This window comes from Hibiscus syriacus, unplaced genomic scaffold (assembly GCF_006381635.1).
Source record: "Hibiscus syriacus cultivar Baekdansim isolate YM2019G1 unplaced genomic scaffold, ASM638163v2 tig00110469_pilon, whole genome shotgun sequence".
Lineage (NCBI taxonomy): Eukaryota > Viridiplantae > Streptophyta > Magnoliopsida > Malvales > Malvaceae > Hibiscus > Hibiscus syriacus.
Window position 1 is genome coordinate 383,075 of NW_024062751.1, and position 144,179 is coordinate 527,253.

Sequence of the window (144,179 nt, forward strand, 5' to 3'; positions counted from 1 at the left end):
CTTAAATTAAAAACTATTTATAAATATTATAATTTTAAATATGCATGTCTCTACGTGAAATGTAAAAAAAATAAGTTCGAGTAGTTATAAATTCAACTATTTATAATTTCGATTTAAATTGAATAAATTATATTAAATTATTTAATCATTATTAAATAATTATTAGTAATCATTATTAAATTATTAGTATCAAATCAATAAATCATTACTAAATCATTACTATCAAATCATTAAATATTAATAATAAATCTTTATTACTAATCATTACTATCAAATCATTTGTTTTTTGAATACATTGAAATACATATATGATTACTAATGAGGAGGCCTATATCTTGGTAAATTAGGACATTTGTTTTTTGAATGACCTTCACCCCTACATAATCCGCATCTCTTTGGTTGACCTCTCTCTCTAGCATGGAAATCCATATTGGTATGAATACGACTGGACTCAGGTCGACCCTTTGGACTTCTACGAAGCATTGGATTTGGCAGCCATTCGTCACGATCCTTTTTGGGCCAATATGATTCATTTGGGATCTGCCTGAACGCATAGCTGTAGACATTTAATATCATACATAGGTAAAAGCATTCATCAACATAAGTGTATGCGCTTACACTAGCATACATACATGCAGCGACTGCATGAGCACATGGGTATTTCCATGCCTGGAAGCGACCACAATCACACCATTTGGGTCGTAAATCAACTATAAATGCCTGGTTTTCTCCTCCGACGTTACGTCGTATGCATGACACAACAAAAGTATGACAAACTCGGGTCGAAATTATGAACGACCATTGATATTGCCAATAGCTCATTTGCTTCCATTGCTTCCACAACTGTAGGAGCCCAAGTATGACCTCTATTTATTAGACTCTCAATTTCTTTGCCTTTATCAGACCAAACCTTAGCCAACCTAAAGTACGTCTCTTTCACCACACTCGCTATTGGGAGATGACGTGTACCTTTTAGTACTGAATTAATGGCCTCAGTAAGGTTTGTGGTCATATGTCCGTATCGTCGACCTTCATCGTATGCTTGCGACCATTTTTCCCGCGGTATTTTTGAAGCCCACTTCCAAACACGCTGATCATCATAAAATACCTTCAAATTGTCCAATCTCTTATCAAAATTTGGCCGGCGTAGTTCGTATCCTGTTTCATAATATATTGTGTTAAACCTCAATTAAAAAACACATAAAAATTCACAAATATTAAGAATAAAACTTACCCATGCTTACTATATCCTTACGAATGTGTGTGTTATGAAACTGGTCGATACTATTCTTACCAATATGACGGATACAAAACGTCAGATATGCATGTGGAGGTATCCATCGACTTCCTGGTCGTTCAATTGCCGCCAAAATACCTGTTCCTCTATCGGATATCAAGCAAACTCCATCTTCTCGAACGACATATTTACGTAGATGTGTAAAAAAAATCCCAAGCCTCTGTTGTCTCTCCCTCAACAATGGCGAATGCAATTGGGAAGATATTTCGCTCACCATCTTGCGCAACTGCCATCAAGAGTACATGTTTATATTGACCATATAACCACGTACCATCTACTTGAATCATACGTTTGCAAAATGGAAATCCTTCAATACATGACTTAAATGCCCAAAAGAGTCTATGAAATATTTTTTCCCTGGCACAAGTTGGCCTTTTTTGTCAAATGCGGGCATGGTTTGAGACTTCACTATGGTTCCTGGGATAAATCGCTTCATTGCTTGTAGCAAATGTGGTAGCTCATTGTACGATGTATCCCAATCTCCATACGTTAGCTTCATTGCCTTCATCTTCGTAGTCCATACCTTGCCGTATTTTACTTGATATCCAAATTGGCTTCGAATAGATGCAACTAACACTGAACAAGAGATCCTTGGATCCTTTTCAACCATCGCCTTCATGTATTCACATATTACATCGGAGTCCAATAGTCGGTGGTCTTGTTCGATGGAGTTTCACAAACATGTGTGAGGACCATTGTACCTTGTGATGACCCAAGCATCGTGCCTTTGAATTTTCGACACTCTGATTTTCCACTTGCACTCTGGGCCATATTTAACACACTTCATGTATAGGGTTTTCTAGTTGGACTCTGTAACATGGACATCAACATGGCATTTGATGCAATACTCTTTAATCGCCAGCGTAGCTTCATTTTTTCCTCAGAATTGCACCCCAACTGAAAATTCACCAGAATTTTCGAATGATTCAGCAATTTGGTACGAAGGTAAATGTGGCATGTCTGGGAATTCAGGCGCCCTCATCGCATCATAATCTATCTCGTACATGTGAGGAGTAGCTTGATACAGTGTCGGGACATCATCAATGGCCAAGTCAATTGCACCTCCGCCGAAAAAATTATATTCGTCGCCCAAAACGGGTTCTTCCGTTTCTTCATCTTCACTTGAATCATCATGAATTTCTCCCCATCTATTTTCAGTATCAATATCAATAGTCAATTCCGAATGGTGTATGTTTCTCGTCTCATACTCTGCTACTGCAGATGTCCCTCCGACTTCATTTCCACTTTCTAATAGTGACATAAAACTGTTTGGGAACCTGTTTGTCGGATCCTCAAACTCACTATCGAAAGTAATTTCAGATGGATTTCGAGCCACATCTTTTGATGACCCAGGAACATCAAATATGTTACGCGCATCAACAAATAACTCAATAACTGCTATATTGCTTGACTCATGTTGTCCAATCATGGTTCCAATATCATCATCTTCTTCAACTGGTACTGCAGCATATCTGACTGGGTTGGGACATATCATAAACCTGTACATCAAACCATCAACTGCAGCTCGAATTTTTCTTTCTATCTTCTGCTTCATTTCTACAAATGTGATGTCTCTTTTGAACATCATATTTATTGGTTTTTCAGACTGAAAAACAACTCCGACCTCATTTTCCATAATTTGTTCATTATAATGGACAACAGTGAAAAAGTTGCTCATTTTCTCTACAAATAAAAATATATATTAATTTATATTAAACAAATTTGATAAGATAATTTCATAATTCATTAAAATAAATAATATAATATAATATACTATATTAACGATAAACTAATAAACTATTTTTAATTATAATATAACATAGTAAACTAACAAATTAAATAGGCTAAACTCAAGTAAAAATGCAATAATTAACAAGCAATAATTAACTTTTTTTCAATATAGCTTCAACAAACAAACTAATATAAGATTAAACACACTAACAAACTAATTAATTAATTTTTTATAAACCCTAAACTAAGAAACTAATTAGCAAATTTTTCATATAATATAATATATAAATTAAACTAACAAACTAATATAATATAACTTAAACTAACCAACTAATAATTTAAATTAATAAACTTTTACCCGGTCTCTTATTCTCTCTGCTTTTTCTTCCTTTCCTTCTTCTCCCTTTATTTCTTCATATCCGTTCCCCAGACCCAATGACCAATCCATATATAACCCTAAACTGAACCCATAAACCCTAAATTAGTTGCGACAATAATTCATCTATTTTTAATGCTACTATTAAAACGTGCAAATCATGTAGGCATGCATACACGAGAGGAGGAAAATAATGCTCTATATCACACTACTATAATTGCTAAACCGTCCCCATAGACTCTAAATTAAATGTTGTAATAATTCATCCATTTGTTACTTTTATAACGTGCAAATCATGTAGGCCATGCATGAGAGGAGCAAAATAATGCTCCATATCACGTGATTAATATTGCTGATCCTGCAATTTATGTTAAAGTATTGCTGCAAATCCTACAATTTACATTAAAATAATGCTCCAACATGCATATTTAACACAGTGCCACTTGTCACTTGTCTTTAATATAATGCTAAAATAATGCTCCATTATAACTTTATCCATAAGTCTTTAATTTTTTGCAAATCAAGACCATTATTTTCGGTAAAGTTACCATTAGCAATTGATAATGACTTCTTGTTTTAGCTCTAGAAGTCTCTAATTTAAATTTAATTGTTTTAAATTAGATAAGAGGAATCACGGGAGCAGCAACAACGTCAATTAACAGATTCACATAGGAGTTCGCCCCGACTCCATGGAGACATATTTGCTTCACCCCGACTCCATGGCGACCTACTTGCTTCGCTTCGCCTGCATGGCGACCAATACGAGCGCTGTAGCATTCGCATCATTTGAACAATTAATTCTAGGAGAGGATTATCACGTCAAAAAAAAATTCCACTGCATTTTTATGTGAGTTTAGCCGCTTTAAGACAGTCCATTTCTTAATATTAAAAAATAAATAAATATTAATAAAATATTTCTCTAAAAATAATTAAAATAAATTAATATATATAATTTATAAAAATAGGATATTTATTTATTTAAGAATATTAGAAAATGACTTCTAGGTGCTTTAAGACAGCCCATTTCTTAATATTAAAAATAAATAAATATTAAAATATGATTATTTTTCCTAAAAGTAATTTATATAAAATTAAATTTATAAATAGGATTTTTATAAAATAAAAAATAAATAAATAAATATCATTTATTATATATATTTTTATATGGCTACATAATGATAAAATAATAATTAAAGTAATAATTTAAACATAAAAATAAAAATAAAATGCAAATAAATAATAATTAAATAAAATTAAACAATAAGACTAAAATGTAAAATATTTAAATTAGTTAACATAATTCGAATTATAAAAAAATAACTATTAGTAGTATAATTAGCCCTTAATTATTAATAGGTGATTAAAATAAATATTAATTAAATTATGAGGGACTAAATAAGGTATTTAACCTAAAATATATATAATTATACTGGACATGACTGAAATAAAATAAAATTAAATTCGAAGACTAAATTATAATGTTCATAAATTTGATTTAGTGACTAAAATAAATAATTACAAAAATATAAGAATGGCGAAAATGGTTTTACCATGTGTGAAATTACACAGGAACCCCCCCAAAACGGCGTTTGGGGGAGGGTTTTTAAACCCTTTAACCGGCCTTTTAAGGGTCATTTTTACCCATTTTTCTTTTTTGGGTTCTCTCTCGCCTCTCTCTAGACTCTCTCAACGGAGAGAGAGTCGGCCGCCGAAAATAGCCACCGTCGGCCACCGTGAATGGTGGCCGGAACTTGGAAAATAACCTAAATCGAAGCTTAGCTTCTCCTAAAGCCGAAACCGAGAGTTGTTTACCTTAAAAACTCTCCAATCGCCCTAGATCTGAGGTCGTATTTTTGGTGATTCAACTCTCGAAAATGGAGATACTGAAGGTTGTGGTAAGTTCTCTTAATCTCTTTTCTTTTCTTTTGGTTTGTTGTATTGTTGTTGCTATTGTCGTGGTTGTTCTCGTTCTTCCTTATATGGTGGTTGGTTGTTGTCTGCTCATTTCCGTTCTGCTCTCTGTCCATTTTTTTTCTCTCTTCCGCAGGATCGGTGGCCTTTATAGGCCACCATGATACTGCTCTCGGACCGGTCACAAAGGGGGCTCTTTGGTGAGTCACCGGACTATGGTGGTGACTCACTATAGAGCTGTAACGTGGAGGGGTAACTGGCTTCGGGAATCTTCGGAGAAGCATCGGCGTGGCATCATCGGAGTATCGACAACGGCTGGATTTGGCATCTGGCAGAGGCGGCGCCCCGTGGTTTCCCTAGGGTATCATACCCTAGGGTTTTCATCTGGAATCATCTGAGCCATTGGATCAAATCCAGATCCAATGGTGGTAAGAAGAGGCGGTTGGGATGAGAGAAACCCTAGTTGGGTTTTAGGGTTTTTTGGGCCTGTTATGATCGGGATTGTAAATTGGGCTTTGGGATTTAATATTTGGCCTGTAAATAAAATTATTTATTAATAATTATAATAATAAAATAATTATAATAATAATAAAAAAATTAAAAAAATAAAACCGGAATAAAAATTTATTGTCAACAGCTGCCCCTTTTTGAATATAAAGACGAAAAGACAATAAATTTTTGTTCAGTTGACTTTTCTTGATTAAAATGGAAATGTTGAACAAGTTCTTCTTATTATGAATTCTTCTACTGGGGATGATAATTCATCTCCTTTTGTGATGTAATTTAGCAAAAAGTTGAACAAATTATTTTCTTTAGATGAGTTCTTCTCATTATGAACTCCTTCTAGAAATACTAATCTTCAAAATAGGGGTTGTTAATTTGGCTTCATAGGTGATGAATTAAGGCAAGGTTGAACAAATTTTTCTCATTATGAATTTCTTCTCCTTCTTCAGATGAGTTCTTCTCATTACGAACTCTTCTGGAAATGTTGATGATGATCTATCTCTTTCTGTGATAGCGTCGAGCAAAAGGTTGAACAAGTTTTTCTCATTATGAACTTATTCTCCTTCTTCAGATGAGTTCTTCTCATTATGAACACCTCTGGAAATGTTGATGCTGATTTATCTTCTTCTGTGATAAAATCAAGCAAAAATTTGAACAAGTTCTTCTCATTATGAACTTCTTCTCCTTCTTCAGATAAGTTCTTTTCATTATGAACACCTCTGGAAATGTTGATGCTGATTTATCTCCTTCTGTGATAAAATCGAGCAAAAATTTGAACAAGTTCTTCTCATTATGAACTCCTTCTCCTTCTTCAGATAAGTTCTTCTTATTATGAACTTTCTCTGGAAATACTGATCCATCGAGTGATGAATTTGAGCAAAAGGTTGAACATGTTCTTCTCATTATGAACTTCTTCTTCCATCTTCAAATGAGTTCTTCTCATTATGAACTCTTCTGGAAATGTTGATCCATTGAGTGTATGGATTCAAATCTTTGCTAAAATCTTTGAAATTCCTGTCAAATATTCAACATTGATAAATTGAATGAAAATGCTCCTATTTTGCAAATGTCTAAATATGATGCATGAATGTTAAGTTCATCTTTATTTGATTTCAAAGCGGCCAACTCGGTCTTTTTTCACTTAATCAAAATCATTTCAAGCTGATATTCTCTTTTTAGAAGAGACTCTATATCCTCTTTGCTTCATTTGCGTTAAAGTCTCAGAAGAAATGTTTCATTCACAATATTCTTGCTACTATCAGAAATATGGTCTTGTTGCCCCATTTTATCATGGATAACATCGACTTTCTTTGCTTGGACTTGTGTAGAAATCCAATAAATCTTTCTTCTTTGAAAAGAGAATGTATCATCTTTGAAGAGAGAATCTATCATCTTTGAAAAGAGAATCTATTATTTTTAAAGAATGTAGATGTTCGTAGGTAAATTAAGAGAGCAGTATATGTTCTGTTTTAACTCTTGAAACACATCATAAGGAGGATTTATCCTAATTCCTTTCATGTCTCCACATCTAATTGGATCTTGAGCAAAGTTATTTATACCATATCATGTCGATATGCTTAACAACAACCTGTCGTTTAACCTTAGTTGGCTCCACTAGTTTCTTGTTGTTAAAATTTCAGCTTCCCTTCTGTGGAAAGAAATCTTCATCATATCTCACTTCTAACCTTGGGGTTGAAGAAGAAAAACTTCATCTTGGGTCCATAAATTGAAATACCATATGATTGCAACATTGGTTCAGCACCATAATTACTGGTTCTTAAAACACTTGACAACACATTCATCATTTCTTGTGTCTTCACATTCATCATTTCCTGTGACTTCTGCACAGATGTTCGTAAAGCATTTGACAACATATTCATCTTTTCTTGTGGCTTTTGCCCAGATGTTCATAAAACATTTGACAACACATTCATCATTTCTTGTGGCTTCTGCTTAAATGTTCTTAAAACATTCGACAACACATTCATCCTTTCCTGTAACTTCTGCACAGATGTTCGTAAAGCATTTGAAAACACATTCATATTTTCTTGTGGCTTTTTCCCAGATGTTCTTAAAACATTTGACAACACATTCATCCTTTCTTGTGGCTTTTGCTCAGATGTCTGGTCAATGAAGCTCTTTTCAAAGTATTTAAAGCTTTTTGTATGATGTCAGAAGACCACTTGAGAACAAAACTCAATGGGAATATAAGTGAGATGTTGGCATGTTTCATGACCAAAAAAGTTGGTCAAATTCACAAAATATGTTAATGCTGAATTGAATAAGAGATATCAACTGATCTTGATATCATCTTGAGCAAGGCAAGTGTGATACCGATCACGTTTTCTTCCGTAATGAGCATTGTAGGAATTAGAAACCCATAAGCTATAGGATCCATGTATAGAAGGAGGTCATGTAATTCTTGTTGATAAACCAAAAAGATGAAAACTCAGTTCAGTCCTGACTGGCAATGATAACCCCAGTAACAACGGGAATAAGGGTAATATACGTAAGCTGAGCCTCTTTATTCAATATTATCAAGTAAACAAAAACTGATGTGTAAAACAGCTTTATAACCCCAACAGTATGGTTGAAACTAACTGCCAGAAATCTCAAAGAAATATTTCCAATCATCACTGATACACATAATACAAAATTCAAAGCCGAGATTTTGAGGAACTGAACCCTAGATCGAATGGTCTGCCTGGGGATCATCTTTATTCATGCAACTGTGATGTAGCTTAACAAAGAACATGATGTCATGTGACACATGGTTAAGAAGATTGGGTATTTGAAACCATTCTTGTTGAGTAAATATTTGTTCAACATCAGGACCCTAATGTAACTATTTGATTAACGAAGCAATTATGTATAGTCAGCTCGACTGCCACTGCTTCTCCATTTTCATTCTTTATACCTTTCTGTCTCATTGGAAATATTTTCTCAAGTCAATAATGTTTAACACATGATGATGTGGGCCTTCAGCATGCCCAGTATTTGCTGATATGAACGTTCAAAATACATCAATATTTCTGATTCTGATTGAAAATGGGTTTTTAGTATGCCCCCGCATTGGCTAATATAAGCGTTCAAAATGTTTCAATATTCCTGATTATGATTGAAATGGGCTTTCAGTATGCTCCATCATTTGCTTGTTGTTAATCTGAGCCTTCAAAATACCCCACATGGATCTGTTTGAAGTAACCTTTAAAATACCCCAACATTTGCTGATACAGATGTTAAAAGTGTGCTCAACATTACTTCTTGCTGAGATGAGCCTTCAAGAATGCCCAAATATTCATATTACTATGAGCCTTCAAAATACCCCACTATTCTATTTCTGGTTAAAATGGGTTTTCAAGATGTCCCACATGGATCTGTCTGAATTGGGCCTTCAAAATGCCCCCAACCTTCTAAACTGTAAGGCTTACTTTCAATGTTTGTTTGATTTGAATCTCATGATCCCCACGAGGTCCAATTTTGTTAATGCCCCTTGAGGGTACTTGTGGCTTTATTTGTGCCCAAATAATTTGAGGAATTCTCTTCATGTTGTCACAAAATTAAGAAGTAATCGATCAGTCTGACGAAAATGTTTGAGATGGCTCTTCTGAATGAGGTGACCATTTTCTGGATCTGGAGGCGTCTAGTCGGACAGAGTGGTATAAATTGCTTTGTAATTCATTTCAGGTCGACACAGTGAACCTTGTTTTCAGTGAAGGTTATTTCTGGAATATACTTTTCTGTGGGAGAGAAACAAATTTATGTGAACAATAATCTTATTTTGATGCAATAGTAAGACTACATATACAATGGTACAGGCTCTTCAAAATTTTACACCCATGCAACATGTTGATTCTGATAACTACTCATCTGATTATGAAGCGATCTTTCAGGATGATTTCATAGATATTGATAGTTCTTCTGATATCAAGGAAATCCTGAATTCTGATTCTGATGAGGAGAATAAACTGTTATTCTTGACAAAAATGGGGTACTCAGAGGCTGAGGCTTCAATAGCCATGGAGAGATATGGTTCGGATACATCAATTGCATAGTTGACAGATTTTATATGTGTTGCTCAAATGGCTAAGGCTGCTGACGCACTTCTTCCGGTAGAAGATAGGAAACCATTATGTAATGACCCCAATTACAAGAAAAGACGAAACTCGAGCTATGACTTTTGAAAAAGGAAGAAGCAGAGGAAGCTTGAAAAGAAGCTTCTTAATGAAGACGATCATGCAGTTCATCTTCCAAATCCAATGATTAGTTTTGGGGTTCTTACCGAACTAGATTAGATAACTCAAAGAACACTTTCAAAAGATGCTATTGAGACTCTTTATTTCTACTACGAGAATGTGGCACTTGCTCCAGTTGGTGTTTGGACCGAAATGTCACGGTACTTATATGATGTAGAGCCATAATTTGTAGATTCGAAGTATTTTTGTACTGTTGCACGTTAAAGGGGCTATATTCATAATCTGCCAATTGAAAACATATTTCATTTTATTCCGCTTCCTCCACGCACCATACATGATGTTTTTCCATTGACAAAAAACGGGTGACCTTCATGGGATCCAAGAATAAATTTGAACTGTTTAAAAACATGTACACGAAGTGCCAAATTGTTATAAAGGAACCGTAAGGCTCTTGAAGCTTATAACGATGAGCCACCTTCGAATGTTCAGAAGTATGTTCTTGATGAGTGCCGAAAATGGAATCGAGTATGGGTTGGAAGGAATAAAGTTGTTCCACTTGAACCTGATGAGGTGGAAATGCTTCTAGGTTTCCCTAAAAACCATACACGAAGAGGAGGATTTGCTAGAGACATGTTCCCCGGGGTATCAATGTCATGTCTCTTTTCTCTGGGATTGGTGGTACAGAGGTTGTCCTTTACCGGCTCAACATACATTTGAAAGCAAATGTGCAAGAACTAAATGGTGATCAATTAGAGCAATTGATGAGTAGATTTGTCGAATTCGACCTTGTTGTCGGTGGCATTCCGTGTAACAACCTTACCGGAAGAAATAAACATCATCAGGATAAACTAGAAGATTTTTGTTGGTGTATTTTCTTGCAATGACTGCTACAGTGACTGGCTCTTCTGCTGCTTCAAGATAGACACCTACATATCCCACTGTTCTCGAACCATGGAAAGGTTTAGTTGATATGGGCTTTCAGCATATCCCTTTAGAACAAGGTAATCATTCTTAATGAGTTGCTGATAATGTCATAGGAGATTTTTACAAGTTCAATTCTCCATACTTTTTGGCTTCTTGGACCACTTGCTTTCAAGAATGCTTCATCATTCTGACCTGGCTCATTCTTTTTCTTCAATAGAGGTAGAATAGACAACAATTTGCTTCAAGGACCTTCATCATTTGAGACTTTCCTGTTTGAAAATGTTTTTCCTCCTCTCTTTATTAAAGAATGAAAGAATTTTGTAAAATATTACCCCTTTATTTAGGCTCACAATGGAATCAAATCATAAAACATGATTTTAATGAATATCAAATAAATCAACTACAATTTTAAATAAAAAATCATAGTCCTATGGCAAGTGTCAAAATTATTGACTAATTTAAGGTGTATGTTAATTCTGGTAAAGTAAGATCTCTTCAAGTCGGTCCAACATATATGTTTCTTTGAGCTTTCACTATCTTGAAGGAATACTTGTTATGGTCATCTTATAGAGATACTTCTTGGTTCCAGAATTTCAGGAACGTCTTTGGGATGTGTGGTGCTTCATCAAGAGCTTAAGATCGCCTCTTATGTCATTGTTGTACCATTCGATATTCGAGCCACCTTTTCAGGTTTTCAACTCGAATCCTCCTTTGGTTCCAAGATGTTATTTAAAAATTTACATCTTAAACCCCCTTTTATCATTTTTCATATCATGCATTAAAGATTTAAAAAAACTATTTTTGCAAATAAAAATCAATCCTGAGAGGCGGAATGAAATCTGAAGATAATCTCTTTCACATAAAAAATCCATGTATGATTAGAATGGACTTTTCAGGTACATAACATAGGCCAAGGCTCATGGTTACGAAAGAAAGGGATAAAAAGGCCCAAACAAGTGTTTAAGGGTAATTGAACCAATGATCAATTCATTCTGATGCCTTCAATCTTGCCTTGCTTGACTTGGATCTGCTTTGCTGGGGATTTTTCCATAAGATTCATTTATCTGCAACATTTCTTGTGTTTCTGGTTGAATATGAATCTTTGAACTTATTGCATTTGATCAACCTTGTAACTTGAGGCTTAATGAGTCACCCATCTTGATTCAATTTTTCCTTTTTTTAGTATAGGACTTCAATTGCTTGGAGCACCTCTTTTTCCTCTTGCATTTCGAAAATTCTTTCGTTATTCTTGAATGGATTGATCTTCAAGTACTTTGCATTTGATTTACCTTGTAGTTCAAAACTCTCTTCATTTCATGAAGATTTGCCTTCGTAATTGACAATCTTTATTCCTGTGAGCATATATCCTTCTTTTTGCCCCCCTCAATGTGGAGGGTGATACTTGGTTAGGGTTTAATCAGAAGAAAAATATTATAGGCTTAAAAAGGGACAACAAGAGATATATATATACATATATTTGAAAGGATAAATGAAACAATGTTGTTCGTCATCTCATACACAGAATCCTTTGTAAAAGGAGTTATCCCCAGGGGGTTCAAGATTAATCTTTATTTACATGAAAACAATATAATTAATGCATGATATATTTATCTAAATCAATCTTTCTTCTTCTTCTTTGAGTATGCCCCAATCACTCGAAATTATCTTTGATAAGTTGATCCATGATGCCTCATCTCGTCTCTTCTTACAGGAATATTAACGGATAATATGAAAGTTTGGTTCTTTTGAGGTCTTTTGGTTCATGATGGTTTTTTATTTGGAAGGACAAATGTGTGAATTTTGAAGTCGTGTATATAGTGGAGGGCAATGAACCAATCAACTCTACCCGATAAGGTAAACATTTGGATTTGGTGTCTCAAAAACAGGTAGAGACATTATTCTGAGTCTTAGATAAATTTATGGTCAATATTTGATTTTGGTGAAGATAAAGTAATTGGCATTGGATGGGATATGGAAGGTATAATTTTATCACTTGCCAAATATCTATAATTCTTGAAAAAGAATATTTAATCTACTTGATACTAAAAAATTTCAAGATTAAAATTTGATTCCTTGCTCATAACCATAGAAGCAACACAAGTTTATTTATTTCAACAAGACGAAGAAAGGAACAAAAGACAAGTTCAAACAAGATGCTGAAAATAGAAAGTACTACAGTGGTAGATAACACTTCCACTTGTTTATGCATCATTACTTCTCTAATGTTGGGTGTGTACTTGGCCTAGGATTTTCATCTTTATTTGCCCATTTCTTGTGTCAAGACTCCCTTGTCAACGAGCGTCTCTATTTCTTTTAACAGTGACCAACAATTCCCTGTTGAATGCCCAAATACTCCCAAGTGAAAATTACATAAACTATTTTGATCATAGCAATGAGCATAAGGGTTTGGTGACACTTTCACCAATCTTGGTTTAATGCATTGGCCTTTAACCAAATGAGGGTTTAGATATGAGATAGATTCTTGAAACACCTTCAGAGTTTTTCTCGCTCGAGAAATTTTCACTTTCCTTGATCGTTCTGAACGACTAAATGCTCTCCTGTGATCGAGGGGGTTCTGGATGTTTATTTCAGCTACAACTGGGGTAGTATTAACTAGACTCCTTAAGTTGCCCCTTGCCTTACTGGTTTTCAAAAAATCTGATATAGGTATCTGGGGTGTCTTCTGAGTTATATCTACTCCATTCTTTCTTAGACCTATGGGGCAATCTCGAATTATATCTATGGGAGCCGTTTGATTTCTTTTCCCATTTTCTTGTGCCCGATATTCTTCGCAGGATTTGGTCACATTAGTCTCTGTTGAAGCAACGATTTCTGAACATTGAACCTTAACCCCTTTTTTTACCTGGCATTTTTGAGTTGCTTGCTCCAAAGGATCTTGGAAATTTCCCTCAAGGTTACCAGGAACCTTAGCTGAACAATTTGGATTTCCAGTCTGGTTTATCCAAGGAACCTCCTTATAGGTCCAATTCTCATTTGGAGGCCACTGTGGTTGAACAAGTCGTGGAGTAGTTAATCTGGCTGAGAGCATTTTTGGATGCAATTTTTCACTCGAACAGTAGAATGGAGGAAATTGAAAACCCTGCACATTCTTTCTCTTATAAGGTTTGGCACCATGTTTAATTGAATAAGACCCCACTGTATTAACCTCAGCTTCTTTCTCGACGTCAGTATTGTCAGAGCCTCTTATCTTTCCATTCTTTATAGTTATTTCGATCATTTCTCCACTCATGATGATGTCAGAGAAATTATTAGTGGTAACCCCTATCATGTGATTAATATAGGGAAATTTTAATGTACTGATGAACAAAGTAATGAATTCCTTTTCAGTCAATGGTGAATGCACTTGAGAAGCAACGTCCCTCCATCTTTGTGAATATTGTCAAAAGCTTTCATTAAACTTCATATTCATGTTTTGCAATATTGTTCGATTAGGGGCCATATCAGCCATGTGCTTGTATTGACCCAAAAAGCTTGAGCTAAGTCTTTCCAAGAACGTATTTGAGTACGTTTTAGCTGATTATACCATTTGGATGCAGACCTAGATAAACTGTCTTGGAAACAGTGGATCAACAACTTTTCATTCTCTATATAGCCAGTCATAGGACGATAGTATATAGTGATATGATATGAAGGCAATGTGGTCCCATTATACTTCTCAAATTCTGGAACTTTGAACTTTGGTGGGAGAACTAAGTCGGGGACCAAACTTAGCTCTTTCGCGTCAAACCCATAAAATGACTCAACCGTCTCTCTAGTTTTTATCACCTCTTCTACATTTTTCAGTTGTTGGATGAGTTTTTCTTCTCAACTAATTCATTTGGGTCAGAGATATCATTATCAGTAAAAAATTCATCTGGATTCAATCCAGAAGCAGTAGGACAATCAGTGGGGAACGATGCTTCAGCATGTGTGAGTTATTAACAGCGAAGTGAACTGGTGATTGAATTTCCTGGTGTACAGAGGTGTGCTCAGGAATGTGAACAGGTGTAACCTCCAAAGGATTTGTGGGGTTTTCAACAAGACTCTTTCCAGCGGTTTGGTGTTTTCCAATCATTTCTTTCATATTGTTCAGTAGATCGATCTTAGAATTTGTGATATTAGCTTCAATTTGTGCCAACTTGCTCCTCAATTTTTCATTTCTCTCTTTTTGCTCTATCTCAAATTTGGTTAGCCTATCCTCAATTTCTTTAGACATTTTTCTTGTGTCATGCTAGGCATTCTTGCTACAAGGAAGAACCAAGATCACTTCGGTTAAAATCTTTATTTTAATGAATAAATGTTTTAATACATTATGTAAGTTTGAAACTATATATGTGCCTATGCAAAGATGAAAATGCAGAAAATGAAAATGTAAATACAAACATAAAAAAATGAAAAATGCAAATAAAAATAAAAATGCAAAGATGCAAATACATGTATGAAAAGGTGTTACTCAAGAGTGATCATCTTAGAACATATTTCATCGAACACAAAAGTTTTCGTGCATCAAACAAAACTTTTACATGTAGGGGACAACTTTCAGTCCTAATTTTAGCAAAACTTTACATATAGGGAATAACTTTCCTTCCTAACTTCTCTAAAGCCAAGTTAGTTTCCATTCATGCTCAAAAGTTATCGGGGCTACGACTTCTTCCACGCCATTCTCTTTTTCCTTCATCTTTTATGTCAATTCTCGGAGTTGCTCATTTTCCCTTGTAAGAGAACCTTTGTGTTCAAGAAGTTCTTGGACAAGATCTTCATATATGTTGCAGTTCTTTTTCAGTATGGTGACCCCTGTTATCCACTCTTCTGGAGTGTTTCCTATGCCAGCATTTTAAAAGGCTTGACTGATCTTTTGGAAATCTTCATGCATAGTTTCCACTTCTGTGCTCAATTTCTTGTTTTGATCCTTCAAATAACATGCTTGAGCTTCATAAAAACCTCCTCCATTCTACGTGTCCCTACTGATACTCTTATCGTAGATTATTTTTAGTATCAATCTGGCAAGATCTTTGTGTAATACTTTTGGTATTAATATAGCAGGATCTTTGTGTGCATAGCTCCCCTCTATCCTCAGAGTTCCCTCAGGATATCTTTCTTTGGTTGCGTCATATTTTGTTTGATCATAAAACTTTTTGTCCATTTATGAATTCTTTCCAATTTGATGAACAATCTTTCAAGTAAACACCTTTTGGTCATGTCATGATCATGCAATGCAAGCACAAGAAATCAATATAAACAAATAAAAAATGAGAAAAATAAGAAAAAAATAAAATGATTAGTACCAAATAAAAGATTTTACTTATCATGGTATAAATCCTAACATCATGCTTTCTAGTTCTATACTTTGTTTGGAAAAATTAACCTAACTACATGATTTCTAGTTCCATGTTTTGTTTGAAAAAAATTAAATCAAATAAATTAAAAGCTAGAGCTTATTTCTCCTTTGTGTACACCTACATATAGAGGTTCAATACTGTCTTAGATCGGGTGAATTTCTAGGGTTTATTATATACAGGGTTTCGGTTCTAAGAGTAAAGGTACTCGAACTGTCCTTGTTGGTGCTCCCATTGGGCTGCCAAACCCTCAATCCTAGTCCATCACAGACTTAAGCGGATCGAGTTCAATTCGAGGGGACACATTTCTCTATGCCTGACACGGAGAATAAATTCTCACGAAGACATAGAGCATATGAATCCCGAAAGCTACTTGTTAGGTCTGACACGGAGAATAAATTCTCACGAAGACGTCGCTTTCACTCCCACTTAAAAGGGAAAAATCTCAATTATAGAGATTATGTTTATACAATGCAAGTGTTGTGTGTGAGGAGAAATTTGAAAACCTTTGACAAACAATTAAAGAATGAAATTTAATACTTGAAAAATAAAATAAAGAATAATATATATATATATATATATAGTATAAAACTATAAGTATAAAAAATTTTGAAAGAAAAGAATTATAAATTAAATAAATATGAATTTTTAATTTCTAATTGATAGAGACAATTTATAATTGATTTTAAAGCTTAACCGGTCCCCAGCGGAGTCGCCAAGCTGTCGTAGCTGGTTTTTGTTCGGACACGAATTTTTACTTGGCGAGAAAAATAATGTTGATAAAAAATGATTTTGATTAAAAAAAATTTTGGGAGTCGCTATTGACTTTTTGGGAGTCGTAATTTTGTGTCCCCACTATTATTGGAAATTTAAAATTCAAAAATATATTTAATTCGGAATCTTGTTATTTCAAATTTATTAATGTAATTTTAAGAAAATATATTAATATATATATCTTTATTTTTATAAATAAGATATTTATTTACTTAGAAATATCAGAAAATTGCTTCTAGGTGCTTTAAGACAACCCATTTCTTAATATTAAAAAATAAATAAATATTAATAAAACATTTCTCTAAAAATAATTAAAATAAATTAATATATATAATTTATAAAAATATGATATTTATTTATTTAAGAATATTAGAAAAATACTTCTAGGTGCTTTAAGACAGTCCATTTCTTAATATTAAAAAAATTAAATATTAAAATATGATTATTTTCCTAAAAGTAATTTATATAAAATTAAATTTATAAATAGGATTTTTATAAAATAAAAAATAAATAAATATTATTTATTATATATATATATATATATTTATATGGCTACATAATGATAAAATAATAATTAAAGTAATAATTTAAACATAAAAATAAAAATAAAATGCAAATAAATAATAATTAAATAAAATTAAACAATAAGATTAAAATGTAACATATTTAAATTAGTTAACATAATTCGAATTATAAAAAAAAATAACTATTAGTAGTATAATTAGCCCTTAATTATTAATAGGTGATTAAAATAAATATTAATTAAATTATGAGGGACTAAATAAGGCATTTAACCTAAAATATATATAATTATATTGGACATGACTGAAATAAAATAAAATAAAATTCGAAGACTAAATTATAATGTTCATAAACTTGATTTAGTGACTAAAATAAATAATTACAAAAATATAAGGATGGCGGAAATGGTTTTACCATGTGTGAAATTACACAGGAACCCCTCCCCAAAACGGTGTCATTTGGGGGAGGGTTTTTAAACCCTTTAATCGGCCCTTTTAGGGTCATTTTTACCCATTTTTCATTTTTGAGTTCTCTCTCTAAAGAGAGAACCCTCTTGCCTCTCTCTAGACTCTCTCAACGGAGAGAGAGCCGGCCGCCGACAATAGCCACCACCAGCCACCGTGAATGGTGGCCGGAACTTGGAAAATAGCCTAAATCGAAGCTTATCTTCTCCTAAAGCCGAAACCAAGAGTTGTTTACCTTAAAAACTCTCCAATCGCCCTAGATATGAGGTCGTATTTTCGGTGATTCAACTCTCGAAAATGGAGATACCGAAGGTTGTGGTAAGTTCTCTTGATCTCTTTTCTTTTCTTTTGGTTCGTTGTATTGTTGTTGTTGTTTGTCGTGGTTGTTCTCGTTCTTCCTTATGTGGTGGTTGGTTGCTGTCTGCTCGTTTCTGTTCTGCTCTCTGTCCTTTTTTTCTCTCTTTCGCAGGATCGGTGGCCTTTATAGGCCACCACGATACTGCTCTCGGACCGATCACGAAGGGGGCTCTTTGGTGAGTCACCGGACTATGGTGGTGACTAACCATAGAGCTGTAACGTGGAGGGGCAACTGGTTTTGGGAATCTTCGGAAAAGCATCGGTGTGACGTCATCGGAGTGTCGGCAATGGCTGGATGTGGCATCTGGCAGAGGTGGCGCCGCGTGGTTGCCCTAGGTTTTCATATAGAATCATCTGAGCCATTGGATCAAAGCCAAATCCAATGGAGTAAAAAAACGGCTGGGATGAGAGAAACCCTAGTTGGGTTTTAGGGTTTTTTGGGCCTGTTCTGATCGGGCTTGTAAACTGGCCTTTGGGATTTAATATTTGGGCATGTAAATAAAATTATTTAATAATAATAATAATAAAATAATAATAATAATAATAAAAATAAAAATAATAAAACCGGAATAAAAATGTATTGTCTACAAAGGGCTAGTTCGTTCATTTACGTTCGTGAACGTTCGATTATATGTTTGTTTATGTTCGTTCATTTATGTTCGAACATAGGGCAAGTTGAATATGTTACGAAGATTTTTGAAGTTTTTTGGATTTCAAGAAGATTGTTTTGTTGAACAAATTAATTTTAAGACTTTATTATGTTCATATCACTTATTTATGATTTATGTATGTTTTTTGTCGTATTCGAACAAATTAACTCTAAAGTTGCAGGTTATATTAATGAATTTTAAGTTGTTATTCTTGTTGTTTACTTTTTTTTACATTCATTTGTTGTGTTCGAATAAGTTTGTTTTTTGTGTTTGTGTAGTTCGTTTATGTTCATTTATTATGTTCGTTCATTTGTGTTCGTTTATGTTCGTTTATCATTTAAATGAACGAACATGAAAGAACATGAACAAACTATCTTCCTTAATGAACGAACATGATCGTTTATGTTCGTGTTCGTTTATATTCGTTTATTTATTAAATGAACGAACATGAACATCCCTCCATTCATGTGCGTTCGGTTCGTTAACGGGCCTAAATAAAAGTATCATAATCTCTCAACTTCACCGGTCATGGTATGTTTTAGCCCATGCAGATTCAGAGCAGAGAATTGCTAAAGCCCATCAATTTATATTATATAGTATTATATAAAAGATAAAGTGTCAACTGAGAAGATGCCAATTATATATACCCAAGATTTCAATTCAAAAATAATGAACATAACAAGGTTTGTGTCGTAACCGGTTTTCGTCCGGGCACGAAATATTTATTTGGCGGGAAAATTGATGTGAATAAATGGTTTTGAAAATAATTTGGGAGTCGCCATCGGCCTTTTGGATCAGGTAGGTCGAATACCTAAAAATTATTTTCTTTAAAAGAGTTTTAAGAAAACATCAATTAAAAAAATGAACTGATCTGCGTTTATAACCAAAAATTCGTTCTTTTTAATAATAAAAAGGGATTCGTGGTCGGTTACGTTTAGGGAAGGATTAGCACCCCTACAACGCCCAAAATTGGTACTTTTTAATTATAAATTGTCTCTATTATTAAAATTTTAAAAATTCAAAAATATATTTAATTTATAATCCTATTATTTCAAAATTATATAAAAAATATTTATTTATTTAAAAATATCGGAAAAGGACTTCTAGGTGCCTTAAGACAGCTCTTTTCTTTGATATTAATAAATATTATTTTAAATAATAATTTTTTTTATAATATTTAATTTTAAAATACCAGAATAGGACATCCAGTTGTATTAAGACTGTCCTTTTCTTCGATATTGAAAAATAAATATTAAAATAATTTATTTAAAAATAAATTATTATTTATTATATATATTTATGACTACATAATAAAAATATTTAAATATATAAACAAGTAAAAATTAAAACAATAAAAATATAACTAAAACGATATATTTTAAAAGCAGTAAAAATAAATAAAGACATTTAAAATAAATAACTAAATTATAGTAAAATTGAAATTAAAAACCTAATTCATAATTAATCAAAATTATAGGGATTAAACATGCTATTTTCTTATTTAATAATTTAGTGACTAAAATAAACTTATCTAAAATTCGAATATAAGATTAAAATAAATAAAAAATATAAACTAGGGATTAAAATATTATTTATTAAAATTAAGGGATTAAATCTGTTATTTATCCTAAATATATTATTTTAATATAAAGGACTAAAATAAATGAAATTAAAATTTAGAGATCAAATTAAAAGGATTATAAATTTGATTTAGTGACTAAAATGTAAAGTTTACAAGTTCGGAGGACTGCGGAAAGGATTTAACTATTATTAATTACACGAATAGCCCTCCCCAAAACGGCGTCGTTTGGGAAGGGCTATTTAATGCCCAAACCCGGCTGGCCCGAAGGGCCAGCCTTCATTTCATTTTTTTCCTCTCTCAAGCAGAGAGAGAGCTAGAATTCTCTCTGGCCTCTCTCTATATTCCCTCACCGGAGGGAATCCGGCAACCGTCTGCCGCCGTAAATTCCGCCGCCGACCACCGCCTCCGGTGGTCAGAAATTCCCCAAATTCACCTAAAATGTAGATCTATACACCCTAAGACCGAATCCGACCTTTATTTCTCCAAAAAGACTCCTAATCGGAGTAAATCTATGAAAATACCTTCGGTATTTTCTGTTCTCCGGCGATGTTTAATGCTTCCGGTGATGGTCAAGGTTTCTTTGGTAAGCTTCTCTCCCCCTTTTTTTTTGTTGCTGTGTTGTTGTTGACTGGGATCGTTGGTAGTTTTTGTATCTCTCTCTGTTTCTGTTGTTTCCTCGTCTCTGTTATGTTCTCTGTCTTTCCGTTTTCTCTGTCTGTCTCTGTCTCTGTTCGCAGATGGGGTGATGGCTTTATAGCCATCACCGGTGCGGCCATCGGACCGGTCCGAAGAGTGGATTTCGGTGAGTCACCGGACTCCCAGTGGTGACTCACCCCATAGCCATGGCGTGGACGGCTGACGTTGGAGCTTCTGGAGCCTTCGGTTGGGACGTGGCAGCGGTGGAGACGGCGAGAGCAGCTGCGGCGGCTGCGTGGCCCTAGGGTATCATACCCTAGGGTTTGCATCTGGAGGCTCTTGGACCGTTGGATCGTGCCAGATCCAACGGTGGATGGATGATGGCGGCTAGGGTTTAGGGTTACATATTTAGGTTAAATGGTTGGGCCATTGTAATTGGGCCGGTCTATTGGGCTTGTATATATTATTATATTTATTTATATATGTATTTAATATATTTAATAATAATAATAATAATAATAATAATAATAATGATAATAATAATAATAATAATGATAATAATAATAATAATAATAATAATAATAATAATAAAAATAATAATAATAAATCAATATGGGTAAAAAATTAGTATCTTCAGCTGCCCCTCTTTGCTCATTCTTGTGTTAACAGGAATAGGGCAAAGATGAAAAGATAATAAAATTTTTTATCCATTTGGCTTCACTTGATCATAATGGAGATGTTGAATAAATTCTTCTCTTTCTTTCAAATGAGTTCTTCTCATTATGAACTTTCCGCTGGGGATGATGTTAACCTCTTTCTTTCTGTGATAGAGTCATTCAAAAGGTTGAATAAGCTCTTGATGAGTTCTTTTCATTATTAACTTTCTCTAGAAAGGCTGATGCTAATCTATCTCCTTATGTGATAGAATTATGCAAAAAGTTAAACAAGTTCTTCTTATTATGAACTTCTTCTTCCTTCTTCAGATGAGTTCTTCTCATTATGAACTTTCTCTGGAAAAGCTGCTCCATTAAGTGATGGATTTGAGCAAAAGGTTGAACAAATTCTTCTTATTATGAACTTCTTCTTTCTTCTTCAGATGACGAGTTCTTCTCAGTATGAACTCTACCTGGAAATGTCGATCCATCAAATGATGAATTCAAACAAAAAGTTGAACAAGTTCTCCTCATTATGAACTTCTTCTTCCTTCTTCAGATGAGTTCTTCTCATTATGAACTTTCTCTGGAAAAGCTGATCCGTCAAGTAATAGATTTGAGCAAAAGGTTGAACAAATTCTTCTCATTATGATATTCTTCTTCCTTCTTCATATGAGTTCTTCTCATTATGAACTTTCTCTGGAAATGTCAATCCATCAAATGATAGATTTGAATCTTTGCTAAAATCTTTGAAATTCCTGTTAAAATTTCAACAAGAATAAAAATGAATGAAAATGCATCTATTTTTGCAAATGCCTAAATATGATGCATGAATGTTAAGTTGTTTGATTTCAGATTGGTGAATTGAGTATTTCTTCAATTGTAAAAACCCAATAGATCTTTCTTCTTCAAATCAAAAAAATCTATCATCTTTGACAAATGTAGATGTAGATATAATGTCACAAAACCTCTTGAGAATAAAACTCAATAGTATAGGCTCTTGAAAAGCTTGCATTCATACAACATGTTGATTCTGATAACAACTCATCTGATTATGAAGTGACATTTCAAGATGATTTCACAGATATCGATAGTTCTTCTAATACCGAGAAATCTTAAATTCTGATTCTGATGAGGAGAATAAACTGTTATTCTTGACAAAAATAGGATTCTCAGAGGCTGAAGCTTCAATAGCCATGGAGATATGTGGTCCAGATTCATCGATTGCAAATTTTATATGTGCTGCACACATGGCTAATGTTACTGACGCACTTCTTCCGGTAAAAGATGGGAAGCCATTATGCAATGATCCCAATTATAAGAAAAGGCGAAACTTGGGCTATGATTTTTTTGGAAAGGAATAAGCAAAAGAAGCTTGAAAAGAAGCTTCTTAATGAAGACGATCATGCAGTTCATCTTTTAATTCCAATGATTGGTTCTGTAGTTCCTACCAAACCAGATCAGATAACTCAAAGAACACTTCCAGAAGATGCTATTGAGTCTCCTTCATCCTCCAAATTCAATGATTGGTTCTGTCCAACCAGATCAGATAACTCAAAGAACACTTCCACAAGATGTTATGAGCACATTCATCCTCCAAATTAAATGATTGGTTCTGTCCAACCAGATCAAATAACTCAAAGAACACTTCCAGAAGATGCTATGAGCACATTCATCTTCAAATTCAATGATTGGTTCTGTTCAACCAGATCAGATAACTCATAGAACACTTCCAGAAGATGCTATTAGCAAATTCATCTTCTAAATTCAATAATTGGTTTTACCAAACCAGATCAGATAACTCAAAGAACACTTCCAGAAGATGCTATGAGCACATTCCTCTTCCAAATTCAATGATTGGTTTTACCAAACCAGATCAGATAACTCAAAGAACACTTCCAGAAGATGCTATGAGCACATTCATCTTTCCAGGTAATGTTTGGACTGGGATATCACAGTACTTATTAGATGTAAAGCCAGAATTTGTAGATTCGAAGCATTTTCATACTACTACACTGAAAAGGGCTATATTCATAATTCTGCCAATTAAGAACAGATTTTCTCTTTATTCTGCTTCCTCCATGTGCTGATGTTTTTCCATTGACAAAGAAATGATGGCCTTCATGAGATTCAAGAACAAAGTTGAACTGTTTATAAACATGTACAGGAAGTGCCAAATTGATAGAAAGGATCTGTAAGGCTCTTGAAGCTTATGACAATGAATCACATTCGAATGTCCAAAAGTATGTTCTTGATGAGTGCTGAAAATGGAATCTAGTATGGGTTGGAAGGAATAAAGTTGCTCCACTTGGATCTGATGAGGTGGAAATGCTTCTAGGTTTCTCAAAAAATCATCCACAATAATATGTATAGAGACATGTTCCATGGTGGTATCAATGTCATGTCTCTTTTCTCTTGGATCAATTGATGCAGAAGTTGCCTTTTACTGTCTTGGCATACTTTTGAAAGCAAATGTGCAAGAACTGAATGATGATCGATTGGAGCAATTGATGAGTAGATTTGTCGAATTCGACCTTGTTGTCGGTTGTATCTAGCATAACAACCTTATTGTTCATGGCTTTAAGATGGTGATGATTTGTTTACTTTGTATTCCATGTATTTAAAAGTATTAACATAAAGTGATATTCAGAAATCTTTAACTTATTTCAAAATTATGTTAATTCATAGAAGAATAAATTGAATTTTCGAAAATAAATTGAACTTGAATAAATTGAACTTGAAATAAATAGAATTGTATTCAAAGTTATGGCAAGCATAAGAATGATAAAAATTCAAATGTCTCAACAAATTATTAGCATAAGTATTTCTAAATTAATCAAGTTGACACAATTTAGAGAAATGATGTAAGCTTTTGTCTGGAAGATCTCAAACGTTGTCAAAATGCTTGTAGATGTGAAGTTTCTCCCAAACTGTAAAAATCTTAAGAGGGTTCAATTGGCAGATGCCTAATATCAACCTGCATTTGAGCCGCCTTTTCAGGTTTTCAACTCAAATCCTTCCTTTGGTTACAAGATGCCCTTTGCGGGTTTTCACCTTGACCCCCCTTTTTTCTTTTTTCTTTTTTCCTTTTTTTTTTTTTTTTCTTTTTTTTCTTTCTTTTTCTCTTTTTTTTTTCTTCAAGCATAATATTTCTTGATAGAATCTGAGTTTATTGGATTTCTCAGAATTTTTCCATCCATTTCTGCCAAGATCAACGCTCCTCCGGAAAATGCCTTTTTCACAACGTATGGCCCTTCCCAATTAGGCATCCATTTCCCACGGAAATCTTTATGTATAGGTAAAATCTTTTTTAGTACTAGATCACCCTCTTGGAATTCTCTTGGATGTATTTTTTTGTCATGAGACTTCATCATCCGTTTCTGATACATCTGTCCATGGCAAATAGCTTTCAATCTTTTCTCCTCAATAAGGTTCAATTGATCAAATCTAGCTTGGATCCATTCAGATTCATCCAATTTTATTTCTCTCAATATTCGAAGCGATGGAATCTCAACTTCAATTGGTAAGACTGCTTCCATCCCGTAGACTAAAGAAAAAGGCGTTGCCCCAGTAGATGTTCGAACAGTAGTTCGGTATGCATATAGAGCAAAAGGTAACTTCTCGTGCCAATCTTTGTAAGTTTCAGTGGTCTTTGTAATGAATCTCTTGATGTTCTTATTTGCTGCTTCAACTGTCCCATTCATTTTTGGACGATATGCCACTGAGATTGCATGTTTGATCTTAAACTGTGCACAAAGTTCGGTCATCATTTTGTTATTCAGGTTCAGAGCATTATTTGTAATGATCCTTTCTGGTAGACCATATCGGCAAACTATCTCTTTCTTTATGAATTTGCAGACTGTGGATCTCTTAATATTGGCATATGAAGCAGCTTCAACCCATTTGGTAAAATAATCAATTGCCACAAGGATGAAGCAATGTTCATTCGATGCTTTTGGTGTGATTGCTCCAATGACATCTATTCCCCACATAGAAAATGGCCAGGGTGCTGTCATTACATGTAAAGGAGATGGGGGTACATGAATCTTGTCTGCATATATCTGGCATTTATGACATTTCCTTGCATAATCAATGCAATCAGTGTGCATGGTAGCCCAATAGTATCCATATCTCATTATTTTTCTGGCCATGGAAAGACCATTTGCATGTGTTCCACATATTCCACTGTGTACTTCTTCAATGATGCTTCGAGCTTCGCTGGTATTTAAACATCTCAATAGCATTTGATCATTGCTTCTTCTGTACATAATCTCTCCATCAAGAAAATATCCAGCAGCCATTCTTCTCAAAGTTCTTTTATCAATTTCCGATGCATTTGGTGGATAACTTTGATTTTTGATATATTGTAGAATATCATGATACCATGGTTTACCATCTACCTCTTCTTCCACATTATAACAATGTGCAGGAATTTCATAAACTTGCATTTTGATTGGCATCATATCAACTTTCTTAGTTGCTTGAAACATAGCAGCTAATGTGGCTAAAGCATCTGCCATTTGATTTTCTTCTCGAGGGAGATAATTGAAGGTAACTCTCTCAAATTCTTTCACTAATTCGAGGGTAAAATTTCGATATTCCAATAATTTGGGATCTTTTGTTTCCCATTCTCCTCTCAATTGATACACCACTAACGATGAATCTCCATATATTTTGAGACATTTGATTTTTCTTTCTATAGCTGCTTTCAATCCCATGACACAAGCTTCATATTCCGCCATGTTATTGGTGCAAAAGAACTCCAGTCTACTTGTAAAGGGATAATAAACATTTTCGGGAGAAATTAACACTGCCCCGATTCCTCGTCCCAAAGCATTGGATGCTCCATCAAAGTAAAGCTTCCAAGATGCAGATGTGTCATTTGTTCTGACTTCTTCATTCATGGATATACATAACAAATCTTCATCAGGAAAATTGAAGCTCAAAGGCTGATAATCATTTGATACACGACTGGCCAGAAAACCAGCTATTACACTTCCTTTTATTGCTTTTTGGTTGACATATACAATATCAAACTCAGATAATAACATCTGCCATCTAGTCATTCTGCCTGTCAAAGCTGGTGATTCCATTAAGAATTTCAAAGGATCAAGTTTGGATATCAACCAAGTAGTATGGTATAACATATATTGTCTGAGTCTTCGAGTAGTCCACACCAAAGCACAACATAATTTTTGTATTGGTGGATATCGAATTTCACAATCGGTAAATTTCTTGCTCAGATAATAAATAGCTTTTTCTTTTCTTCCAGATTCATCATGCTGTCCTAGTACACATCCCATCAAATTTTCGAAGACCGTCAAGTAGAGAATTAATGGTCTATCAGGCATTGGTGATACTAAAATTGGGGCATTGGATAAATATTTCTTAATAATATCCAAAGTTTCTTGACATTCTTCATTCCAGACTTCAGGATTGTTCTTTCGAAGTAATTTGAACACTGGATCACATTTGTCAGTTAATTGAGAAATGAACCGAGATATATAATTTAATCTTCCCAAAAAGCCTCGAACTTCTTTTTTTGTATTGGGTGGTGGAAGATCTTGAATTGCTTTTACTTTATCTGGATCAATCTCTATTCCTTTTTTGCTGACCACAAATCCCAAAAGTTTTCCAGAAGTTACCCCGAAAGTGCATTTTACGGGGTTGAGCTTTAATTGATACTTCCTCAATCTCTGGAAAAGCTTTCTCAGATTTTGAATATGTTCTTCTTCAGTTCGGGATTTGGCAATCATGTCATCTACATATACTTCAATCTCTTTATGCATCATGTCATGAAACAAAGTTACCATGGCTCTTTGATATGTTGCCCCTGCATTTTTCAATCCAAATGGCATCACTTTATAACAGAATGTGCCCCACATGGTTATAAATGTTGTTTTTTCCATGTCTTCAGGATTCATTTTTATCTGATTATATCCTGAAAATCCATCCATAAATGAAAACCATGCGTGCCCTGCAGTATTGTCCACCAATGTGTCTATGTGGGGTAATGGAAAACTATCTTTCGGACTAGCTCTGTTGAGATCTCTGTAATCCACACACATTCGAACTTTTCCATTTTTCTTTGGTACGGGAACAATGTTGGCTACCCATTCGGGGTATTTAGCTGCCTGGAGGAAACATGCATTGATCTGTTTCATCACTTCCTCTTTGATTTGCAACAACATTTCTGGCCTCATTCGTCTGAGCTTTTGTTGGACCGGTTTATATTCTGGATTGATTGGAAGCTTGTGTATCACTATATCTGTGCTTAAACCAGGCATATCTTGATAAGACCAAGCGAAGATATCTTTGAACTCTTGAAGGAGATTTATCAATTCTTGTTTTATCTGGATTGTCAGAGTAGTACCAATTTTCACCTCTTTTATTTCTTCATCTGTTCCCAAATTCACAGTCTCAATCTCTTCTTTGTGGGGTAGAATTTGTTTGTCTTCTTTTTCTACCAATCTTAATAGTTCAGTAGGAACATCACATTCCAGTTCATCCTCACACCCATTGATTTCTTCCAGACATATAGGTTGCTCTAAATTTATCTCTTGATTAAATTTAGGAATAAACATGCTATTAACACGGTGACACCTGCAAATTTAAGTCGGACATATTTCCGTAAGAATATAGTAAATTTATGAAATAAATGTAAAAATGTAGGAAAATGTAAAGAATGATTGCCATATGAAAATTTTAAAGAAAATTTCTTATATTTAACATAATTTCCTTTACAAGATAACAAAAAGTTTTCATATTTTTGAGCTAAACATAAAGATTAGTTCTGAATATTACTCTGCGTTAATATTAAAAACTATAGGAAGATCTTCAGTGGTCCAATTGTTGAGTGTTTCTCCAGGAAAACATGGGCGAATCGTATCCAAGTATTTGCCAGTCTTGTTGTCATTCATGATCATGTTGATAAATAATCCATTCATAGTTTCTTCAACTATGTCTTGATCTTTCGTCAACTTTTCTTCTTTAAAGGCTTCAACAAGCTGATGTTCTACATTAATTGTTCCCCCTGATCTGAATGTGGTCTTCAATTGTGGGAAAAACATGTGTTCCCAAAGGATTTCTTTCCCTTTCAACCTTGCCTTTCTATCTTCACATCTTCTTTTCATCTCTTTGTTCTTTTGCTGAAAATTGGGCTTAAATCCAAGCCCAAAACGATCTTTCTTCGTCTTTATACTTAGAGGAACTGAAATCCCTTGAAGATTCTTTCCTAACCCTTTCCCAGCTTTAGCTCCGATGCCTAAAGTTTGTTGTACCGTCATCTTGGTGCAATCAGACAATCTGGGATATGGAATTTTGCTTCCTTCTGCAATAAAGGTTACATTTACAAATTCAAGAGCTCGGAAAGAGCATTTAAGAGCATCATCATTGGTGTCGATATATGGAACATCACTTGTTACCGACGTAATGATTTCTTCTTCAGCACCGACGCATATTAGTTGTCCATCAACAACAAATTTCAATTTCTGATGTAATGAAGAAGGAACGGCTCCTGCTGAATGAATCCATGGCCTCCCTAATAGACAATTATATGTAGGGTGGATGTCCATCACCACAAAGTCAATACTGTATACGACTGGTCCAATTAACAACAGTATTTCCATTTTCCCAAGCACCTCTTTTTGAGTAACATCAAATGCTCGCACTACATTCTGATAACTCTTCATGTGTGATTGATCCACAGGCATTCTTTGAAGTGTGACTAGAGGCATCAAGTTGAGAGCGGATCCATTGTCAATCAATACTCCTGGTAACACATGACCATGACAATGTGTTGTGATGTTCAAAGCTTTTACTGACCCCATTCCGCCTTCTGGTATTTCATCATCCGTGAACGTTATATAATTGTCAGCGGCTATATGTCCCACAATTCTGTCAAGTTTATTGAGGGATATATCCTCAGGGATAAATGTTTGATTGAGAATTTTCATCAAAGCATTTCTATGTGATTCTGAATTCATCAATAAATCAAGAATAGAAATTCTCGCTTGTTGTTTGTGTAGTTGTTCAACCACACTATACTCACTATGTTTCAGGAATTTCAAAAATTCTTGAGCTTGTTTTTCTGTCACAGGCTCATTGAATGCTGGAGGGGATTCATCATCAAATACCTTCTGAGGTATTTCCATGGCTTTTCCTTTTGCTTTCACTTGTTCTGAAGCATTGGATGTTTCGGGAGAGTAACATCTCCCACTTCTTGTAAAGAAACCGACTTCACTCACTGCTTCAGACGTTGATGTTGTACTCAAACTCTGTATTTTCTCTTCTGTTTTTTCTAGAGAAACAGATCCTCCTACCATTGAAACATTAGTAGTATAATTCCAAGGTACCCTGCGGGTATCTTTGTATGGAAATGGTAGAGGAGTGGTGATAACTACTTTCGGCTTTATTGGTATAGGAATCACCGTAGATGATTTCACATTAATGATCACATGATCATTTATTCTTTGACTAGGTTTAGAATCCTCTGATGAGCAAATATCATCTTCTTTTTTCCCTGGTTCTTCTTCAAAGAATTCTATTTCTCTGTTGTTCATCAATTTTTGCACCAAATCCCTAAATTCAGGACATAGTTGAATTTTATGCCCTTTCTCCTGATGATATTCACAATAATTCTTGCCTTCATTCTGCTTTGGCCTGAATTGTTGTGGAATTATACCGGTTAAAGAGAGTTGTTGGAATACCCAAACAAACGGAGATTTAATTTCAGAAATGTCAGTTTTTGCTTTCTTTCTGTTCTCTTCCTGAATTGCATTCACGTTTTTATCTCCATGATTTGGCAATGGATGATTTGATGCAGATGGTGTATTGAATTCCAACTTCCCAGTGTTGATCAAATTTTGAACCACCCTTTTGAATGCCAAACAGTTTTCAATAGAATGACCCGTGATTCCTTCATGGTAAACACAGTGTGCCTTTGTATCATACCAAGGAGGGAATGGTGGTTGCATGGGAACCAAAGGATAGGGCCGTATGACATCTGCTTTTAACAGCGAATCATAGATCTCCGCATATGGTACTGGTAAAGGTGTAAAAGACAACCTTTCATTTTCCTTTCGAGATCCTCTGGACTCTGCTCGATTAGTGTTTGTTTCCTCTTTCTTAACCCTTGGCTGGGTTATTGTAACACTTTTCGATGAATCCTTGTTGTAAGAATTTGCATTGTTAATTTCATTCTCTTTTTTCCGGTACATAGGTCTTTTGGAACTAGACCCCTCATTTGATTCAATTTTGCCACTTTTCAAGACATTTTCAATGAGTTCTCCAGAAATGACCAAATCTGCAAAATTTCTGGTTGCATTTCCCATTAGATGATTTAAATAAGGAGCCTTCAATGTATGAACAAATATTACTGTGGCCTCTTTTTCTGACAAAGGTGGTTGAACTTGGGCTGCTGTGTCACGCCATCTCTGAGCATACTGTCTGAACGTTTCGTTATTCTTTTTCTCCAAATTTTGGAGAGTCCATCTATCAGGGACCATGTCTGTTACATGGCGGTATTGCTCTAGGAATGCTTTAGCCAGATCTTTCCAAGATCTAATGTTGGCTTTGGTCAATTGAGTATACCATTTTAAAGCCGGTCCTGTCAAACTATCCTGAAAGCAGTGAATTAACAATTTCTCGTCTTTCACATATCCTGCCATTTTGCGACAAAACATAGTAATGTGGGATGAAGGGCATGTAGTACCATCATATTTATCAAATTCGGGAGCCTTGAACTTGATGGGGAGGATTAGGTCTGGAACCAAACTCAACTCACTAGCGTCAAACCCATAGAATGATTCAGTTATTTCCACAGATTTCATTCGTTCTTCTAAGCTCTTGATCTGTCTGGTCAATTCTTCATTTACTTTTTGTTTCTCATTCAGCTCATTCAAATCTGGGATCAAATGATCAGTATTAAGATCCCCTATTTTCACATCTGATATAAGCGGATTTTTGCTTGAATATGCAGGATCCACTTGTTGATTTTCATGTGATTTGGCTTCTTGTAATGCAGATGTACGAGCATTGATTTGTATAGGTGTAGTACCAGAATGATAAATTGGTTCTGGTGTAAAACCTAGAGGATACATAGGTTCTTGGTCGAAAGATACAGGATTTTCATGCATTTTTCCAATGATAGCCTGCCTTTTAAACATGTCCTCTATTTTCTGCATCATATTGTCTTGTGAATTTGCAATACTGGCTTCAATTTTTTCCAGCTTCATTCTCATTTCTTCTTGTTCTTTATGATGCTGTTCCTCAATACGCTGTATTTTATCCTCCATAATTCTCTTACTAGCTTGTCTAGTACCGTAGTGATGTTGTATTTCTCTTTTGGCCAGAATAACTGCGATTGAAAAATCTTTTAATATTATTATTTTTTTTTCAAAATTTTAATTAATGAATTTTATCTTAAGAATAAAAATTATACATAAAGAAAATCATGAAATGAATAATGAATGTATGCAAAATGCATGTATGCAAAAAGGTATTGATTCCAAAAAAGTTAACTGTCATAGAACAACTTTCATCGGCATACAAAAGTTTCTTTATAATAATTCATAACTACAGATAAGGCATAGCTATCCTATTAAGCTCTATAATTTCTTTCATTAACCATGGCACCTTCTTTCCGCACTTAGAAACTGGATCAACGTGATGCTCAATTATTTCGGCTTCAACAGCTAGTTCTCCAACATATCTAGCAACTTCGCTCATTTGTACCATGGCCTCGAACACCATATTACTTCTTTCAACATAGAAATTAGTTGACTTTTGCCATTGTTCATTCATTCCTTCAAGAGTTTGCTCCAACTCAGTGATTCTGACTTGACAATTGTGCATAATTTTTTCAAGATCTCTAATGCGTCTTCACAGTGAAGCACTTTCCTCATTATTTTCTTTGAGATCATTAGGTCCTAGACGAACCTTTTCTTGAAATAATGACTCTTCAAGTTGCAAAATGTAAGCATTAACTCTGCATTTTTATTTCTAGATTGATCCAGATCTTCTTCAAGTTTTGTTCGTGCTTCTTGCGTTCTTTGATTAAGCTTCTGGATTTGAACATCCTTGTTTCTGCATCTTTGCATCCAATTGCTAGCCACTTCCTGCTCTACCTCAAGTCTGGTGTTGAAATTTTTTCTTTCTAGCTCCCATTTTTCTTTTTCAATATTGGATTCTTCCATCTTTTGGCCTCTGACTTCAAGTTCAGCAATTAGCTGGTTCATTTCAGATTCAAATCCCTTGAACATGATATTTTTCTCACCTTCAAATTTAATAAAGATGTCATTCTTCATCTCTTCTAAATCTTTGGCTCGATCCCTTTCTTTTTGTATTTCATTCATGATCTCGCGGTGTTCAGCCTTGCTTTTTATAATTCGCTCTCTTCTGTCAACTTCAAAATCTTCCATTTTTTGCTTTCCTTTCTCAAGGCTTTTGAGTAGACGGCTATTCTTTCCTTTCAGATCTTTAACTCGACTTTTCTCGATGTTCAACTCTCTAGTCATCTGTACCGTTGATTGGCTTGGTCTTGATGCTTTCCGGGATTTATATAACTCCTGGTAATTTTTCTGTAATGCTCTGAATTCATCATCAACTTTTTCTTTATCTTTTCTCAACATTGCACATTGTGATGAATGAAAGTCAATGTCAACCCCCAACATAGCTTTATCTTGTCTCATTTGCTCTAATTCTTTCGACCAGCCTTCTCTTTCTGCTTCAAACTCAGCTCTCAAGATTTCAATCTCTGACGGAACCACCTTAATGCGATCTTCCATAGAGATATCCTCATTTTGATCTGGTAGAGGAATATTTTCATTTTTCCTGACATATCTCCATTCTTCATAATCAGGAGTTAGCATTTCTTTTGCTGCTTTAGCTCGGATACAAAAAGTTGTTTTCCAAGCTGTAACAGCTTCCATGATATTTCTTTTATAATTTTTGCTGTGGAATGCGAACTCAGATGACTGTAATCCAGCAGTGACAGGTACAAATTGACGACCTTCATACTGTCTTATGACCAGAAGTGGTGCATATCCAATTCCTCCCCATAATCCGAGTAACATTATCCAATTGTAATCTCCACATTTGTAAAAGAATTCCCTTTGGATTTGCCACGGGGCTCGCCAAACAACGTCATTACTTTGCAGATTTCGAAAGGCATTAATCCACATATCTTTCTTAATTTCTTTCGGCCATTCTTGCTCTAGAAATTCTTTTAATGGTGAATAATCCGTATTAAAGCGTCGGTATAAAACCTTTTCTGTCCTCCAGAAATGACTACGAATCCAAACATATAACAACTGAGTACACCCTGAGAATTGTCCACCTCCTAGCTTTCTACAAGCATTTAACGATTTGAAGGTCTCTGCTAGAATTGCAGAAGCAGGATTAATCTTTTTCGGTAGCTGTTCAAACAAATCTACCACTGCAGCTTCAACATATCCCAATACTTTTGGGAAGATGACCATACCATATATACCCAGAGCAAATAAATCGAATCGTACTTTAATATCTGGATGGCTCTGAATAAGTTCTCTAATGTTGGTCCAAGCAATGCCTTCGCTTTCGCCTTTTTGTTTTGTACGGGATGCCACCCATTCTTCTCGTACACCGGCAATCTTTGCTAATTTAACTCGAAAGGGTTGAGTTTTAATTGACTTTGAATAGATTCGATTCTCCAAAGCCCCTTCGATATGTAGCAAAGTTGTGTACTCTTCAATAGTAGGGACCAAGTCCTCTTTATTGAGAGTGAAGCAATTGTACCCCGGATTCCAGAATTGAATTAGGGCTCTGAGTAATTCATCATCAACTTCGACATAGAGCAAATATGGGATGTCTCCGTAAGTCTGATAAAACTGTAATTTTTTGTTTGAATCCCAACTTTCCCAAATGCTTCGCAAATCTTGCATATCATTTCTTTTTAGCGAAACTGGAGCATAACTGGCCAAGTCAGATACATAATCATCCTGCAGGCTGTCTCCTTCTTGTCTTTGTAAGTCCTCAGCCCACTGTCTTACTTCTGAGTTTAGAATTACTTGATTTGAACACTTTTTATCCATAGATGAAGGCTTTCCAATGAGACAATTAACACTAGGATCAATTCCTTTTATCCTGTATGATGCTACGCAAATAGAAAAAATAAAGAACACACAAAAAGAAATGAATTAGTTTATATAATAAAGAAATTTAATAATAACATTTACCTAAATATTTTTATTTAAACATGCTTTTTCTAAATTTAAATAATTTGAATATACATGTAATTTAATCAGTAAAGAAAATAAATATACAAGAAAGTTAGAATTCATTTCTCCTGTGTGTACACCTATTTTGGACAAAATTTCGGCATGACTTCAGATCGGAAGAGTTTCTAGGGTTTTTTATATGCAGGGTTTCAGATCTAAGAATAAAGGTACCCGAATTGTCCTTGTTAGTGCCCCCTTGGGTTGCTAACCCTCAATCCTAGTCCATTACAGACTAAAGTGGATCGAGTTCAATTCGAGGGGATACATTTCTCTATGCCTGACACGGAGAATAAATTCTCACGAAGACATAGAGCATATGAACCCCGAAAGTTACTTGCTAGGTCTGACACGGAGAATAAATTCTCACGAAGACGTCGCTTTCACTCCCACTTAAAAGGGACAACTCAATTATAGAGCTTTATGTTATGCAATGCAAGTGTTGTGTGTGAGGAGAAATGTTCAGACATTTGACAGAAAAATAAATAATGAAATAAAATACTTGCAAATAAAATGAAATATTAATAATATATATAAATACTATAAAAATAATATGTATATAAAAAATTATAAATTAAATATATGAAATTTTAATTTATAATTAATAGAGACAATTTATAATTGATTTTTAAAAGTTTGACCGGTCCCCAGCAGAGTCGCCAAGCTGTCGTAACCGGTTTTCGTCCGGGCACGAAATATTTATTTGGCGGGAAAATTGATGTGAATAAATGGTTTTGAAAATAATTTGGGAGTCGCCATCGGCCTTTTGGATCAGGTAGGTCGAATACCTAAAAATTATTTTCTTTAAAAGAGTTTTAAGAAAACATCAATTAAAAAATGAACTGATCTGCGTTTATAACCAAAAATTCGTTCTTTTTAATAATAAAAAGGGATTCGTGGTCGGTTACGTTTAGGGAAGGATTAGCACCCCTACAACGCCCAAAATTGGTACTTTTTAATTATAAATTGTCTCTATTATTAAAATTTTAAAAATTCAAAAATATATTTAATTTATAATCCTATTATTTCAAAATTATATAAAAAATATTTATTTATTTAAAAATATCGGAAAATGACTTCTAGGTGCCTTAAGACAGCTCTTTTCTTTGATATTAATAAATATTATTTTAAATAATAATTTTTTATAATATTTAATTTTAAAATACCAGAATAGGACATCCAGTTGTATTAAGACTGTCTTTTTCTTCGATTGAAAAATAAATATTAAAATAATTTATTTAAAAATAAATTATTATTTATTATATATATTTGACTACATAATAAAATATTTAAATATATAAACAAGTAAAAATTAAAACAATAAAAATATAACTAAAACGATATATTTTAAAAGCAGTAAAAATAAATAAAGACATTTAAAATAAATAACTAAATTATAGTAAAATTGAAATTAAAAACCTAATTCATAATTAATCAAAATTATAGGGATTAAACATGCTATTTTCTTATTTAATAATTTAGTGACTAAAATAAACTTATCTAAATTCGAATATAAGATTAAAATAAATTAAAATATAAACTAGGGATTAAAATATTATTTATTAAAATTAAGGGATTAAATCTGTTATTTATCCTAAATATATTATTTTAATATAAAGGACTAAAATAAATGAAATTAAAATTTAGAGATCAAATTAAAAGGATTATAAATTCGATTTAGTGACTAAAATGTAAAGTTTACAAGTTCGGAGGACTGCGGAAAGGATTTAACTATTATTAATTACACGAATAGCCCTCCCCAAAACGGCGTCGTTTGGGAAGGGCTATTTAATGCCCAAACCCGGCTGGCCCTTCATTTCTTTTTTTTTCCTCTCTCAAGCAGAGAGAGAGCCAGAATTCTCTCTGGCCTCTCTCTATATTCCCTCACTAGAGGGAATCCGGCAGCCGTCTGCCGCCGTAAATTCCGCCGCCGACCACCGCCTCCGGTGGTCGGAAATTCCCCAAATTCACCTAAAATGTAGATCTATACACCCTAAGACCGAATCCGACCTTTATTTCCCCAAAAGACTCCTAATCGGAGTAAATCTATGAAAATACCTTCGGTATTTTCTGTTCTCCGGTGATGTTTAATGCTTCCGGTGATGGTCAAGGTTTCTTTGGTAAGCTTCTCTCCCCTTTTTTTTTGTTGCTGTGTTGTTGTTGACTGGGATCGTTGGTAGTTTTTGTATCTCTCTCTGTTTCTGTTGTTTCCTCGTCTCTGTTATGTTCTTTGTCTTTCCGTTTTCTCTGTCTGTCTCTTTCTCTGTTCGCAGATGGGGTGATGGCTTTATAGCCATCACCGGTGCGGCCATTGGACCGGTCCGAAGAGTGGATTTCGGTGAGTCACCGGACTCCCAGTGGTGACTCACCCCATAGCCATGGCGTGGACGGCTGACGTTGGAGCTTCTGGAGCCTTCGGTTGGGACGTGGCAGCGGTGGAGACGGCGAGAGCAGCTGCGGCGGCCGCGTGGCCCTAGGGTATCATACCCTAGGGTTTGCATCTGGAGGCTCTTGGACCGTTGGATCATGCCAGATCCAACGGTGGATGGATGATGGCGGCTAGGGTTTAGGGTTACATATTTATGTTAAATGGTTGGGCCATTGTAATTGGGCCGGTCTATTGGGCTTGTATATATTATATTTATTATATATGTATTTAATATATTTAATAATAATAATAATAATAATAATGATAATAATAATAATGATAATAATAATAATAATAATAATAATAAAAATAATAATAATAAATCAATATGGGTAAAAAATTAGTATCTTCAGTTTGCTTTGCCAAAACAAAGCTCTCGAAAATTCCACACCACAATGCTCGTATTCTATTATATATTCTCAACAAAACAATACATTGTTCAATGTCACCCTCGTGAATATCAACCTCTACCATCACCGATCTTCCTAGTGCTCATCGACTGCCGAATTCATTACCCATCAAATCGTTTCATATTTTCTTCCACTCCTTTGTCTACTTCTACTCTCTCCACCTTCAACTTACCCGAAGAACCAACATGGCCGAAGAGAGCTTTGAAGTTCAAAACACCGGGGAACTAGTCCATGCAACGGAGCCAAATGAACGTCATGAAATTGTCGATAGGTCGGTCGACCTTTGATGAAGATGGTGTTGCCGTGAAAATGGAGATGGCTAAGTAAGCTTTTAGGGTATATTCGGGGCTTGAGCATAAGCCTCCGAGACATGAGATTTGGGTTTGGAATGCGTATTAACTGTGCTCTTACTTTGTTCATACGGTTCTTATACCTATCGTGTTTTCTCTAATCATCAGTCAAGTAGTTGATGAACCTACTGAGCCACACCAGAGTGCCAAGTAGAGATGCACAGAAGCCGGATTTCAATCCGATCCAGATCGGATAAAAACCGATCCGGTTTTTTCCCCCAACCCAAAAACCGGATTTTAAAAAAACCGGATCGGATCCTAATCGGTTTGGAGGGCCGGATGGTGTAACCGGTTTCGGTTTGCAAAAAAACCGGTTTTTTTTTAAAAAAACCGGTTTTTAATCCGGTAAAAAAACCGGTCGTTCAATTTTTTCCCAAACCGGTTATACTATCCGGTTTTTAAATATCCGATCCGGTTTAAAAAAAACCGATTTTTCCAAAATCCGGTTTCAGATATTTTTTAGGCAAAATCGGATATTCGAATTTTTTGTGCACCTCTAGTCCCAAGGACCTGACCTGTATGGCCGGTGAAATGAAATTGTAAGTCTTATCTTTCGTATATTTTAAAACATAATACTAAAATTTACCGTTAACTTTTTTATAAAATAATCACTTTAATATTTTTTTATATTTTAAGTATTTTAATATTTTATTTTAGACAAAATATCTCGTAATTAAATGAAAATATTTGTCGACTAATTGTCCATGTTTATTGTTTATATGACATCTCATAAGTAAAAAGTAATAATATGATATGTGTCACATCATCGTTTTGGACATATGACATGTATTATATCATCACTGATGAGTGTTCTAAATTGATATTATTTGCTTGTTAAATCTTTGATCTTATAGATTTATTGTTGTTGATTTTTGTGTTATGCTTATTTTCGTGTAGGATCTTACTTTTCATGGTTAGCAGTAAAAAAGGTGTATTTTGTATTTTTTTTATTTGGTCACGCCTGGAGACATGTGCATGACTTTAGGCATGACACGGTCTGATGTGACAGTTTTTAAAATATCCAGTCAGCAACAGTTTTCTAGAAGATCTAGTTAACGTCTTCTGAAAGGTGGACGTGAGAGATATATTATGAGACTTATTTTTAAATTTTAAAGTTTGAATTTAAAAAGCATTTAGAATTATCTTTAAGATTATTTTTATTTTAATTTCTATGTTTATATCTAGATTTTCAGAGGTTATAAATACCCTTTTGGGGTAAGCCTAAACACACAACTCATATTTCATTCTTCTTCTTATTTTTAGTTTTATAAATTTCTTTCTTTCTTTCTTTTTTTTCTTTTTTTTCTTTTCAATTTTGTTTTAATTTAAATTTTTTTAAAATGCTAAGTATGACTTTTGTCATGCTTAGCTAATTTTCTTATAAGCAGAGAGCTTAAGCGATAACTCAATTTCAACGTGAGAATTGAAAAACACTTAAATAACTTCGGAATATATATCTCAATCTCTGCGCTTATTTTCAAAAATCAAAACAATTTTCAAAATCAATGATTGACTTTGATCAAGATGTTGTTGCGATTAAATGTGTGGGAGGAATGATCAACTTATTGAAAGCACATTCGACTTCCTGGTAACACACTTGGCTAGATTGTCTTGCCAAGAGGAAATTGAGATGGAAATTAGTAGTTATTGAAACAACAGTCCAAGTCGATCTTCACGAACTTAAACGGTTATTGATCTACGACAATTGATGTTGATCAGATCAATTTCCGAAGCCGAAATCAAAGATTGCATTGTGTATTCGGTATACAAATAAGAATCACGAGGATTGCCCTTGTAGACAAAGTAACCGACGTGAATCCCGAAGGGAAAATCTAATTTGATGATCCGAAGGAAATTGAGTCAAAGCGAGGGTTAAGGTTGTTTTTACTATATTCATTTTCAACCTTCAATTTTTATTTTCTTTATTTTTCTTTAAATCATTTTTTATTATTTAATCTTTTTTTACCAAAACCCTATTTTTACTACTTATCGCTTGATATAAGCAATTCAAACAGAAATTTGAAATTTTCTAAGTCCTTGAGGATTGACCCTTACTTCTCTTTATTACGAATTTCCTTTATTTATTAATTGAGAAGAAGAAATTTATTTTGACATCAAAACGACAGTTGTCAATCACTTTAGATATGTGTTATTTATTATGTCATCACTTTGAACATATCTCACGTGTCATATCATTATTTTGAACACATGGCATATGTCATATAAGCACTCTGGACAATGACATATGTCACGCCAATACTTTCAATGCATAAAATTTGTCACGTCGCCAACAACAAACTATTTTCATCCATCAATGAGTATTTTGTCTTAAAACAAAATATTAGGTTAAAGTGTGCTAAACAGATAGAAGCCAAAGTGATTATTTAATTAAATGTTTTTATTTTTCTTTAAATGAATTTACAATTTGAGATACATTATAATTTTGGGTAAATTATACAAATAGTCTCTCAAGAGGAATTATAGGGCGTTACTTTGTTGAATCTTTTGACTATTAAAAGTTATAAAATGTTTTTTTGACTATAGGGCATTGCTTCGAGTCCCTCAAATATTAAAAGTTACAAAATGATCATCTGACTATTCTTATGTTACAAACTCATCTTTGTTCATTAAAAAAAATTAACGTTCGTCTAAGTTTGACGTTAACCTACTAACTTGGATACGATAAAATCTAATCCCATATCCGTTTGAGTTGTATAGTCGTTTGAGATTATATGATCAAATTTTATTATATTCCAGTCACCATGTTAACATGTAGCTTAGAGGGCTATCAATTTTTAACAGAAAAAAGGTGAGTGTATGACATATGAACAATTGGATGACCATTTATAACTTTTAATAGTCGAGAAATTTAACAAAGTAACAATCTATGGTCAAAGAACCATTTTCTTATTTTTAAGTAGGAGACTTAACAAAACGTCACCCTATAATTGAAGGATCATTTGTGTACTTTACCCTATAATTTTATTGTCATGCCACCAAACGAGGCAATTCATGATATTTGCGTTTAATCACAGGTACGATCAACTTACACACCGTTCAATATCAGTTGGCAATTCAAAAGTTTCACCCTTAGAGTCGACTTCAATCTCTTGGGCAATAGGCTTAGTTCTGGCTTCCACGTTACTCCTTTCCATTTCCACCAACCTCGACCATAGCCCGAACCAGCAACTTATCACGGGAGCCGTAACAGCTCTTGGAGCATTCTTTTGTATACCTGCTGGATTCTTCGAAGTCACATGGATTTTCCCCGTATATATTGCTCCAATCGTGTTTTCCATCACCATTGCTACAGCTTCCCACACCCGCCATCATGGTCAAATGGTCCGAGGCTTCACCGGAACCTCCCTTTAAAGACTCAATTGCCAGTTAGATGAGGTTTATCCAGTTGGTTGTCGCTTTGTGTTACATCCGCCGGTTGCTTAGGCTCTGCCGTGATTTTATCTTTCGTGTATTATATGCTCTGAATTCAAGAGATTTTCATCGGCCTGTGGGTGGTCTCCATTTTTAGTGGACTAAAATGGGTAGCTGGAATAGTTTATGTCATTGCCTTGAGGCCTGGGGAAAATGTTACTTTTCCTGTACCAAAATCCCATTTTCTCTCCCCTCTTAAATGTCATAATGGACTTGGAACCCTTATAGTTGTAGGTCTTTCTTCATCCAAATCGATGTGCATTTTCACCGGAGGTGTACTTTACTTGGTCGGTGAACTCTGCCTCAAGCCGATGTTTTTGTTCTATTTCTGGCTCTTTTACTTCATTTTCCCCTCGGTTGCTTTGCCGCTTCTGCAACCGGCTTAGCTTGTTTTAGAAGCAAGTGTTGTGAACATGCATCTACTAGGACTCATTTTATTAGTAATAACTTCAGGAACGGGTTTCCAATTTCGGAACTACAACTGGCAGAGACACCACTTACTGATGTGTTGGGGGAAACCATATTATTTCTCACACCAGCATAGTTTCAAAATTGACCTAAAACGTCAAGATCAAAACTATCAAAATTGCACAGCGAATAAACCCGTCAAACTATTAAATAATGAAACACAATGAAAAATCCCAATAAAAAACAATAATGGAGAGAACACACCAAATTTACGAGATTCAACGAAAATATCATTTACTCATCGGATACCACCAAAGATGATAACTTCACTATCGACAAAATATTACAGCAAATGGAATTCCATAGAATTCTCAAAATATTACAAAGTGGAAGAATGAAGAAAACTGATAGGAGAGAGAACATTTTGGGATGCTTTCTAGTGAAAGTACTTAGGCCTATTTATAGTTGAGCTTCAAGTACCGATCTTGCAAATAACCTAATAGTTTAGGGACCAAAGGATAATTTTCCCCTGTACACAAGTTGACAACTTGCAAATACTTGGTGTCCATCAAAGCCACTTGTCAACTTGTGTAGCAAAATCAAACTTGAATTTTTTAGTGGTAGTAAATTCGAATTCGATTTTTTTTATGGTTGTAAAGTTGAACTTAAATTCATGTCGATTTTGACTAACACTTGGACTTTATTCAACTTGTAGCTTGTAAATATACAAGCCACACATAACAAATCTCTATTGTGGCTTGATATTTCTAAGCATACTCAAATTCTTCAACTCCCCAAATCTAATGAAGCTATCCTTATGCAGTACCTCTAATTGCGCTCACAAGCGTCATACACTTGAAGGTGCACATTTAGGATGTTAATCAAGTCCAAACAATGATTGGATTTGATTACTATTATCACCTTGGTAATCATATATGCAGGATTTTCTACTTTTGCAATCTTCTGAAGTAGAATCTTTCATTCTTCTAATATCTCACGCACAAAGTAATACCTCACGTCGATATGCTTAGTCCTTTAATGGTAGACTTTATTTTTAGCTAAGTGAATAACACTCTTGAATGTCACAATAGAGACTAATGTGACTCTGAATAACCCCCAAGTCATCCATCAACCCGTTAAGCCAAATTACTTCCTTCACAGTCTCTGAAACTGCCATATACTCTACCTTTGTAGTAAACAAAGCCACCATAGACTATAACGTAGATTTCCAACTTGCTGGGGCTTTAGCAAGAGTAAACAAATACTCAGTAGTTGATCGACGCTTATCCAAATCACTAGCATAGTCGAAATCAACATATCCAACCATAAACTGACCAAGTTCTTCATCCTGTGTAAAAATTAAACCAACATCTAGGGTTTGTTGGAGATACCGTAGAATCCATTTCACAATTTGCCAATGTCCTTTTCCAGGATCATGTATGTACCTGCTCACAACTCCAACTGCATGTGAAATGTCAGTACGCGTACACACTATCGCATACATCAAACTCCCAACTGTATTAGCATATGGAACTTTTGCCATATATTCTCGTTCTTCATTAGTTTTAAGAGATAACTGAGAACTAAGTTTAAAATGAGAACCATGTGAGATATTTACATGTTTGCCTTTTCATTCATGCCAAAACATTGTAATACATTTCTCATATACTGCTTCTGAGTCAAACAAAGCTTGCTTCTCTCTATCTTTGCTTATCTCCATACCGAGAATCTTTTTGGCCTCATATATATATTTCATCTCAAACTCTTGATTCAATCGAGCCTTTAATTTGTCTATGTCATTTTGACTCTTCGAATCGATCAACATATAGTTAACATACAAGAGGAGATAAATGAAAAATTCATCTTGTAGCTTTTTCAAATATACACAATGATCGTAATTACTTCTGGTGTACTTATGCCTCCTCATAAAGCTATCAAATCCTTGTACCACTACCTCGAAGATTGCTTCAATCCATATAGCAATTTGTTCAGTTTACAAACCCATTTCTCACAATCATCATCTTCATATCCATCTGGTTGAGTCATGTAGATCTCCTCTTCCAAATCACCATGCAAGAAAGTCGTTTTTACATCAAGTTGAGCTAGCTCAAAATTCAACTATGCTAATAAGGCCAAAAATATTCTAATGGAGGAATGCTTCACAACAGGGGAAAATACTTCATTGTAGTCGATTCCCTCCTTTTGAACATAGCCTTTAGCTACCAACCTTGCCTTGTAGCAAACATCTTTCTTTTTAAGAGATTCGTCTTTCATTGCAAATACCCACTTGCATCCAATTGCTCTTTTACCTTTCAGTAATTGTTCCAGATTCAAAGTGTTGTTCTTTCAGAGAGATTACATTTCTTCATCCATGGAACTTTTCCACTTGTCACTTTTCAAGTTTTGTATTGCTTCTTGGTAAGTGATAGGAATACCATCATCAACAACTAGAAGAACATAGGCCACCATATCAGCAAATCGAGTAAGTCTACGAATTTCTCTCATTGTTCTTGTAATTGCAGGTGGTTCTGATGTCTCCAGTGGTTATTGGGTTTGAACCTCTTCATCTTTTGATTCTTCTATAAGAGTTGAAGAATGAGTTGCATCAACTTCTGGGATCATCGTATACTGAAACTCTGCCTATTTTGGAGTATGCTCCACCTGCTGTGGAGTATTACTTGTTTGAACAACTCCATTTGTTACCTTCTTTACTATGGCAGATTCATCAAATATAACATCTTTGCTACATACTATCTTCTTGGTTTCTACACACTAGAGGTGAAATCTCTTCACTCCATGGGTGATTCCCATAAAGATATTTTTCTTTGCTCTCGGATCGAGCTTTGATTCCTTCACATGATAATCAGTAGTGGATCCAAACACATTTAAGGAATCATAATCAGTAGCAGGTTTTCCAAACCATGCCTCCAACGATGTTTTTCCTCTTATTGTTGATCATGGCAGATGATTGATGAGATAGCCAACATATGTCACATCCTCAGCCGAAAATGTTTTCCCTAACCCAACATTAGATAGCATACATCGAACTTTTTCCAATAATGTTTGATTCATACGCTCTGCCATCCTATTATGTTGTGGTGTATTTCTAACAGTGAAGTGTCGAACAATACCATGCTCTTGGCAAACATCAAAGAATGAATCACTTTTATATTCCCCTCCATTGTCCATCCTAAGTCGTTTGATCTTTCTACCAGTCTGGTTCTCAATCATATTTTTCCATTTAAGGAAAATTTCAAGCACTTCATTTTTGGACTTCATCAGATACACCCAAACTCTTCTGGAAAAATCATATACAAAAGTTACAAAATAATGTTTTCCACCCAAAGACGGTGTCTTGGAAGGACCCCACACATCTGAGTGAATATAATCCAAAATACCTTTTGTATTATGGATTATGGTGCTAAACTTCACTCTCTTATGCTTTCCCAGAACACAATGCTCACAAAAGTTCAATTTGCAAGTATTTGCACCTTTCAACAATCCTTGCTTTGCCAGAATTTGCAAGGATTTCTCTCAAGCATGTCCCAATCGCATGTGCCACAACTGGGTTGTGTCCAAATTATCGCTAACAGAAGCTGCTGCTGCAACTGCTCCAATAATTTTACTACCTTGGTAGTAATACAAATTATTTTTCCTGATGCCCTTCATCATCACAAGTGTGTCAGACGTGACTTTCAAAACTCCATCTTTCATAGTAACAAGTGAACCTTTGGATTTCAAGGCTCCCAACGAGATGAGAGTTTTCTTCAAATTAGGCACATATCAGACATCAATAAGAACTCTAGTTGATTCATCTTGATTCTTCAATCAAATTGAACATATCCCAACAATTTTACAGGCATTGTCGTTGGCCATATAAATAACTCATGTATTTAGTTATACTAAATCAGAGAACCACTCCCGATTAGGGGACATATGATAGGTACAACCCGAATCTAATATCCACTCATCTGAATGGAATGGTGGTGATGAAACAACCAATGATATGTTAGAATCATTGGTGTCATGCTCTACAACACATGCATCTGAAGCAGCTTTTCTTTTCCTCTTTAGCTTCAGACAATCTTTCTTCTAATGGCTTTTCTCATGACAAATAACACATTCATCTTTTTCCAATTTGGACTTCAACTTTGATCTCCCTCTCCTCTTTGGCTTTTTGCTTTTTGAGTGATCTCTTGCCACCATGGCCTCTATTGCTTCGTACTTGTTCTCTTTACTGGTTTTCTTCTTAAGTTCATAACTATACAAAGCAACAGTTACATCTTTAAGGGTAACTTCATCCTTATCATGAAGTAAAATCGACTGAAGGTACTCAAATTCGTCTAGAAGATATGACAATAACATTAAAGCCAAATTTTCATGTTTGAAGGTTTCATCCATGGCCAATAAATCTGCCACTTTTTCATTGAAAGCAATGATGTGTTCATTCATATTGGCGTCTAGTTGATAATAAAATCTGAACAATCTTTTCTTTATGTGGAGACGATTATGAGATCTTTTCTTTATGAATTTTTCCTCCAATACTTTCCACAGCTTACTTGCAGAAGTCTCGTTCTTGTAGCATACTTCTGCTCCCTGGAAAGATAAGATCAAATCGTGTTGTACGTTAAACTATTTATTGTTCCCCATTCTTTCTCCTCCATATCAGTAGACTTTTCTTCCTCAATGACAATGTCTAGACCTTGTTGGAATAAAGAATCTAACACATCGCCTTGCCTCATACTGAAATGATCTGATCTATTGAACAACTCCACTGAGAAGTTTGCATTTAACATCACCCTCCTCATCTGTCTGGATGAAGAGCTTTATGTCTTCACTGATCTGTATTTTGTCATTTTAATGCCAACGAACAATATTCAATAGCATGAACTTGATATTTTTAGCAACAAGACCACCAAGATAACGTCAAACAAAACTCTGATACTAATTATTGGGGAAATCGGGTTATTTTCCATACAAACGTAGTTTTAAAATTGACCTAAAACGTTAAGATCAAAACTACTAAAATTGCACTGTGGATAAACCCGTCAAATTATTTAATATTGAAACACAATGAAAAAAAACCCAATAAAGAACAATAATGGAGAGAACACACCAAATTTACGAGGTTCAACGTAAATATCGTCTACTCCTCGAACACCACCAACGAATGATAACTTCATTATCGACAAACTATTACAGCAAATAGAATTCCACAGAATTTTCAAAATATTACAAAGTGAGAGAATGAAGAAAACAAATAGGAAAGAGAACTTGTAGGGATGATTTTAAGTGAAAGTGCTTATGCCTATTTATAGTTGAGCTTCAAGGACCAACCTTTCAAATAACCTAATAGTTTAGGGACCAAAGGATAATTTTCCCATGTACACAAGTTGACAACTTGTCAACTTGCAAATACTCGGTGTCCATCAAAGCCCACTTATCAACTTATATCAACTTGTCAAATTGTGTAGCACAATCAAACTTGAATTCTTTAGTGGTAGTAAATTCGAATTCGAATTCTTTGATGGTTGTAAAGTTGAACTTAAATTCATGCTAATTTTGACTACTACTTGGACTTTATCCAACTTGTAGCTTGTAAATATACAAGCCACACATAACATGATCTTCGTCGATGTGCAAGGCACGTCGATAGGCGTGTTGCATGCTTTCGGGAGAGTTTTGGCGATGGACTGTTCACCGGTTAGTAAAGAAGGCGCGCGTTTTCAGTTTGGTTTGCGTGGGTGAAAATAGTGGGGGCTTGTTTGAGGTTTGTTGTAGCGTCAGGAGCCGCTGCTGAAGACGTTGGGACTTCTTTCAGAACCGCGTTCTGCACAGTAGCTGTTGCGATAGTTATATCCATTTATGGAAACATTAGCGACGTTGGCGGAGCAGTAGCCGTTGGACATATAGGAGAAGACTTGGATGATAGCAGTAGTATGAGCACGAGCATTAGCGACGTAAATGGCGATGCGAAGAAAGAGCATGCGGATGTAGCTATGGGCGCGAAAACAGCTTAGGAAAAAAGTGCAAGTAGAAGAGACAATAATTGAAGGATTTTCTTTTACGCTCAAATTTTAGTCTATCTTCCGAGTGCTAAAAGTGTCCATGTTGATAAAAGAGACAATAATTGAGCAGTAACTTTTGTTATGTATCTTTGAAAAAAAATGTAATTGTATCAAAATAATAATAATTTTTATTTTTTACATTCACATGTGTTATATTATATGGTTTATATTTATGCACACAACAAAACATACATTGTTAAAACTTTTACAAATAAGGTGCCCGTCTCTGAGCTTGGGCAGGAGGGTACCAGCGCAGGGCCCCTCCAAAATTATAAATTTATATAATAAAAAAATAAATTATAGATTTATTATTTTATTTCTGTTTTTTATAATTTTATTTTTTTTATAAAATTATACTTAACGTTGTATTTTATTTTCTTGTTACTCGATATTAAAAGATTAAAGGTGATGTTGATTATGTATTTTTAAATAATTTTTTTTACTTTTCACTATACATTAGAAGTCATGAAATGATCGTTCGATCATATGATATTGTTTCGTTGAATTTCTAACTCTTAAAATTTACAAAATGATCATTTGACTATTTATATATTTTAAACTTGTCCTTTTGTATGATTATCTTACCTGAATATTTATAGGATTTTATGTGTTCATAGAACAAATCTTCCTCTAATTTAATAAAACGTTTTCATCCATTTAAAAGTTAGCAACAAACTATAATGTAAATAAAATGGCAATAACCATATAAAAATTCGATGGAAACTTAATTTTCGGTTTACGTAATTCATGTAATCCAACACAATCTCATTTACGATTTAAATTATGTTTGCTATTGAATTTGCTTATTTAAGGTTTACATTCGCTTTGAATTTCAACCTTGTTTAGAAGCAGTATAAATTTGATTCTAAATTGTTTAAAAAAAAGTAGATTGTTATAAATTGTTAAAAAAAAAAGTATATTGTTATAAAGCGAGACATTAATACTAACTGAAAAAATACAAAATAAAATATATAAGCAAATAATCGATCGACCGTATCGTGATATTAATTATTACCTTAAAAGCGAATTCATCTCGATATGTGTAACATCTACAATGGACGAATGTCCCCCTCCTGAGGTTAACACAAGTCCCTAAATTTCGTACACCCAAAAGATGTAATATATTTTGATGGTATTGTTATTCCCTTAACTCAAAACATCACTCAGAACATTTACGAAACTCATAAATATTTCTATATTAAATATTTGTTTAAAGATGTCTTAAAATAGTAAGATTTACTACCATTTAAAAGTTAAATAAGGAGGACAAAATATCATTTTTGAATTATAATTTAATACTATTTATTATAAAATTAAATGACATTTTAAGCATTAACAACAACGAATTCATTAGTGTTATACATGGAAACGACATACATGTTTTCGCACAAGAGATGATAAAAAAAAAAACTGCTGCAACTTGAAACCGACCAAAGCACTTAATTAGGCTTTGCAGGCCGCCACCCTCACTACGTACCTGACTCTAATGTTCTCCACCTCAACTAAAAGTCCAACATCTTTTTCTTACCCTACCTACCTACTAGTGAAAATTAGGGTTTTAAAAAACGTTCCGCAACCACGATTTCGTTCGCGATATAGTAATTTTACCGCCGTCCGAATTACCCGTTACACCCGCAATAGCGCTCAATAACGCCCGCGACAGCCGCAATAGTACCCACGACGACCATAATTACGATAAATCCGAAATAACCGAAAACGCGACCGCCACCACAAATTGAAACTCTGGTAAAAACCTTAAGTCTTTCTCTATCTCTTCGTCTTCGTCTTCGTCCTACCTTTTCCTGTTCTATAAATTGAGTGAATCCATCTTCTTTGAATATTGAAAAACATAACCAATTAAGTAGAATGCCGAGTGAAAGGCAGATATGGGTAGTTCCATTCTTTGGGCAAGGCCATCTCTTCCCATGCATGGAACTCTGCAAGCACATCGCCTCTCGCAATTTCAAAACTACTTTCGTAATTTCCTCTAATCTCCCTTCTTCCATACCCTCTTCCTTCCCTGACTATCCTCTCATCGAAGTCGCCCAAATACCCTCACCTCCGCCAACTCCCCCACCAGAGGTCAATCCCAGCCCTCCCCATGGCCATAACCACCACTCAGATTTAGCTCAGGGCATTGCAAGTCTGCTGGAGAATGCCGCCGTACCCGCCTGTGCCGTGCTAGATATTATGATGGATTGGACAGCGGACATTTTCAAGAAGCAAAACATCCCAACAGTTTCAATTTTTCACGTCGGGTGCTTGTTCTGCAGCTTTGGAGCACGCCATGTGGAAGGCTGGCGTGGTGGATATCAAGCCTGGAGATACCCTTTTGCTTCCTGGTTTACCTAAAGAAATGGCTTTGACATGTTCTGATCTTAAACATGGTCCACCTCCTGGACCGCCTCCTGGGGTTGGGGGCATCGGATTTCCACCTCCGCCTCAAGGACCACCACAACCACCACCGCAACCAGGTGGACAACCGCCCTGGATGGATGCTGCCAAGGACTCAGTTGCATTGATGCTCAATAGTTGCTATGATCTTGAGGGTCCATTTCTTGATTATTTAGGCATACAAATGGGCAAACCTGTTTGGGGTGTCGGACCCCTTTTGCCCCAACAGTTGTGGAAAACATCCGACTCATTGCTTCAAGACCGTGAAATTCGAGCCAACAGGCAGTCCAACGTAACCGAAGACGAAGTGATGGAATGATTAGATTCAAAGCCACATGGATCAGTGCTGTACGTGTCTTTTGGTAGTGAAGTTTCTCCCACCAAGCGAGAACTCGAGCAACTGTCTGATGCATTAGAAGCCTCAACCAGGCCATTCGTTTGGGTAATCCAACACGGCCCGAGCCGACCAGGTCCACCACCTGGACCACCTGGAAACCAACCTGGTTCGAGTTACTTCCCACATGGTTTGGACCAAAAGGTTGGTGAAAGAGGACTGGTAATACACGGATGGGCACCTCAGTTGTTAATATTAAGCCATGGATCAACCGGTGGGTTTCTATCACATTGTGGATGGAATTCAACGGTGGAAGCCATCGGACGTGGGGTGCCATTACTGGCATGGCCAATCAGGGGTGACCAGCACAGCAATGCCAAATTGGTGGTGAATCATCTCAAAGTGGGGTGCATGATTTCTGATGATCTTTATCAACAAAACATCAAGGCTGATCATATTGGTAAGGGGATTGAGAAGCTGATGGGAAATGAAGAGCTGAAAAGGCAAGCTTTGATGCTTAGCACTAAATTTCATCAGGGTTTCCCGTCGAGTTCAGCTGTTTCTTTGGACGCTTTTAAGGATCTTTTTGTTAGCTTAAATGCAGATTAAGCACAAGATAGAATAGAATCCATTTTGTGACGCCTCTGTATTTCATCAGCATACTATGGGGTCCAGGATCTTTTTAGCGATGTCACGTGACGTTTTATGAGAATGTCGTATCATTGCTTTGTCGAAAAATATCATTTAAGATGAAAGTTTAGGTACTTAGAATTAAAATGCATATATACTTTAAAGCCTTCTTTATATAATAAAGCATTGATTTCAAATAAAAGTTATTGATTTATATTTTGAGTGAAAATAGTTAAAATAACTTAAAAGTGTATTATTATTTGTGAAAATAATTATATCTCATTCAGACACATCATATTTTAAATGAAGAGGTGGACAACATAAAGTTAAATAAAATTATTGCTTCGATTTATTTGATTATATTTGTATTATTGTCGAAAAATATATTACCCAATTGCTTTCGTTTTCCTTTCATTGAGTATGAGAGATTGAATTTAAACTTTCAATTGAAGTATTTTGAAAATGACATGCGCAATAATAAGAAATTTTAACACGCATTGTGCTTATCAAAATCATGACTGTTAATTCACTTCAGCTTCCAACGAGGTGAAAGAAGAATCAAAACAAAAGCAGGGGAATGATTAAATGGAAACTAAGACTTCAATCACTTTCAAGAACAAGCTGTTTTCTTTTCGAAAATGCTTGATGTAAGACATGACATGGGCTTGCATTTATAACACAGAGACAGACATTTAGAGGCACCTGTTTTTCAATCCCTCTGACAAAACAGTCCTTAACCTTATTAGAATTTGCATCCCTAAAATAAAAGAAACTAACTTTGCCGGGATCTCCCGACTCGAACCCTAAAAATTTAGTAGGGGACTATGATGGATTCTACAAGCTCTTGCAGTGGGGCCAGCTCTTTCTTCTCAATCAGCCCAAATTCCTGCACATCCAAAACAACAATCTCAATTAACCTAACAACTTCCTACTCAACTAAGACTGCATTCTTGCCTCTTAGATACAAAGAACATTTCAATACTTTATCACCTCGCCCATGCCTCAGGTGGTTAGCAGGCAGTGAGGGTCGAGGTTAACATCTTAAACCGATAAACTTGAGCCTCTAGGGTGCTCTCTTCTTATTGAAAAAAAGGGACAAAAGGAAACTATACTTCAACCCATCTATCATTCCACAAATAAAGTCATATTACCTTTTTGTTTGGTCACTATAACGGATTCTTCTGTGAAAACCATGATACATACAAGGCAAGAAACCATGACTTCTACAAATATTAAAACCTATTATGGTGTCTAAGAATCGTCTAGTTGTTCTTGAAGTTGCATTAAGCATCTTCAAGCTATTGGCCTGTAAGGGGGGAAATAATAATAATAGTAATGCAGAAGAAGACTTACACAAGTGAACAGTATGAAATGCTTGAAACATGTGTTCAAATGCGCTTCCTCCTTAAGGCTCACAATTTTCTGGAAGTGAGAGGATAAATGTGGGCGTATACACGGAACAGCCTTTTGAATATTGTCTTCACCACATCTTTGAAGTTTGGAGGAAATGGTGCACCTAGAAATTTTGAAATGTGCAATAACATATATAAAGATACTCAAGATGGATATGATTTGTAATAATTTCATATTACAGAAGTTACTCATCACTATTTTCTGCATAGATAAACAATTATCTTTCTCCAGACGATTAATGTCCGAGTTGGACTTCATTGCCGAGAATTAAAAGGCAAGCACATGATATGAAGGTTTTACCCAGCTTTTGAGGAAATATCGATTCATCATCAAGTTGTGTTTCAATCCACTCCATTAGATATTCAACTTATTTTGGGGCAGAAACCTCAATAGGTTTCTTGATTTGCACACCATCTGCCCATCTATATTCATACCTGTAAAGTTTTGCAAGATATAAAATAATCAGCTCCAGAAAACCCAAGAAATACTCTTCAAAGATTTTAAAAATGAGTACACGAAATTATAAGGCGCACAACAGTAAGCACCGGATTATTAAACTGATTGATCAGACAGTGTAAGGTAAAAGAACTAAACATGAAAACAAAAAAATTAATTATCGGGCAAATTCAAATGATTACAAGGACTTAACTCTTAGAACAATTCTTAACAGATTTTTATTTCTTTCTAATGTCCTTCGAATAATATAAGGAAAATTTCAAATCATTGCAGATAGCTAAGATGAACCGGCAATAATAATGAAAACAATACACCAAATACTAGGACGGATGAAATCAATGGAAACATGATGCATTATGCATAGCTCCCTCTCCTCTGACGAATTAAACAAGACGATGCTATATATTATTATTGAAGTAAGCGTTCTAGAATGAATCTAGAATGAGTCTAGAATGTTTAAGCAATCCGCTGCATGTGTGTGTAGAAGTATAGGGCAGTTAGTTTGTTAGCATTATGTTTCAACAATTTACCAGCTTAGGTAATTGGTTATCACGTGTATATAAACCATGTCTTCATCAATAAAGAATCAAGAAGCTTTCTTAAGATTTCAGTATTGTTTACACAATCTAATATGGTATCATCCGCCTTTTGATCCTGGAGATTGCTCCCCTCATGGGTGATTGTAGCAATATTGCCTTCGACTTCGGGGAAGCTGCTCGCAGCAGCAAGACCTTCACACACAAGAAGATCCACATTCTGCTGGATGAAACGAACTTCTTGTTGTGGAAACAACAAGTATTGCTCACAGTTCGCAGCCACAGGTTGGAGAGGCTGCTCAATGGAGAAGTACTGCCACCACCAGCTCGAATTGTTGATGAATCAGGTGCTAGTGTTGTGAATGAAGACTATGAAAGCTTTATTGCTCAGGACAGTGCTCTTGCGTCCTGGTTACTGTCAACGATCAGTGATCCCTTACTGCCCCAGTTTGTAGGAGCTGAAACAGCAGTTGATGTGTGGCGAATGGTTCAGAAATTATTTGCCAATCGTTCGACTACGAGCGTGATGAGTATGCATTGCAAACTCAGATCCGTCAAGAAAGGTGATGATAGCATGAGATTCTATCTTACAAAGATTAAAGAAGTGTGCGACGCACTTGCAGCGTGTGGGAGTGCGATCTCGGACCTTGAGTATTTGAAACCATTCTTGCTGAGTATATATTTGTTCAACAATATGATCCTGATGTAACTGTCTGATGAACGAAACAATAATGTATAGTCATCTCCACTGTCACTGTTTCACCATTTTCATTCTTCATTCCTTTCTGTCTTATTGGAAATATTTGCTCACGTCGAATGATCTTTAACATATGACGATGTGGGCCTTCAGCATGCCCCAACATTGGCTAATACAAACGTTCAAAATGTGTCAACATTCTTGATTCTGATTGAAAGGGGCTTTCAGCATGCCCCAGCATTAGCTAATACAAACGTTCAAAATGTGTCAACATTCCTGATCATGAATGAAATGGGCTTTCAGCATGCTCCATCATTTGTTTCTTGTTAATCTGAACCTTCAAAATGCCCCACATGGATTTGTTTGAAGTAAACTTTAAAATGCTCCAACATTTGCTGATACAGATGTTAAAAGTATGCTCAACATTACTTCTTGCTGAGATGAGCTTCCAATAATGTCTAAATATTCATAATGACGTGGGCTTTCAGGATGCCCTACATGAAACATTTCTGTCTGAAATGGGCTTTCGAGATGCCCCAATATTCTGCTTCTGATTCACTCTCAATGTCTATTTGATTTGAATATCATGATCCCCACGAGGTCCAATTTTGACAATGCACTGTTATGGGTACTTGTGGCTTTATTCGTTCCCCAATTCTGTTTATCTTGAATACTCTCATTCTGGTGTTACTAAACAACAGTGTTGTCAAGTAACTGGAATTCTCTTCATGTTGTCACAAATTTATGAAGTGCTCAATCATTTTGACAGAAACATCTGAGATATGTGCATCTTCTGAATGAGGTGATTATCTTCTAGATGAAGGGTCTAGTCGAACAGAGTGGTATAAATCATTTGGTAATCCATTCCAGGCTGACACAGTGGTTTATCATCTTTCAGTGAAAGCTATTTCTGAAATATACTTTTTGTGGGAGAGAAACCAATTTATGTAAACAGTAATCTGATGAAATAGCAAAACTACATATACAGTGGTACCGGCTCTTCAAAAATCCGCACCCATGCAACATGTTGATTCTGATAATTACTCATCTGATTATGAAGCGATCTTTCAATATGATTTCACAGATATTGATAGTTCTTCTGATACCGAGGAAATCCTGAATTCTGATTCTAATGAGGAGAATAAATTGTTGGTACTTGACAAAAACGGTGTACTCAGAGGTTAAGGCTTCAATAACCATGGAGAGATGTGGTCTAGATTCATCAATTACATAGTTGACAAATTTTATATTTGTTGCTCAAATGGCTAAGGCTGCTGATGCACTTCTTTCAGTAGAAGATATGAAGCAATTATGTAATGATCTCAATTACAAGAAAAGGTGAAACTCATGTTGTGATTTTTGGAAAAGGAATAAGCAGAGGAAGCTTGAAAAGAAGCTTCTTAATGAAGACGATCATGCAGTTCATCTTTTAACTCTAATGATTGATTTTGGGGTTCTTACTGAACCAAATCAGATAACTCAAAGAACACTTCCAGAAGATGCTATTGAGCCTCCTTATTTCTACTACGAGAACATGGCACTTGCTCTAGTTGGTGTTTGGACCGAAATGTCACGGTACTTACACGATGTAGAGCCAGAATTTGTAGATTCGAAGTATTTTTGTGCTGCTGCACGGAAAAAAGCTATATTCATAATCTGCCAATTGAGAACAAATTTCCTCTTATTCTGCTTTCTCCATGCACCATACATGATGCTTTTCCATTGACAAAATAGTGGCCTTCCTGGGATCCACGAACAAGGTTAAACTTTTTACAAACATGTACAGGAAGTGCCAAATTGACAGAAATGATCCGCAAGGCTCTTGAATCTTGTGATGATGAGCCATCTTCGAGTGTCCATAAGTATGTTCTTGATGAATGCCGAAAATGGAATCTAGTATGGGTTGAAAGGAATAAAGTTGTTCCACTTAAACCTGATGAGGTGGAAATACTTCTAGGTTTCCCTAAAAACCATACACGATGAGGAGGATCTGCTAGAGACATGTTCCCCGTTGGTATTAATGTCCTATCTCTTTTCTCTGGAATCAGTGATGCAGAGGTTGCCTTCTACTGTCTTGGCATACCTTTGAAAACAGATGCAAGAACTGAATGCTGACCAGTTAGAGCAATGGATGAGTAAATTTGGCGGATTGAACCCTGTTGTTGGTGGCATCCAATATAACAACTTTACTGGAAGAAACAAATATCAATGGGATGGACTTGAAGATTTTTGTTGGTGCATTTCCTTGCAATGACTGCTACAACGACTGTCTTTTTTGCTGCTCCGGCACACGCACTGCCATATCTCGCTCTTCTCGAACCATGAAAAGGTTTGGCTGATAATAAAACTGGTTATCTCAACTTTTAGAATCATGTAACCAATGTTACCCCATATGAAAGGCCTATAAGAGTAGATTTTGTCCTATTGTCTTATTCTATACCATAAGTTCTCAAGTTCAGGTTCGACAATCTTCTAAAGGACATAATGAATATAATCTTGGAAAAGAAAATGATCAGCATGGCAAAGGCCGTAATGATGTATCAAGACTTGAGCCAGTATCACAGTATAACCAGAATGCAGATGGTGGTCTTTGTTCATTCCCATAATACACTTATTGGGACTTATGACTCTGTGATTGGAGAATCTGATAGAGATATGGATTGATGGCTGAGGAAAGTAATATGTCTGCTTATTGCCCTCAGCATGATATAAGTGATAATCTTTCTTGATGGATTGCTAATGATGTCACATGAGAGCGTTACAAGTTCAACTCCCCAGACTTTCTGGCTTTTTGGACCACTTGCTTTCAAGAAAGTGTAATGCTTCATCATTCTGGTCTTATTTTTTCTACAATAGAGGTAGAATAAACGACAACTTGCTTCAAGGACCTTCCTCATTTGAGACTGTCTTGTTTGAAATGTTTTTTTCTCATTTCTTTATCGAAGAATAAAAGAATTTGGTAAAATGTTGCCTATCACAGGTTCACAATAGAATCAAATCATAAGTATGAATTTAAAGAATATTAAATAAATCAACTACTCTTTCAAATCATTCAAAAATCATAGTCCTATGGCAAGTGTCAAAATTATTGACTGATTTGAGGTGTAGGTTGATTCTGGTAAAGTAAGGTCTCTCAGGTTGGTCAAGCATATATGTCTTCTTTGAGCTTCTACTATCTTGAAGGAAGGGTTGTTATGTTCATCTGATGGAGATACTTCTTGGTTCCCGAATCTCAGGAACGTCTTTGGGATGTGCGGTGCTTTATCAATAGCTTAAGATCGTCTCTTATATCGTTGTTGCACCATTCGATATTCGAGCCGCCTTTTCAGGTTTTCAACTCGAATCCTTCTTTGGTTCCGAGATGTTATTTAAAAATTTACATCTTGAACCCTCTTTTATCATTTTTTATATCATGCATTAAAGATTTTAAAAAACAATTTTGTAAATAAAAATCAATCCTGAGAGGCGGAATGAAATCTGAAGATAGTCCCTTTCATATAGAAATCCATGTATGATTAGAATGGACTTTTCAGGTACGTAATGTAGGCCTGGGTTCATGGTTATGAAAGAAAGGGATAAAAAGGCTCAAACAAGTGTTTTAAGGGTAATTGAACCAAGGATCAATTCATTCTGATGCCTTCAATCTTGCCTTGTTTGACTTGGATCTGCTTTGTTGGGGATTTTTCCATAAGATTCCTTCATCTCCAGTATTTCTTGTGCTTCTTGTTGAATATAAATTTTTGAACTTATTGCACTTGATCAACCTTGTAGCTTGAGGCTCAATGAGTCACCCATCATGATTCAATTTTTCTTCCTTCTTTTTCTTTTTTCCTTTTACTTTTACTTTTTCTTTTTTCTTTTTTCTTTTTTCTTTTTTCTTTTTTCTTTTTTCTTTTTTCCTTTTTCCTTTTTCATTTTTTTTTCTTTTTATGAGTATAGGACTTCAATTGCTTTGAGAACCTCTTTTTCTTCTTGCATTTTGGAAATTCTTTCGTCTTGTCTTGATTGATATTTAAGCACTTTGCATTTGATCTACCTTGTAATTCAAACTCTCTTCAATTCATGAAGATTTGCCTTTGTAATTGACAATCCATATCCCCGTGAGCATATATCCTTCTTCTTGCCCCCCAATATGGAGAGTGATCCTTGGTTAAGGTTGAATCAGAAAAAATATTATAGGCTCAAAAGGGGACAACAAGAGATATATATATATACATATATTTAGAAGGATAAATGAAACAATGTCGTTCGTCATCTCATACACAAAAACCTTTGTAAAAAGAGATATCTCCAGGGGGATGAATTTTCAAGATTAACTTTATTTATATAAAAACAATGTAATTAATGCATGATATATTTATTTCAATCAATCCTTTTTTTTAGTATGCCTCAATCACTTGAAATTATATTCGATAAGTTGATCTATAATGCCTCATCTCGTCTCTTCTTGCAGGAAAATTCACGGATAATTTGAAAGTTTGGTTCTTTTGAGGTCTTTTGGTTCATGATGGTTTTGTATTTGGAAGGACAAATGTGTGACTTATGAAGTCATGTATATGGTGGAAGGTAGTATCATAAACCAGTAAACATCTTGAGTTGGTGTCTCAAAAATAGATAGAGACATGACTTCAGAGTCTCAAATAATTGTAGTGTCAGGATTTGATTTTGGTAAGGGTTAAGTAATTGGCATTGGATGGGATATGGAAGATATAACTTTACCACTTGCCAAAGATCTATAACTCTTGAAAAATTAAAAGAATATTTAATCTACTTGATACTCAAGAATTTCAAGATTAAAACTTAATTCATTGCTCATAACTATAAAAGCAACACAGGTTTATTTATTGCACAAAAAGCGGAGAAATGAACAAAAAAACAAGTTCAAACAATATACTGAAAATAGAAAAGTACTACAGTGGTAGATAACACTTCCACTTGTGTATGCATCATTACTCCTCTAATGTTGGGTGTGTAATCAGACTAGGGTTCTTGTCCTCATTTGCCCCCCATTTCTTGATTATCTCTTGTGTCAAGACCCCCTTGCCAACAAGCGTATCTATTTCTTTTAACAGTGGCCAACAACTCTTTGTTGAATGCCCCTTTACCCCCAAGTGAAAATTAAAGAAGCTATTTTGATTATAGCAATGGGTAGAAGGGTTAGGTGGTACTTTCGTTGGTCTTGGTGTAATGTATTGACCTTTAACCAAATGATGGTACAAGTCTGAAATGGAAGTTTGGAACACTTCCAAAGTTTTTCTTGATCGCATGACTTTCTTTAGTCGATCCGAACAACTACTTGCTCTTTTCCTTTTGCAATTGCGGGGACTATGGATGTTACATTCATTCACATCATCAGCTTTCACTTTCTGATCCTTCGAGCACTTGGATGTGACTTGTGAGTTTTCTTCACTGATTACATTCTCAATTAATTCTCCACTTGTAACAAGATTCTTGAATTCCTTCGTTGGATTTGCCTGCATTAACTCAAAGAAAGGAGCGGGAAGGGAATCACGAAATATATGTGATATCTCTTGTTCTAACATGGGAGGTTGAACTTGTGCCGCCACTCCTCTCCATCTTAAAGCATATTCTTGAAACCTTTCATTGGCTTTCTTCTTTACTCCTTGAAGATTCATACGTGTTGGAGCTAAACCTTTAACATACCAATATTGTCTAAAAAATGCATCAGCTAAATCAACCCATCTCTTGATCTGTTCTTGGGTCAACTGATTGTACCAGACTACTGTTGGGCCAATAAGAGTAGCATGGAAGGAATGAATTAACAGATCATCAGAACTTAAATATCCTTCTATTTTTCTGCAGAACATTCTCAGATGGATTAGGGGACAACTGGTGTCATCATATTTCTCAAAATCAGGCATTTTGAATTCATGGGGAATAACCAAGTCTGGAACCAAGCTGAGCTCTCTTGCTTCTAATTCTTTGCGGGAGGCATTAACATCTTTCATATTTCTGATTGATTCATCCACCTTCTTGACTCTCTCATCATATTGTGAATAATTAACGAGGCTATTCTTTGGGCTCAAGTGAGATGCCCCAGGGTTTATTATCATTCTCGACTTATTAATCTGATAGCACTGTTGCTCTTTAGCAGTTATCTTTTCTTTATCAGATATAATCCCCTGAATAATTTGATTTGGTCTATCTGGTACTGAATCCGATGTTTCTTTCTTTGTATCCTGAGGTAACCCTGTCAATTGTTCTGACCACTGATCTTGTAGTCTCTCATGAGATTGTTCTATTGTTTTCATGATGATGATACCGTATGAATGAATGATCTCATTTTACTGTTACAGAACCCTTCATGAATTATTTATATGTTTTTATAATGTATATACCAATACTTGAACAAATAAAAAATGTAAATGTGAAATGCATAAATGCAAAAATGTAAATGTAAATTATTTAAAATGCCAGAATAGAACATCCAGTTATATTAAGACTGCATTTTTCTTTGATATTGAAAATAAATAAACATTTAAATATGTTTTAATGCATGATATAAATGTAAATACAAACATAAAAATACTAAAATTCAAAATGCAAATGCATATATGAAAAGGTGTTACTCAAGAGTAATCATCTTAGAACAGATTTCATTGAACACAAAAGTTTTCGTGCATCAAACAAAACCTTTACATATAGGGGATGGCTTTTATTCCTAATTTCTCTATTTCTCTTAAAAGCCAAATTAAATTCCACTCATGTTCAGGTGTGGAGTTATCCATCTGCTTTAATTCTCTAGCGAAGCCAGCTAAGTTCACCAGCTTATGAGGCACATTGCTTGCTTGAGCAGTAACTTTCTTCATGACATTGTCTTTTTCTTTCATCTTCTGTGTCAACTCTAAAAATTGTAAACAATGTTGTTCATTTATTCTTGTGAGAGACTCTTTGTGTTCAAGAAGTTCTCGTACAAGATCTCCATAATCATCTAAACATTTCTTCAATGTTTTGTTCTTAGCCATAGTGGTTTTTAATTCAATATCGATCTCAAGCTAATGAATCTGATATGATGCTTCCATGTTGGTCATAGCCCTATTTAACCTTTGATTTTCTACTTGACATCTTTTTAATTCACTGACAGATGTATTGCATCTTTCTTCTGCAACTCTTAAATCATGAGAAAACCTCTTGGATCGACCTTCATGTATGTTACAGTTCTTTTTCAGTTTGGTGATCCCCGTTATCCACTCTTCTGGGGTGTTTCCTAGGCCAGCATTTTAAAAAGCTTGATTGACCTTCTGGAAATCTTCATGCATGGTTTCCCTTTTTGGTGCTCAATTTATCGTTTGCAATCTTTAGATGACGTATTTGAGCCTCAGACCTCAGCAAGTCTTCTTCTCTTTGGGCGGCCCTACTAATATTCTTACTTTTGACCACTTTTGGTATTAATCTATTAGGATCTTCAGTTACCAAACTAGGTCGATCATTTATCACAAACTGTAAGGTTCCATGATCCAGAAGACTTTGTACTCGACGTTTGAAGGCAAGACAATTTTCGATGGTATGTCCTTGAGTTCCAACATGATATTAACAATAAAAGTTGATGTCATACCAATTCGGATACGGAGGTTGGAATGGTTTTATGTAGTACGGGGCCACTTCTTGCACTTCAAGTAGCTTTTCATATAACTCCTTATATGATATAGGGATAGCATCAAAATAAGAACCGTCATTTGTCTTGGATTGAACCTGAGTTTTAGACGTCGGGAGCAATCTAAACTTTGACGACTTCAGATTACATGATTTCTTCTCATCTCTGGGAGTTTTTACAGTTGTCACCATTTCCTGGGTATCTCCATATAACTTGTGAATACGAATGATGACTGTCTCTATTTGTGTCGGAATCTCTTTTTCCTTTGGCTAAAACAGATATTCTTTCCATCATCTTGGACATCTGCTCTCTTATTTCTCGTATCTCCTTTTGCTCTTTAATGGGCATACGATCTTTGGGTGCATAGCTCTCCTCTATCCTCGGAGTTCCCTCAGGATGCCATTCCACGGTTGTGTCATATTTTGTTCCATCATAAAACTTTTTGTCCATTTATGATTTCTTTCCAATTTGATGAACAGTCTTTCCAGTTAACACCTTTTGGTTATGCCATGATCATGCAATGGAAACAAAAGAAATCAATATAAACAAGTTAGAGCAAAATAACATGCATAATGTCGTAACCCGTTTTCGTCTGGGCACTAAATTTTTTCTTCGGCGGGAAAAATGATATGAATAAATGGTTTTAAAATGTTTTGGGAGTCGCCAACGGCCTTTTGGGTCAGGTAGGTCGAATACCTAAAAATTATCTTTTAAAAGAGTTTTTAAGAAAACATCAGTTAAAAAATAAACTGGTCTGCGTTTATAACTTAAAATTCATTCTTTTTATTAATAAAAAATGGATTCGTGGTCGGTTACGTTTAGGGAAGGATTAACACCCCTATAACGCCCAAAATTGGTACTTTATTAATTATAAGTTGTCTCTATTATTAGAAATTTAAAAATTCAAATGTATATTTAATTTATAATCTTGTTATTTCAAATTTATAATTTTAAGAAAATATATTATATTTTTTATAAGATATTTATTTATTTAGAAATATCAGAAAAGGGCTTCTAGGTGCTTTAAGACAGCTCTTTTCTTTATATAAATAAATAAATAAATATTAATAAAACATTAATCTAAAAATAAAAAAATAGATATAATTTATAAAAGTAAGATATTTATTTATTTAAAATATCAGAAAATGGACATCCAGTTGATTTAAGACTGTCCTTTCTTAATATTGAAAAATAAATAAATATTAAAATATGATTAAAATATAATTTATGTAAAATCAAATTAAGATTTAATATATATATATAAAGTAAAAATAAGTATTATTTATTATATATATATATTTATATGACTATATAATAATAATAAAAATAATATTTAAATATATAAACATGTAAAATTAAAACATAAATAAACAATAATAAAAATAAAATTAGAACTATATATTTAAAAGCAATAAATATTTATAATAAATGAAAATATTTAAAATTAGTGACTAAATTATAATCTAATAAAATTAAATACCTAATTCGTAATTAATTATTTAAAATTACAGGGATTAAACATGTTATTTTACCCATTTATTAATTTGGTGACTAAAATAAAATTATATTAAATTAGTACATCAAATTAAAACAAATTAAAATATGTGATTCGGGGTTAAAATATAAATTATAAAAATTATAAAGGACTAAATAAGGCATTTAACCAAATACCTAATTATACTGGAAATGACTAAATTATAATAAAATAAACTTACGAGACCCAATTAAAAAATTTAGAATTCGATTTCCAGTGACTAAAATGCAGAGTTACAAAACTTCGATGGCTACGGGCATGGTTATTCCACGCGTAAAATTACGAACACACCCCTCCTTAAAACGACGTCGTTCGGGGAGGATTATTTAAGCCCAAAATCGGCCTAAAATGGCCGGTCTCCCTCATTTCCTTGTTCTACTTCTCTCTCTAAAGAGAGAGAAGCTCTGCCTTCTCTCTACAAATTCCCTCGCCGGAGGGATCAGGCCAAATCTAGTTTCTTTTTCTCCTAAAACTCTTTCAATAGACGTAGATATAAACAAAAACCGAAGGTTTACCTCGGTTTACAAAAGTTTTCGGTGACGTTTGGTATCTCGGGGGTAAGTTCTTCTCTTCTCTGTTTTTCTTTTCGATTATTGATGTTTGTTGTTGGTTTATTGGTTGTTGTTTTCTATTTTTGGGGTTGCTCTCCGTCTCCTATCGATTTTTTTGCTCTCTGTCTGGTTCCCCTCTTCATTTTTTTCACAGGTTTGGTGACCATATTTATAGGCCACCATGTACTTCATTTGGACCAGATAATGGAGCGGTCCTCGGTGAGTCACCAAGCTATGGCGGTGACTCACCATAGAGCTTCAACGTGGGTGGCCATCTAGGTCTTCTGGAGGCTTCGAAGAGGGTGGCAAAAGCTGGCTGAGTCACCTAGCAGTGACATTGTTGGCAGTGGCAGTTGGAGCACTTGGCAGCAAAGGTTGAAGCGTCTGGAAGCTTGGAGCGGTGGCGGCGCTAGGGTTAGAAACCCTAGCAGACACGATCCAAACCCTAGAGGGTTTGGGTTATCTGTTGGGCTGGTTCTAGACTGGATCGGGGTCTGGGCCTCTGATGGTAATTGGGCTCCGGGATTTGTAAATTTAAATGGGCCTGTTTGTAATAATAATAATATTAATAATAAAAATAAATAATAATATAATAGTAATAGTAATAGTAATAATAAAATGAAAAAAAACTAGTGTCTTCAGCTGCCCCTCTTTGCTCATTCTTATGTTAATGAGAAAAGGGCAAAGACGAAAAGACAATAAGTTTTTTTCATTTGACTTTACTTGATTAGGATGGAAATGTTAAACAAGTTCTTATTTGGGATTAGTTCTTCTCATTAAGAACTTTTCCACTGGGGATGACAATTTATCTCCTTCTGTGATATAATCATGTAAAGGTTCAATAGGTTCTGCTCATTCTTCTTCAGATGAGTTCTTCTCATTATGAACACTTCTGAAAATATTGATGCTGGTCTATCTCCTTCTGTGATAGGGTCATGCAAAAGGTTGAACAAATTCTTCTCATTATGAACTTCTTCTTCCTTCTTCAGATGAGTTCTTCTCATTATGAACTTTCTCTAGAAAAGTTGATGATGATCTATCTCCTTCTGTGATAGAGTCATGCAAAACGTTGAACAAGCTCTTCTCATTATGAACTTCTTCTTCCTTCTTCAGATGAGTTCTTCTCATTATGAACTTTCTCTGGAAAAGTTGATGATGATCTATCTCCTTCTGTGATAGAGTCATGCAAAAGGTTGAACAAGCTCTTCTCATTATGAACTTCTTCTTCCTTCTTCAGATGACTTCTTCTCATTATGAACTTTCTCTGGAAAAGTTGATGATGATCTATCTCCTTTTGTGATAGAGTCATGCAAAAGGTTGAACAAGCTCTTCTCATTATGAATTTCTTCTTCCTTCTTCAGATGAGTTCTTCTCATTATGACCTTTCTCTGGAAAAGTTCATCCATCGAGTGATGAATTCAAACAAAAAGTTGAACAAATTCTTCTCATTATGAATTTCTTCTTCCTTCTTCAGATGAGTTCTTCTTATTATGAACTCTACCTGGCAATGCTGATCCATCAAATAATGAATTCCAACAAAAGGTTGAACAAATTCTTCTCATTATGAACTTCTTCTTCCTTCTTCAGATGATTTCTTCTTATTATGAAATTCTTCTGGAAAAGTTGATCCATCAAGTGATGAATTTGAATCTTTGCTAAAATCTTTGAAATTCCTGTCAAAATTTAACATGGATAAAATGGATGAAAATGCACCTATTTTTGCAAATGCCTAAATATGATGCATGAATGTTAAGTTCATCTTTGATTTCAAAGTGGTGAACTTGGTTTTCCTTCACTTGATCAAAATGTCATTTCAAGCTGGCATTTGTAATTTGGAATAGCAATCTTTGTGTCTTCTCTGCTTCATTTTCATTAAAGTCTCAGAAGAAAATGTTTCATTTGTGGGACTTTGGTTGTAATCAGAATTATGACCTTGATGTCCCATTTGGTTTTTTATAAAACTGGCTTTCTTCGTCTGGATTTGTATAGAAATCCAATAAAGCTTTCATCTTTGAAAAGAGAATCTATCATTTTTGAAGAGTGTAGATGTAGATATGCCAGACTCAGCATGGATTAATTGGGAGAGTAGTGCATGTTCTGATTTAACTCTTGAAACACATCACAAGGAGGATTTATCCTAATTCCTTTCATGTCTCCACATCTAATCAGATCTCGAACAAGGCAACTTGGACCATATCATGTCGAGATGCTTAACAACAACCTGTCATTCAACTTTAGTTGGCTCCACCAGTTTCTTGTTGTTAAAATTTCTGCTTCCCTTCTGTGGAAAGAAATCTTCATCATTTCTTACTTCTAACCTTGAGGTTGAAAAGGAAAAACTTCATCTTGGACCAGTAAATGGAAATCATTTGATCACAACATTGGTTCAACATCAGAATGACTGGTTTGTAAAACATTTAACAACACATTCATCCAGCTGTGGCTTCTGCACAGATTTATGGTCAGGGAAGCTCTTTTATAGTGTTCAGAACTTTTGTATGATGTCACAAGACCACTTGAGAATAAAACTCAATGGGAATACAAGTGAGATAATGGTGTGTTTCATGACCAAAAAGTTGGTCAAATTCACAAAATATGCTAGTGCTGAATTGAATAAGAGATACCAACTTCTTTTGATATCATCTCGAGCAAGTATGATACTGATCATGTTTTTCTTCCATAATGAGTGCTGTAGGAAGTAGAAACATATCAGCTATAGGAGCCATGTAAGGAACGATATCCATGAAATTCTTGCTGCTGGGGATAAAATGCACATGATAAAACCAAAATAGATGAAAACTCAATTCACCCTGGCTGGCCATGATAACACCGGGAATAAGAATAAAATTCAAACAAGAACTGATGTGTAAAACAACTTCGTAACCTTAACAGTATGGTTGAAATTAATTGCCAAGAATCTCAAAGAAATATTTCCAATCATCACTGACACACAAAAGACCATGTTCAAAGCCGATATCTTGAGGAACTGTTCCCGGGATCGAGTAGTCTATCTGGGGACCATCTTTATCCATGCAACCGTGATGTAGTTAAAAAAAGGAACACTATGTCATGTGACACATGGTTAAGAAGATTAGGTATTTGAAACCATACTTATTGAGTAGATATTTGTCCAACAACAGGATCCTAATGCAACTACCTGATGAATGAAGCAATCATGTAATCAGCTCAATTGTCACTGCTTCACCATTTTCATTCTTCATACCTTTTTGCCTTAATGGAAATATTTGCTCAAATCAATGATCTTTCTGTAAGATGATATGGGGTTTTAGTATACCCCTGCATTGGCTAATACAAACATTCAAAATGTGCCAACATTCTTGATTCTGATTGAAATGGGCTTTCAGCATACCCTAATATTTGCTGATTGTTGACGTGAGCTTTCAAAATGCCCCACATGTATCTGTCTGAAGTAACCTTTAAAGTGCCCCAACATTTGTTGATACAGATGTTAAAAGTGAGCTCAATCTTACTTCTTGCTGAGATGAGCCTCCAAGAATGCCCAAATATTCATATTACTATGAGCCTTAAAAATGCCTCAACATTCTACTTCTGGTTGAAATGAGCTTTCAAGATGTCCCGCATGAATCTGTCTGAATTTGGCCTTCAAAATGCCCCCAATCTTCTAAACTATAAGGCTTACTTTCAATGTTTGTTTGATTTGGATTTCATGATCCCCGCGAAGTCCAAATTTGATAATGCACTATTGTGGGTATTTGTGGCTCTATTCGTGCCTCAAATCTGTTTATCTTGAATACTCTCATTCTGGTGTTACAAAACAGCATTGTTGTCAAGTAATTTGAGGAATTCTCTTCATATTGTCACAAACTTTAAGAAGTAATCAATCATTCTGACAGAAATGTCTGAGATATGTGCCTTTTTTGAATGAGGTGCCCACTGGATCTAGAGGGATCTAATCAGACAGAGTGGTATAAATTATTTAGTGATTCATTCCAGGCTGACACGGGTGAACCTTGTTTTCAGTGAAAGCTAGTTTTGGAACATGCTTTTCCATGCAATATGTTGGTTCTGATAACTACTCATCTGATTATGAAGCGATCTTTCAGGATGATTTCACAGATATTGATAGTTCTTCTGATACCGAGGAAATCCTGAATTCTGATTCTGATAAGAAGAATAAACTGTCATACTTGACGAAAATGAGATACTCAGATGTTGAGGCTTCAATAGCCATGGAGAGATATGGTCTGGATTCATCAATTGCAGAGTTGACAGATTTTATATGTGATGCTCAAATGGCTAAGGCTGCTGACGCACATCTTCTGGTAGAAGTTAGGAATTCATTATGTAATGACCCCAATTACAAGCAAAGGCGAAACTCGGGCTATGATTTATGGAAAAGGACGAAGCAGAGGAAGCTTGAAAAGAAGCTTCTTAATGAAGACAATCGTGCAGTTCATCTTCCAAATCCAATGATTGGTTTTGGGGTTTCTACCGAACCAGATCAGATAACTCAAAGAATTTCCAGAAGATATTATCGAGCCTCCTTATTTCTACTTTGAGAACGTGGTACTTGCTCCAGTTGATGTTTGGACTGGAATATCACAGTACTTATTCGATGTAGAGCCAGAATTTGTAGATTCGAAGTATTTTTGTGCTGTAGCCTGGAAACGGGGCTATATTCATAATCTGCCAATTGAGAACAAATTTCCTCTTATTCTACTTACTCCACGCACCATACATGATATTTTTCTATTGAAAAAGAAATGGTGCCTTCCTGGGATACAAGAACAAAGTTGAACTGTTTACAAACATGTACAGGAAGTGCCAAATTGACAGAAAGGATCTGTAAGGCTCTTGAAGCTTATGACGATGAGTCATCTTCGAGTGTCCAGAAGTATGTTCTTGATGAGTACCGAAAATGGAATCTGGTATGGGTTGGAAGGAATAAAGTTGCTTTACTTGAACCTGATGAGGTGGAAATACTTCTAGGTTGAACCATACACGAGGATGGGGATCTGCTAGAGACATATTTCCCCGTGGTATCAATGTCGTGTCTCTTTTCTCTGGGATAAATGATGCAGAGGTTGCTTTCTACTTTCTGGGCATTCCTTTGAAACCAGATGTGCAAGAACTGAATGGGGATCGATTGGAGCAATTGATGAGTAGATTTGTCGAATTCGACCTTGTTGTCAGTGGCATTCCGTGTAATAACCTTACTGGAAGGCATAAACATCATCGGGATGAACTTGAAGATTTTTGTTGGTGCATTTTTTTTTGCAATGGCTGCTACAGTGACTGTCTCTTCTGCTGCTCCAAAATACGTACTGCCATATCCCATTCTTCTCGAACCATAGAAAGATTTAGCTAATGGTAAAACTGGTTATCTCAACTTTTGGAATCCTGTAAGGCCTACAAGTGTAGAATATGTTCCAATGTCTTATTATGTGCCATAAGTTTTAATTTCAAATTTAGCATTCTTCTGAATGACATAATGGATATAATCCTTAATGGGACTTATAACTCTGTGATGTAATCTTCTAGAGAACAATGATTGATGGCTGGGGAAAATAATTTGTCTGGTAATGCTTATCGCCCTCAGCATGAAATAAGTGATAATCTTTCTTGATGGATTGCTAATGATGTCACAGGAGAGCGTTACAAGTTCAAATCTCCAGACTTTCTGGCTCTTTGGACCACTTGCTTTCAAGAAAGTGCAATGCTTCATCATTCTGGTCTCGTTTTTTTTCTATAATAGAGGTAGAACAAACACCAACTTACTTCAAGGACCTTCCTCATTTGAGACTGTCCTGTTTGAAAATGTTTTTCCTCCTTTCTTTATCGAACAATGAAAGAATTTTGTAGAATATTGCCTATCACGGGTTCACAATAAAATCAAATCATAAGCATGAATTCAAAAAATATCAAAAGAATTAACAACTCTGTAATGTTTAAGAATTATAATTCTTTGACAAGTATGAAGATTTGGTTTGGTTTCAGGATGGCTTTCCTATTTTCTATGGTTACATCTATTTAAGATGTTACTCATCTCTCACTCTTTGTGATCTTTGTCACATGCCTCACTTTAAGGACTTGGTATTTTAACCGGATGCGTACAAAATGACGCAACTAGGATTGTTAATTACTAGACCTTCTAGAGTCCTTCCATTTCAATTCTCTGGAATCTTTCATTTAGACTCGTCTAATCAAAGTAGTGAAAAAATATCGGTCTAAAAATGAAATTTCTGAGTGCTTGTGTGAAGTTGACTATAACAGGTGTTTCGTAACTCCCTTAGTCCATTTGTTAACACATTTGCCATTTTGGCTAGCTGAATTTAGCTTTATTGTATATAATAATATAATCACCTTTATCAGGCTAATTGAAACTTATCCATAAAGACGGGGCGATTAACCAATTGCTCTATAGGGACAGTTTTATTGCATATAATAGTATAAATAGATTAGCTGAATATTATCCATAAAGCCGGGGCGATTAACCATTTGCTCTAGTGGGACAACTCAAGCTTTATTGTATATAATAATATAACATGGGTATCCAAATCCAATTTCTTAAGCTTGTTAAGAAGAACCTGTTATAGTCTAGGTGTTTTGGTGGAATTCAGAAAATCTCTTCGTTAGAGTTCAATTCCCAGCAACTGACTTAAACTAGATTTATCTATTTGTAAAAAATTATGTTCATCATTGAACGTTATTAATAGAAAAATATTCTAATCGATTTTGTAATGTAATACATCAACGATGCCCCATGTTGTACACTCCTATATATAAATACCAAGCCTTTTTGTAATTTTTTTCAATAGGAGTAGGCTATCTCATATTTGTAATATGATAGTGTTTGGGTGTATTTCTTCTGAGGTAAGGTTAATGGTCCTTGTTTTTCTGGTTTTCAATCCTGATATTCTATCAAAGATTATAACTCTAATCATGAAGAGCTTTTTAATCCAATTGATATTCAAAGAACTGCAAGATTGCAAAATTGACTCAATGCTCATAACCTTAATAAGCAACACAAATTTATTTATTGCACAAAAGGCAGAGAAAGGAACAAAAAACAAGTTTAAACAGGATGATGAAAATAGAAAAGTACTACAGTGGTACTTCAGATACACAACTCATTTCTTTATTCTGAGCAGTCTCCATCATCATCTTTTTTTCTTTGGCTGGTAATTGAGCTCATTTTTGGATTCAGAACAACTTTTACTAAGGATGATAGCCTTGTCCTGATTCTGAACACATATTGTGGCTGTAATTGGAGTAATATTCACCAGACTCTTTGTATCCAGACTCTTTTCACTGGTCTTCAGAAAATCTGATACAGGCGTTTGAGGTTTTTTCAGAGTTTCATCTTTCTCATTCATTCTTAAACCTGTGGGCCAGTCTCGAATTACCTCTCTTTTTACTTTTTTATCATTTATAATCATAGAAGTATTGAGAATTGAACGTTTTATCTTTGGCTCAAGTACTTTGTTTTCTTCGTTTTCTGCGGCATATACTTTACTTGTTTTGATACTACCAACTCCATTTGGATGTTTAATTCTCGATTGTTTGACCAAAACAGACTGATCATCCACTTCTATGATTCCCTGAACCAAAAGGTCTTGAACTCGTTGTTTGAAGCAACCACAATTCTCAATGAAGTGTCCTTGGGATCCATCGTGATAATCACAAGAGAGTTTCTCATTATACCAACTCGGGTATGGAAGCAAAAAAGGCTTAGCGCGACATGGAGTAATAATCTGGGCTTTGAGTAACTCAAGATACAACTTACTGCATGAAACTGAAGGAAACTTGGGTAGAATTTCCCCTGACATCACTGTCACATTACAATTGTTTACTCTGATTTCTTGAAGACCTTGTGACTGCTTGCTTTGCTTAGCTTTCTTCAATGGTACTGAAATTTCTTCTATGCTTCTCTTCAACTTGATCTTTGTCGCATTTTCTGGGGTCATACCCGATTTTTGGAAATTTATCGAATTTCCACATTCCCTGACAAAGTCTTGGTCATTTGTTTCCATTGAATCAGTTACATCATTCATAATCCCATTCAAATCTTTCACAACAGAATCCTTTAAGGGTTTCTCTCCATGGATTACAATATTCAACAGGTCCATCAATTTGGTCAGTTGTTCCTTAGAATCATTCTGGAATTTTTTTTACTTGATCAGTCATCTTTTGTTGTGTCTCGATAAATTTCTCTTGCAGTTTCTCGATTCTACCAATCCTTGCTAAAATCTCATTCATGGCTAATATCCTTCTTTAGGAATACCAAGTTAACTCCACTTTGATTTCAAAATTCTGTCATGGAATTCTCCACGAATTATTCCAGTTGTCATGATTAAATGCATGTAGAATAGTTTGAAATAAAATGTAATTATACAAATATGCAAATACAAAAATGAAAATATAAATATAAACTTAAAAATGAAAAAAAATGCAAAATGCAAATGTAAATGTAAATATGTGAATGTAACAATAAAAATGCAAATTGTGTAATATAAAAGTAAACATAAAAGTATAAATGAAAATGCAAAGATGCAAAATGCAAATGCATGTATGATAAGGTGTTACTCAAGAGTGATCATCTTAGAACAGATTTCATTGAACACAAAAGTTTTCTTGCATCAAACAAAACTTTTACATGTAGGGGACAACTTTCAATCCTATCTAAAACTTTACATATAGGGGATAACTTTCCCTCCTAACTTCTCTAAAGCCAAGTTAGTTTCTATTCATGCTTAACAGTTGAATTATCAGTCTGTTTCAATTCCTCGTAAAGTCAGCTTGGTTTATCAGTTTATGGGTCATATTGCTTGTCTGGACTGCAACTTCTTCCATGACATTCTGGTGTTTCTTCAACTTTTGTGTCATTTCTCGGAGTTGCTCATTTTCCCTTGTAAGAGAACTTTTTTGTCCATGAAGTTCTTGGATTAGATCTTCATATATGTTGCAGTTCTTTTTCAGTTTGGTAACCCCTGTTATCCACTCTTCTGGGGTATCTCATATGCCAGCATTTTGAAAAGTTTGACTGATCTTTTGGAAATCTTCATGCATGGTTTCAACTTTTGTGCTCAATTTCTTGTTTTGGTCATTCAAGTCCTTCAAATAACATGCTTGAGCTTCATAAAAACATCCTCTACTCTGAATGCCCTGACTGATACTCTTACCATAGACTGCTTTTGGTATCAATCTGGCAAGATCTTTGTGGAGTACTTTTGGTATTAATATAACAGGATCTCTATGTGCATTGCTCGCTTCCTTCCTCGGAGTTTCCTCAGGATGTCTTTCCTTGGCCGCATCATATTTTGTTTGATCATAAAACTTTTTGTCCATTTATGATTTCTTTCCAATTTGATGAACAGACTTTCCAGTTAACACCTTTTGGTTATGCTATGATCATGCAATGCAAACAAAAGAAAACAATATAAACAAATTAGAGCAAAAATAAAATGCATGGGAAAATAAGAAAAAAAAATGGTTAGTACCAACTAATTGAAAGAAAAAATTTTATTTATCATGGTATATAATAAATCCTAACCTCATGCTTTCTAGTTTCATGCTTTGTTTGGAAAAATTAACCTAACCGCATGATTTCTAGTTCGCAAGCATTTATTCAGAAAAAGAAAAAAATCAAATAAAAAAACAAAAAGTTAGAACTTATTTCTCCTTTGTGTACACCTATGGAAAGAGGTTCAGTACTGTCTTAGGTTGAGTGAATTTCTAAGGTTTATTATATGCATGGTTTTGGTTCTAAGAGTAAAGGTACTCGAACTGTCCTTGTTGATGCCCCATTGGGCTGCCAACCCTCAATCCTAGTCCATCACAGACTTAAGCGGATCGAGTTTAATTCGAGGGGACACATTTCTTTATGCCTGACACGGAGAATAAATTCTCACGAAGACGTCGCTTTCACTCCCACTTAAAAGGGACAAATCTCAGTTATAGAGATTATGTTTATGTAATGCAAGTGTTGTGTGTGAGGAGAAATATTCAGATTTCTAACAAACAATTAAATAAAAATGAAATTTAACACCTTTAAATAAAATAAAAACAATCATAAAGAAGAATATATAAAATATTACAAAAATAATAAGTATATGTATAAAAATTTGAAAGGAAAGTATTATAAATTAAATATATGAATTTTAAATTTCTAATTAAAAGAGACAATTTATAATTCTTTTAAAAGCTTGACCAGTCCCCAGTGGAGTCGCCAAGCTGTCGTAACCCATTTTCGTCCGGGCACTAAATTTTTGCTTCGGCGGGAAAAGTGATATGAATAAATGGTTTTAAAATGTTTTGGGAGTCGCCAACGGCCTTTTGGGTCAGGTAGGTTGAATACCTAAAAATTATATTTTAAAAAAGTTTTTAAGAAAACTTCAGTTAAAAAATAAACTGGTCAGCGTTTATAACTAAAAATTCATTCTTTTTATTAATAAAAAGGGATTCGTGGTCGGTTACGTTTAGGGAAGGATTAGCACCCCTACAATGCCCAAAATTGGTACTTTATTAATTATAAGTTGTCTCTATTATTAGAAATTTAAAAATTCAAATGTATATTTAATTTATAATCTTGTTATTTCAAATTTATAATTTTAAGAAAATATATTATATTTTTTATAAGATATTTATTTATTTAGAAATATCAGAAAAGGGCTTCTAGGTGCTTTAAGACAGCTCTTTTCTTTATATAAAAAAATAAATAAATATTAATAAAACATTAATCTAAAAATAAAAAAATAGATATAATTTATAAAAGTAAGATATTTATTTATTTAAAATATCAGAAAATGGACATTCAGTTGATTTAAGACTATCCTTTCTTAATATTGAAAAATAAATAAATATTAAAATATGATTAAAATATAATTTATGTAAAATCAAATTAAGATTTAATATATATATATAAAGTAAAAATAAGTATTATTTATTATATATATATTTATATGACTATATAATAATAATAAAAATAATATTTAAATATATAAACATGTAAAATTAAAACATAAATAAACAATAATAAAAATAAAATTAGAACTATATATTTAAAAGTAATAAAACTTTATAATAAATGAAAATATTTAAAATTAGTGACTAAATTATAATCTAATAAAATTAAATACCTAATTCGTAATTAATTATTTAAAATTACAGGGATTAAACATGTTATTTTACCCATTTATTAATTTGGTGACTAAAATAAAATTATATTAAATTAGTACATCAAATTAAAACAAATTAAAACATGTGATTCGGGGTTAAAATATAAATTATAAAAATTATAAAGGACTAAATAAGGCATTTAACTTAAATACCTAATTATACTGGAAATGACTAAATTATAATAAAATAAACTTACGAGACCCAATTAAAAATTCAGAATTCGATTTCCAGTGACTAAAATGCAGAGTTACAAAACTTCGATGGCTACAGGCATGGTTATTCCACGCGTAAAATTACGAACACACCCCTCCCTAAAATGATGTCGTTCGGGGGTGATTATTTAAGCCCAAAAATCGGCCTAAAATGGCCGGTCTCCCTCATTTCCTTGTTCTACTTCTCTCTCTAAAGAGAGAGAAGCTCTGTCTTCTCTCTACAAATTCCCTCGCCGGAGGGATCAGGCCACCGGCCGGCCACCATGCTCCGGCTCCAATCCCTGCCGCCGGCCACCATTCGCGGTGGTCGGAGTATGGAAAAATAGCCTAAATCGATCCTCTGTTTCCCCTAAACCCAAATCTAGTTTCTTTTTCTCCTAAAACTCTTTCAATAGACATAGATCTAAACAAAAACCGAAGGTTTACCTCGGTTTACAAAAGTTTCCGGTGACGTTTGGTATCTCGGGGGTCAGTTCTTCTCTTCTCTGTTTTTCTTCTCGATTATTGATGTTTGCTGTTGGTTTATTGGTTGTCGTTTTCTATTTTTGGGGTTGCTCTCCGTCTCCTATCGATTTTTTTGCTCTATGTCTGGTTCCCCTCTTCCTTTTTTTCACAGGTTCGATGACCATATTTATAGGCCACCATGTACTTCATTTGGACCAGATAATGGAGCGGTCCTCGGTGAGTCACCAAGCTATGGCAGTGACTCACCATAGAGCTTCAACGTGGGTGGCCATCTAGGTCTTCTAGAGGCTTCGAAGAGGGTGGGAAAAGCTGGCTGAGGCACCTGGCAGTGACATTGTCGGTAGTGGCAGTTGGAGCACTTGGCAGCAAAGGTTGAAGCGTCTGGAAGCTTGGAGCGGTGGCGGCGCTAGGGTTAGAAACCCTAGCAGACACGATCTAAACCCTAGAGGGTTTGGGTTATCTGTTGGGCTGGTTCTAGACTGGATCGGGGTCTGGGCCTCTGATGGTAATTGGGCTCCGGGATTTGTAATTGTAAATGGGCTTGTTTGTAATAATAATAATATTAATAATAAAAATAAATAATAATATAATAGTAATAGTAATAATAAAATGAAAAAAACTAGTGTCTTCACATAAAATATAAAAATGAGAAGGAAAAAATAAATTGGTTAGTACCAAAAAAAAATTCTATTTATCAAGGTATAGATCCTAACCTCATGCTTTCTAGTTCCATGCATTGTTTGGAAAAATTAACCTAACCGCATGATTACTAGTTCACAGGCATTTATTAAAAAAATGAAAAACATCAAATAAATTAAAAAGACAAAAAGTTATAACTTATTTCTCCTTTGTGTACACCTATGGACAGAGGTTCAATACTATCTTAGATCAGGAGAATTTCTATGGTTTATTATATGCAGGGTTTTAGTTCTAAAAGTAAAGGTACTCGAATTGTCCTTGTTAGTGCCCCCTTGGGCTGCTAACCCTCAATCCTAGTCCATCACAGACTAAAGTGGATTGAGTTCAATTCGAGGGGATGCACTTCTCTATGTCTAACACGAAGAATAAATTCTCACGAAGACATAGAGCATATAAACCCCGAAAGTTACTTGCTAGGTCTGACACGGAGAATAAATTCTCATGAAGACGTCGCTTTCAATCCCACTTAAAAGGGACAAGCTTGATTAAAAAGCTTATGTTATGAAATGCAAGTGTTGTGTGTGAGGAGAAATATTCAAACCTTTGACAAACAAATAAAATAGGAAATTTAATATCTAAAAATAAATAGTAAAATTAATAAAGAAAAAATATATATAAATATTATGAAAATAATAAGTATATATAAAAATTTTGATAAGAAAGAATTATAAATTAAATATATGAATTTTTAATTTCTAATTAATAGAGACAATTTATAATTGATTTTAAAGCTCAACCACGTCCCTAGTGGAGTCACCAAGCTGTCGTAACCGGTTTTCGTCCGGGCACGAAATTTTTGCTTCGACGGGAAAAGTGATATGAATAAATGGTTTTAAAATGTTTTGGGAGTCGCTATCGGCCTTTTAGGTCAGGTAGGTCGAATACCTAAAAATTATCTTTTAAAAGAGTTTTTAAGAAAATATCAGTTAAAAGATAAATTGATCTGCGTTTAACCAAAAATTCATTTTTTTAAAAAAATAAAAAGGGATTCGTGGTTGGTTACATTTAGGGAAGGATTAGCACCCCTACAACGCTCGAAATTGGTACTTATTAATTATAAATTGTCTCTATTATTGAAAATTTAAAAATTCATAAATATATTTAATTTGTAATCATGTTATTTCAAATTTATAATTTTAAGAAAATATATTAATTTATATATAAATAAGATATTTATTTAGAAATATCAGAAAAGAACTTCTAGGTGCTTTAAGACAGCTCCTTTCTTAATATTAAAAAATAAATAAATATTAATAAAACATTTCTACTAATATATATATAATTGATAAAAGTAAAATATTTATTTAAAAATATCAGAAAATGGACATCTAGTTGCTTTAAGACTGCCATTTTTCTTTGATATTTAAAAGTAAATATTATTATAAAATTATAATATTGTATTTCATGTAAACATTAGTGAATAAAACAAAAATAAATAAATAAAATACTATATTTAAAGTATATGATCAAAATAAAATTAATACTATATGGTTTTTTTATAATATTAAGTAAAAAACAATAATGACAAAATAAAATAAATTGAAAGCAATAATATTAAATTGCAAAATATTAAAACTTATGGTTAAATTAAAAATATAAGTGACTAAAATATAAAACTCAAAATCCTAATTCGAAATACATAAAATATGGGTATTAAAAGTATAATATAAACATAATAATAATATGTGACTAGAATATAGAAAATTAAAACTATAGATGTAAATAATAAAATAAAATAAAAACTTATGGTAAAAATAATTAATGATTGAATTATAAGCTGTAAAACTTAAATGGTCTAACTCGAAATATTATAAAATTTGAGTGTTAACAGTGTGATTTAACCTATATTAGTTATTCGGGATTGAAATATTAAATATAAAAATATGAGAGACTAAATATGATATTTATCCTAAATATATAAATATTTATTGATTAATGACTAAAACGTAATATATTAAAATCCGAATGCCAAATTAAAATAAATAAAAATAACTGGTGGTGATTATTTTGTAAAGATTACAAACATGGAACACTACGGAAGGGGTTTACCCCTTTAGAAATTACAGAAACACCTTCCCCCAAAATAGCATCGTTTGGGAGAGGGTTTTTAAACCCCTAAATGGCTGACCTTTCGGGTCAGCCTCTCATTTTCTCCCTTTCTCTTTTCTCTATAAAAACGAGAGAAAAATTCTCTCTCGCCTCTCTCTTGCTTCCCTCACAAGAGGGAATTCTGGAAGCCGCCGGCAGCCACACGCTGCCACGAGCTCCACCACCGGGCACCACTACCGGTGGTCGAAAATTCCCAAATTATCCTAGATTACAGATCTCGACCTCCTAAGGCCGAATACGATCTCTGTTTTCCTTAAAAAGCTCTTAATCGGAGCAAATCTACAGTTTGTACCTCCGATTTTCGAGTGCTTTAGAGGCGTATGGTGGCGAGTGGAGGCTTCGATGATGTTGGTAAGTCTCTTCTCCTTCTCTCGTTTATTTTCTGTTTCTTGGTTTGTTGGTTGTTGGTCTCCTCTTTTTTCTTTATCTTTGCTTGATGTCCTCGTCTTTCTCGCCGTTTTTTTTTTCTTTACAGGTTTGGTGAGGGTTTTATAAACCATCACAGTTGTTCACTCGGACCGAGTAATAGGGGCGACGTTTGGTGAGTCACCAAGCTATGGCGGTGACTCACCATAGATCTTCAACGTGGGTAGCCATATGGGTCTTCTGGAGCATTCTGGTGAGGCGGCGGCGTCGTGGTTACAGCGGGTTAGGTCATCTGGCAGTGGGAGTGTCGACAGTGTAGACGTGGGGCAGCTGGAACTTGTTGGAACTCTTGGAGTGGCGACTGTAGTGCTAGGGTTTAGAAATCCTAGCTGAAACCCCAAATGTTTAGGGTTTTCTTCTGGTTTGGGCCAGCTGTAAATGGGCCTTATAAATGGGTTTAGGGTTATGGGCCTCTGATGTATTTTTAATTTATTTATTAATAATATATAATAATATAATAATAATAATAATAATAATTAAATAATAATAATAAAAGTAAACTGAAAAATTAGTGTCTACAGCTGCCCCTCTTTGCTCATTCTTATGTTAACAAGAATAGAGCAAAGACGAAAAAGACAATAATTTTTTCATTTGGCCTCTATTGAGTATGACGGAAATGTTTGAAAACATCATGCACTGAATGGCTTACAGATGACCCGAAGGTTTTTGAAAATATCATGCACTGAAGGGCTTACAGATGACCTGAAGGTTTTTGAAAACATCATGCACTGAAGGACTTATAGACGACCCGAAGGTTTTTGAAAACATCATGCACTGAAGGACTTACAGATGACCCGAAGGTTTTTGAAAACATCATGCACTGAAGGACTTACAGATGACCCGAAGGTTTTGAAAACATCATGCACTGAAGGACTTACAGATAACCCAAAGGTTTTGAAAACATCATGCACTGAAGGGCTTACTGATGACCCGAAAGTTTTTGAAAACATCATGCACTAAAGGGCTTACAGATGACCCGAAGGTTTTGAAAACATCATGCACTGAAGGGCTTACTGATGACCCGAAGGTTTTGAAAACATCATGCACTGAAGGGCTTACTGATGACCCGAAGGTTTTTGAAAACATCATGCACTGAAGGGCTTACAGATGACCAGAAGGTTTTGAAAACATCATGCACTGAAGGGCTTACTGATGACCCGAAGGTTTTTGAAAACATCATGCACTGAAGGGCTTACAGATGACCCGAAGGTTTTGAAAACATCATGTACTGAAGGGCTTACTGATGACCCGAAGGTTTTTGAAAACATCATGCACTGAAGGGCTTACAGATGACCCGAAGGTTTTGAAAACATCATGCACTGAAGGACTTACAGATGACCCAAAGGTTTTGAAAACATCATGCACTGAAGGACTTACAGATGACCCGAAGGTTTTGAAAACATCATGCACTGAAGGACTTACAGATGTGGGAAATAGTTTACTAAGTAAGAAACTATGGAAATCATTTTCTTACTATTCAACAATTTCATTTTTAGAAAAGATTAAATGAGAAACTTTGGAAAGTGTTTTCTAATTGAAATAATTTATTGATTGGATAACATGCCCCAAAATAAAGATAATGCTCATTCTTGTGAATTGCGTCCATCTATTCTTCAGATGTTTGCGTGAATCCTGTATTTGAGGTTTTGAATTATACCTTCTCTTTGTAAGGTTTTTTTTTCATCTATGAATCTTCTTGTTCATATGAAGATCTGTAAAACTTCATGTTTGAATGCACTCAGATATATCAATATAATGCATTATCTATTGTGTAAATGATGTTTTGATGAATGCATGAATGTTTATGCAATCTTCATTTGACTTCAAAGTGGTGAACTTGGTCTCCCTTCACTTGATCATTTATTTCCAGGGTTACCTTTGGATATCAGTGTAGCAACCTATGCCATAAAGCTGAAGAACCCTCTGATTAATCTTTGTATCTTCTTTGCTTGCATTAAAATCTCAGAAGAAATGTTTCATTTATGGAACTCTTGCCGTAATCAGAACTATGATCTTGATGCCCCATTTTGTCTGGATAAAACCGACTTTCTTTGTCTGGACTTGTGTAGAAATTCAATAAAGCTTTCATCTTTGAAAAGAGAATCTATCATCTTTAAAGAGATATGATATCATCTTTTAAGAAAGAATCTATCATCTTTGAAAAGTGTAAATGTAGATATGTCATACTCAGCAGGGATTAATTAGGAGAGCAATGTCTGTTCTGATTTGACTCTTGCAACACATTATAAGGAGGATGTATCCTGATTCCATTCATATCTCCACATCTAATTGGATCTCGAACAAGGCAACTTGTCATTCAACTTTAGTTGGCTCCACTAGTTTCTTGTTGTAAAACATTTGACAACACATTCATCATTTCTTGTGATTTCTTCACAGATGTTTCGTAAACATTTAACAATACATTTGTTATTTCCTGTGGCTTCTGCTCAAATTTCTCAATCAAATGAAGCTTTTTCCATAGTATTCAAAGCTTTTGTATGATGTCACAAGACCACTTGAGAACAAAACTCAGTGGGAATACAAGTGAGATGTTGGTATGACCAAAAAGTTGGTCAAATTCACGATATATGCTAGTGCCGAGTTGAATAAGATATACCAACTGATCTTGATATCATCTTGAGCAAGGGAAAGTGTGATATCGATCACGTTTTCTTCCGAAATGAGCATTGTAGAAAGTAGAAACACTTCAGCTATAGGATCCATGTACAGAAGGAGGTTTATGGAATTCTTGCCACTGGGGATGAAATACATAGGATAAACCAAATAGATGAAAACTCAGTTCACCCTGGCTGGTAATGATAACCCCGGTAACAACGGGAATAAGAAAAGCATAAGCTGAGCCTCTTTATTTGTTCAATATCATCAAGTAAACAAACACTGATGTGAAAAACAACTTCGTGATCTCAACAGCATGATTGAAACTAACTGTCAGGAATCTCAAAGAAATATTTTCAATCATTATCGACACACAAAATACAAAATTCAAAGCCGAGATTTTGAGAAACTGAACCCTGGATCAAACGGTTTACCTAGGGACCATCTTTATTCATGCAACCGTGATATAGCTTAACAAAGAACATGTTGTCGTGTGACACATCATTTAAGAAGATTGAGTATTTGAAACCATTCTTGCTGAGTAGATATTTGTTCAACAATATGATCCTGATGTAACTGTCTGATGAACGAAACAATAATGTATAGTCAGCTCCAGTGACATTGTTTCACCATTTTCATTCTTCATTCCTTTCTGTCTTATTGGAAATATTTGCTCACGTCGAATGATCTTTAACATATGACGATGTAGGCCTTCAGCATGCCCCAACATTGGCTAATACAAACGTTCAAAATGTGTCAACATTATTGATTCTTATTGAAAGGGGCTTTCAGCATGCCCCAACATTAGCTAATACAAACATTCAAAATGTGTCAAAATTCCTGATCATGAATGAAATGGGCTTTCAGCATGCTCCATCATTTGTTTCTTGTTAATCTGAACCTTCAAAATGCCCCACATGGATTTGTTTGAAGTAAACTTTAAAATGCTCCAACATTTGCTGATACATATGTTAAAAGTATGCTCAACATTACTTCTTGCTAAGATGAGCTTCCAATAATGCCTAAATATTCATAACGACGTGGGCTTTCAGGATGCCCTACATGAAACATTTCTGTCTGAAATGGGCTTTCGAGATGTCCCAATATTCTGCTTCTGATTCACTCTCAATGTCTGTTTGATTTGAATATCATGATCCCCACGAGGTTCAATTTTGACAATGCACTGTTATGGGTACTTGTGGCTTTATTCGTGCCCCAATTCTGTTTATTTTGAATACTCTCCTTCTGGTTTTACTAAACAACAGTGTTGTCAAGTAACTGGAATTCTCTTCATGTTGTCACAAATTTATGAAGTGCTCAATCATTTTGACAGAAACATCTAACATATGTGCATCTTCTGAATGAGGTGAATATCTTCTAGATGAAGGGTCTCGTCGAACAGAGCGATATAAATCATTTGGTAATCCATTCCAGGCTGACACAGTGGCTTATCATCTTTCAGGGAAAGCTATTTCTGAAATATACTTTTTGTGGGAGAAAAACCAATTTATGTAAACAGTAATCTGATGAAATAGCGAAACTACATATACAGTGGTACCGACTCTTCAAAAATCCGCACCCATGCAACAGGTTGATTCTGATAATTACTCATCTGATTATGAAGCGATCTTTCAATATGATTTCACACATATTGATAGTTCTTCTAATACCGAAGAAATCCTTAATTCTAATTCTAATGAGGAGAATAAATTGTTGGTACTTGACAAAAACGGTGTACTAAGAGGCTAAGGCTTAAATAACCATGGAGAGATGTGGTCTGGATTCATCAATTGCAGAGTTGACAAATTTTATATTTGTTTCTCAAATGGCTAAGGCTATTGATGCACTTCTTTCAGTAGAAGATAAGAAGCAATTATGCAATGATCTCAATTACAAGAAAATGTGAAACTCATGTTGTGATTTTTGGAAAAGGAATAAGCAGAGGAAGCTTGAAAAGAAGCTTCTTAATGAAGACGATCATGCAGTTCATCTTCTAACTCCAATGATTGATTTTGGGGTTCTTACTGAACCAAATCAGATAACTCAAATAACACTTCCAGAAGATGCTATTGAGCCTCCTTATTTCTACTACGAGAACATGGCACTTGCTCTAGTTGGTGTTTGGATCGAAATGTCATGGTACTTACACGATGTAGAGCCAGAATTTGTAGATTCGAAGTATTTTTGTGCTGCTGCACGGAAAAGAGCTATATTCATAATCTGCCAATTGAGAACAGATTTCCTCTTATTCTGCTTTCTCTATGCACCATACATGATGCTTTTCCATTGACAAAATGGTGGCTTTCTTGGGATCCACGAACAAGGTTAAACTATTTACAAACATGTACAGGAAGTGCCAAATTGACAGAAATGATCCGCAAGGCTCTTGAAGCTTGTGATGATGAGCCATCTTCAAGTGTTCATAAGTATGTTCTTGATGAATGCTGAAAATGGAATCTAGTATGGGTTGAAAGGAATAAAGTTGTTCCACTTAAACCTGATGAGTTGGAAATGCTTCTAGGTTTCCCTAAAAACCATACACGATGAGGAGGATCTGCTAGAGACATGTTCCCCGTTGGTATCAATGTCCTATCTCTTTTCTCTGTAATCAGTGATGCAGAGGTTGCCTTCTACTGTCTTGGCATACCTTTGAAAACAGATGCAAGAACTGAATGTTGATCAGTTAGAACAATGGATGAGTAAATTTGGCGGATTGAACCCTGTTGTTGGTGGCATCCAGTATAACAACTTTACTGGAAGAAACAAATATCAATGGGATGGACTTGAAGATTTTTGTTGGTGCATTTCCTTGAAATGACTGCTACAACGACTGTCTTTTTTGCTGCTCTGGCACACGCACTGCCATATCCCGCTCTTCTCGAACCATGAAAAGGTTTGGCTGATAATAAAACTGGTTATCTCAACTTTTAGAATCATGTAACCAATGTTACCCCATATGAAAGGCCTATAAGAGTAGATTATGTCCCAATGTCTTATTCTACACCATAAGTTCTCAAGTTCAGGTTCGACAATCTTCTGAAGGACATAATGAATATAATCTTGGCAAAGAAAATGATCGGCATGCAAAAGGCCGCAATGATGTATCAAGACTTGAGCCAGTATCACAGTATAACCAGAGTGCAGATGGTGGTCTTTGTTCATTCCCATAATACACTTAATGGAACTTATGACTATGTGATTGGAGAATCTGCTAGAGATATGGATTGATGGCTGGGGAAAGTAATATGTCTGCTTATTGCCCTCGGCATGATATAAGTGATAATCTTTCTTGATGGATTGCTAATGATGTCACAGGAGAGCGTTACAAGTTCAACTCCCCAGACTTTCTGGCTTTTTGGACCACTTGCTTTCAAGAAAGTGTAATGCTTCATCATTCTGGTCTCATTTTTTCTACAATATAGGTAGAATAAACGACAACTTGCTTTAAGGACCTTCCTCATTTGAGACTGTCTTGTTTGAAAATGTTTTTTTCTCCTTTCTTTATCGAAGAATAAAAGAATTTGGTAAAATGTTGCCTATCACAGGTTCACAATAGAATCAAATCATAAGTATGAATTTAAAGAATATTAAATAAATCAACTACTCTTTCAAATCATTCAAAAATCATAGTCCTATGGTAAGTGTCAAAATTATTGACTGATTTGAGGTGTAGGTTGATTCTGGTAAAGTAAGGTCTCTCAGGTTGGTCAAGCATATATGTCTTCTTTGAGCTTCTACTATCTTGAAGGAAGGGTTGTTATGTTCATCTAATGGAGATACTTCTTGGTTCCCAAATCTCAGGAACGTCTTTGGGATGTGCAATGCTTTATCAAGAGCTTAAGATCGTCTCTTATATCGTTGTTGCACCATTCGATATTCGAGCCGCCTTTTCAGGTTTTCAACTCGAATCCTCCTTTGGTTCCAAGATGTTATTTAAAAATTTACATCTTGAACCCCCTCTTTTATCATTTTTAATATCATGCATTAAAGATTTTAAAAAACAATTTTGTAAATAAAAATCAATCCCGAGAGGCAGAATGAAATCTGAAGATAGTCCATTTCACATAGAAATCCATGTATGATTAGAATGGACTTTTTAGGTACGTAATGTAGGCATGGGTTCATGGTTATGAAAGAAAGGGATAAAAAGGCTCAAACAAGTGTTTTAAGGGTAATTGAACCAAGGATCAATTTATTCTGATGCCTTCAATCTTGCCTTGTTTGACTTGGATCTGCTTTGTTGGGGATTTTTCCATAAGATTCCTTCATCTCCAGTATTTCTTGTGCTTCTTGTTGAATATAAATTTTTGAACTTATTGCACTTGATCAACCTTGTAGCTTGAGGCTCAATGAGTCACCCATCATGATTCAATTTTTCTTCCTTTTTTTTCTTTTTTCTTTTTTTCTTTTTTTTCTTTTTCCTTTTTATTTTTTCCTTTTTCCTTTTTTTTTCTTTTTTCTTTTTTCTTTTTTTCTTTTTATGAGTATAGGACTTCAATTGCTTTGAGAACCTCTTTTTATTCTTGCATTTTGGAAATTCTTTCGTCTTGTCTTGATTGATATTTAAGCACTTTGCATTTGATCTACCTTGTAATTCAAGCTCTCTTCAATTCATGAAGATTTGCCTTTGTAATTGACAATCCTTATCCCCGTGAGCATATATCCTTCTTCTTGCCCCCCAATATGTAGAGTGATCCTTGGTTAAGGTTGAATCAGAAAAAATATTATAGGCTCAAAAGGGGACAACAAGGGATATATATATATACATATATTTGGAAGGATAAATGAAACAATGTCGTTCGTCATCTCATACACAAAAACCTTTGTAAAAAGAGATATCTCCAGGGGGATGAATTTTCAAGATTAACTTTATTTATATAAAAATAATGTAATTAATGCATGATATATTTATTTCAATCAATATTTTTTTTGAGTATGCCTCAATCACTCGAAATTATATTCGATAAGTTGATCTATAATGCCTCATCTCGTCTCTTCTTGCAGGAAAATTCACGGATAATTTGAAAGTTTGGTTCTTTTGAGGTCTTTTGGTTCATGATGGTTTTGTATTTGGAAGGAAAAATGTGCGACTTATGAAGTCATGTATATGGTGGAAGGTAGTATCATAAACCAGTAAACATCTGGAGTTGGTGTCTCAAAAATAGATAGAGACGTGACTTCAGAGTCTCAGATAATTGTAGTGTCAGGATTTGATTTTGGTAAGGGTTAAGTAATTGGCGTTGGATGGGATATGGAAGATATAACTTTACCACTTGCCAAAGATCTATAACTCTTGAAAAATTAAAAGAATATTTAATCTACTTGATACTCAAGAATTTCAAGATTAAAACTTAATTCCTTGCTCATAACTATAAAAGCAACACAAGTTTATTTATTGTACAAAAAGCGGAGAAAGGAACAAAAAAACAAGTTCAAACAATATGCTAAAAATAGAAAAGTACTACAGTGGTATATAATACTTCCACTTGTTTATGCATCATTACTCCTCTAATGTTGGGTGTGTAATCAGACTAGGGTTCTTGTCCTCATTTGCCCCCCATTTCTTGATTATCTCTTGTGTCAAGACCCCCTTGTCAACAAGCGTCTCTATTTCTTTTAACAGTGGCCAACAACTCCCTGTTGAATGCCCCTTTACCCCCAAGTGAAAATTACAGAAGCTATTTTGATCATAGGTGGTACTTTCGTTGGTCTTCGTGTAATGTATTGACCTTTAACCAAATGATGGTACAAGTCTGAAATGGAAGTTTGGAACACTTCCAAAGTTTTTCTTGATCGCATGACTTTCTTTGGTCGATCCGAACAACTACTTGCTCTCTTCCTTTTGCAATTGCGGGGACTATGGATGCTACATTAATTCACATCATCAGCTTTCACTTTCTGATCCTTCGAGCTCTTGGATGTGACTTGTGAGTTTTCTTCGCTGATTACATTCTCAATTAATTCTCCACTTGTAAAAAGATTCTCGAATTCCTTCGTCGGATTTGTCTGCATTAACTCGAAGAAAGGAGCGGGAAGGGAATCACGAAACATACGTGATATCTCTTTTTCTAACATGAGAGGTTGAACTTGTGCCGCCACTCCTCTCCATCTTAAGGCATATTCTTGAAACCTTTCATTGGCTTTCTTCTTTACTCCTTGAAGATTCATACGTGTTGGAGCTAAACCTTTAACATACCAATATTATCTCAAAAATGCATCAGCTAAATCAACCCATCTCTTGATCTGTTCTTGGGTCAACTGATTGTACCAGACTACTGTTGGGCCAATAAGACTAACATGGAAGGAATAAATTAACAGATCATCAGAACTTAAATATCCTTCCATTTTTCTGCAGAACATTCTCAGATGGATTAGGGGATAACTGGTGCCATCATATTTCTCAAAATCAGGCATTTTGAATTCATGGGGAATAACCAAGTCTGGAACCAAGCTGAGCTCTCTTGCTTCTAATTATTTGTGGGAGGCATTAACATCTTTCATATTTCTGATTGATTCATCCACCTTCTTGACTATCTCCTCATATTGTGAATAATTAACGAGGCTATTCTTTGGGCTCAAGTGAGATGCCCCAGGGTTTATTATCATTCTTGACTCATTAATCTGATAGCACTGTTGCTTTTTAGCCGTTATCTTTTCTTTATCAGATACAATCCCCTGAATAATTTGATTTGGTCCATCTGGTACTGAATCCGATGTTTCTTTCTTTGTATCCTGAGGTAACCCTGTCAATTGTTCTGACCACTGATCTTGTAGTCTCTCATGAGATTGTTCCATTGTTTTCATGATGATGATACAATATGAATGAATGATCTCATTTTACTGTTACATAACCCTTCATGAATTATTTATATGTTTTTATAATGTATATACCAATACTTGAACAAATAAAAAATGTAAATGTGAAATGCATAAATGCAAAAATGTAAATGTAAATTATTTAAAATACCAGAATAGAACATCCAGTTATATTAAGACTGCCCTTTTCTTTGATATTGAAAATAAATAAACATTTAAATATGTTTTAATGCATGATGTAAATGTAAATACAAACGTAAAAATACTAAAATTCAAAATGCAAATGCATATATGAAAAGGTGTTACTCAAGAGTGATCATCTTAGAACAGATTTCATTGAACATAAAAGTTTTCGTGCATCAAACAAAACCTTTGCATATAGGGGATGGCTTTTACTCCTAATTTCTCTATTTCTCTTAAAAGCCAAATTAAATTCCACTCATGTTCAGGTGTGGAGTTATCCATCTGCTTTAATTCTCTAGCGAAGCCAGCTAAGTTCACCAGCTTATGAGGCACATTGCTTGCTTGAGCAGCAACTTTCTTCATGACATTGTCTTTTTCTTTCATCTTCTGTGTCAACTCTAAAAATTGTAAACAATGTTGTTCATTTATTCTTGTGAGAGACTCTTTGTGTTCAAGAACTTCTCGTACAAGATCTCCATAATCATCTAAACATTTCTTCAATGTTTTGTTCTTGGCCATAGTGGCTTTTAATTCAATATCGATCTCAAGCTAATGAATCTGATATGATGCTTCCATGTTGGTCATAGCCCTATTTAACCTTTGATTTTCTACTTGACATCTTTTTAATTCACTGACAGATGTATTGCGTCTTTCTTCTGCAACTCTTAAATCATGAGAAAACCTCTTGGCTCGACCTTCATGTATGTTACAGTTCTTTTTCAGTTTGGTGACTCCCGTTATCCACTCTTCAGTTTGGTGCTCAATTTATCGTTTGCAATCTTTAGATGACGTATTTGAGCCTCAGTCCTCAGCAAATCTTCTTCTCTCTGGGCGCCCCTACTAATATTCTTACCTTTGACCACGTTTGGTATTAATCTATTAGGATCTTCAGTTACCAAACTAGGTCGATCATTTATCACAAACTGTAAGGTTCCATGATCCAGAAGACTTTATACTCGACGTTTGAAGGCAAGACAATTTTCGATGGTATGTCCTTGAGTTCCAGCATGATATTCACAATAAAAGTTGATGTCATACCAATTCGGATACGGAGGTTGGAACGGTTTTATGTAGTACGGGGCCACTTCTTGCGCTTCAAGTAGCTTTTCATATAACTCCTTATATGATATAGGGATAGCATCAAAATAAGAACCGCCTTTTGTCTTGGATTGAACCTGAGTTTTAGACGTCGGGAGCAGACTAAACTTTGACGACTTCAGATTACATGATTTCTTCTCATCTCTGGGAGATTTTACAGTTGTCACCATTTCCTGGGTATCTCCAGATAACTTGTGAATACGAATGACGACTGTCTCTATTTGTGCCGGAATCTCTTTTCCTTTGGCCAAAACAAATATTATTTCCATCATCTTGGACATTTGCTCTCTTATTTCTCGTATCTTCTTTTGCTCTTTAATGGGCATACGATCTTTGGGTGCATATCTCTCCTCTATCCTCGGAGTTCCCTCAGGATGCCATTCCACGGTTGCGTCATATTTTGTTCCATCATAAAACTTTTTGTCCATTTATGATTTCTTTCCAATTTGATGAACAGTCTTTCCAGTTAACACCTTTTGGTTATGCCATGATCATGCAATGCAAACAAAAGAAATCAATATAAACAAGTTAGAGCAAAATAACATGCATAAAATATAAAAATGAGAAGGAAAAAATAAATTGGTTAGTACCAAAAAAAATTCTATTTATCAAGGTATAGATCCTAACCTCATGTTTTCTAGTTCCATGCATTGTTTGGAAAAATTAACCTAACCGCATGATTACTAGTTCGCAGGCATTTATTAAAAAAAATGAAAAACATCAAATAAATTAAAAAGACAAAAAGTTAGAACTTATTTCTCCTTTGTGTACACCTATGGACAGAGGTTCAATACTATCTTAGATCAGGAGAATTTCTATGGTTTATTATATGCAGGGTTTTAGTTCTAAAAGTAAAGGTACCCGAATTGTCCTTGTTAGTGCCTCTTGGGCTGCTAACCCTCAATCCTAGTCCATCACAGACTAAAGTGGATTGAGTTCAATTCGAGGGGATACACTTCTCTATGTCTGACACGAAGAATAAATTCTCACGAAGACATAGAGCATATAAACCCCGAAAGCTACTTGCTAGGTCTGACACGGAGAATAAATTCTCACGAAGACATCGATTTCACTCCCACTTAAAAGGGACAAGCTTGATTAAAAAGCTTATGTTATGCAATGCAAGTGTTGTGTGTGAGGAGAAATATTCAAACCTTTGACAAACAAATAAAATAGGAAATTTAAATATCTAAAAATAAATAGTAAAATTAATAAAGAAAAAAATATATAAATATTATGAAAATAATAAGTATATATAAAAATTTTGATAAGAAAAAAATATATATTAAATATATGAATTTTTAATTTCTAATTAATAGAGACAATTTATAATTGATTTTAAAGCTCAACCACGTCCCTAGTGGAGTCACCAAGCTGTCGTAATCGGTTTTCGTCTGGACACGAAATTTTTGCTTCGGCGGGAAAAGTGATATGAATAAATGGTTTTAAAATGTTTTGGGAGTCACCATCGACTTTTTGGGTCAGGTAGGTCGAATAGCTAAAAATTATCTTTTAAAAGAGTTTTTAAAAAAACATCAGTTAAAAGATAAATTGATCTGCGTTTAACCAAAAATTCATTTTTTTAGAAATAAAAAGGGATTCGTGGTCGGTTACATTTAGGGAAGGATTAGCACCCCTACAACGCCCGAAATTGGTACTTGTTAATTATAAATTGTCTCTATTATTGGAAATTTAAAAATTCATAAATATATTTAATTTGTAATCCTGTTATTTCAAATTTATAATTTTAAGAAAATATATTAATTTATATATATATATAAGATATTTATTCAGAAATATCAGAAAAGAACTTCTAGGTGCTTTAAGACAGCTCCTTTCTTAATATTAAAAAATAAATAAATATTAATAAAACATTTTTACTAATATATATATAATTGATAAAAGTAAAATATTTATTTAAAAATATCAGAAAATGGACATCTAGTTGCTTTAAGACTGCCCTTTTTCTTTGATATTTAAAAATAAATATTATTATAAAATTATAATATTGTATTTCATGTAAACATTAGTGAATAAACAAAAATAATAAATAAATACTATATTTAAGTATATGATCAAAATAAAATTAATACTATATGGTTTTTTATAATATTAAGTAAAAAACAATAATGACAAAATAAAATAAATTGAAAGCAATAATATTAAATTGCAAAATATTAAAACTTATGGTTAAATTAAAAATATAAGTGACTAAAATATAAAACTCAAAATCCTAATTCGAATACATAAATATGGGTATTAAAGTATAATAAACATAATAATAATATGTGACTAGAATATAGAAAATTAAAACTATAGATGTAAATAATAAAATAAAATAAAAACTTATGGTAAAAATAATTAATGATTGAATTATAAGCTGTAAAACTTAAATGCTCTAACTCGAACTATTATAAAATTTGAGTGTTAATAGTGTGATTTAACTTATATTAGTTATTCAGGATTGAAATATTAAATATAAAAATATTAGGGACTAAATATGATATTTATCCTAAATATATAAATATTTACTGATTAATGACTAAAACATAATATATTAAAATTCGAATGCCAAATTAAAATAAATAAAAATAACTGGTGGTGACTATTTTGTAAAGATTACAAACATGGAACACCGCGGAAGGGGTTTATCCCTTTAGAAATTACAGAAACAACCTCCCCCAAAACGACGTCGTTTGGGAGAGGGTTTTTAAACCCCTAAATGGCTGACCCTTCGGGTCAGCCTCTCATTTTCTCCCTTTCTCTTTTCTCTCTAAAAACGAGAGAAGAAATTCTCTCTCGCCTCTCTCTTGCTTCCCTCACCAAAGGGAATTCTGGAAGCCGCCGGTAGCTACACGCTGCCACGAGCTCCACCACCGGCCACCACTACTGGTGGCCGGAAATTCCCAAATTATCCTAGATTACAGATCTCGACCTCCTAAGGCCGAATACGATCTCTGTTTTCCTTAAAAAAACTCCTAATCAGAGCAAATATACAGTTTATACCTCCGGTTTTCGAGTGCTTTAGAGGCGTATGGTGACGAGTGGAGGCTTCGACGATGTTGGTAAGTCTCTTCTCGTTCTCTCGTTTAATTTCCGTTTCTTGGTTTGCTGGTTGTTGGTCTCCTCTTTTTCCTCTATCTTTGCTTACTGTCCTCGTCTTTCTCACCGTTTTTTTTTTCTTTGCAGGTTTGGTGAGGGTTTTATAAACCATCACGGTTGTTCGCTCGGACCGGGTAATAGGGGTGACGTTTGGTGAGTCACCAAGCTATGGCGGTGACTCACCATAGATCTTCAACGTGGGTAGCCATCTGGGTCTTCTGGAGCATTATGGCAAGGCGGCGGCGGCGTGGTTGCAGCGGGTTGGGTCATCTGGCAGTGGGAGCGTCGACAGTGTAGACGTGAGGCGGCTGGAACTTGCTGGAACTCTTGGAGTGGCGGCTGCAGTGCTAGGGTTTAGAAACCCTAGCTGAAACCCTAAATGTTTAGGGTTTCCTTCTGGTCTGGGCTAGCTGTAAATGGGTCTTGTAAATGGGTTTAGGGTTATGGGCCTCTGATGTATTTTTAATTTATTTATTAATAATATATAATAATATAATAATAATAATAATAATTAACTAATAAAAATAAAAGTAAACTGACAAATTAGTGTCTACACAACCTAATACAAGTATGACTTATATAACCCAAGTAAGCAACAAATCATAATAAACTAATAACAAACTAATAACAAATACTAAATAATTTTTATTTACATTCTAATAGACTTTATAAAGGCCTTCAAATAGTGGACTCTATCAATGTCTTAAATAAAAAATTCTTTAAACACTTAAAATAAAAGGTATATTTTAAACAGCACTTTTTATTAAAACTTACTTAATGAAAGTACTCTTTTATTTAATTCATTAAAATATTAAAAAAATCCATTTTTTAAGAAAAAAGAAATTTTAAATTTTAAAAACCTATCTTTTATTTGAGGTAAACTACCCAATTAAAGCTCTTATTGAAATATTAATATAGTACGATAAATAATTAAAAGTTAAAAGTTAATATTTTTTAGGCTTTAAGTAAAAATAGATATTCAGATTATGTATTCCTTTTGTTTTAAGTATCCAAATTATTTTTTAGTCAAAATTAAGTAATTAAATTATTATATTTAATTATTTAAAGTTCTATGATTTTTTAATTAAATAATATTTTTCTACCAAGAAGATGTTACTATATCACATAAAATTAGATATTCTTTTTTACCAAAAAAATAGTTTAGGGGCTTAAAGCAAAAAAGAATCATAGTTGAGAGACTTATTTTGACAAAAAAAATTAGGTACTTAAAGTGGTTACATATAATAGTTTAATAACTTAGTTTGATAAAAAAATAGTTTAGATACTTAAAGCAAAAAATATATAGTTTGAGTACCTATTTTTTAAGTTTAACGTTAAATTAGCTAGCTCTATTTCCATATGTAATGGGGTAAGGGAGAGGTAGGGTAGTAGGCTGTCCTCAACGCTAGGTTGAAAGCAACTTCCGTGGAAGACCTCCGACAATTATGAATTGCCCACCGTGGGACTCGATCCCACGACCACAAGGTTAAGAGCCTTGCGCTCTACCAACTGAGTTGGACGGACAATTAAGTTTAACGTTAAAAATATCATTAAACTTTTTATTAAAATAAAAGTATAAAGTTAAAATTAGCCTTCAACGTTTATTAAAATAGTCATTGTGACCTTTTTTTCATAATATTTTGGCTTTCAAAGTTTTATTTTTTACAAAAGACCCTTTTATAGATCGAAATAGTTAGTTAACATACAATCAATGCTCTAAAATATGAGTACTTTTATCCTAAAAATGAAACGTTGATGTTCAAATATTTTAGAAAAAAAAGAACTTATGACCAAAATACTTAAAATAAAAGAATAAAGGACCAAAATGAATAGTAAACATTGGGTACTGATGTTGATATTATGCCTAAATTAAAATAGACCAGTCATTCTTTGTCTTTTTACTCCATACAAAAAATAATTAAATAGAATCAAGTAAACGAGTCATTCTTTATTATTAAATAATTAAATAGTATTTATTTTTACTCTTTGTCATGTGATGTGAAATATGAGATGTCATCCCCAAGATAGATGGATTCTTCATTAAAATAATAAAAATATTTATAATATTAAGTAAATGAGTCATTCTTTAATCAGTATCATTTTTCCCTAAAGAAGTGAGTGACAAGACATGTTTTATTAAAATAAAAAAATAAATACGTTTTTCTAAGTAAACGCCATTATTTCCAAATTTATCCAAATAAGAATTATTTATTTATATAAAGCGGGCCACTCATGCTTTGTTAATTTATCACAATAAAAATTTAATATATATTTTTCAAAATGAGCGGGCAAGTTGTATTAAGATGGATTCTTCAAATAGCAAGACCGATGATAATATCAAGTCATATTTTATTCATTTATGAGCTGGAAATATTTTACCAGCATTTATTAAAATGTATAAATACCCAATATAATTTTGAAATTTAATATTTATATAAATCCTATTGATATTTAGTTTAAATTTTGATTAATTTAGGTTGAGTATTGTAAAAATTTATTTTAGAAAAGATCTTTTAATTTAATTATTTCATCCACAACGTTAAAATTTAAACCATTGTACACGAAAGAATGATAAAATTTAATCATATATTATAAGTTAGTGATATTAAAATTTTATTTTTATTTTATTTTGGCATTAATTGTTTGGTTTGACTATTAAAAAATATATTTTTCCTATAGTTTTTTTATATTTATATTTTTATTGCTTTTGGTCTTTAGTTTTTAAAATATGTAAAGTTATTATTAATTAAATAATATAATTTTCAATCATTTATGATTACAAAATCAAATTGATAAAAACTATAAATATATAAGACTAGAAGTTTACTTTTCATTTTTATAATTGTTAGATCACATGCTAATAACAAAATAAAAATATCACTCTGGTTAAATTCTGTCGTTAGATGATAAGTTCAGTGTTTATCAAAAAATATTTTATTAAAAATACTTAAAACTATAATTTTTGGAAACTCCTCATTTTTCTAAAATTATAAAAAAAATAAAAAACTTTTAGAATTCTAATTTCAATCCCTTTGCCATCGAACATCGATCGCCACCCAGTCAAAATTTAAATGGCATGTGAAGCAGAACACTCAATGATTGAAATCTCCTACTTCAACCTCTAATTGTAGCGAAAACAACGATAATGGTGAAAATCAATAATAGCGAAATCTTACATTTACACCGTCATTTGGTGTTCATTCGATTGAAAAAGTAAGTGGTTTTTGGTTGTGGGTGGTTGACCGATCCATGTTAATGGGTGTTTGATCGATTAACAATATTAGTTGTGGCCGATGATGTCAAAGGGATTGAAATTAGAGTTTAAAAGGTTTTGGGTTTTTTTGCATTTTTATAAAATTTTGGTATTTTCTTAAAAAATTATAAATTTAATTTTTCATTCAAATGCAAATTTTAACGTGTGTTATTTAACGGTGTAATTTAACAGTCATGACAGTCAAAACATCTAAAAGAGTAATGTTAGAAATACTAGACACCTAAATTGATTAAAAAATAATTTAGATACCTAAATGAAAAATAATATAACTTGATTATTTATTTTTTATATTAAACTTTAGTTTAATGACCAAAATAGAATGCCACTAATAATTTTGTGACATTGAGGTAGTTTACCCTTTGTTTGGAAGCATAGCTTGACCTTGGTCTTGACTTTAAGTTCAGCATCAGGTAAAAGGACTTATTGGACGCCCCAAACACAGATGAGGAAATGAAATGAATAATTGATTACCGATTCCAGGAAGCTGTTAATATCTGAACTCAACCGAGCTGCTAATACAACCAAAAACTAAAGAAAGAAGAAGCGAAAGAAGAAGAAAAAGCAGAAGAAGAAGAAGAAGAAGAAGAAATGGTGGACCCAGTCCCGCCGGAGGTGAGGAGGGTATGGGACAAATGGAATATCAGAGGCACCATTCTCTTCAGTCTCTCATTGCAGGCTTTCCTCGTTTTGCTTGCTCCGTACCGCAAATCTACAAGGAAAAGACTCTTAATCCTGCTCATCTGGTCGGCTTACTTGCTCGCCGATGCTGCTGCTAATTTCACTGTGGGTCTCATCTCCAACAGCCAAAGCGATTCCAAAAAATCTGGCTCCCGCTTCTCCACTTTAAAGAGGATGGTAACGCTGATCTCCTGGCTTTCTGGGCTCCCTTCCTCTTGTTGCATCTCGGTGGTCCCGATACAATCACTGCTTTTGCTCTCGAAGATAACGAGCTTTGGCTCAGGCACTTGCTTGGTCTCGGCTTTCAAGCGGTTGCTGCTCTTTAGTCTTTGCTCAATCACTCCCAACCAACAAGATTTGGGTTCCCTCCGTTCTCATGTTCGTTGCTGGAACCATCAAGTATGCGGAGAGGACGCGTGCTCTGTATCTTGCGAGCTTGGACAGATTCAGAGATTCCATGCTCAGGACGCCGATCCTGGTCCCAACTATGCTAAGCTTATGGAGGAATACGCTTCCAAGAAGAAGAACAAACTCCCGACCCAAATAATCATGATTCCAGAGCCTGATAAAGAAGCCAGGGCTACTGATATGCCAGTGAAGGAAGGCAAGTTGAACCATCTCGAAGTAGTGCATTACGCTTACAAGTACTTCCAAATCTTCAAGGGGCTTGTGGTTGATCTCATCTTCAGCTTCCGTGAGCGTAACGAGAGCCGTGAGTTCTTCAAAAAGAGAGGAGCCGTCGATGCTCTCAGGGTCATCGAGGTTGAACTCAACTTCATATACGAAGTTCTTTATACTAAGGTTCAAGTTGTGTATTCCATTTGGGGGTATATCTTCCGAGGTATAGCCTTTGGTTCCATTGTAGCTGCTCTTTATCTCTTCCATTTCAGAACAAAGAAACACGATCTTAATCAATTCGATGTGAGGAGCACCTACACCTTGCTCCTTGGTGCTGTGGTCTGGATGTTATCGCGCTGCTGATGCTCCTTTTTTCGGACTGGACATACTCCTCAATCAAGGACCCTGCTTCCGATTCGGGGTTCTTGGCAAGGATCTTCACTGGCTTGCTTTGGTTTAGGGAGCCATGGTGGAGAAAATGCATGTGTAGGACGAATCTTGAAGCAAAACACAAGGATCTTACGAATTACAACGCCGCCGATTCGAATCACGCTCTGGATGTTGTCACTGTGTTGTGAAAGTGAATCTTAAACCGAATGAAATCTATCACGATGTGTTGTCGACTCCGATTTTGTTCCGAAGGTGGTCCGGTTCCATCTCGTCCTTCAATTTAATAAGTTTTAGCCTGAAAAGCCATACTGGTAGAATCCACAAGTTCACGAGATGGCCACTGGTCATCGCTGAGAACATCAGCACCTTCCTGCACATTGATGGATGTTTTTACTTTGTTGGTGGTCTGATCAAAAAATTCAAGAAAGCAGTCATTGGTTTACTGTCTGGTGTGATAGAGGTGTTATCTTTTATTAAGGACAAAATCAGCGCCGCCATCACCTTTGTCGTCGATAAGCTCAAGAACATTGATGTGTTAAATGAAATCTTCAAAAAGATTGGTGTTCTCTCTGGCTATGCTCATGATTTCATCATGGGAAGTATGGGACTTCGGGACTTCATAGAGGAGATAATATGTAGCCCGCGAGCCATTCACTAAATCCCTATGGGAGTTCATATTTGAGGAACTCAAAACCAAAGCCGACTATGCAGATGACCCTGAAACGGCCAAGAGGATATCCACTGCCAGGGGTGATTGGGTTCTAGTGGATAGCGATACGAAAATCGACCGTAGCTCGCTGATGCAGTTTATAACCGATGTTCCGTATGATGAAAGCATTTTATTGTGGCACATTGCTACTGATCTCTGCTACTATGTCCATGCTCCCAATAAGGAACTGGACGAGAAAGTATTGGTCATCGAGAAATTAGTAAGCTTCTTTCTGACTACATGTTGTATCTCTTAATATGGCAGCCAACGATGATGTCTGCTGTAGGAGGCATTGGCAAAATAAGATTCAGGGACACTTGCGCGGAGGCTGAAAGATTCTTTGACGGCAAGGTTTTACCATCGCGGGCAAAAAACATGAAAAGGAGCGGAACCGTAGAAACCAAGGCGTGCGAGGCGATTCTTTCGGTGACGACTGATGTCAAACCGGAGGCCGTGAAGGGAGATAGAAGTAAATCCGTACTGTTCGATGCCAGCATGTTAGCTCAAGAACTAAGCAGGCTGGAGGAGGAAGGATTGGATAAATGGAAATTGATGGCCAGGGTGTGGGTGGAATTGGTGTCGTATGCTGGGAGTCACTGCCGAGCAAGCACGCACGCTCAGCAGGTCAGCAAAGGTGGGGAGCTCATTACTTTTATCTGGTTGCTCATGGCTCACTTTGGCCTTGGGGAGCAGTTCCAAATCAATGAGGGACATGCAAGGGCTAAATTGATTGTCGGAAAATAGACCAACACTTTCTTTCTTTACATGTGCTTTTGCGTTTGTATTTCTGCTCAATTCCAAGTTCGCTGTGGAGAAATGTAATGCTACATGTGATATTATGCCAAATCATAGATTGCGGTGTTGTCTTCAAATGCTCTGTTACTTTTACGCCTCGAATTACCTGCCCAAACGAAGAAGAAGAAATTAGAGCACCACAATTTAACAATACGTTAGATATTAGAGTTTGATGATAATTCCATATGACACAAACTAATAAAGATATAAAATTAAGTTATAATTGCAAAAATTAAATGAACCTAACCGCTCTCCCTTTTCCCTTCTTCTTTTTATTTTCTTTTTGCTTTGAGTTTGTATATATTTTATAGATCATATCAATTTTTTTATTTTATTTAGTCAATGACGGTATTAATTTTGATAATAGTTGACTACTGTTGGTTCTTTTTTTTCTTATTTTGTTAGTTTTTAATATGAATAATTATATTTTTATAACACGTTTATTTTTATCTTTATGACACGTTTTTTATTTTTTTTTTCTCTTGATCGTTTGGTTATTTTTTAATTATATTTTTTCAAGGTTGAATTTTATGATGTCACGATTGATCAATGTGATGTTTATTTAAAATCTTGTTGATCTTCTCTGTCATGGACCTTTGGATTAAATTTGGATGCGTGATTTTTCGTTCGTGGATAATTTCTTACAACGTTCGTTTTAATTTGTGATTCTCAGTGGTATTTCAATAGTTTAATTTACTTTTACAGTTTATTTATTAATACAATCAAATTTATTCATATATATATATATATATATATATATATATATATATTGTTGAATTTTTTAGTTGAGTTTTTTTGAAATAAAATGTTGGATGTCATTTAAAAGAAAAAGCGAGAATCCACAATTTAGCTGTACCCCACTTGTAGTGCAGGGGTCAAAAAAAAATAAAAGAAAAATAAAAAAAACTAACTCTATTAAATTTTCCTAATTTGCTATCTAAAGAAAATGAATCCTTAATTCGGCTATTCCTCTCTTCGTCGGCTTTTTTTACCAAAAAAATCATTGTATAAATATAATACTACACGTTAGTCATCATTTCTTAAAATATTACTCTATCTAATACCTGAGAGAAGGAGGCAAGTTCGATGAAATGCGTTTTAGGAAGAAGGAGGCGTGTTCGATGAAACACGCTTTAGGAGGAATGATTGGTCGGTAAGAAGAGCCTTAGCCGAAAATCACTGACACTTGATAAAACCGTCGATACCCTTAGAAGGCACATCCCTAGTGGCCCGCCTATTTCTCCAACCGACTGCCTATATAAACCTTATTTTATAACTCACATAAATCACACTTAAATATCTTTCATTCCTATCTATTTTCAATTTAGTAAAGTATAATTGTTTTTATAATTTATTTTTTTATTCATTAAATTTTTTATTCTTTAAGTAATTAATTATTTTATTATTATTATTATTTTATATATTTTTTATTTGATTATTTAATTGTAAACTTATTTAGTTAATATTTATTAATTGTAGTTAAAAAATGGAATGCGAGTAGTTACTATTGGATGCTGATCATATTTCGAGTCATTTTGTCGATACGATAAGAATACAAAACTATATTCTTTTTAAATTTATGAATATTATGAAACAGTAGTTCAAATTTATTTAAATAATTTTGAAATAGTAGTTCAAATTTTAATGGTTAAAATTTATTTATTAGGAAAATGATCGTATATTAGAAGTTTTTATTCGCACAGAATATGAAACACCGAGGCATATTACCATATTTGTCTATTGTTGGATACACTCACTTAGCAAAAGTTGAAGGATGTTGTAAACTTGAACTCACCCTGATTTATGTACTAATTGAGAGATAGAGGTCAGAGACATACACGTTTCATCTACCATGTAGGGAGTATACCATTACGCTAGATGATGTTTCAATGCAACTGACGCTACTGGTCGATGGAACTGCCATTTGTGATGTGGCAAATGATGATTGGAGGGTTTATGCAAGGAGTATCTTGGAAGTTGTCTGCCCAGTTTCAATGCTGGCCGAATAACATTAGGGTGGTTAAAAAGTGAATTTAAATAGTTGTGCGAAAATTATTCGTAGGGGAGGCAAAAACTTTTTCCTGGGAATATATATTACAACTCATTGGAGGTATATTGATGTCTAGTAAATCTCGGAATTAGGTCCATTATATGGGGTTGAGGCACCTTATCGATCTTGAAGTAGTTGTCACATTAAGTTAGGGGTATGCAGTGCTGAAATTTTTGTTTAGAGAAATATGTTAGGCTACGAATTATAAGAAGACTGCTATTACGGTTGTCTCATGCTTCTCTAATCATGGGTATGGTACCACATGCATTTTTTGTGCCCAATCGTGAATGTGCCATATGTATTTTCGTTACTTTCAAGGTATCAATAGTAAATTTAATTTTAAATAATGTTTTCGATTATTATAGAATGCCATATATATATATATATTAAATAGGTGGTCAAGTAATAGGAAAAAATCATCGTGATATCTCACAAGAATTACAAGATATTCGATTACTCATTGACCAAAAAATTGGTGTAGAGGCACGTTTTTTAATTTAATTGTATTTATATAATTTGAATCTCATCTTAGTTTTGATAAGAAATTTATATTTTTGTTTTAGTTCAAATGGTTGTCATATTTGTAAGACGAATTAAGGGTTTACATCCCACCTAATCTGAGTGTGATATTGGATGTATGGGTGGCAGTTATGCCCCTTATTTGTTATGCTATTATTGAGTGGCATTCGACTGATCGTATGTTTCGTCAGTTTGGGTTTATATAATTTATTCCAAAAACACCAAGGAACATTGACAATATGCATAACATCGATAGACGGGACAAGAAAGTGGTGAACTGATTGGTGAAACATAAAGAGTGATTGGCGATGTGGGAGAACCAACATCACCGCTTGCTCCATCGACAATATATAACAGAAAATGGTTCGATGGGTGCACTGTTTCCTAAAAAAAGCATGTAAGGCAAAACAGAATATCATAATGATGGCCAGTTGTAAATTATGTGTTAACCATTTGTATTGTAATTCTCCCCATAGTTTGGCTCCTAATTTGCATTCTGTTTACATGGAAGCTATTTTCTGTTTTGATTTTGGCATGTTTGGCATCTGGGATTGTTTGTTATTCGTTTGTAGTGAAACATTTGATTGGTAGGTTTGAAACCTTGGCAGAACTTCGATGCCTGAATCTTTATCTTTCTTTGACAATTACATGCCCAGATTCTGTTGAAGAGAATTTTGTCTTGAGTATGATGTTTCTTGTGTGATGGTGAGTAATTGTAGCCACTTTGAACACTGTACTCCCCTGAGTGCTCTCCGCTCCAGACTCTTTCATCATTCTGGTTAAATCTGGATATATCGATGGATAAGATTCCTATTGCTTCTTCCTCTGTGACGATCTCGTTTATGATTTCCCTTTTCAATTCTTTTGAAGTTGGATCTATTAAATCCTCTACTTTCTTAAAGCCTTCGACTCCTCTGTTTTGAAACCTTTTAGGTGGACACGTTGGTAACTAGTCATTCCATGTGTGTTTTTCTTCTCCCGTCTCCTACCTTCCATCTCATGCCCTTCTCTATTAGTCCTCTCGCACTCCATGCGCTCTCTATACGTATGAAGGGTTGATCCCAATTTTGCTCCAAGAAATCTGATGATGGTAGTATTTTACTCTCATCAATCTACTTACCAATGATGTGGATTGGGTAATAAGTCTCCAACTTTGTTTAGCAAGTAGATCTATATTGAATTTAGCCAGGTCCCTAAATCATATCCCACCCTCTTCTTTTGTTCGACAGAGCATATCCCATCGACACCAATGGATACCTCTTTTCTCCGATGATTTTCACCACCAGAATCGAGCCATAATTCTTTCCAACTTCTCACAGAGAGTCTTTGGTAGCAAGAAACAATTCATTGCATATTGTAGTAGTGCCTTGATGAAAACCTCTTTCTTCCCTGTGACAGCATCCTTGAACTCCAAGAGTTAATTCGAGCCCAAAATTTATCTTTTATCGATCAAACAGATTGTTTCTTACCTCGTCTGTTTAAACTCAGAAGTCCTAGATATTTTTTTGGGATTGGAAGTGTTGGCAACCTCTAATATTGAAAAATATCTCTTGTTTTGATCACGTTTGCTGAAGAATAGTCTGGACTTGTCAAAGTTTATGACTTGTCCAAGCTTTGACCATGTTCGCAATAGATCTTTAAGATCGTTTTCTACCTTTCTTTTGCTTCTCCAAATATCAAACAATCGTCTACAAATAGCAAGTGGGTGATTCGTGGGGTATATCTATTAATTTTAACTCCTTGCAAGGTGTCCAGTTTGCTGCTCTTCTTAATAGTGCTGATAAACCTTCGCTGCAGATAGGAAATATATAAGGGCTTAATGGGTCTCCTTGTCGTAATCCTCTTTGGGGGTAGAAGAGATATCCCGACTTGCCGTTTGTCACAACAGAATAACTTACTGTAGTTACATAACGTTTTATGATGCTTATTCAATTTCCTGAAAACATTTTTTCCATCATGCACCATAGGAATTCCCATTCTACTCTGTCGTAGGCTTTGCTCATGACTAATTTCAGAGCGAAATATATTTTTTTCCTTCCTCATTTTAGCAAATGAATGCAGCAACTCGTATGATGTGATGATGTTGTTTGTAATCAGTCTTCCCTGGACAAAGACGCTCTGAGCCTCGTCGATGCACCCCCTGAAGGCAATCTTGCATGCGATGGACAAGTACTTTTGATGCTATTTTGTAAAGGACGTTACACAAGCTGATGGGTCGGTATTGGGTTAATTTGTCTGATGCCTTACTTTGGGAAATATTCTGTGTGTTTTTAAGCTTCTCCATGTTGTTATTCCCGTTCAGTAGACCGATGCAGTATTCAACTACTTCTGCTTCTACTATGCCAGAATCGCTGGTAGAAAATCTGGTTGGGTTTTTAACATCTTTCATGTATGATCTAAAGTGACTAGTTTTATTATTATAGGAAAAATCTAAATTATATTTAATTTACGATGATAGTTGTAAACTCTTATTGTAATTTCGGATATTTTCACTTTTAATATTAGCTGCTTCTATTCCAAAAAAAAAGATTAAAGATATTATTGAAGAAGTAAGAAATTTAATTTATTTTGAGTACCAACTTATCTTCTTTTATTTATTAATTGTAAAAGACCTACTTGAGTAAATTTCTACTAAACATGTTTCTTTTAAAATCAATAATTGTCCCTATAAATAAATTTCAAATAATTATTTTTAAATTCCTATTTTTCAACATTAGGGAATACTCCTCTTTTATCCGTAATTTTTTAAATAATTTTTATGCAAAATATTAATTTTTTCTGTTGATTAATTTTCCTTCTATAAAATAAATAAGATCTAACTATACTAAATCTTATTCTTAAATATATATTTTGTAGACTTCACTTAATTATTTTTCCACTCTCTAAAGTCTTAATATTAAACATATATCTCGTTGTAATACGTAAATATGAACGTTTGCAATTTTCCAAGCACGAGTTGAGTGTATGATGGAGACCACCAACGGTCCAATATATATATATATATGTGAAATGGTGAAGGCTCTTATTTCGATATACCAAAAAGATTGAAGAAAACAGAACACGACACGTTGTAATTAATAAAAAAATTTGAAGACTGTACACTTTCCAAGCAAGAATTAGATAAGAGATTGTACTGTATGATTTATTTTCTGATCAACCCTTCAGCTAGCTGTTAATACAACCAGACAGAACCACCAACGGTCCAACCCAACACATGCATGTTGGACTTCTTTTTAATTTATTATTATTTTTTTTAAAATTGAAGATGAGGTTTAAAAATGAAATCATAGGTGGATTTGTGCTGAAGGTTCAGCAAGCGGGGGAGGTTGTATTAAGTGAATTAATTAATCTGGTGATGCTCATCACGAACTAGACAGAACCACCAACGGTCCAACCCAACACATGCATGTTGGACTTCTTTTTAATTTATTATTATTTTTTTTAAAATTGAAGATGAGGTTTAAAAATGAAATCATAGGTGGATTTGTGCTGAAGGTTCAGCAAGCGGGGGAGGTTGTATTATAAGTGAATTAATTAATCTGGTGATGTGCTCATCACGAACTGCTGTGGACCAAGACAAACTTGGCATGCGCTGCTTGTTTTCTGCACATCTAAAATAAAAAGGTTAAAACTAAGTAAATGGTTACTAATATTTGAGTAAGTTTTAGTTTTCACCTTCAATGGTTTAAAGTCACAAATCAATCGATAAGATTATCATTTGTTACAAATTGATCACTCAACGTTAGCAGTCATTAACATGAGTAATGGAAATTACAACTGGACTATTATCTGCTTACCTGGATCGTTGACCGCCAGTGTGGAGATGACCCTGCCATCGGTTTATTTGTGCATTCAGAACCTGAAGTAACAAACCGTTCCTGAGATGGGTGTTCACTTCGATCGAAGTGAGTTGATTGAAGGAAACATTGAGTTCAACGATGACAATGAGAGAAATGATCGACTAATGAAACCTCTGAACTTACTGTCACTTAGATCAATATGTCTCAGCTCTTCAAGTGACCTCAGTTTTGTAATATGTCCTGCAAGTTGATTATGAGAAAATTTTAAATATTCATTTTTTTTCAGATCCAACAAACATGTTGGATCCAAGGTCTAATGTGTCCAATTTCCATAGTCTATCAATGTCTAGAATCCTCTCCGAGAACTCGTTATTTACTGAGCTCATCCGTGCCAATTTTCTTAGCTCGGAAATCCTCGTTGGTATCGAACCAGAGAATAGGTTTTTTGATAAGTCGATCGATTCAGTGTTCTTCAATCCATTGATGTTAATGGATAAATTAGGGTTAGGGATTGAGTTTTTATTTAAAAGGGAAGAGCTAATCGTAGGAGCCATTCGACTGTCCACCATGGCAATCCAAGTCTACAAATAACGATCCAACTATGATTTTCGTTATTCCTGTTAACGACTGTTAATATCGAGCGAACAATTTGTAACAAACGATAACGTTAGTGACCAATTTGTGACTTTTAAAATATCAGTGACGAAAACGAAAACTTACTAAAATATTAATGACTATTTTCATAGTTTACCCAATAAAAAATAAATGGTCGTAATTTTGATCGTAAAATATTTAAAAATAAAAAATGGTGTGAAATATCCTAATTTCAAGGGTGTTTTTACCCAAAAATCACTATAATATTATAATATTACCGCTCAGACATCTTGCCCAAATTTTATTAATCTAGCACCCTTTCTGACAGAGGGATAATAAAGTGTGTTGCAGGGGGCGTGTCTTCCTAGGATTTTATCCGAGCTGACGCCACGGTAGGAAGGCGCGTTCCCGAAGATGCGCCTTCGCGGGAAAATGGTGACATGTGGAAAGGCGTGTTCCACTTAAATTCCACCTACCATCCATAAATCCTGCCCAACCCCTCGTCCCCCTCCCTTATAAATATCACCTCCTACACACTCAATCAAACAAATTACTCTCATTCTTCATCTATATGTTTCTATCAAGCTTTAAGTTCGTGTTGTTATAGTTTTAGAAGATAATTTTTTATTATATTATATTTATTTAATATATATTTTATTGTACTAATTCTCTTTTATTACATTTATAGTTGTAAAACGGAAGGCGAGATGCTGCGATTAGATGGGAATCATATCTCGACTTATTTTACCGATACGATAACAATATTAAATTTATTATTTTAATTATTATGAATATTTTATTAATTTATATTTTTGGTATTAATTTATATTTTAATTTGTATACTATTAATTTAATTAGGGGAATGATCGTATATTAGAAGTTTTATTCGTAACTCTAAGTTATAATATTGCATCATATCTGGTCATATTTAATCGAGGTTGTATTTGGTTACATAGTGAAATATAAAAGACATTGTAATCTCGAGTTCAACCTTATTAATTTAATAGGGGAATGATCGTATATTAGAAGTTTTTATTCGTAACTCTAAGTTAACATATTGCATCATATATGGTCATATTTAATCGAGGTTGTATTGGTTACATAGTGAAATATAAAAGACATTGTAATCTCGAGTCCAACCTTATTTCTGCACTAGTTGAGAGATGGAGACCTGAGACACAAACATTTCATCTTCTGTGTAGGAGTGCATTATTACGCTAGAGGATGTTTCCATGCAATTGGGGTTTCCAGTAATTGGAGATATTATTTCTGGTGCGGCAGATAGTAATTGGAATTGGTTTGTGTCAGGATTATCTTGGAGGTATCATGTGTAATTTCAAAGGTGGTGAATACCTTTACGGGGGCTGTGATAAAAATTTCACAGTTGAGTGAAAATTGTTCCGTGGATCAGGCATAAAATTATCCATAATACATATTACAAATTATTGGAGGGATATTGATGCCCAACAAATATCGCAACCAAGTACATTGTGTGTGGTTGAGTCATTCATTGATTTTTGAGTTGCTGGCACATTGAGTTGGGGCTTCGCAGTTTTGTCATTTTTGTACAGAAAAATGTGTCAGACAACGGATTATCGAAAAAAAACTATTGGCGAATGTCTTCTTCTTCTCCAATCATGGCATGGTATCGTATGCCCTTTTTATGTTTTGGTGTGAAAGGCTCGTTGTCTTCTTGTTGCTGTTGAGATAATTTCAATACTAAGTTCGTTTATAAATAATATTTTTAGTATATAATGAAATAATATTTTTACATTGAATAGGTGGTCATCTACAAGAAAAGAATCACCGTGATACCATATGAATTGGAAGAAATTCAATTACTCATTGATCAAAAGGCTGATACAAAGGTACGCATTTAAATTTTAATATTTATCTTTAATTATCGTTATAATTAGAATATTATTTTGATAAGAAATATATATATATATATATATTTAGTTCTAATGGACTATTTACTGAGAAATGAGGCTTTGCGTCCCACTCATTTGAGTAGCCCATTACTCGTACGGATGGCAGTTGTGCCTTTGATATGTTATGCTATTGTCGAGTGAAATCTGATTGATCGCGTGTTCATCAATTCAATTACGTAAAAATATCTGAAGCACCTAAGAATCTCAATCATATGCATAATGTCGATAGACGGGGAAAAAAAGAAGTCAACTAGGTGACGAAGCACAACGAGTGGATATGATATGAGAGGATCAATATCAACACATTCCCCCTAGATATTTGATTTAAGTGGATCATTATTCAGTTGTGACTGACTATTATCAGGTTTCAACATGAACGGTAAGCCATTATACTTTTTGAACCTTCACAAAACCACCGTCAACACTGATTTACATTCTCAGCCCGCCATAATACATGAGTACACTGTCGGTTCTTATGCCACCACAACCATTTCAGATACCTCCACAACCGTTTTAAAAGCCACACAGTCAGTTCATGTCATCACTGCATGGTTAGTACAGTCTCGTAAGGTTTTATGATACCTCATAGTGGATATTATATTATCTTACCTATAGATCCAACGTGAGCTTCATATACGACTTATCTGATGGGTGGTTCTCCACCACAGACACAAACACCTCTGGATCAGTATAAATCGTAGATCTGGATGTCGATGTTTTCACAGTTCTCTATGAGCGGTGGGATGGTTAGTCATATACCTCTAGGATCTTTATTCTATCGAGGTGCTACATTGTCATCCGTCTCTCATCAACAAAATGTAGTTGTTGTTGCTGATGATGAGAGTAAGGAGGAAGAGCAACTTATACGAAAACCCTCATCAAAATAAACAACCACCGCCTTATGGAACAAATTCAAGACGCATACATCGATAGACTTATTTAGTTTATAATATTTTTATTTAATTTTTAACATTTGTATTTAATGTTTGTATTTAATTGTTTTAATTGTTTTTATTATTTAGTTTGTAATTTTTTTTATTTAATTTTCTTTGTTTTTAATGTTTTTATTATTTAATTTTTTTCAATTGTAATGTTTTAATTATTTAATTATTTTAGGGTTTATTTTAATGGTTTAGGGGTTTGATAAAAAAATAAAATCATGATTGTGAGAAATAAACCTTAAATTAAAAATCAAGAACTTTTAGCTTTAGCCATAAAAATATGTATATATATATATATATATATATGAAAATGACATCTTTTAAAATAAACAAGCTCAAATGACATTAATTGAAAGTAAACGAAAATGCAATATCACAAACTGAGAAACGAAAATGAAATATCACAAACTGAGATTTCAGAAACTACAATACATGAGTGATGCTCAACGGTTACATGATGATAAAAGATATGTACATTTTTTTCGATCGTGGCCTATGTTTCTACAATACCCATATCTTTTGTTTTCTTTTGACGTCTCTTGAATATCTATATCACAATAAATTCAAGTGGATTTTAGACGATATGTCTCCCTTAATAAGGACGGATGGTACAATCGTAAGCCAATTCTAAATCTATGGGTCTTTCTCATTACCTATTGGGGGAACTCAAATTCATATACTTTAAATTTCTGAAAGTTGGTATACGGGACGTTTATAGTCTTGACAGGAATGTGAGCAAACTGCTATGACATGGGAGCATAGATACTTTAGAGCTTGGAAAAATCCACAGTCACATCACCTGTCTTGTAGATTAACTCTGAAAGAGTTAGATTCAATCCCTTGAATAGGTTGTGGCATTTCTGTGGCACGAAATAATTCATGGGTTTGAGAAAAGCTTGTTATACATATTTCATTTGATGCACTAATTTTTTGTTATATATATGCTAATAATCTGGGTGATAAACATGGTCATCTAAGATAGAGCTTGGCAAAAAGTGCTCCCAAACGAAAATATTGTTTTAACCAAAGCAATTACTGGTAAATGGCACCCATTTTAGCGTCAAATATAGTATCAACCAAGTTTTGTCATATGTTCATATCGATATACACCATCATATGCATTTCATATTTCTTTATTCAGAGTTGATGTAATTGTATCATTGCTCTTTTTTCCTCGCAAATTTTGTATTATGGACTCAAACGTTGAGTAATAGTTCACAACCTAAGCGTTATATGTAGTACTCACTGTTAAGTTCACATAAAAAAAATAAAAATGATTGAGAAATTAAATTAGGCATCTTGACATACCCATGCGCACAAGTAATTGACATTCACCATTATTCTTAAATTTTTCATGATAGTTTGCAGAAATATGTTGGATATAATACCAATGTTGGACATGGGGTGGTTGCCACATTAGACTCAAAGAGTCCATTATTGCTTTGATCCCAGCTCCGTTGTCTGAAATGATACAGATTTTTCCCTCGTAACAATATCTAAGCGTAAGTTTTTGAGGAAAAAAGCCCAAGAATCAGTATCTTCTCCTTCAACAAGGAAAAAAACAACTGGAAGAATGTCGTGATTACCGTAATTGACTACTGCCAATAGTAAAACTTGCTTGTATTTTTCATACAAGAATGTCTCATCAATTTGGACAACGAGCTTGCAGTATTTCACAGTATTAATGCACTGTGGGTAAGTCCAGAAAAGCCGATAGAATTGTATGCATGGCAAGGTTCGAAGTCGACTATTAACCTATGATTTAGTATGCACACTATGTTAAACAAACTTGGTAGGTCGTTGTAAGATGAATCTCACTCCCCGTGTAGTTTACCTTCCATGCTTTCCTATAGGAGACAGTGTACCCATATTGAGATTGTATAGCTGAAATCAACACCACAATAACTATGTGGGAGCTTGCTTGACCATGGGAATGATGTCTTGGCAAATAATGTCGGATTCCAAGTTGAGATGGTTCTGGTTGATCCCTCTAGCACAGTATGTATGAGGATCATTGTATTATGTTAGCTCTCATATATTATTTTTCATCTCCATCTTTGATACATGAATTATCCAGATGCATCCGTTATCACGTTGGACACAGTGGCAGAGATATTTTTTTGTGGTGAATTATTCGACTCTAAAGTGAACATAATTATGAATATTGTAATTCTTAATTGCAATCATCTATTCATCTTTGGATAAAAACTCCATTTCGATATATAATTCATCATCATTGACTGATGAGTTAAATCCATAGTCACCAACATTAGGCATATATGGAAATTCTGGCACATACATTGCATCATAGTCAGCTTCATACATATGTGTTGGAGGTTCGATCTGTACCATATTTGTGAGAACTTCATCTACATCATCATCAGAGTGCATGTTGAATTGCGGTGATTCGGGCTCAACGAATAATCTAATCTCAACACTATCTACACCTGGCTCACGAAGAGGTTCTTTTGGTGGAGATAAAAGTTCTTACGTGATGTCGATATTTAGGTCGAACAAGTTGGTAGTCGAATGCATTCTTCTTGAACTTGAAGGCATTGTGTCAAATAAGCCACGAACCGAGTGTTGTGTCGAAGGCATCTTCATATTGAGGTCGAAGAAGCTCGTGGTTGAATGCCTCCCCTGGAACTGGAAGGCATCATGTCAAATGGGTATTGAACATATTGTTATGTTGAAGGCATCTCCATATTTAAGTAAAAAAAATTGGTAGATGAATGCATTCCCCTTGAACTTGAAGGGATGTTGCCATACAAATTGTTCGTAGAGCCACTTCGGTAGAGATCGTAACAAGTTTCTGCTGAATGTCTCCCCATTGAACTTGATGAAATGGTACCGGGATGCAGATTTGCCATTAACGAGGTAAAATCGTTACACGTTACTTGAGTTGGGTTGTCAACTTGTTGAGCCAGCCACTTCAGACACTTCAACAAATGTGGCATACATATGTGTAACAATATCTGGATTTTGATTTTGAGCATCAAACATCATAGCAACATCGCCATCGTTGGAGAGATGAAACGATGTATAAGTTAATGGAAATAGTTCAGTTGAAAATCTGTACTGAAATGATGGCAATTTTCTAGTACTTCCAACATTAACATTCCTCTAAATTTTTGTGATTAGCTACTCAAGAGTGCTGTTTCTCTTGAAGGATAAGGTGATATAGTGATTTGATACGAAGACAATATTGGCTTCATCTTCTCGAATTTATCAATCATAGTAAACAATAGCTGAAATATGTCTCATTTTACAACTACAAAAAATTATAAAAAATAATTAGTATAATAAAATTTGGTAAAATAATTAAATATTAAATAAATATAATATAATAAAAGAAATAGTTTAACCTTTTAAAAACTTTAACAAAAACTACTTAGTTTGATAGAAGAAAGAACATCAAAATAATTTTGATGTGGTTTGATATTTAGATTTGGGGGTATTTATAGGGGAGGGGACGAGTGGTTGGTCGGGATTTAAAGTTGATAAATGGGGTAATATGGAAGCGTGCCCCCTGCACCGCGCCTTCTCCCTTGTCAGAATTTCTCCATAAAAACGTCACTTGCAATGCTCTTTCCCATCATGTCAAAATCTTTCCATGAAGGCACGCCTTTCTTAAGGTGCGTTTTTTGCTACGCGCTTTATTATTAATAAGTTAGAAAGTATGCTAAATCAGTAAAATTTGGACAATTGGTGCATGAACGATAATATTTTATTATTAGGGTATTTTTGGTAAAAACGTCAATTTCAAGTATTTGATATCTATTTAATAAATATATAAGTATTAAATTAGCTTAGAAACAAAAATATTATATTTGTAAAAATCATAATTTGAAATAACAAATATATATAACGTTAAAACAGATATAAATAATATATTAAAAGTTTCTTCCCTCGTACTTTCATAATGAAAAAAATTTATCTTCTTTTTATGTTTCTGGTTGCAATAATTGACTGAAAGGGCATTGACTTGACTTATCCCCACCCCACCCCGTCCCACTATAAACACCTTTAAAATTATTTTGCCAACTTTATCTATTTATTTAATTTATAACTAAAAAAAGATAATCTATTTATTTAAGTCATGCAAATATTTTTATAATTTGTTTTGATAATTCAATAATTTTTTAAAAGGTTAATTACATGACATAACATGTATATTTGTATTTTGTTATTTTTTTCATTGATTATAAAAAAAATATAATATATGGTTATTTTTATTTAATTAAAATACGATCACTTTCATCTTCGTTTAATAAAAATATGGTCACTACAAGTTAAATGTCATTGATTAGGTGATGTGATATTTTCGTATAATCATACATTTGGTCTGTGTTATTTATATATTCTCTAAATTTAATAAAAATATGACTAAATTGAGAGAATATGTAAATAACAAAAACCAAATGTAGTGACAGATGTGTGTATAAGCCAGGGTGGGCATAGAACCCGAATTTATCTATGTTATTTTTTTATTTTACTAAAGGTGTCCACCCTGAAATTTTATTTGTGTCCACCTCATGTGAAAATATTTTGTTATTAATACAAATGTATCCATCCTGAAAATATTTTTGAATCCGCCTTTGACAAAATGTTTGATTACACCAAAATATTTAACGACAGTTGACTCGGGGTGATCACATCTTAATTAAATAAAAATGAAAGTAATCATATATTATATTTTTTAAATCGGTATGAAAAAATGATAAAACACAAACATAAATAATCAATCATTTACTTAGTCATTTTTTTAATCATATAATTAATTTTATTTTTAGTCATTTATTGTTAAAAAAATTTAACGATAGTACTGATTTATCAACTTGGGCTCTAGCTTCATTTTCATGGTTGTCCGCCTCTTACTTGCTCGAGCAAATACTGCATTAGCCATGTTTATCAGTCCAGATAAACCGATTCTCTCACCCATTTTCAAGTTGTGCGACCTTACCAACGAATATGCAACCAACGCCGATCCACCTCACCAACACATAATAGGATAGTCAAATAAAATACAATCATCATTTATGATTTATTTTCATTTATTTTGGTAATATGACAATTACCCACATTTTCAAATGTTTGTATGACATAAGTTTTCAATCATTTCATAACTCATATGGTGTATTGTCATTTATTTTAGGTGACAGAACAACTTAACTCTCCCCCATATGTTCTGTGACAACATATGTTCTGTGACAACTGAGAACTTCTTAAGATTGCGTTCATTGTTTAATTCTTTCTCTTTGTTACTTCATTTATTTTAGGAGAGTATAGTGTTGTCATTTCATGAATAACATCATGTTGTGCACTTCTTACCATCTTAATATATTTATTAAGTTGGTTTTCAACTTCATGTTTATAGAAAATATTTTTTTCTATAATTTCGTTTTGCTCTTTTAGTAAATACATATATCAATACTTTTATTATCATCAATGGAGATAATAAAGCATTTATTCTGTAACACCCCCAACCCGTACTCGACCTGGATACGAGTCTGAGATGTCACATTGACTTTTTAAAAATAATATTCTTACAAAATAACATAACATTTTGTCTTATATTAAGAAAATACGATAATATACTGTTGAATTATGTTTCATTATAACAAATTTAAGGAAAAAAATGTTTTTATGAATAGTATTATACTGTATGAATAGTATCGATACTGTGTAAATAGTATCGTGAACAGTAATGAACAGTGCTACAATGTACCGATATAGTGCTACAATGTACCGATACACTGCTACAATAATTTCTGCCCAACATTTATAAAACTCATAAAAATTTAAACTTTCATCACTATAAAGTTACCATTTACATAAATACGTTTGAAACATTACAAAACTCGATCAGAGCATTCATACTTAATTTACCGACTTTGTTTACATGCCAACCTATTTATCACATAACAAGACATACTGTGTAATTTACTTCTGATCTTCAAGTGGAGATATATTGTTCTGCTGAGCTTATATTGGATATTTCTGCTTTTCGGTACCTACGTGTAAAACGCTTACACGCTAAGTCATAGACTTAGTGAGGCATAATGATAATATCATAATAATATGAAATGTGTATGAAATGTAATGAAATCACATATTTAATCCATGCAAGTTGCATAACCATGTATCTTACCCATAATCTGATCAAATTAACCATCATGGATTCATATAATAAGTTCACTAGCCCATGACACAATACTGAGAACCTAAGGTATACAAGTACAATGAGGTTGTGCACTATGCTGTCACTACAACTTGTATAAATTGCACCAAAGTGTCACGTAAAATTTGTTCCGAAAGATCGCAGATAAATGCACCAAAGTGCCGCGTAGAAATGTATCATAGTGCCAGATAAGATGTTCATAAAGACCACGTAGAAATTCTTTAAGAATCATATACATATTCCAAGGATCAAGTATGTGTCTCAAAAGACCTCACACATGTTCCAAAGAATACATATATGTCCCGAAGGACCGCGTAAACTCTTTACTCTTGGCATGCCAATTATACCTATAGTTCTCATCGACATAACATGGGCTTTCACAATTCACATAGTTTATATCTCGTAGACATGTAAATTTTACCTTGATCACATAGCTCGTGTAACTTTTCAAACATATTCATGTCGAAACGATTTTTAAAGTGAGTGAAGTGAGATTTTGAAAACCACGTCATTTTTAATTATTCTCTTAAAATTACAATTTTTAATTAAAAACAATGTGATTTTAGAGATCTCTCGTTTAGAAAATTTGGAAATTCCTTCACGATAAAAACATAGGTTCGAAGAGTCGCCACCAATCTTTGAGTAGGGTGTGATTGGGCACCCAAAAATGTTTTGCCATTTCAAATAAAAAATAATTTTAATTAAAATGACAAATAGATGTATGCGTTACCAAAATTCGAGTTCGAAAGTCGGTTACGCACGGGGAAGGATTAGCACCCCCACAGTGCCCTAAATCGGTACCTAGTCGATTAATTAATATCTTTGCAATGAAATTTATAAATTCGAGTTTAATTTGGTTTATGATTCCCGAAAAATAAAACAACATACAAATTTTACCATATTTCAAAGCACTAAAATTGATTAAGTTAAAATTACCCAACCTTTAGAAAGATAAAGAATATTCAATTATTTACAAATATCGAGACTAAATCTTAAATAATTATAACAACCTTTTCTCGATAAATTTAAATAGCCGAATATTTCTTTTTCTTCCATTCCCAAATTTTAAAGTGATGAATCAATTTCTTAGGTGTCACTAATGGGATACACTTTTATTTTAAAATCGTTAAAAGCGGACCTCGAATGCGTTATGACAACCCACTTAAAATGATTTTAAATTAAAAGAATATTACCTTTAATCTAATTATGTAATAATGTCAAGTTATGCAAATGAGGATATCATACATATTACACAAAAGGATGTCATGCAAAAATTAATTAAACATATGATTAGAATAAATGAGCAACTAAATATAAAGCTGAAATCATAAATTAAACAAAGATCACGAGAAAAACAACTCAATACATTACATATAATAAAATCAAAATAAACCCGAAACTGCCTATAAAATCAAAAACATAAATCTGAAAATGAACATACCAAATGTAAAAACAAAAGAAAGTTCACAATAAATGGATCCCAGGAATGAAATGCCAATTAACAAAATTACATACTAAATGTAAAAATAACATACAACTTAGAATCAACATAATAGAGGACCAAATTGAAAGTCGTGCAAAATATAAAGGCACAAATAGAAAATCGAAAAGGCTCAACCTGAGGACTAAATCATAATATGCGTAAAAGTACAAATCAAATGTATAAACAAACAAAAGTTAAATACATTACCATTCAGGACTTAAATTAAATACGGGTAAAATATGGAGACAGAATCACAAACATGCAAACATTGACTTATGGACCAAATTAAAATGCGCATAAAATATAAAGATAAAATTAAAAAATACAGGAAATGTGAATTAAAGACTAGAGTGCATTAAATAAAAATAAACGTGACTCCCTCAGCAATACTCCCACGCAAACTGGCCACTCAAAGCGCTGTCGTTTTGAGGATCTAATATATTCGAAATATTGGGTAAAATGAAACCCTACCTCATTTGCTAAAAATACCTCATTCAGCCACAATGCTCTCTTCTCTCCCTATCTCTTCCATTCCTCTCGTTCTCACAAAGCACCGTTGAAAGCCCCCAATGGTCTCCCAAATAGACACCGCTCCGGCCACCGCCGTGGTGGCCACTCCTCTCCCCAATAGGCAAATACGACGATGGGAAAAGCCCTAAATAACCCCAACAAAGTAAACCCCGTCTAGTTTGTTCATAATCTCCCACTCCAACTCTCGATCGAGGCAACCTAGGACACCCGAGGGCTCGCTCTTGTCGTAGATCAACTACTTCCTCACCTCCGACCACCCTAACGGTGATTGGGCTAGACCACAACCCCAATACCAGATCTGAAACACAACATACGACCGAAAAAGACTCACGGCCCTTCACCTCATCGACACCGGCTGTAGACCACTACTCCGATAGGGAACTTAAACCACTAAGGTAAACTGACCATCCATCTTTTATTCCTATTTTAATCTGTTTTCATTTTAGAAATCCCAATAAATGGTAACTAAACCGAAAAAATGACATGCAAGGGTGCTAACAACTCACCACAAACTCACCCAACTCCGGCGACAGTGTTTCTCTTTCAGCGACACTCGAACAGACCAAGTACGCACCTATCCCTTTCCTTTGGTTTGGTTTTGCTTAACGGTGGCTAACGATGATGGGTTTCGATTGGTTTGCTTTAGGTTATTTTGTGTTTTTTTTTTCGTTGAATCCCCTCAACAATAATCCTTTTGTTTATTTGGAATCGATGTTAAAATAAAATGAAAGAACTCATGAAAGAATCGTAAAGATAACTTCGAAAATCAAACTCTAGCTTTTATTTTCTGTGAAATGAATGAGAACGATTACATCATTTTTTTGTTACAACGAATCTGTTAACAATGTAATCCTCTCCCCTCTGATGACTGTGAACCCCCAAAATGATTTAATATGTTGTTGTCTTTTCTTTTGTGTGTTGAATCTGCCCCCTTTTTCATTGCATGTTATCTGCCTCGCTGATAAGATCCTCTTCACCCTCTTTCCCGATGCAGGAAAATGGAGACCCAACCCCTTGTGTTCCCTTTTCGCCCGTTGCAGAGCATGGGCACCAGCTCGGGCTTGGTGCTTCACGTGAGGACTGAAAACGGCATTGGCAGGGTGTGGGCAACATGACATCTCGGGAGGCACCAGCTTCTGTTGGGAGTGGCACTTCAGTATGTGGAGCAGACATGATGGAGCATGCGTGCATGAGCTGTTGCTCGGTTGGGGCACTTCACGTGGGAGGTGTCTCTAACTGGGTCAGATTTGAGTCAAAACTGGGTCAAACTTGGGTTGTAATTGGGCCATAAATATTTGTAATCTATTTTGGACTTGTAAGTGGACTTCAAACACTTAATTTGGGGTTGAATTTTAATTTATCTCTCGATCTCCAAAATGAAACATATACGATATCAATCCAATTAAGCACCAAAGTTTCTTGATTTTCATGTTATCCCCAAATACAAGCTTCCATTCATCTTTTGAATTAAATCCTCATTGAGCAATATTATCTCCAAATTAATTCTCGAACATCTTCATGTGAATTTAAATTGTTCGGACAAAATTAGGGTATTACAGCTGCCCCTCTTTTCTCGTTGTTGTGAACACAAGAACGTGGCAAAGATAAAAAATAACCTAATTTGTCTGACCGTAGCGTCTATTTCCCTTCTTCAGTCTTCTCATTGACTTTCGCCTCCATCTCACGTGCATAAAACGCTTTTAATCGATTGCTCTGCTTCGTCGTACCCGAGAATCTTCAATTTCCTTCCACATCTGATGATCTGATGGTTTGCTCCAACACTCTTCTGAGAAGGCTTAAAATGGCCCGGATGACTTATCATCTTGGTGTAAAAACATCCTACCCGAAGGTTTTATGGATAACCCAAAGGATTTAATCATCATACTCGAAAGACTTACTGATGGTCCGAAGGACTTCCTCATCATGCTCGAAAGACTTACTGATGGCACTTACTGATAGATTTGCTTCACTATTCTTTGGTGAAGTCTTACAAATTACCTGAAGGATTTAATCATCATGCTCGAAAGACTTACTGATGGCACTTACTGATGGATTTGCCTTACTCTTCGCTGAAGGCTTACAAATTACCCGAAGGATTTAATCATCATTTTCTTAAGACTTACTGATGGCCCGAAGGACTTATATAGTGCGAAGTATTGGAAATCACCTTTTTACTTCAAAAATTTCATTTTCTTAAACCATTACTTTCTCATTTTTTAAATTCACTTGAAAATATCCCACCCGAAGGTCTTATCATCTTGCTCAAAAAGCTTACAGATGACCCGAAGGATTTAAGCATCATGCTCGAAAAACTTACTGATGGCCCGAAGGATTCTTAATCATCATGCTCGAAAGACTTATTGATGGCCCGAAGGACTTATAAAGTGCGAAATGCTGAAATCACCTTATTACTTTTCAAATATCTCATTTTCTTAAACATCACTTTCATTTTTCAAATTCATGTCAAAACATCCTACCCGAAGGACTTATCATCTTGCTCAAAAGACTTACAGATGACCCGAAGGATTTAAACATCATGCTCGAAAGACTTACTGATGGCCCGAATGACTTATAAATTTTGGAAATAATTTACTATGTAAGAAACCTTTCTTACTTTTCAAAAATTCCATTTTCTAAAAACATCACTTTCTCATTCTTCAAATTTATGTGAAAACATCCTACCTGAAGGTCTTATGGATGGCCTGAAGGTCTTATGGATGACCCGAAGGACTTAATCATCTTGCTCTAAAGGCTTACAGATGACCCGAAGGATTCAATCATCATGCTCGAAAGACTTACTGATGGCCCGAAGGACTTAAAAATAATGAATTTTCGAAATCGCCTTCTTAGTTTTCAAAAGTTTCATCTTCTTAAAACATCATTTTCTCATTTTCAAATTCATGTGAAAACATCCTACCCGAAGGTCTTCTGGATGGACCGAAGGACTTATCATCTTGCTCAAAAGGCTTACAAATGACCCGAAGGATTTAAACATCGTGCTCGAAAGACTTAATGATGGCCCGAAAGACTTATATAGTGTGAAATATTAGAAATCGCTTTTTTACTTCTCCAAGATTTCATTTTCTTAAACAAAACTTTCTCATCTTTCAACTTTATGTGAAAACATCCTACCCGAAGGTCTGATGGATGGCCCAAATGACTTATCATCTTGCTCTAAAGGCTTACAGATGACCTGAAAGATTTAAGCATCATGCTCGAAAGACTTATTGATGGCTTGAAAGACTTACTAAGCGTGAAATTTTGGAAATCACCTTCTTAGTTTTCAAAGATTTCATTTTCTTAAAACATCACTTTCTTATTTTCTCAAATTCATGTGAAAACATCCTACCCGAAAGTCTTATGGATGGCCCGAAGGACTTATCATCTTGCTCTAAAGGCTTACAGATGGATTTGCTTCACTACTCTTCGGTGAAGGCTTAAGATTGAGTTGCTTCACTACTCTTCAGTGAAGGCTTAAGATGAATTGTTTCACTATTCTTTGGTGAAGCCTTAGGATGGTTTACTTCACCACTCTTCGGTGAAGGCTTAAGATGGTTTGCTTCACTACTCTTTTGGTGAAGGCTTAAAATGATTTGTTTCACTATTCTTCGGTGAAGGCTTAAGATTGATTTACTTCTTCATACATGAAAATCTTTGTTTTTATTATACATTTGATGGTCTTCACTTCAAAGTAATGCTTCTTTTGTGAATTAGACCTCTCTATTCTTCAGGGCATGTCTCTCTAAATGTGATTTCTTGTGTTTGAGGTTTGAAATCTTCCTTTCAATCATCGAGATTTTAACATCATGCATCTTCTCTTTTCACTAGAAGACCTGTCAAAATCATGTGTTTATGCATGAAGCACATATGCAATGAAATGTATCAGTGTAATGCATTTTCTTTTATGCAAATGATGTTCTCATGAATGCATAAATGTTAATTTAATCTTCATTTGCCTTCAAAGTGGCGAACTCAATCTTCTTTTACTTGATCATTCTTTCTAGGGTCTGCTTCATATACCCGTGTAGAAACTCATAGTTTTCAACTTGCATTTTTGACGAGCCCTCTGATCTTCTTCCATCTTCTAGTCGTCTTCGTCTTCTATCTTCATTTCGGAGGAAACATTTTCTCTCTCAACTTCTTGTTATGATCATAAATATGAATGTGTGCCATATTTTTGGAGACCATGCATATGCCTATATCAAACTCTGTAAAGATCAAAGGGAGATCTGCATCTATTCTGATTTAACTTTTGAAACACATCACAAGGAAGCTCTATCCCAATTTTCATGCCACCCATCTAATCAAATATCAAACAATGCTCATTTATACCCTATCAGGTCGAGAGATTTAATAACAACCCATCATTCAACTCTAGTTGGTTCCACTAGTTTCTTGATGTTAACAGTTTATCGCCTCTTTCGTGGAAATAAAATTTCACCATTTTTTCATTTTCAACCCTGGCATTGTAGAAGACAATCTTCATCTTAGGTAATGGAAACAATCTATAATCGCAACACTGATTCATCACAATATTCACTGGTTCGTAAAACATTTGACAATACATTCAGCTCTTCATGTGGCTTCGGCTCATATCTTTCAACCAAAGAAGCTATTTGCATAGCCTTCAGAGTTTTTGTATGGTATTACAAGGATACAAAAACTCAGTGGAAATCACAAGAGTAATACAACTCATGATGAACAAAATGATCATATACAGTAAACCCCTCTGTCGTTATTTCACTATTTTCACCACTCATACATTTCTATCCCATTGGAATTATTTGTTCAATTCATTGATCATTCCACAGTCTTCATAAGCTTCCAAAGATGCCCCACATTAATACCTCTAGTTGAAACAAGCCTTCACTAGTGCCACAATTATCTTATACTGGTACGGGCCTTCAAAATGCCCCAACACCTCAAATTGTAAGGCTCATTCTCCATACCTTCTTGGTCTGAATCTTGTCATCTCAACATGATGTGGGTTCAGTCGTGCCCAACATCATCTTATACTGGTATGGGCCTTCAAAATGCTCCATCGCTTTAAATTGTAAGGCTCCTTCTTCATGCCTCCCTAGTCTAAATCTTGTCATCTCAACATGATGTGGGTTCAGTCATGCCCCAATGTGTGTATTCATGGTTCCCTTTGTGCCAAAAATCTCTTGACTTCGTATGCTCACATTCTAGTACTACTAAACAGGAGTAGTGATCAACCCTTATAACATAATGTATTGTATTTTCATTCGGGCTGAGATATGTGCCCCCTTTCAAATATGGCGATCATCTACTTCTTGATGGGTTACTAACAACGTCATAAGGAAATATTAGCATTTCTATCCTTCATCCATTCTGATCTCTTAGACCATCTGCTTCAAGATCGCGGAATGCTTCATATTCTGGCATTGCTTATTCTTCTTCTCCAATGGAGGGAGAATGAGTGTCACCAACTTCAATGACCTTTCACATTTGAAACTGTCATGTTTGAAAATGTTTTTCCATTTTCTCTTATTTTTAGGGAATGTGAAAAATTTATGAATAAATTTCAAAAACGCTGTCATTTTCTTCAGACTCACAATCAAAACAAATTGTGAAACAAGAGTTCAATGAATATCAAATAAGTCAAATTTTCTTTTAATCCTTCAAAAATTATATATATTTGAAAATTGTAAAGATTAATGCTGAAGAAAGGCTTAGGCTGACTTAGGAAGGTAATGTATTTCAGGTTAGCTTCTCGCATCCTTAATTCTAGCATTTTATTGATCTGATAAGGCAACCATTATGCTTCTCTTCTAGAAATGTTCACTGGTTCTTAGCCTTCGTGAGCGCCTTTGGACTGTGCAATGCTTTATCAAGAGATGTATAAGATCACCCTTCTGTACAGTAGTTGACAATCTTTGTGTTCGAGTTGCCTTTTCAGGTTTTTAACTCGAATTCTCCTTTGGTTTCAAGACGTCATCTAAAATTTTACGTCTTGAACCCTCCTTTTATTTTTTCCTATCATGCATTAAAGATTTTATTTTAAAAAACTATTTACAAATACAATTAAACTTGAGGGGCGGAATGAAATCTGAAATAGTCTCTCTATTTAGAAATCCATGTATGATTAGAAGAGACTTTTCAGCACGTAATGTAGACCAGAGCTCATGGTTATGAAAGAAAAGGATAAATAAGCTCAAACAAGTGTTTAAAGGTGATCGAACCAATGATCAATTTGTTCTACTGTCTTCAACCTTGCTCTGCCTTATTTGAATCCGCTCAGTTGTCTTTTATTCTCTTTTTTTCCTTTAGTGTTTCATGATCTTCGGGTGAATAAAATCGAAATGTTTGAACCACCGTCTTGAGGTGTTTGATCGATTTTCTTTCTTCTTTCTTTTTTTCTCTATTTTTAATTTTTCTCATTTTTTTATTTTTCATTTCTTTCATTTCTATCTTTTTTTTTCTTTCTCTTCATGTTGTCAACTCAATTAGATCTTAGAGCGCTTTGTATTTGGTCTACCTCACAGTATCTTGTTATTTCATCGTGACTTACTTTTGTAGCGAAATCTGAATTGATGATCTTCACTCATGTGAGCAGATGTTCTTCACCTTTGCCCCCCAGTGTGGAGGGTGATCCTTGGTTTGGGTTGAATCAGAAGGAAAATATTATAGGCTCAAAAGGGGGCAATAAGGGGTATATATATATACATATATTTGAAAAGATAAACGAAATAAAGCCGTTCATCATCTCATACATGGAAGTCTTTGTAAAAGAGGTATCCTCAGGGGGATGAGTATTTAGGATTAACCTTATTTACACGAAAAACAATATAATTAATGCATGATAGAATTATTTCAATGATTCCCTTTATTTCTTCTTCTTCTACGTGGTCCTAGTATATCTTTGATCTGTAACACTCCATCTTGTCTTTCTTGTAGGAAAGGCCCTCGTCATGCTCTTAGGATTTATTGAGGCTGGGGAAGTGATGTCAATGTTCAGTCTCGGTGTTAAGGAAACCAACAACGGTTCTTTCGGCTTTGGATGGGACATGGAAGGTCTAATATTGCCTTTTGTCAATAGCATATAATAAATGAAGTAGCAAAACAACCTTTAACTCATTTGATATTCAAAGAATTACAAGATTAAAACTTGATTCATTTCTCACGACCTTTGGAAAATTATGTAAGTTCATTTAAAAATCTTTTCAAAATGTTGATAAAAACGACAAAAACATGTTCAAACAATATGTTACAAATGACAAAAAGTTTCATGATGAACAAAATGATTTCTACATAATTAGGATGCCCCGTTGTTCTTCTGATGCAGTGGCATTTGATTCAATCAGGTGCTACATATTGTACTCTGGTGCCCCACTCTAGCTCGTCATCCATTGTTCCACCAATGCTTGTGTTAACGTCCCATTTTTCACAAACACCTCTATCTCCTTTAACAGCGACCTACAATTTCCTGCAGAATGCCCAATGCCCCTAGATGAAAATCACATGCACCATCTTGATCATAGCTGTGAGCAGAAGGGTTTGGTTTCACTTTCACTGGCCTCGGTGTAAGGTATTGACCTTTAACCAAATGGGAATACAGATCCAAGATTGAAGTTTGGAACATTTTCAAAGTATTTTTCGATCTTGGGATTTCTTTGGACGACTCGAGTAACTAGCTATCCCTTTTCTTTTGTGGTTATGGGAGCTCTGTATGTGACATTCATTCACCTTATCAGCCTTTTCCTTTTGATCGGTTAGACGTTTGGAAGTGACTTTCAAGTTTCCCTTGCTGATTGCATCTTCAATTAATTCTCCAGCCATCATAAGATACTTGAAGCCATTCGTTGAATTTCCCAACATTAACTCAAAGAAAGGAGCTGGAAGAGAATCGTGAAACAAACCTGATATTTCTTCTTCTAGCAAAGGAGGCTAAACTTGTGTTGCCACTCCTCTCCATCTTAGGGCATATTCTTTAAAGCTCTCAGTAGCTCTCATCCTTATCCTCTGAAGGTCATGACATTTTGGGGCTAAGCCTTTAACATATCGATATTGCCCTAGAAAAGCATCAGCTAGGTTGACCCATGTCTTGGTCTGCTATCTGTTCAAATGATTATACCATACTACCGATGGACCAGCAAGACTATCATGGAAGAAATGAATCAGCAAATTATCATCATTTAAGTACCCTTCCATCTTTTTTACAAAACATCTTCAGATGAATTAGGGGAAAACTAGTGCCATCATATTTCTCAAAATTAGGCACCCTAAATTCATGTGGAATAACCAAATCAGGGACCAAATTGAGTTCTCTAGTTTCTAACTTCATATCTTTAAGGGCTTCACTCAACCACTTGAATTCGTCTTCAAATTGCTCAAAATTGACAATACTCTTCCCTAGGTTTGAGTTAGATGCTCCAGGGCAAATTATCACTCTTGATGTACCAGTATGATGAGATTGGTGTCCTTTATCAGCGATTTCCTCTCTACCAATAGCCTTGGTTGCCAACACCTGGTTCATTTGATTCGATACACCTTGCAGGGAACCCGGCACTTAATTTCTGCTATCTTGTGGTAATCCAGCCAACTGCTTTTGTAACTGATCTTGTGATTTCTCATTAGATTGCTCCATTGCTTCTATTTGTTTGCTCATGATGATGAGGAGTAGTATGAATGAATGATCTTGTTATTACTGTCACATAATCTTCCATAAGTTATTTCTATGTTTTCATGATTAATGCATATAAAATGCTTCAATATGTACATGCAATGCAAATGCAAATGCCAAATGAAAATGCAAAAGGTGTTAATTCCAAAAGTGACCACTATAGAACAACCTTCATTTAGACAACAAGATTTCATTACACCATATAGTCAAAATACAATTGTGATTCTTCATTTCTTCATTTTCTTAAACCGTACTCTTCATGGAATCTAACATTGCACCCCTCAGCTGTCGGCGTACTTTATCACCTTCGATGACGTCGGATGTCCTTAGATTGAATCTCGAGATCTCCATTTTTACTTTCAATGCAAAGTGGTCTTCATGTCTTTGTGAAGGGTCTTCTTATCCTTGGTATTACTGCATTTATCTCCTGAGGAAACATCTTCGGCCTTCGCTCCTTTGAAAGAATTCTTCGATCAACTTCAAACTTCATTCATCGGATGTCTTTCTTCATGGATCGATCTTCAATCAGTTTCGAATTTCTTCATTCATCTGATGTCCATCTTCATGAATCGTTCTTCAATCAGGTTCAAATTTCTTCATTCATCGAATGTCCTTCTTCATGAATCACTTGAATGTCTCTGGATCTCCGAATTTTGAGTACATGGTAAGAATTTCTTGCCTCATTATTACCAGCCTTCTTATTAGTCAATCACTTGCGAATTAATACATTTGAATGACATGAAGATGCAAATGCAATAAATCTCAAATAAAATAGACATAAAACCAAAATGGGTTAGTACACATAATATAAACAACAAAATAATAAGTATCGAAATAAATAAAACCTACCCTCACATGCAGACTACCCAATCATACTTTAGTAGATCCTACCCAACATGATATCTACCCACATGCTTTGTTATTCACAAAAAATTCCTAACCGCATGATATCAAATTCGCATGCTTGTTCGAGTAAATAAACCTAACCGCATGATTTCTAGTTCGTATACATTTATTCAAAAAACGAAAATAAATGACTCAAAAGCTTTTCCTTGTGTACCCTTTTCACGGGGCTTTTAAGGTTCGGGTTAGGCTTGACCTAAATTCAGGCTCTATGTTCACTATATGTTGGGTTAGGTTCTAAAGTAATTAGGTTCTCGAATTGTCCTTGTCGGTGCCTCCTTGGGCTGCCGAACCCTTAATTTTGGCCTATTATAAGCTTTAGGGATCGAGTTCAACATCGAGGGAACACACCTCCTAATGTCCATGGGAAGGTGATTACCATCACGAGGACCATAAGGCGTGAGCTCCAGGAGCGATCCACTATCCCATGCGGAGGTGAAAACTACACAAGGGAGTAGTCTCTCATTCCTATTTAAATAGGACGGAGCAGGGTTTTAGCTCATGTTATGCAAATACAACTATGCAGTGTGTGAGGAAAAGCAAAAATAAAACAACACATATTCACAAAATGCTCAAAAGATCAATCCTCTTTAAACACATAATTAATCTGAAACCATTAGCAAACAGATCAGTACAACTATTTATTGGTTAATCAAATTCTGAACAAACAACATTAAAACCAAATAGGGGATCAAAAACCAAATTAAAACGAATTTATAACTTTCAATTGCAAAGACAATCAATTAATCGACTATAGGTATGACTCTCTAAAAAGTCCCTAGCAGAGTCGCCAAGCTGTCGAAACGATTTTTAAAGTGGGGGAAGTGAGATTTTGAAAACCACGTCATTTTTAATTATTCTCTTAAAATTACAATTTTTAATTAAAAACAATGTGATTTTAGAGATCTCTCGTTTCGAAAATTTGGAAATTCCTTCACGATAAAAACATAAGTTCAAAGAGTCGCCACCAATCTTTGAGTAGGGTGTGATTGGGCACCCAAAAATGTTTTGCCATTTCAAATAAAAATTAATTTTAATTAAAATGACAAATAGATGTCTGCGTTACCAAAATTCGAGTTCGGGAGTCGGTTACGCGTGGGGAAGGATTAACACCCCCACATCGCCCTAAATCGATACCTAGTCGATTAATTAATGTTTTTGCAATGAAATTTACAAATTCGAGTTTAATTTGGTTTATAATTCCCGAAAAATAAAACACCATACAAATTTTACCATATTTCAAAGCACCAAAATTTATTAAGTTAAAATTACCCAACCTTTAGAAAGATAAAGAATATTCTATTATTTATAAATATCGAGACTAAATCTTAAATAGTTATAAAAACCTTTTCTCGATAAATTTATTTAGCCGAATATCTATTTTTCTTCAATTCTCAAATTTTAAAGTGATGAATCAATTTCTTAGGTGTCACTAATGGGATACACTTGTATTTTAAAATCGTTAAAAGTGGACCTCGAATGCGTTATGACAACCCACTTAAAACGATTTTAAATTAAAAGGGTATTACCCTTAATCTAATTATGTAATAATGTCAAGTTATGCAAATGAGGATATCATACATTTTACGCAAAAGGATGTCATGCAAAAATTAATTAAACATATGATTAGAATAAATGAGCAAATAAATCTAAAGTTGAAATCATAAATTAAACAAAGATCACGAGAAAAACAACTCAATATATTACATATACTAAAATCAAAATAAACCCGAAATTGCCTATAAAATCAAAACATAAATCTGAAAATGAACATACCAAATGTAAAAACCAAAGAAAGTTCACAACAAATGGATCCCAGAATGAAATGCAATTAACAAAATTACATACTAAATGTAAAAATAACATACAACTTAGAATCAACATAACCGATGACCAGATTGAAAGTAACGCAAAATATAAAGGCACAAATAGAAAAACGAAAAGGCTCAACCTGAGGACTAAATCATAATATGTGTAAAAGTACAAATAAAATGTATAAACAAACATAAGTTAAATACATTACCATTTAGGACTTAAATTAAATACGGGTAAAATATGGAGACAGAATCACAAACATGCAAACATGGACTTATGTACCAAATTAAAATGCGCATAAAATATGAAGATAAAATTAAAAAATGTAAGAAATGTGAATTAAGGACTAGAGTGCATTAAATAAAAACAAACGTGACTCCCTCAGCAATACTCCCACGCAAACCGGCCACCCAAAGCGCTGCCGTTTTGAGGATCTAATATATTCGAAATATTGGGTAAAATGAAACCCTATCTCATTTGCTAAAAATCCCTCATTCAGCTGCAATGCTCTCTTCTCTCCCTATCTCCTCCATTCCTCTCGTTCTCACAAAGCACCGTTGAAAGCCCCCAATGGTCTCCCAAATAGACACTGCTCCGGCCACCGCCTTGGTGGCCACCCCTCTCCCCAATAGGCATATACGACGATGAAAAAAGCTCTAAATGACCCCAACAAAGCAAACCCCGCCTAGTTTGTTCATAATCTCCCACTCCAACTCTCGATCGAGGCAACCTAGGACACTAGAGGGCTCGCTCTTGCCGTAGATCGGCTACTTCCTCACCTCCGACCACCCTAACGGTGATCGGGCTAGACCAAAACCCCAATACCATACCTGAAACACAACAGACGACCGAAAAAGACTCACGACCCTTCACCTCATCGACACTAGCGGTGGACCACTACTCTGACAGGTAACTTAAACCACTAAGGTAAATCGGTCATCCCTCTTCTATTCCTATTTTGTTCTGTTTTCATTTTAGAAATCCCGATAAATGGTAACTAAACCGAAAAAATGACATGCAAGGGTGCTAACAACTCACTACAAACTCACCCAACTCCGGCTATAATGGTTCTCCTTCAGCGACACTCGAACAGACTAAGTACGCACCTATCCATTTCCTTTAGGTTTCGATTGGTTTACTTTAGGTTATTTTGTGTTTTTTTTGTTGAATCCCCTCAACAATGATCCTTTTGTTTATTTGGAATCGATGTTAAAATAAAATGAAATAACTCATGAAAGAATCGTAAAGATAGCTTCAAAAATCAAACTCTAGCTTTTATTTTCTGTGAGAAGAATGAGAACGATTACATCCTTTTTTTTTTTGTTACAACGAATCTGCTCACAATGTAATCATCTCCCCTCTGATGATCGTGAACCCCCTAAAATAGTTTAATATGTTGTTGTCTTTTTTGTGTGTGTTAAATCTGCCCCCCTTTTTCATTGTGCGTTATCTGCCTCGTTGATAAGATCCTCTCCACCCTCTTTCCCGATGTAGGAAAATGGAGACCTAACCCCTTATGTTCCCTTCTCGCCCATTGCAGAGCATGGGAACCAGCTCGGGCTTGGTGCTTTACGTGAGGACTGGAAATGGCATGGGTAGGGTGTGGGCAACAGGACATCTCGGGAGGCACCAGCTTCTGTTGGGGCGCTTCACGTGGGAGGTGTCTCTAACTAGGCCGAATCCGAGTCAAAACTGGGTCAAACTTGGGTTGTAATTGGGCCATAAATATTTGTAATCTATTTTGGAGTTGTAAGTGGACTTCAAATACTTAATTTTGGGTTGAATTTTAATTTGTCTCTCAATCTCCAAAATAAAACATATACGATATCAATCCAATTATGCACCAAAGTTTCTTGATTTTCATGTTATCCCCAAATGTAAGCTTCCATTCATCCTTTGAATTAAATCCTCATTGAGCACGATTATTTCTCGAACATCTTCAAGTGAATTTAAATTGTCCGGACAAAATTAGGGTATTACAATTCACTTAGAACATTGTCACATAATGTATATAATATGAATTCATGTCATGTATCATAATATGGAATGTAATCATGTATCAAGTTATTAAATCTAGACTTATCACAAGTCTAGAACTTAATATACTACTATATTCATACTATGCATATGCATTCACCTATATTTCTTTTCCTTTACCTCCATCAATCTTACTTGTCACTTGTTCTGAAACTCGTTTAGGCTCGATATCTACATAAATATAATTTTCGAGACGATTATCAGAAGCCTAAACCTTATAACTTGATATTAATAACTTAAGCTAATTTAATGAACTAAACTTCAATTTTTTCCTTTAAGAGTGTATTGATACACTCCTGGTGTATCGTACTCAAATTCAATTCAAAATTCACATGTATCGATACACTCCTTAATGTATTGATACACCTTCAAAATTGGTCTTAGTGTATCGGTACCCAGTCATAGTGTACCGATACACCTTGCCCAGATCAGACTTTTTCACCCAAAAATTCCATAACTTTTCATTAAATTTCCTTATATAAAACTTCTTTTTAGATCACCCAACTCAACTACAACCATTTTAACTAACTTCTATCATTACAACACCTTATTATCTCTCATATCTCATTCAGATTCTTAAAACTAAGAATCTTACTAAATTTTCCATGTAATCCAAACTTACTTCTAATACTTATAACTTCTTATTCATACCTATGACAAGTCAAATTTAACTTCTAAATTCATTTATACATCCTTATTCAAAATTTCACTTATTCACTTCTTATCTTTAATCCTTCATAACTTACAAATTTTTGAGTTTCTATGACATTTTTCATCTTTATCATGTTTCCTAAGTGTTCTTAACCAAAACCATACTTGAATTTTTAGGATTAACCAAAAGAAATCAAACTCACCTTGGCTTGGGTGCTTCATGTTGGAGAAGAAGAAAGAAGATAGAAAAGTTATCTGGAAACATTTGTTTCCTACACATGCTCCACATGGGTATTAAAATACCCAATAATTATTATTTAATTATTTTTCTTGTTCAATGACTCATTTACCCCTTTCTTCTTCTTCATTTACTAAATCATCCTACACCATATATTTCAATTAAGCCCTTGAACTTTTTAATTTATCTAAATTGGTCACTAAAATTTAAAATCTCACACTTTGGTCACTAACCCGATATTGAGGATGTTACATATTCTCCCTCGTCTATGTCATTATTACGAAGTATAAGAAATTGTTCACTAATAATTCATTAGTACCAGCATCTTCCGTTTTATATCTATGGTTCAATTGTACACTTTATATTGTGTATCCGATAATATATTCAAGATGTATTTCCAACATAGAAAGTCATAATACTCTCAAGAATCGATAACAACGTTTACCTCATCCTCTTTAATAATAGAAGGATCATCTCACATTTGGTCAAATTCACCCTGATCAAATAAAATAACATCTATATGTTATCACATCTTAAAATTCTATTCATAGATTTTTACAAGTTTCTCATTGTGGCTCAAATCATGATTTAGTTTAACACACAAAACTAGAATTAATAATAATTTTAACAATAAACAAAAATTAAATTTTGATTTATCTTTTAACAGAATTTAGTCATGAACTAAAATTCTGAAACAAATCACTAACACGGTTGTTACTTTCCAACGATTTCTATAGAAATCAAATAATTCTGTTTCACGACATAATTAAAATCCCAATTGATTTCAAACACGAAATCAAAGATTCCAAGAAAATTAATTCTTGTTTATTTCCGATTTTGTTATTGGACAGACTCAAATATTCTGAAACAAAATCAGTAACCAAAGTTACTTTTACGACAATTTCTATTATACAGATTTGTCCACTTTGAGATTTTATCAAACCCGTTAAGACGGCAGGATAAATCCCTAAACAAATTTATTTGCTATATCATTTTCCACGATATCTAAGTCGTTTCATATTAAGAAGGTAGAAGAAGGAGTTCCAAATCGTTTCGAATTAAAAAGAAATATTCAGATTTCACCTACCTGATTGGCATCATCGTTGTCAACCAAAACTTGAATTCTTTATCATCTTTATTAACTTCATCATTGTTAATCAAAACCCAAACCATTAAGATTCAAGGTGTACCCCACAAAGTGTGCAACAGCAGAGATCTTGCAAAGATATTGGAATCCAATTATTTGAATCCCTACACAAAAATTAATGGAGTCATATCTCACATTAAAATTAAATTTAAAAATATTCCTCAAAGAATTTGAAATTCATAAATTCAAAATTGAAGAAAACTTATCTTTGGCGTAAATTCCTCTTGATTTTCTCCCAATATTTGTTTTGCCGAATTTTTTTGCACTTCATTTGTACACAACAAAGATTAAACTCACGAAATCTATATCATCTCGGGAAAAAAAGAAAAGAAAATCAAATATGTCTTAAGATTGTTAGAAAAATTGCACACGCATTAATCCGAGAATGATATAGAAAAATAATAATGAATAAAAAATATAATTATAAAATTAAATGTAATGAAGAGATAAGAGATAGAACGAGTTTACTTTTATTTTGAGATTGTATCCGAAATAACAATTTGAGACGAAATCAATCCCGATAAAATAAATCAAAAAGGTTAAACTTATTAGATGATAATACAAAAATAAATGGAAATAAAACACTCATTTTACTTTGATTTATCGATCGGAAACAGTGAGGCCTGTCGCTACACAGTTTTCTTAAAATAGATTTTCAAACCACTCATTTGGTGATCGAGTACGTTGGTGCTCGAGTTCGTTGGTCTTCTGTCTCTCAGGATACAACAACTTATGATCAGCTACAGTAGCACATCTGCATATATCATGAACGATCCGTGCCTTTGACTATCACTAGAAAAACTAAGGAATAAATTTTTTTTCAAGATAAGATAAGTTTTTGAAAAACTGAGTTGTGAGATATTTTGAGATGTGAAAAACCAAACAGATTTACTCACTATTTATAGGGGATTTTCAAGAGAGATTTAATTTAACCAAATATCTTTTAATATGCAACATTAAACATATAACAATATCTTTCAATTTGAAATATTCAAAAGATATAAATTATTTTACTATTTAAACTTAAATATGTATTATTTTAATTTGAAATATACAAAGTATATAATTATCTTTAACATTCAAAGTTAAAAAGGTAACAAATACCTTTTTAATTTGACATATTCAAAGAGTAATTATCTTACTAATATTTAAATTAAATAATATATTTATTTTGCAATGATCAAAATGTAAACTCCTTTAACTATTCAAACTTAAACATATATTATTTTAATTTATTAAAAGAGTAATTATTTTACTAATATTCAAATTAAAAATTATCTTTTAATTTATCATAATCAAAAGAATTATAATTTAATATAAATATTAAATCATTAATTAAATTCATCGTATGATTAAAAAAAAAAAAGATAAAGGCCGTGAAGCGAGGTCAGAGACCAAGGTTGAGGATAACGATGAGCAAAACGGTGGTGTGAGCATGGTGTGAGCAACGACCAAGAGAGCAGCAAGAAGTCGCCGCCTCCGAGAGGTGGCCGTTTTAAAGAGGCGGCCACTAAGGTTTTGGCGGTTACTGTTTTGGGGAGAGCGAGGGAAGAAGAAGAACTGGTAGGGCTTATGAATATGGTGAAACTGAACCTCCAATGCTTCCCTTACACCGGTCCACCTGAATGGCTGATACCGTCGAAACTGCAGAGGCTCACGAGTCTTTTGATCAGAGGTGGGAAACTGAGTTACCTGAAACATGAGGAGAGGAAGAAGTGGAGGAAGGTGGGCACTTTACGTTTGAAGTTCTTGGTGGGTTTTAAGATGAACTGAAAAGAGATGCAGAAAAAGTTCCCCAAATTGAACTACTTGGAGAATGTTCGAAGCCCAAGGATCACACTTTGCCCATGCGATGACAATGGAATCTGGCAAGCTCCTTCAACACTAGACTTCTTTCCTGCCTTTTCTTGTTCCTTTTGTTTTTCACTTATCAGACCATTGTCTCTTTGCTCTGCTGCATTTCTATTCCATCACTTTTCTACTTTGTTCAAAGACTTGTATTTCAGTTAAAATAACATGATTGTATTTTAATTAAATTGATGTTTTAGTCTAAAATTTAGTTTTTTAAGGAATTCAAATGATGTCATTTTGATGTAAGTTATAATGTCATAACGTCATTGATTACTTAATGAAGAATTGAATAAAAAATTCAATCTATAAATTTTAGTGAATAAATTAAAAAAAATTAAAAGTATAATTAGTAAAATAAAAAATAAATAAAATTCAGTATATTGTAATTTACCCTATATTTGGGCCATTGACGTATTGCTGAATTATTTATCTTATTTTTCATAGTACTGTTTAGAGTAAATTATAGCTATGATCATTTAATTATTTTTCTTTTATCATTATCTTTTTAATTTTTTCAATAAAATTATCTAACTATCTAATTATTGAATTTATATATTTTATCAATTTAATCATAATTTTAATTTAAGTTAATAAATTTCAATTTTTTATTAAATGGTAACACATGATAACATGATTGGAAGATCTTTTTTTTTTATTTTACTTTAATGTGTTTTTTATCTGATTAGTTAGTAACACATATTACTTCCCGGTTAGATAAAAATTAATCAGAAAAAACCAAGCAATGGGGGAATCTAACTCATATCTCGGGGCTAACTTATTGTAACTAAGGGCTATTATCTGCTTCATTGATGGCTAATGCATCAGGTAGTGCAACAACAATAGATGTCCATAAAACCTATATAATAGATGGATGACTAGTAAGTAGTATATCTAATTTTATAATGTGGAATTTCTATATCATTTTTATAAAAAGAAATTATAATACTTCTTTTAACTTTTAATCAATATTAAATTAATGTTTAATCTGAGAGTTACAAATAAGATAAGAACTGAGTATAAGAAATTTAAAAAAAAAAGGTAAATATAAGAAATTTTAAAAGAAAACCCAACTTGGAATGAAGATGTCCATAAAAAACGAATGCAAATAGAAATAGAAGAAAAAAAACAGCACATCAAATTGCATAACTTCAACGAAAGACAATGGAAATGTCAAGGAGGTAGAGTAAGGGATGGCAAACGGACGGGTCGAGTGCGGATATTCTCTCTCTTATTCTCATACCCACTTAATATTTTTAAATTCATCATCTACCATGATGGGTAAATTTTTTTTAAATTTACACCCGCCCAAACAAATACATTCTTAAATCCATCCCCACACCCACTATCTAACTGGAGACGTATCCGTTAAATCCGTTTGATAACAATCTTAAGTTATACATAAGCAACAAATATAAAACAAACACGTCCATAATAAAATAAATCAAAGATTATCCGAGTTAAGTATTAATATAGATCTTAAAGTACATAAAACATCATAATAAAAGACATAATTAAAACCTAGAAACATAAATGACAAACACATAATATTTTTGTTCTTTAGCATACATAAACATAAAATTATACCTAAATTATAATGGTTCAAAATTTAATAGGTATTTAATGGGCGAGTAGACAGATGTGTGACGGGTAAGATCTCTAATTTATCCCCACCCACTACCCGTGACGGGTACCAACTTTTAAATTCACACTCGTTCACTATCCACTAAAATTATATTACGATAACAATAAAACTCTATTCTAATATACAACAAGATAAAAAAAAGATATAGTAATAAACTGATCTAACGTCAAGTTGAGAACAATTTTCGTAAGATCACTAAAATTTTATTCATCACAATTAAATAAGGTGCGATGCGAAATTATACTCGTTTGTCATATTAGGCAGTGTTGTTATTCTGATTAGCTTTGTTTTTGTCGTCGGATAGCTGTTGAGCCTTGATTTTACCCATCATCCGTGCAACCCATGGCAGACCTCCACACCTCTTCATCAGCTCCTCCTTCACCTCTTTCGAAACCGTTTCATCTTCCGCTACCTCTTTATCTCTCACCGCCTCGTTATATATCCACCAGCAGCTGTCCGGATCGTTCAGGGGCTGAAGACGGTGCAAATTCTCGTCCCCCAACAGTTTCTTCGCCGCTTCCTCAGATCTACACGTCACGATAACTGCTCTCCCGTTCTCGTTTGGAATTCCTTTGAAGCAATCCTTGAGCTTTTTGTAGTAGTTGTCCCCCTCTGCGTCCCCAACATCATCAAACACGATTAAACACTTTTCCTCCTTTAGTTTCTGGTTATGAACATCCAGCAGTGAAGAAACGCCGTCCACGTCGGATACGAGCTCGACGGTTTCCTCCGTATCTTCAACTCCGGTTGTCTGTACCCCGGGCACTTCCGACAAGGTTATCCAGAACATTTTACTGTAGCTAGCCTTCACCCTCTCGTTTTTAGAATCGTCCTGCAAAGGGTTGTTTTTCCGACTCCGCGCTGCCCTACGACTCCGATCGTCTTTAAGGAGCCAGCCCCCTCGTCTTGGAGAAGCATTATTTCGAGAGACATCTCGTCTTTTTTAAAACCACGCACGGCGCGTGGAGCTTCGTATTCCTTTTCTTTTCTCTTCTTCAGTGGCACGCTGGAATCGTTTTGATTAGCATCCCCGTTGGGATCTGCAGCCGCTGCTAACGGTGCTGCTTCTGCGGCGGGTCCATCTTGCTTCTTGTCTTGTTTACGGGCGGATTTCCCCTTGCTGCTCTTCTCTTGGGATTGAGAAGACAATCCCGCTTGGTACTGGTCGTACAGAGTCCATATCTGGTTAGCGTTAGAGCCATTTTTGGAGCTTGAAGTTTGGACTTCAGTCGTCGTGCCCATCTTCCTCGTAATCCTTTTGAAGATGTTGAATGATACTACTGCTCTGCTTGTGAATAAATGGAGAAGAGATCCTTTGCATATGCTAAAAAGGATGAGACACTTGTGATTATAATATACTAAACAAAACTTATAGATATAGGTTTAATTAGTAATAAGAGGTTGGTGGGGATACTATTTTAGTACTCAATGACTTTTATGGTCAATGATTTAAGTCGAGGCGTTTAAGAGCTCTAATGAAAAAGATAATAAAAATTGGCTAATGGCCCAGTAGTTGCATAACAACTAAGAATGGATTTTTTTTTATCGATTTAAGTATTATATGTTTAAATAGATACATATATTTTCTTTTAGGCCTCTGCCCCAGGAATCGCGATGAATCAGACTCGATCCAAGTCCAACATCCCTGAATAAGAAAATTAAATTACCTAGCAGAAGCCTTGGGCCATATGGCTTCAGCAAAGCTTCCCTACTGTTGTTTATGCAAAACCCAGGGTTCTTTAGTGCATGAAAAACTTTTACACGCTCAAAGGTAAATTGGGCTTACCTCAGATGAATTGGTTGTCCCATAATCGACTCCTGGTGACCAAAAATATAATAAAAAAACATTAATACCATTATTAATGCTTCTATAAAAAGTGATGGAAGTACTTCAATGTTATTTATCCGTAACGAAGATGTTTTAACGTGTCTGATTAGTTGATGAGACGATTATGATATTATTTTTCTTAAAATGTAACAGAGATAGCTCAACACTCTTAACCAGAATACATCTTAACATTTTGATAACACAACGTAAGCATCTCAACGTTATAACAACATAGTGGAAGACATAAAATTCTCGGAGTCAGTGGTAAAAATATCTATAGAGAGTTACAATACTTAAATGAAGAGAGAATGAACTTCGATCTTTGTTTGAATTAGAAATGTTTTAGTACTCTACAATACACTAAAAGGAAGTTTTTCATGGCTCTTGTTTGGGAAGTAACTAAGTATTATTCTAAGTAAAGATGCGCATGGGTCGGTTCTATTCGAATTTTCGGTTAACCTAATCTGACTCAAAAATAGACCTTCTTCACCCGAACTCAATCCGACTCTAGTTTAGAATGACTTAATCCAACCCGAAATCGACCCGAGTTTTTTAAATAAAACCCAAACCTGAACCGACCCAACCCAAATACATATATTTATAAAAAAATATTAATTGTATTCAATAAATAAGGATCTAATTGAAAAAAATAACATAAATATGGTTATTCTTGCAATTATCCCTAAATATATAAGATAAAATTATATTATTTTTGGGTCGGTTCTGGTATTTTCATCCTAAATCCGAACTCGACTCGACCCGAACTTCAACTCTAAAAACCTTACCCGACCCGATCTGAACTTGAATCCGATTTTTTTTTAAAAAAGGACCCGATCGTATCGGATTAGAAATCCCTGGGTTTGGGTCCTGTATCCATCCATAATTCTAAGTTTTATCTCGTCTAATGTAGATAAATATCACCAACTAGTTGATCTTACGGGGTGAGACACTAGATCCCTTAAGCAAGGTCAAAAGTTCAAATTTTGACGTTTGTGAATATAACAAATTGGGTTGAGAGGGTTGTTTCCATAATGGACCTCTACAAAATTCAATCTAGAATAATCGATTAATATATCAAATATCAGTGGCTAAAGAAAACAAATGTAGATAAAATTTTTCTTGTCTATAATATATATAATCTCATCTCATATAGTTTAAAACGAATACATTTGACTAACTAATAAATTTATCATAGAGTCTTTAATCTAAAGAATCATCGGAGAGGTTGCTCTTGTAACTATTATCTAAGTTATGGGGATACGAGCGAGATGAGCGTGTCACGTTGTTTATATTGTCCACCCTATCCCCTTTTTTCCCATTTACGTTCTTGTGATGTTAGTTTCAAGAAAAATGTTCTTGTGATGTTGGGGGCCAGCCTGCCATTACAATTACGGTTGAGATGTTCAAGAAGGTCGAGGCTGCACGTGCAAATTTTGTAGCTTGATGTATGGTCATTGGCTACAAAATCTAAGTACATTGGGGGAAATTTTACGAAGAGGACCGGGGGTTGTGATATTTGTTACTTTTCTTTGGGTGTGTATCTCCATTGATTTCTTTCTGTTAGGAGATGTTCTATGTTCATTGTACGAACGGTTGATGGTAATATTTGAGTTCGATGGTTATAGACGATTCGCTCATTTTAATTTGAACGAAGAACCACAATCGATTATTCATAGAAGAATTACAGACGGTCAACGCCGTATGACTTAGAAGACTCAAGAATATCTCAGAGAACTCGAGAAGAACCTTTTTTCAATCTTGAGTAATGGACTTTATAGTGACTTAATAATATTGTTAATCCTAGAGTCATGATTGTTACTTGTAGACTGTCAAGTTATATATATATATATATACATGATCATATTTGGATATGAAATATCATGCGAGTTCAAGGATGAAATGGTGGAGTTACTGAAGCTTAGTTTTGCTATAGATTCAATGGATGATTATAAATTATTTTGCATTGACGATATATGTAAGCTTGTAAATGAATTTTATTCAGATGACTTCACGGAGCAAGAAAAGTTGCACTTGAAAGTTCAATTAGAATATTTTGAATTAGAAGCTAAAGGGAGCCTTGAATTGAGAAAGACATCAACAATTTCAAAACTTTGTCAAGTATTAGCGAAGGCTAAAAAGTCAATTATTTATCCTCTACTTGATTGACTTGTTCGTCTTGTTTTGACTTTTCCTGTTTCTACTTCGACCACATAACGCGTTTTCTCGGCCATGAAGCTAGCGAAGATTCACTTGCGTAACAAAATGGAGGATGATTTTTTGTTGAACTACTTAATAACATATATTGAGAAGGAAATTGTTCGTGATTTATCTATAGATTCTCTTATTGATGACTTTGATCTAATGAAATAGAGTCGAGACAATTTCGAATGCCTATTTTTGACAAGTAAAAATGATCCTCTTTGTAATATTTTGTAGGTTTGTAATTAATACTTTTCTAGTTTTCTTGGAAGTTGTTTTTAGTTTATTAAATATAAAGTTCGTCCCCTGATATAAAATTCTGTGTCTGTTCCTCTTGTGTGAGAGTCTTGTCAAGATAAAAAATAAATTAATTAATTGATGAGTACAGAGTTTTGAATGTCTGAATTAAATTCAAATCGGTTTTAATTTTCACTCTCTTCTTAGTAAAATCTAATCTAAATTTGAAATAAAAAAATCATCCTTATCAAATTAGATTTAATTAGAATACCTCAAATGAAAAGAAGATTGTCATCCTTAGCTAGTACACAAGCTGCCAGAACCCAAACATTTCCAAAAAAGTTTGATAAGAATCATTGTTTTGAAAACTGGATCGGACCGGCCGATTTAATCGGGAACCGCTGTATAATCCGGTTCAATTTACACCGGTTGAACCGTTACTAGTGAACCGGCTAAAACCGTTGAACCGTTCGAACCGGACCGGCTGAAAATCGGAAAAAACCGAAAAAACCGCCAATTTTGTTTTTTTTTTTAAAATTCAACCAAACGACGTCGTTTGTTAAATGAGCCAAGTCGAACTCGAGTATTGCTGAGCTCGACTCGAACTTGAAAACTTTAAAAGTAAGTTCAACTCGACTCAAACTCACGAGTTAAAAATTATCAAGTTCAACTTGAACTCGAAAAGGCTTGAACTAAAAAAAATTAGAAGCTCGATTGAAGCCTAAAATTCAAACTTGATTAAAGTGAAAGAATAGTTGACTCAATGCTCACTAAAAGGCTCCATGATTTTGAATGTCAAATTACCCCTATTATTTATAGAAGTTAGTTGGGATGCTCTTCTATGTTTCTTAGCCATGTGAATTGTTTTGTTCTCATATTTTTACTCTTTAGACTTTTGGGATGCTCTTCTATGTTTCTTAGTTATGTGGGATTGTTTTTAAAAAAAAATTAAACCAAACAATATTATTTTATTGATTTTTTAACCCCAAATTTATTTTTTAATTATAGTTATATAATTATATTTATTATTTAATATGTTTTACCTTAAATATTATGTTGTAGTTAATCGGTTCGATTCTGAAAACCATGATAAGAATAAAACCAGCCAGTAAGTTAGCAACTACAAATATCTATTCAGAAATAGACTCATTTCAAAGCAAAATCGCTGCTTGCGAACGAAAATGCAGAGGAGAAGCAATCGAAGATGACCATTGGCAATAGCATCTCCTTCTTCATAGGAAAACTAGTCTTCATCCAAATCAACCATTTTCAACAAGAGGAAGAGGAATATAGCTAAGGCTTCCTATTCGGATTCAGCTTCTGCTTTATTCCGACCCGACCCGACAAAATTAATGTTTCACCCGACCTGACCCGACCCGAATATATGACTTAGAAACCCGACCCGACCCGACCCGACCCGAATAATAGTTAAAAAAAATTAATTCAATGAAAACAGTGACTTAATTGAAAAAAATTATATATGGAGGGATATTATGTAATATCCCTAAATATATAAGATAAAATTTATATATTTTTCGGGTCGGGTCGGATTTTTTTACCCTAAACCGACCCGAACAGTTGCAACATCGACCACTTTCATTTTGAGAATCTGAACGCCTCTGACTCTCGCCTCTATGCGCTTCAAGGTCTCTATCTGTCTTTCTGGTTCCAGCTTATCTGGTCGTTTGGTTTTGTATGGAATTTAGAAAAATTTAAATTTGAATAATGAAGTTTCGCTAGAATTATACTTCAATTGTCTTATTAATTCTATCTGGACTGTAATACCCCAAATTTTGTACAATGATTAAAATATAAAATTTGAAATTTTGGTGGTTAAAGTATAAACTTTGTAAAAGTTTAGGGACCAAAAATAAAATTTTAAAAAGTTATATTTTAGCCCGTAAATGAAAATTTTGGCCTAAAACAAGAATTTTATGGAAATTATATTTTTCACGAAATGTTGAATGATGTTAGATAAAGGTTAAAAATATTATTTTCATATTTTATATTAGTGAAATTTAGCATAGAACAATAGAATTAGAGTTAAATTGTCAGATTTTGATTGAACAGTGGAAATTTAGTGACTAAAATTAAATTTTAAAAATTGCATGGCCAAGTAGAAAATCAAGCCAAGTTGATTCATCTTTGACAAGTAATATTTAGGGGAAACTTCTAAAATGACACAAGGTTATGAAGGTTCATTATGGTATTTTGGGAATTTCTTACTAAATGAATTTTAAATTTATTTTAATTTATATTAAGCCATGTGTCAAGGATTATTATTACTAGAATAATCAAGAAAATAGCCATATTTTAGCAATCTTCAAGCTTAGGGTCGAATACACCATAGCCAAGAGGTAAAAGTTTTCTTTTTGATTTTTAAAGCTATTTGATTTTTGGGTTAAATTATTAGATAGAGAATAATATACATAAAATTTTCTATCATTTGGTATAAAATCATATGGTAAACATGCCTATATGATGAGTTTGAAATTTAGGTTTTATGAAGATTTTATGGATTTTGAGGAATTGATGAAAGATTTTTATGTTAGTGATGTTGGAGATTAATTCTAAAGCATGTGTGATGAAAAACTATTGTAAAGCCTTGTGTAGATTTGGCCATGACTAGTTTTATGAGATTTTTGATTTGGATTCAGTTTGATGATGTGATGAAAGGAAATACATGAATTTGATCATAGGATATTGAATTCATGATTGAAATTGAATGAAATTCTTGCCCTTTTTCACTAGGTAGGTTTAGCCATATGAAGAAATTAGGGGGGAAATATTGGAAATTTTTATGGTCTATAATTGATATTAGAAGTTTTCTATGTGATTTGAAGATCAATTTAGATCAATTTGGAAGCTTGAAATAGAAAAAGGGCTAGTTTGCAACTTATGATAATTGTAGGACTTCAATGAGTACATTTGTAATTTTTGGTACTCAATGTTAACTTATAATGATTATAATGCTGTAATTTTAGTAGTATGTGAATTTTTATTTTAAATGTTGAAAAAGGAAGGTTTTTGGATAAAAACAAATTTTAAGCATTTATGATCAAGGATTGTCTGAAATGTTGATGTAACATCTTTAACTCATATCTTGATATATATACGAGTTATGTGTTACATTTATTGGTATCAGTTGTAGGTTTAGCCGATTACCAGCTTAGACCGAGCCTATA

The 144,179-nt window shown here is 34.3% G+C and overlaps 1 protein-coding gene, 1 long non-coding RNA gene and 4 pseudogenes across 2 annotated transcripts; 4 read left to right on the forward strand and 2 right to left on the reverse strand.

Moving 5' to 3' along the window:
- The first annotated feature begins 9,628 nt into the window (after positions 1-9,628).
- LOC120127523 lies at positions 9,629-56,837 on the forward strand (annotated as a pseudogene).
- LOC120127568 lies at positions 32,700-51,613 on the forward strand (annotated as a pseudogene).
- On the reverse strand, positions 52,280-53,473 carry LOC120127569 (annotated as a pseudogene).
- Positions 56,838-56,935: 98 nt separating the features above from the next.
- Positions 56,936-99,845, forward strand: LOC120127525 (annotated as a pseudogene).
- Positions 99,846-117,774: 17,929 nt separating this feature from the next.
- LOC120127578 lies at positions 117,775-119,081 on the forward strand. The gene is made up of 3 exons (XR_005516554.1): positions 117,775-118,197; positions 118,293-118,368; positions 118,797-119,081. It is a non-coding gene; the product is annotated as an uncharacterized LOC120127578 (long non-coding RNA).
- A 17,905-nt stretch (positions 119,082-136,986) lies between these two features.
- LOC120127526 (probable disease resistance protein At5g45440) lies at positions 136,987-137,752 on the reverse strand. The gene has a single exon (XM_039145409.1). It carries the CDS (start codon positions 137,518-137,520, stop codon positions 136,987-136,989), a length of 534 nt encoding a protein of 177 aa, XP_039001340.1. The 5' UTR covers positions 137,521-137,752.
- Positions 137,753-144,179: the final 6,427 nt, after the last annotated feature.

Coding starts and splice junctions, on each gene's coding strand:
- LOC120127526 (XM_039145409.1), bottom strand. CDS start 137,520: ATGTTCTGGATAACCTTGTCGGAAGTGCCCGGGGTACAGACAACCGGA.